Source organism: Antennarius striatus, chromosome 6, assembly GCF_040054535.1.
Source record: "Antennarius striatus isolate MH-2024 chromosome 6, ASM4005453v1, whole genome shotgun sequence".
NCBI classification, from domain to species: domain Eukaryota; kingdom Metazoa; phylum Chordata; class Actinopteri; order Lophiiformes; family Antennariidae; genus Antennarius; species Antennarius striatus.
Window position 1 is genome coordinate 12,129,482 of NC_090781.1, and position 107,760 is coordinate 12,237,241.

General features: G+C 40.4%; 5 protein-coding genes across 9 annotated transcripts; 2 read left to right on the forward strand and 3 right to left on the reverse strand.

Moving 5' to 3' along the window:
• Positions 1 to 502: 502 nt before the first annotated feature.
• On the reverse strand, positions 503 to 2,458 carry apoa1b (apolipoprotein A-Ib). Its single transcript, XM_068317791.1, has 4 exons — positions 2,360 to 2,458; positions 1,680 to 1,731; positions 1,349 to 1,493; positions 503 to 1,184 (listed from the first exon to the last, which is right to left on the reverse strand). The coding sequence occupies exons 2-4, from the start codon at positions 1,720 to 1,722 to the stop codon at positions 662 to 664; spliced, it is 711 nt and encodes a 236-aa protein (XP_068173892.1). The 5' UTR covers positions 1,723 to 1,731; positions 2,360 to 2,458; the 3' UTR covers positions 503 to 661.
• Positions 2,459 to 24,229: 21,771 nt separating this feature from the next.
• LOC137596985 (oocyte zinc finger protein XlCOF6-like) lies at positions 24,230 to 33,186 on the forward strand. The gene is made up of 8 exons (XM_068317841.1): positions 24,230 to 24,624; positions 26,451 to 26,549; positions 27,234 to 27,423; positions 27,910 to 27,980; positions 29,214 to 29,339; positions 29,589 to 29,868; positions 30,080 to 30,825; positions 31,244 to 33,186. The coding sequence occupies exons 1-8, from the start codon at positions 24,469 to 24,471 to the stop codon at positions 31,508 to 31,510; spliced, it is 1,935 nt and encodes a 644-aa protein (XP_068173942.1). The 5' UTR covers positions 24,230 to 24,468; the 3' UTR covers positions 31,511 to 33,186.
• A 163-nt stretch (positions 33,187 to 33,349) lies between these two features.
• On the reverse strand, positions 33,350 to 35,904 carry si:dkey-182i3.11 (leucine-rich repeat-containing protein 15). The gene is made up of 2 exons (XM_068318111.1): positions 35,558 to 35,904; positions 33,350 to 35,264 (listed from the first exon to the last, which is right to left on the reverse strand). The coding sequence occupies exons 1-2, from the start codon at positions 35,771 to 35,773 to the stop codon at positions 33,354 to 33,356; spliced, it is 2,127 nt and encodes a 708-aa protein (XP_068174212.1). The 5' UTR covers positions 35,774 to 35,904; the 3' UTR covers positions 33,350 to 33,353.
• A 5,280-nt stretch (positions 35,905 to 41,184) lies between these two features.
• On the forward strand, positions 41,185 to 94,911 carry mark4b (MAP/microtubule affinity-regulating kinase 4b). 5 transcript variants are annotated; one of them, XM_068317726.1, is made up of 18 exons: positions 41,185 to 41,295; positions 54,219 to 54,416; positions 58,075 to 58,128; positions 70,866 to 70,914; positions 71,127 to 71,192; positions 71,952 to 72,022; positions 72,213 to 72,269; positions 72,618 to 72,854; positions 73,419 to 73,538; positions 73,782 to 73,881; positions 74,066 to 74,175; positions 74,604 to 74,790; positions 74,923 to 75,143; positions 82,438 to 82,541; positions 85,113 to 85,391; positions 88,256 to 88,338; positions 92,890 to 92,934; positions 93,626 to 93,833. In XM_068317726.1, exons 1-18 carry the CDS (start codon positions 41,230 to 41,232, stop codon positions 93,688 to 93,690), a joined length of 2,112 nt encoding a protein of 703 aa, XP_068173827.1. In that variant the 5' UTR covers positions 41,185 to 41,229; the 3' UTR covers positions 93,691 to 93,833. The 5 variants fall into 5 exon arrangements, with proteins under 5 accessions (XP_068173827.1, XP_068173824.1, XP_068173828.1 ...); XM_068317723.1 differs by lacking the exon at positions 88,256 to 88,338 and having other exon boundaries at positions 93,626 to 94,911; XM_068317727.1 differs by lacking the exon at positions 88,256 to 88,338 and having other exon boundaries at positions 92,898 to 92,934; positions 93,626 to 93,726.
• Positions 94,912 to 96,579: 1,668 nt separating this feature from the next.
• Positions 96,580 to 100,646, reverse strand: ckmb (creatine kinase, muscle b). The gene is made up of 9 exons (XM_068317729.1): positions 100,563 to 100,646; positions 99,165 to 99,277; positions 98,963 to 99,059; positions 98,582 to 98,736; positions 98,345 to 98,477; positions 98,060 to 98,231; positions 97,711 to 97,834; positions 97,238 to 97,427; positions 96,580 to 97,119 (listed from the first exon to the last, which is right to left on the reverse strand). Exons 2-9 carry the CDS (start codon positions 99,255 to 99,257, stop codon positions 96,941 to 96,943), a joined length of 1,143 nt encoding a protein of 380 aa, XP_068173830.1. The 5' UTR covers positions 99,258 to 99,277; positions 100,563 to 100,646; the 3' UTR covers positions 96,580 to 96,940.
• Positions 100,647 to 107,760: the final 7,114 nt, after the last annotated feature.

The window sequence follows — 107,760 nt, forward strand, 5'->3', positions numbered from 1 at the left end:
CCAAATTGACATTATTGTTGTATAAAACTGTGAATGATAATATTAAATGCAAAATATGTGATGCAACTTTTATTCAGTTGCTGCATTTTAAAGTAAAATGATCTGGTAACTGGTATACAACACTGTTCAATTTGGAGTCAGAAACCAAATGGAAACAGATGTTTATTGAGATTTCGTCAACGTTCAGTTGTCACACAAATATTATAGCACAAAGGTTACACAAAATGTTAGCAGTGGGCCAACATATGTGATCAGCAAGGAATGTGCATATCTATATATGTATAGATATGTGCTGTATGTATATATGTGTATATATACATATGTATATATATATAACTATATATATATGTGTATGTGTGTGTGTGTGTGTGTGTGTGTGTGTGTGTGTGTGTGTGTGTGTGTGTGTGTGTGTGTGTGTGTGTGTGTGTGTGTCTCTGTATATACATATTCTTGCATGTGCTTGATTGTGTGTGCAAAAGATATTCATAGAAGAGAGAGGAAGCAAGATTCTTGCCATTTATTTGCCAAGAAATACATAACTTTGGCTTTTGCTTCATTTTGTGAGTGGGTCTGTGCATCTGAGGAAGGATGGAACAGAAAGGGTGCATAGATTAAGGATATAGGTTGATAACACTAGTTAGAGGGATCTGTTAGAGAACATTTACTCGTGGAATAAAGTGGAACTGATTATGTTATAGATATTGACCAAGTTTGCCCCGATGCCTTCAAATTCAGCCTGAATATCGGTGTGGAGCTTAGCTGTATCTTCAGGCTTCATCTTCATTGCACTGACACTCATTTCATTCATAGTTTGCCTCAAATCCTCAACATGGGGTACAAGTAGCCCCTTGATGTTCTCCAACTGCTTTTGTGCAATATCAGTAAGAGAATCCAGAACCGGCTGTAAAGCATTCTTGGTTTCTTCCATCCTGTTCTGCAGTTTCTCCATTTCATTTGGATGATGTTTGATGTACTCTTTTAGGATAGCGTCAAAGTCATTTTGGTACGCTTCTGTATTTTTTGAAACAACCCCCATGAATTTCTCAAACTCATCATGTGGCAGTGGATTTTCCTCCATAGCTTTATGGATGAAGTCACTGATGCTATCAATCACCAAGGAAGCAGCCCCCTGAAAATTCTTGAATTGTTCCGTCCTCTCTTCCAAAGTCTTCGCTACATTGGCTCTGGAGGGAAAAAGGTGATGGAAGAACAAAATCATCTCATTTGTTATTCTATTTGTTCAAATTAAATTATCATATCAAACAGTGAATTTAATATTGGTCATGACTGAGGAAGGTTTGGTGATAGAGCAAGACAATGGGATTGAAATGTGGTGAAGGACACTTACTTGATAGCCCCATCCTCACTATCATCAATGGTTTCCACGACATTCTTTATACCGTCAGTCAGTGAAGTAAAAAGGTAATCCAAAGTACTCCACATCTGCTGCACATCGGTGTTTTCAGCAGATCTCACAGAGCGGGCCTGAGAGCCTGAGAAAAGGAGGAGCATTGGAGGAAATATGCTAAATATGCACAAAAAGTGGATGCTAAATGCAGCTTTGCAATTGTTTTTCTTTTAACTATACAATTTCATATGTTATATGAGGTAGATCAACTGAAAAAAGTAAAGTTGTATATGTGGGTAAATATTTCCTTCATGTCAGAAACAGTACTTACCAACAGCCAGCAGGAGGACGAGAGTCAGTGGTACGAATTTCATGATGATGGTCTGGAGGGTTGGATTTAATAAATATACATGCCACACTCACAGTCTTAATTGTATTTACATCACACAGACATGAACAATAAACAACACTGGAAAACCATTAAAGCAATGAAGATCTTATAAATATAAAGCCAATGAGGCCTAATGAGAAGGTTTTAAAACGTCTTAACCCATCATTAAAGCTTCACACTCATCCCTTTACTGATCCAAATGAGTTCACAAAGAATGCAGCCTACTATACAAACTTGCAAACTCAGTTAATGGGGACTGACAGCAAATCAGATGGTTAAAGCGGTCAACTGCACTCTCCCATATGATCTGGTACCAGGTTTTACAGTAAATCAGAAATAGTACTAGATTGGGATTCAAGGTTAGAAATCTCATGATCTCTTCAAATTACTATTATATTCCCCCAAAAAAGTTTAAAAAGCTAAAAGTTGAAGTATGACACTTAAAATTTAGCACCAATGGTTTCCTTTACTGAGATACTTTTGCCACAATTTCACAACTTGATCAAAGTTATCAGATTTAAAATTCAATCTTTGCTAAATTTGCTAAATTTGCTAAAAGCCTGTCCGAAAAAATATTATTTATTCACAACCCATTTATAACCAAAGTATTCTCATCTTACCTAGTGGAGTTTGTGACGAAACTGAAAAACTTTAGCAAGAGCAGAGACTTCTTATAGTGCTCAGATAAGGGGTGAGTCCATGTGGGAACGACAAGAGGGGGTGGGAGAGTGATGACTATGTGTCCTCGTGGAGGTGGACCTCAGCCCCCTGCCAGCTCCCTCAGCAGGGGACTGGGTTGAGAGTTCAGTGGTCACCTGGTGGGGAAAGATCATTCAGCACAGTCACAAATTCTGTATGCATTTTGAACACTAGGACGGTAACAGCATTAACAGAAACAACAGCATTAAACAACCTGGGTTTGCAGTAGTATATATAGATACATACATACAGTACATAGATACATAGAAACATAGATACATAGATACATAGATACATAGAAACATAGATATATAGATACATAGATACATACATACATTCATACATTGATACATACATACATACATACATACATACATACATACATACATACATACATACATACAAACATACATACATGCATACATACATACATACATACATACATACATACATACATACAAACATACATACATACATACATACATACAAACATACATACATACATACATACATACATACATACATACATACATACATACATACATACATACATACATACATACATACATACATACATACATACATACATACATACATACATACATCCCTCACACCCTCGTGGGGTGGTCCCTGTGTCATACTTAGGCACGGATCCTCAAGAAGTTTGAAGTTTTGTGCAGTATCTTATCTGTTTCTAGGGTTACACTCATTCTGGACTGAGACCTCAGATGATGTTTCTGGTATCTGTCTCCCAGTTTTGGAGTTACTGCACCAAGTGCTCCCACTACTACAACCCTTGGTACTTCCTAGACTTCACGTGTTCCTTCTTTCTATGTTGGTGTCGGCTGGAATCACCACATCTATCACCACTACCCTCTTCTGTTCTTTGTCCACCAACACTATATCCAGTTGGTTAGCCAGCAGCTCTTCGTCAGTCTGGAAGCTGAAGTCCCACAGAACCTTGGTCCTGTTGCTCTCTCTGGGATTTGGGTACCTCTAGTCCATAATAGGTACAGATGTTCCTGAACACTGCCCCAGCCACTTTGTGGTCCCTCTCCATGTATGCTGATCCAGCTAGCATCTTACAGATTGCTACAATGTACTGGACTGTGCAAATGTACCGGGGCACAGTCTGGTTCATTTGCACCTTGGATCAGATCTACTCTGGTAGACCCTTCGATCTATGACTATTGTATTTGGGACTTGTTCTTGTGCTGGCTTGATTAGTACCTCCCTGCTGTCTGTCAGTCCTGCATTTTCAAGCTACTGGCAGGATTTCTTGATGTTTGCCACTTCTTCAATGGTAGTGGTACATGCTATGTAGGGGCTTGGCTCTCCAGGTTGCCTGTTCCTCCTCCGCACTCTCTTTGGGTTTCTGTTACCTGAGACATTCCCTTAACAGCTCATCCCTGGGGGTCATTTTCTGGATATGCAGTAATCTCTTGCATATTCACGCTTCTAGATGCCCGGCTTCACCTCATTGCGTATTTTTAGTAGGTAGTCACGTGATACCATACACGCATGCTATTAGCTGACAGCGTCCGGAAGTGGACTGCGTTCCGAGACTCACGGAACGCAGCACACTTCTGTGTATTAAAGAAAACACTAAAAATCGCTTTACAAAATCATGCATTAACACTCACGACTTTTTGGTAGGCAGTCACGTGATACTGTACGTGCATTCTATAGGCTGATGGCATCCGTAAGTGCGCTGCGTTCCGTGAGTCTCGGACTTCCGTGAGACACAAAAGTGCTTTAAACAATCGGTAAGAGTGTGGGAAAAGGTTACATAGATATAGGGTGGTTTAATATCAGTATGGGGAGGGTTCATAAATATTTAAATTATCGTAAATAATAAAATAAATAGTTCATCACTGTATTGCGGAATTTCATTATTTGCAGGTGGTCCTGGAACGCATTACCCATGAGTAACGAGGGATTACTGTATTTTTGGATTTTCATGTTTCATCCTGGACCGTGACCTTGATGGTCAATTGTGGCTTCCATCTCCTCCTTTGGCCAGTTTATGATCCCAACTGAATATCTGCAGACTGGTAGTGCATAGGTGTGCACTACCAGTTCAGACCTTGTTCTTACCATCAAGATGACTGTCCAGGACTAGCCTTACTCTCTGGAGGTATTTGGCTGTGGTTGATTTCTTTGTGGCCTCTTCAAAGTTTCTATTAGCCTGTGGGATGCCAAGATACTGTAGCTGTACTTGCCCTCTGATATGCCAACCCCCTCAGTTCTAATCTCCTTGCCTCACTTTGAGAACATCCGACAACAATTGTTTTATTCAAATGACTCATCTGTGTCATCACTGTAGATCATGGTGGTGTGGATCAGTGAATCTATTTATTGCTCATTCCTAGCATGCAGCTTGATGTCATCCATGTAGAGCAGGTGGCTGATTTTTGCCCCACTTCAGAATTGAGATTTGTAGTCACACTTTGTGATGATCTGACTGAGAGGGTTCAGGCCTTGGCAGAATTGCAGCAGTAATAGCACATCTCTTTGGCATATGCTGCACTTGATGTTGACTTGGGCAATCAGCTTTGAGTTTTCCTCTGGAGTTATCTTCAACATTACCATCAAGTTCTGGGTGAAGACCCTTAGGTTACTGTTCTACAGTTCTAGACATTACAGAATCAATGTAGCAGCATTGAGTTGTAGGCTTTCTTATCGTTACTCCAGGCCGTGCTCAGGTTGGCTCTCTGTTCTTACGTGTTGGGTGACCAGTAGCTGGTATATTTCTCCTCTGGTATTACTAGCAATTCCTTTCTGAACCTTGCTCTTGTAGTGAGCCATATGTTCACTCATCTTAGTTGAAATAATGCCTGAAGGGTTTTCCATGTTATGCAGAAACAGTTTATTGGCCGGTAGTTGAATGTGATGGCTTCTTTTTGTGGGTCCTTAAGGATTAAGACTGTCCTGATCTGGGTTAACCACACTGAGCAGCTGGTCCCTCTGTGCTGCTAGGTGTTTGTGTTAGCAGGTAGCTTTTTCAGCCAGTATGCATGGTTTGTATCAGGGCCTGGTGCTGTTCAACCCTTCATCTTTAACACTCTGTTCTAGATGTTCTGGGAGGTTGCTGTTGTCAGCTCAGGTTTTCTAGTCATTCGGCATTGGTGTTGTGTGATGCCTCACTCTCCTATATGTCCATTAAGAATTTTACCATCTCAGCTATGGGTGGGTCTGACCGGTTGTTATTTGAATTATATGAATTAATCTTGGCAGCACAGTGTTACAGTTTAAGTAATTTCTGTGCAAATGTTGTTTGTTCTCCCCTTATCTGAATTTATTCCCTGCAAGTTTACTGTTTTCCTTCCACCTCCAAAAACATACAATTAGGTGAATTTACCAATTGCATGATAGCATGCCCGTGGGTGTGTGCGTGAGTGGTTGTTTGTCTTTCGAGTGGATGTGCGACAAACAACCAAAAGTAGACAGAAAGTTGAGATGGAAAGGGAGAACACTGGAAATACTGAGCCCAGTTTCATGTATTGATTTCAACCAGTGAAGATTGGACTGGGTTATGAGATAACCTACATAATTATGGAAGGTCACTTTTGTGTAGCGATGGATCTTGAGCAAAGAAGATGATTAAATTTTGTAGTGATCCAAGTACAAATTTGATTTTTCTTTTCTTCAACATCGAGAAAATTAATTATTTAAAATTAAAAGGCCAATGAAAACAAGGCATGAAGACATTGTAATGTTCCACTACCGCATTTATTCAGATGCAGCTCATAACCCCACTAGTTGAAGTATGTGTTCTCCGAGTTCTGTCTTATTTCCAAAAGTGTTTAGCATATGCAAGAGAATCAAAGAAAAGCAAATAGAAAGAACACTGACTTTCTGCAATACGCTTTTATCTGTAGTGGATTACAAATTCAACCAACAAACAATTCAACAACCATTCATATCCACACCAAATCCCACAATATCAAGTACCACTGCAGTAATACGTACATTCGGAGTATGAAGGCAGATTTATCTCCATTTATGGGTAGTAAAATGTGGGACTGGTGTGTGCACAATAACTGGTAGGTCAAAGAGTGGTGTGTGCCGTGCTGTTGTTTGTTGTCCTATCACCAGTGGACTTTGTTATCTTCATGTCATTTGAGGAGTAAGAATGATCTTAGTCAAACTCATCTGTAATGTGATAATGAGGCATAATAATGCACTCTCTTGTACATGCAGTAACTTTTGATACCCCATCTAAAAGTTTGTTATTATTTCTTTGAGATTTGCAATGGTTAAGACTCAATTATTGTCTGGAGAAAATGAGTCATATAGAGTAAATTAATGTGGTAAAGTCAGGAGCACACACATGTATTGATGAGTTTTAGTTTAAGCAGAGACGATTACTTCAAGTATATGTTTTCATCCCAACTATTATTTTATTCACCTCTTTTATTCACCTTATATTTTAATCACCTCTGCACAAATATTTCTATTGGTATTAAAGTAGAAACTCTATCAGAACACACATATCTAGAAGGTGAAAGTGGTGCAGGGTTAAAGCGGTTCAGGGTTAATCATTGTCATCAGTGCTTAGTGGCAGTCAGTTGAAACTGAGACAGTGATCCGTGAGCTTGCATCATGTTGTTCCAGTCGCCTGTCTTATCAATATACTTCTATCTTAATGCCACTAATCTTAAAGTTTTGTACTATGAATACTTGCTGATCTAAGAAATTACTGCATGCCTGATCTTTCAGGTTCTGAAACCTCTTGGGTGAGCCGTTCTTACAATTTCCTCCGCGATTAATAAAGTATCTATCTATCTATCTATCTACAAGTCTAGTTGGTTTTATTCAGCACAGAGATGGATGACCTGGATAACTCTTTAGAGACTCTAAATACCCTGTTCTCCAACAGAAATACACAATCAAGAACATTAGGAACCCTATCCAGTGTTTTTAAGTCCAAAGTGACTTTAACACAGACCTTTTAAAAAACCCTTAATCTCTACATAAATTCTCTTCTATTTATAATGTTTTATCCCACCATTTTATGTAGCGTTGATCGCTTATTTTCTTTGTCTAATACAATCAAGTAAAAACGAAAAGCAGACCTGTGCAAAATATTCTGGTCAGCCCAGTGACGTGCGGTGAGGTTCATGGTTGGTGAGGCACTGATCTCATCATAATTAGATTTACAAACATATGAACCTACAGTGTAGCTTATTCACTATTTAATTATCTACAATGAGTGGGTTATTTTTAAAGTCTGAGAGCAGAATTATTCGAATTATTTACACGTACAAACTGTAAAACACAAATAAGCACATTTGATTAAAAAATATGTTATGTTGTTACCCACATATTTGTTTTTATGTTACGTTTACTTATAAATGAAGTCCATGCACCGCTCCTTCTGAACAAAAGCAGCGAAAAAAATTATATAGCAAGGCAAGGCGAGCGGAAAACAAATGAATGGCTGTAGTTTGCTGTCACTTCTTCTACGACCGAGGAAGAAGACTCCTTGGCCAAATCCCTGGGATCACCAGCGCCCCCTACCAATGACGCACGACATCATCATGCCTCACGTAGTGCCTTGTCACAGCAGTTTCCGGACCACTCAACTCAAGAGAGACGTTACACTCATGCAGTTGTTGACAAAGAACACTGTACATTATCTACATTAGCTAAATTATGGAAATTTAGTTCATACAGCAAATGTGTTTGAACATTTTAATAGCAACACATAGAGAGATAGCATTACGGTCTCATTGTATAGCATGTCAGCACAGCTATTGTGCAGTCCATGGTGAGGCTCAGCTGGCTGGTGCCTCACCGCAGGTCTATTCTCAGTATTTCAGCGTTAAATGTGAAAATAGAGCAATTTCAAGTAAAAATAACCTAAAATTGGTGATGTTTAATATAAAATAACTTTATACAGTAGTACTTATCATTGGATAAATATAAACATTTAATTTATTTCTTCCATTTTTCATTTTTTTCTCTCAATATGGCAGGTGAGGCCGTGCCTCACCTACCTCTCCTGACTCCACGTCAATGGGTCAGTCACTGGACACCTGCCGAATACTGCTGATCTCTTTTTTCAAACATAATGCAGAATCAGATTCATTCATTCATTCATTCATCTTCTTACCGCTTCATCTGCTGTAGCGGGTCAATGGGAGATGGAGCCTATCCCATCTGACCAAGGGCGTGAGGCAGTGGAAACTCTGGGTGCGAAGCCAGTTCACCGCAGAGCCACACAGAGACGCAGACAAACACGCACCACACACTCACACCTACGGTCAATTTGGGACCGGCCAATTAACCTGAACCACATATTTTTGGAGGTGGGAGGAAGCCAGAGAACTCGGAGAGAACCCACACAGGGGATAGCATGCAAACTCCGCACAGAGCACAACACAAACCCAAACCACTTTGCTGTGCGGCGACAGTACTACCAACTGTGCCGCTGTGTTGCCCTCAGAATCAAATTGTCATCAGTAATCATTGTCTCACAAACCTGCTACTGGAAAAAAAACCTTATGCAAGGGTTTCTATTTCTCATTTGCGTAAACCTCAAAAAGTTCCATTTCCCTTCCCTCTCTGGCCATTTGCAATCCAAATATCTTTTTTATCCTTCTTGTCTTTCCCCGCTACCTTTTGTCTGTTATTCACCACAGATGTTGTTGTGCCATCTCTCTTACAGCATATCAAAGTCATTAATTTCACATTTTTGCAGAGCGCACCCAGACTGAGCAAGATTAAGATGTGAAGACAGACGGGTGCTAGAGCCAACACCTACCTAAGGCACAGAAACACCTGCCAGACTCTGACTGGTTACCAACCCTTGCCATTTTCTGACAGCAGTTGTCAAAGATACAACAGTATAGCAATAGACGTTAGTGGTTCCCAATAGCCAATGTATGTCTTTTTTGGGTACAAAACAAGCAATAGAAAACAAATGAATGATAAAAATAATTATTAATTGCAGGCCTTCGTGAAAGAGCAGTGTGTGGAAATTTCATCCTGGCCTGTGCAATAAGATTGTTCAACATATCAACCTCTTTGGGTTCATAGCTGCTGATGAAGAGTGAAAAAGGCCTTGTCAGAATAAGCACCCTTATCTGGAACAACAACCTTTGAGACTGCACTTTGATTTAGCATCCTTGATGAACCACCTATCTATATGATTTACATTGGAATTGTCATTAACAGCAATTCAGAGCCGGGGAGGGAATTTCTAAAGCTGCATGCTCTGTGAAACTAAAGGTGACTGATCACTCACTTATTATGAGGTTATAACTTATCACTTAGAAACAGCAAAAATATTTTGCACAAAGGCTCATCTAGCCAAATCTAAACATTTCACAGTTTGAGGTAACACTTCTGGCTGAATTCTTTTCAAGAAACTGCTGCACTGCCAGGTTACATCTGAGACTTAAAATTAAAAAGACCTCCATTGAAGTCTGTTGACCCACTTTATAGTTACCATAGAAGACAAAAGCCAGACAGATGTTGTATAATTGCTTGGAGCTGATAAATATTTGATCAAAATATCCACCATTTCATCTGGCCCCAAGTAAGGTTCAAAGGTCATGTCATTGTTCCAGCTGCAGCCATGATGGAGCACTGTTCTCAAAACAGCAGGGGAGGTTATCTCAGCTGTGAACAACAGTGTAGAGCTTCGTGTCATACAAAAACACCACTTCAGATTGCTATATTCACGTCTATTTAATTGTACTGATGTTGTTTTGCAATATCACATCTGTTGGTCACGTCTGGTTAATACAGATATTTGGACGAAAGCCCTGGTTACAGAGTGCCACCGTGGGTTGCCTCACCCTGAAGGTTGTGCAGTTTGGAAACAAAGGAAGAAAATTCAGTCTGTACAGTACTCAAATAACCTAAATTAATAGAGGAGGAAAACCATGATAACCAACTGTCACCATGTGATATTTATCCTATGTCAGCGAGATGTGGAGCTGAGGGTCGTGTCATCACCTGTGTTTGTTCAGCTCTGCATGTTTGTCTATAAGATAAGACCCTTTTTTTTTCTTTATTCAGTATTGCAAAATAAGACCTTTTGAAACAAAATTTGACAAAATATCAAATCCTAATAAAGACCCAATAGAAATTAAAAGTGCCAGACATGGACAACTGTTAATGAGTGAACGCTTCTAGATCCAATATTTGTGGGGGACAGCTGTGAAGTGGAGTACAATGACGTGAAGTTGATATTTATTTTTCCGTATATCTTTTTTTTAAACTGACATATAATCGAAAATGATGTAATTTGAAATATTGCAAGCCAAGGTGTACCTGTACAGTAGTACCTCGAGTTACAAGTATTGTAGATAAACTCGGGGGAGACTGTATTTTGTTTGATGGAACCATCTCATCGACAGCGGTTGCTCTGAGGCGCCACATCGGGAACAGTTTAGATTTTGGGATTTATTTAAACATTCAGCAGCATTACAGAACTCAAATGCGTTCACAACTCAATTCAAATAGAGAATCATCTACAGTGTGCGCCCTCACGTGATCACGCATCGACGATTGCGACTCCACCTCATCGCGGATTTTTGGTCGGCAGTCACGTGATACCGTACACGCATTCTATTGGCTGACGGCATCCGGAAGTGCGCTCATTCTGTCAGTCTCTGACTTTTGTGATACACAAAGGTGCTTTTAAACAGTCGATAAGAGTGTGGGAAAAGTTAATGCAGATAGATGGTGGTTTAATATTAGTATGGGGACGGTTCATAAACGTTTAAATGACCGTAAATAATAAGGTAAGTAGATCGCGTGTGGTTCCAGGAATGCATTGACCGCAAAGACCGTGGGCGCACTGTACATCGTTTTTCGATAGCTAACTAGCACTAACAGACGGGACATCGCCGTTAGGACCCCGCGGCGCATCTAGGCTCTCCTCAATGATGCCTGACTAAATTACAACGTCACAATAATGTAACAACAGAAAATATAAACATAACGATGACGTATAAAACATTGGGAATTTACAACAAGTTTAATCTGTTCCAGGACTAGTTCAAACGGCTCAGAAGTCATTCACCCGTTTGAAATAACTAAAATCATTGAAATTCACTTCAGCCTTGTAAAAAATCCCCAAAACTATAAATTATGAGAAAACATTTTTATCAACCAATAGTGATGTATACTTTACCTGTGCATAATTAATTATATAAGTAACATAACAATGATAAAATGTGAAAAGGAATGCACACATTTTACAAAAGAGAACGAGATACAGTCTCAGCTGATGTTGTATCCACGAAGCACGACTTGTATCTCTTTTGCTCATATATCGAATAAAAGCGATGACTCTTATCTCAAAAAACTTGTACGGCGAGCAGCTCGTATCTTGAGGTACTTCTGCACTTGACTTCTATGCCAACATACAATGAGCTCTGTTCTCTCCAAATCAAGGATGCTAAATCAAAGTTCAGTCTCAAAGGTTGTTGTTCCAGATAAGGGTGCTTCTTCTGACAAGGCCTTTTTCACTCTTCATCAGCAGCTATGAACCCAAAGCAGTTGATATGTTGAACAATCTTATCGCACAGGCCAGGATAAAATTTCCACACACTGCTCTGTCATGAAGGCCAGCAATTAATAATTATTTTTATCATTCATCTGTTTTTTATTGCTTGTTTTGTACAAAAAAAAGACATACATTGGCTATTGGGAACCACTAACGTCTATTGCTATACTGTACTTTGACAACTGCTGTCAGAAAATGGCAAGGGTTGGTAACCAGTCAGAGTCTGGCAGGTGGGTCTGTGCCTTAGGTAGGTGTTGGCTGTAGCACCTTTCTGTCTTCACATCTTCATCTTGCTCAGTCTGGGATTCTGTTCAAATTTGGCTTGTCTTCAAAAGTCTGACCTACTTCTTGGAAAAAAACAGTGTTCTCGTTTACGTGCGTTTTTTAACAGGGACACACAATCATCAGATTAAATACTTATTAAATAATTAAATACATAAAAAAATCGATGCTGCCTTTTTCCGCAATATAATATTGGGGAAAAATGTACTTCCATTCAAGAAAAATATTCACAATTTATCCATTTCTCCGCTTTAATTTCGAACCCGGAAATTGCAATTGTATTTTGATCGCGCACAAGTTTCTCGTCACAAGACTCAGCTGCTAGATTCAGCCTTATTAAAATTGACCAGGGGCAGCATGGTAGTGCAGTGGGTAGCGCTGTCACCGCACAGCAAGGTGGTTCCGGGTTTGCGTCCCGCTCTGTGCGGAGTTTGCAAGTTCTCCCTGTGTCTGCATAGGTTCTCTCCGGGTTCTCCAGCTTCCTCCCACCTCCAAAAACAAGCACTTCAGGTTAATTGGTCATTCCAAATTGCCCGTAGGTGTGAGTGTGTCTTTGGCTGTGTTTCTGTGTGGCCCAGTGCTGCATTGGCGTCACACCCAGAGCTTCTGCCGCCTCACGCCCCTAAGCCAGCTGGGATAGACGGATGAAGCAGTTGTGACAATAAATCAATGAATGAATAAAATCGACCATGCCTCCGAAAAAGATACAAAAGTTGGAGAAAACCAAAGTCACAATGAGTACTGTCCTGAATAAAAAACAAAAGTTAATGAAAAGAAAAGGACAGATATTACTGGGGATAGTATGGAAGAAGATGCAGAAGAAGCCAAGCCAAAACCAGCAAAAATCCAAACATTTGTACCGCAATGAACGTGATTTTTTTCCATGGGTGAGGCACGGCTAAATGTCAGCACCCATGACAAAATGCAACTTACAAAAAATGTGTGTGGAGAAGGCTCTGTCAGCTTGGTGCAGTGTCGACGGGAGAATATATGAATTAAAGGCAAAGAAAACTATTGAGTGAAAAGCAAAAGGGAAAAAAACTATTAGAAAACAATCGAGTGAAAAGCAAAAGGGAAAAAAACTATTACATCTTTCTTTATTTCTTAAACTGCTTTTTTAAGACTGACCACTACATTGTAATATTATGATAAAAATAATATGTAATTTTCCTGTTTTTTCCTTTTTACTGAAAAAGTGATGACATTGTTATTAATAAAATCGTAAAAAAATTAACACTTTCTTTAGTTTTTATACTGTACATTTGGAAAAACTCAATCCTTGCCTGTACAGTTTCTACCGTATCTTCTGTTATGACTTTTGGGATGCATAAACGTCATGTTGGGATACACAAATTTTTGTTAAAGCACATCCCAGAGATGCACTACTTTCTTGAGCTAAAATGAACTCTGAGAAAAGGGAACTTTAGTTTTTCTATAATAGCTATCAAATGAATATTAATACCAATTTGGAATCACATACCAATGTGACTCCAAATCCAAATTATAAGGTGGGGTGTTCATGATTAAGGTGTCCTGTTATGAGGCTAAAACTGTCATTGGACTATTGCTTTTAGCTGCAGTTACATAATACTTGTATTGACCTGTCAAGTTTGAGGTTTACGCTTTGTGAATGCTGTGAGATCTAAAAACCATTTACGCAGTTGTTCAACTGTATCATCATGAATCCTTAAAGGAATGCTTCAAGAAAACTTTATTGCAAAATGACTGATCTTCATTACTATTAACACAGAGGCTTTATGGGACCGAGAACAGAAAAGTCACACCATCAACTACTGCCCCAGCAAACATACTTGAACATTTTCTGGCATGTTTTCAGAGTAATTTTCAGAATAAAACCTAGTTAAAATGGGGTATTGGGCCGCTTAAGCATTGGGTAATTTCTGTTGAAACCTACTGTGGCTAATATAAGAATTACATTGGGGTCCATAAATATTGGGACTTTGATACAACTTTATTTTTTGGGGCTCTATACACCACCACAATGTATTTCAAATGAAACAAACAAAATGTGGTGTAACTGCAGACTTTCACCTTTAATTTGAGATTATTTTCATGTGCCACCCACTTTTTAAGGGACCAAAAGTCATGAGACAAACTAAACAGTAATAAATCAATCTTTCACTATGTCATACTTAGCTGCAAAGCATTTGCAGGAAGTTGTAGCCTGAAGTCTGGATCAGATTGGTTTAATTTCTGGTCTGCCAGGACTCTGCTGCAACTGTCTTACTTCCTGCTTGTTCTTTGGACATTTTCCTTTCAGTTTTGTCTTTAGAAAGAGAAAGGCATGCTTAATTCAGGTCAGGTGAATGACTTGGGCATTGCATAACATTCCACTTATTTGCCTTGAGTAACCCTTTGGATGTTTTTGGAATATACTTTCGGTCACTGTCCATCTTTACTGTGAAATGTTGTCCATTGAGTCTGATGCATTTGGCTGAATATGAACAAATAATATTGCCGTATGTGCCCACGCTATGACATGACCATCACCATTTTTCACTGAGGAGGTGGTATGTTTTGTGATCATGAGCAGTTCCTTACCTTCTCCATATTCTTCTCTTTCCATCGTTATGGTACAAGTTGATCTTGGTCTCATCTATTCATAGGATTTTTTTCCAGAACTCTAAAGACTTTTTTAGCTGTTGTTTGGTTAACTCTAATCTGGTCTTCCTGTTTTTGAGGCTCACCAATGATTACATCCCTTTTCAAAGCAGTGACGTATTGTAATTGTCAGTGTTCATGTGTTCATGTGATCATCCGTTCGTTCGTCCGTTCGTTAGGATGTCCACCAAACATCTTGGCAATAGTTGCAGATAGAAAGATGAAACAAAAAGCACATTACTCTGGCGGCAAAGGGGATGAAAATAAGATGATGACCTTGACCTTGAGAAAACTAGGTCAAGGTCAAATATCAACTTTTGTACACTTAGGAACCGTATAAGATAGAATGGAGAGGGAGAAGGCCAGTGTAAGACCATATAGATCAAAGCTAGTGCTTTGATCTACCTATGTTGCAGTCTCTGACTGCCTTGGTTGTTGTTTACATCTTTTGATGAACTCTCTGTATTCACGTTGACATACATACACCTTTTTCCTGGAAAGTGTTCTTGAATTGGCCAGCAGTTATGAAGTACCGCTACTTCACCAGGGAAAGAATTCTGTCATCCACTACAGTTGTTTTCCGTGGTCTCCCAGGTCTTCTGGTGTTGTTGAGCTCACTGGTGTGTTCTTGAATGTTACAAACATTTAATTTGACCACACCTAATGTTTTTGCCATTTCTCAGTTGGATTTGTTTTGATTTTTCAGCCTAATAATGGCTTGGTTGACTGATAGCAACTGCTTTTTGGATCTCATTGTGAGTTGACAGTAATTGATTCCAAATACAAGTGTCACCCCTAGAAACAACTGAAGACCTTTCACTTGATGATAAAATAGTGAGACAATAACCCACATCATGTCCATAAAATGGCTTTTTAATCGATTGTTCCATGACTTTTGGTTACTGAAAAATTTGTGGTCACCTTAAAAACTAATAATTCCTACACTGTTCAACTGACTTAGATGTAAATACCCTCAAAATAGGTTGAGAGTTTGCAATTAAAGTACATCTGTTTAATTTTATTTCAACTACACTGTGATGGTGTATATGTCCCAATTTTTTTTTTTTTTACATGAAAAGTTTCTGTTTTTTGGTGTTTTACGTAGGTTGGCATTTGTTGGTTGGTTTGATCTCCATTTCAAGGCCAGTTTGTAATGCTAGAGCTAACATTGCCTAACCCTGTTAGCAGAACCCAGACGCCCACTCCATGACAAACACAGATTGGAAAAAGAGTGCTTTCCACCAAAAGCATGGAATGCTATTATTATTCTAGATTGCAATCAATCATATTATCAGAGAGTGGGATGAATGAAGTAAATATCTTATCTTATCCTGCAGTTCTAGTCATTTCTTTTATTAGACTTAAGTTGATTAATTGTTCCCAACAAAAAGAAACACGTCTAACTAATTGAGAACAGAATGTGAAAGAGAAAAAGGAAAGTGTTGATTGATAGGGAGTATTTGAATATTACTACTATCCTATTGAGCCATACATGATTCATTCTCTCTTCTGCCCTCTTGTGACTGAAATCCTGAGATATACAGGTAGCCCTCAACCTACAAACACAACTGGTTCAGAGAGGTTGTTCATAAGCTGAATTGTTATTATTTATCCAATTTCAATCTATAATTGGTATTTCAGGTTATTTAAATATCATTACTACTCTAAATACTAAAGTACTCTTCCCTAAGACTTACCAGAAACAATTAAAGGACATAAAAGCAACACATAATGAAAGAAAATACAGATCGAAGAAGGAGAGGAGGAAAGTGTCTTTGTATGACGAGAGAGAAGAGGAACGCCAAGAGTATAGGACTGCGAGTAGGGGCATTGAATGTTTTTATTTTTTTATTTTATTTTATTTAATTTTTTTGTAAATTCACTTTTCTTTATTCAACAGAACATGACCAGAATGCATTGCATAGCATGTACATCAATCCACACTGTCTGAGCAGTGATAGAGGAAAGTTTGGTTCAAATTGTACCTTCATACTAATATTCCTTCCTCTTTAATAAAGCAAGTTGATCTGCTTGTCAAAAACTCAAAACTCCAATCAGCTGGTTGTTTGAAATAGAAATCACACAGGAGGCTGCAGAAAGGCTGAATCTTTCAGACATCCAAGTTTGCTATCACAGCGCTAAAATCATCCTCTCTTCTAAATCAGACATTTGTTGAAAATAATAAACTGCAATATTTTCAGCTCTTGATGTTAACAAGGATTAAGCTGCTGTTTTGTTGCTGTTGATAAGGCACACAGTTATACGAACGTCAATATCTTTGGTAAAACTTCACTCTGGTGCCGTTGCTATAGCAGCTGCAGCACAAAATTTAAAAAAGTCTTATCAAATCTTTATAAAAGTGAAAAACAAAGAAAAATAGAAAATACTGCTGTGTGTCAACATATCAAATCATCACTCAAATGAACAATTACATACTCTTCCGCTTACATTCATCATCCCTTTAGTCCTGCAGCAACTGAAGATTAGTGCCAAACAGAGTAGAACAGAAGGTCATCTGACACGTGTCATCCCCACGCACCACATTTTACAAACGGGAAAGACAAGTGAAAACACCTAAAAGTCAGGTTTACTTTGATGGCGTAATTAAAAAATAAAAAACACACACACAAAAAAATGAGATTAAACTCCTCTGTTCCTTTTCTACACTGTCCTTCTCTCCTCCACACAGCAAATTGACGCACATCAGCTTTCCTCTCACATCCACTCATCCTCAACAGTAAACTCTTCTAGGAGGCTCTGTACTATTTCAAAACATGATTGCATAATTGTCCCCCTGCCCGAGCCCCCTCAGGTCATACCTCAACTAAATACTCATCCACAAGTTAATTGTGCCATTAAACGAAACAATATTGTACAATTTTATGTACACTATGTACAGTCAGTTCATTTGAATTCCTTGTTTTATGAAGGAGGGGGGTCAAAAGTTGAAAAGGTTGATGAAGTCTTGAGGGGAGAGGGACATAGTGCAACTTTCTGGGTTGTTGGCTGTGCACCGATGGTTTGTTTCCTTCCAGAAGAGGATGTGACAGTGTGTGCAGAGGTGCAGGGTTTCACTGTATTCCTCTCTGTGAGGGCAGCAGCGGCTCAACATTGAATGTTGGAACTATGACAGGAAAAGGTAGAGAGTTGAATGATATGATGCAGAGAAGGAAGGTAGACATACAGTGTGCCCAGGAGACCAGGTGGAAAGATAGCACGGCTAGGAGTTTAGGAACCACATCCTGAAATATGCAGATGACACAACAGTTGTGGGCCTCATTCAAGACGACAACGAGCTGGCCTTCAGGGACGAGGTGCAACATCTGGGGGAATGGTGTAGGAGGAACAACCTGCTCCTGAACATCAACAAGACGAAACAGATCATCGTCGACTTCAGGAGATCCCGACCCAGCCTCACACCTCTACTCATCAATGACACAGAAGTGGAGGTCATCAGCTCCCAGCAGCAACCTCAGCTCAGCTGAGGTTGCTGCTGGGAGCTGGTCACCAGGGAGCTGGTCACTTCAAACCACCTCCCTGGCAAAGAAAGCACAATAGCGTCTGAACTTCCTGTGACGGATGAGAAGGGCCTCCCTCCCCCCTCCCATCCTCTCCAACTTCTACCGAGGGACCATCGAGAGCCTGCTGACCAGCTGTATCTGTGTCTGGTCCGGGAGCTGCAAGGCCTCAGACTGGAAGTCTCTGCAGAGAGTGGTGAGGACAGTGGAGAAGATCATTGCGACCCCACTCCCCCCCATCCAGGACATTGCACACAGACACTGCCTAGCCAGAGCACACCAGATTCAGTCTGACCGTGCCCACCCTCACCATGGACTGTTCTCCCTGTTGGTGTCAGGCAGAAGGTTCCGCAGCATCCTCTGCAATACAACCAGATTTAAAACCAGTTTCTTTCCCCTGACCATTAGATTGCTTAATGCCAGATAAATCACCCCCGGTCCGTTCAGGATTACACACTGTACATCTCACCTTTTTACAATATTCCCATGTGCAATATTCTTCTCTAATGTTAGCTGCTAAGTACCGACACTGTCATCCTTATGGTCAACATTTTTCAACATTTCATGTTTACATGCAAGGCCAGGCCGAAGGCTCTGTGCAATATTATGTATTTATTATAGTTTACGTATAAGACTCACAATGTTAATAACACATAAAACTGTCTATGTCCATCTTCACAATGCTTATGTTTTCCTATGTCTTGTTCTTATATTTCCTATGTTTTCCTAACACTATAGAAACAGCAATGCGAAAAAAATGGTTACAGCAATGGAGAGTGTAGAAAAGAGGTGAAGAAGCGTGTACAGGCAGGATGGAACGGGTGGAGAAAAGTGTCAGGTGTGATGTGTTATAGAAGAGTTTCAGCTAAAATGAAAGGAAAGGTGTACAAAACTGTGGTGAGACCAGCGATGTTGTTTGGTCTAGAGACAGTGTCACTGAGGAAAAGACAGGAGACAGAGCTGGAGGTAGCAGAGATGAAGATGCTGAGGTTCTCTCTGGGAGTGACCAGGAAGGATAGGATCAGGAATGAGTACATCATAGGGACAGCAGATGTTAGAGGTTTTGGAGATAAAGTCAGAGAGGCCAGACTGAGATGGTTTGGACATGTCCAGAGGAGAGATAGTGAATATGTTGGTAGAAGGATGCTGAGTTTTGAACTGCCAGGCAGGAGGCCTAGAGGAAGACCAAAGAGGAGGTTTATGGATGTAGTGAAAGAGGACATGAAGGTAGTTGGTGTGAGAGAACAGGATGCAGAAGACGGGTTAGATGGAAGCAACTGATTCACTGTGGCGACCCCTGATGGGAAAAGCCGAGAGGAAAAGAAGAAGAATGAAAGAAAGAAAATACAGGCAGATTGCTTCCAGTAAAATTGTTTTCAAAAAACATAAAACATGCACAGAAAAGTATAAATCAAGTTTACATCATTTTACTTGGCTTTATGTCTGTCCGTCACAAATATTGAAATTAAAACACATAATACTGTAATACCACAGGTATTAACTGTAACTATACAACTATAACTATAATTGCAATAGAGATGGAACTCGCAGACGGCTTTATGGAGCTCTGGTAATCTCTTTACACAGGAACTCTGAACAGACACAACTCCGACTCATCACAAACTCACTAACTCTCGTTTCCTTTTTCCAAGTCTCACAAAGTTTCCCGCAGCAGGTAAAAATTCAAAAGCCTTCTACAGAATCGTGAAGAGAAGAGATTTGTTTTAATTTCTTTGGTTGTGGACAAGAGTTAACAGTGGGCCAAATATGCAAAAAGTGCCAACAATTTGATTCGACATCCCATCTCTGAGACAGAACAGCAGCAACAGTCAGCAACACAAGTTATTTTTGGAAGTGAAAACATGATTTGCTGCGTCAAAATAACCTTGAATTAACTTCCCTTTCAAATCTCCGTGCTGTGATTTTCAATGTAAAATGTCTGAATGTATTTTATTCAGAGGCAAAGGCGATCGTGGAGGTAGCCCTGAAGACCGCTATTGATTTTATATTGAATTCAGAAGAGGACCTGTCGAAAAATGACCACATTGTTAGTAAGGTGAGTTGGTTGTTGGTCTTTTTATTAGAAACGATTTTTAATGGTAATAATACCAGCAGTTAATAGATGTTAATGTTAATAGATTCTCATTAGGAAGGGTACATGAGTACCCATGTTCGCAAAAAAGAACTAAACTCACGCAAAAATAACTAATATGGCAGACTGTCTTCAAATACAGCAGCTTTTAGTTAACTAATATTGTATGTGAATAGAACACATTGAAGGTGTAATATAAAGTCATTATAGATATTAGCACAGGTACATGTTGGTTAGTTTTATTTTTTCGGGCTTTTAAAGATCCAACTTTGCATCGTCTGGTAAACAGTAAAGTATTTTACCTCCATCTAGTGATGGACGGGGTATCTGCGGCTGAAGTAAACCCGTCTGCTGCTTGATATCAATAATCATTTGTGATTACATATACTAGTTATTAGTGAATTATATTTTCTGCACTAAACGTACATGCAGCAAACTGCTGCTCTTGTTACAGATGTGAGAAATAGATTTACTTTTGACTTTTATCGTTCATCATATCGAATTATCCATGAATTGTACTTAAGACCAAGATAACATTAGTTCCCAAACAGTTATTTAGAATGGATTATGCATGAGCAGCATCGATTAAGAATGCTTGTCTCCATCATTAATTCACCTCTGATCACATTCACCTATGACACTGATATTTTGATCCACTCAGCCTGACAACATTATTGTGGAATTGTTGGCAAGGGAGGCAACAAGAAAGATTGAGTCTACTTTCACCCAGCTGTCCTCCATGCTACTCAAAGAAAACCAGACTCTGAGGGCCAAAGTGACACAATTGGAGAGTGATCTGAAGGCAATGGCTGAAAATGTTGAAAAGGCCAAAATATGGAGAGAAAACATCCTGAAGGGCCACCCGGTCCTGTTTGCACATACTGGCCCGTTATTCACCTTGAAGCCATTTGGGAAGTTAGTCAGTCAAAAAGACAAAGTAGGAGTTGCAGATTCATCTCTTGCTGCTGAGATGACAAGTGGACATAATGCCAGTATGTTTTAATGAAAAGAAAAAAATCCACCACAGTACATAAGCACCAGAGTTCATTTTACCTCAAGAAACTAGTGCATCCTTGGGATGCGCTTCAAGAAAAATTTGTACATCCCAACTTGACGTTTATGCATCCCAAAAGTAATAACAGAATATATGGTAGACTCGTACACAAGGATTGAGTTTTGCCAATAGTACAATATAAAAACTAAACAAACTGCTAATTTAAATTATATTATTAATAATGGCATCATAACTATTTAAGTAAAAAGAAAAACAGTAAAATTATATATTACTTTTATCAAAATGTTAAAGCCTGGTAGTCATTAAAAAACTGTTTTAGAAATAAAGAAAGAGGTAATATCATTGTCACTTGGTTTTTCTCCAACTTTTGCATCTTTATCGGAGGCATGGTGATCATCAGTCAATGTATAGCGTGTAATCACATCAGCAGACATTTCAAAGTGCTTTAATAGACAGACAAACCCAACAGAATTCTCCAAGCATAAGCGACAGCTTATGCTCGTTCCGAAGGGTCTAACTAACTCCTCGCTCTCACTGCAGCAACGTCGTGTTGCCGTTTGGTCAATTTTAATAAGGCAGAATCACGCAGGTTCGTCTCGTGACGAGATCAAAACATAATGGTGATTTCTGGGTTCAAAATTTAAGTGGAGAAATGGAAAAATTGTGAATATTTTTGTTGAATGGAAGTGCATTTAAGGCTTGCGTCCCACGGACGCACGCTGTCTAACGATCGTAGTAAAAAGGGGTTCAGCCAGCACTTCCATCTACAGAAGCACATGAACACCCAAAAAGACCAGTGGCCTTCGGTCTGCAGCCAGTCCCCGAGAACATTCAGGAATAATCTGACGCTTAAGACTCACCTGCTGCAGCACGAGGAGAAGAAGCACATCTCCTTCAGCTGCCAGCACTGTAAGAAGATGTTCAAAACAAGAATGCATCTTAAGACACATCAGGTTGTCCACACAGACACAAGACCGTTCATCTGCTCGACCTGTGGGAAGGCATTCAAAACTAAATGCAACCTGTGGTCTCATCAGATTATACACATGGTGGAAAAGCCACACAAGTGCTCTGAGTGCGGGCAGGGTTTCAGGTATGCATTCACGCTGCAGGTCCACAGAAGCACTCATACCGGCGAGCATCCTTATAAATGCGCTGTGTGTGGCAAAACGTTTAGCAACAGGAGATCGTTCAGTAGGCACCGGTTGGTCCACAGTGGGAGAAAGTATACATGTGAGACGTGTGGAAAGGGCTTCACCTTCCAGAACAACTTGAAGAGAAACATTCGTAATCACATGGGTGAAAAACCATACAGGTGTTTGGTCTGCGGTCAATGTTTCACCCAAGACGGTAAGCTACGATCCCACATGCTCCTTCATGGTGCCTCAAAGTCGTTCATGTGTGACCTGTGTGGAAAGACTTTTCTTTACAACTGTGGGCTGCGGAAACACCAGCAGGTAACTCACGCTGGAAGACACTGTGGAAGCACCAAAAGATGGAACAGAGAGGGGGGTAACCGCAGGGTTATCTGTAGACTGGGCAAAACGACAGTGGATCTGCCGCCGTTCAGCTGCAAGACCTGCCGCAAGGGTTTGGATTCTGCAAGTTCCTTAAAAACACACGAGCTCATTCATACAAGTCAGATTCAGTACACGGGCACTGAAGTCTCATAAAATGCAGCACTCTGGAGAGAAACCGCATAAATGCGAGCAGTGTGGCAAGGCCTTCAGGAGCCATGCCAACTACCTGAGACTTACAGATCAACACCGAGGAGAAACCCTACGAGTGTGAAGTTTGTGGAGCGAGGTTCAGGCCACTTGGACACATAAAGTTTCACATGCAGGTCCACACAGGAGAGAGACCCTACTCATGCAGCCACAGTGGAATTGGATTCTCAGATTCACGGCTGCTGAAAAGACATAAATGCTCTGATTAGTTCTCTTGAAGTTGCTGATGACATTGATAATGTGGCAGCTATTTATTGATTTATTCAAAGTCTGTATAGCATGCTGTTTTCCCTGACCTTGAAATAAAAAGTGCTTGAATCATATTCTCGCTATTAAACAGTTATCTACAGTATCTCATTATCAAAGCTGTGACCACACTGTTGATAGCATTTTAAACTACAGTGGTTCTTTCACATTCTGCACGTTATTTTATACATATTACTGTATTTTAATGTTTTAGTAATTTTCTGCTGCAAAACTGACCTGCCTGCTACTACTACTGGGTTATTTATTACTCTTTCTATTTGGTTGGTACTACTTTCTATGTGATAACCCTAACCCTAACCCTGACGGAATCTCTTTAAGTGATCAATAAAGTTCTCTCTACCTGAAAACGCAGTACATTATTTGCAATTGTAAACGTTTAAGTGCTCAAAACAAACTACAAGTCAACAGATACATTTTAAAGTTATACCAAGAAATAAAAAGTTTCAGTTTTAAGATCTCTATCCTACAGCACTGGATTTCATTTAGTTATATATTCTTAAGAGAAAAGTGCAATAAATGTCACACAAATTAAAACAAAGCCCATTTTTTCGTGACATTTGCGATAAATAAGGATTCTATTCAGATTTTTTTTTCCTTTTCTTTTCAAGCAAACTTCAACTTCAGCACGACGGCTTTTATTTTGAAACTGAGGAAGATCTGTGTCATAACTTCACACTTTATAATCCAACCAGAACGATTCGACAAATAATTTGAATGAAACACACAGAATTATAAGATTATGTTCACCTGGAGAGTAGTTTCTATTTTAGTTTTAATGAACACCAATGCACTGACACAACCGTGTTGAAGCTTTTATTTTACTACCAGCGACCCGGGAAGAGGAGGAAGTGTTTCATGTGAGCGGCTCAGCTTCGGAGGTCTCACCGCTCCCACGGGATCGTAGCACCGAAGCCTGGTCGTGATGGTATGGATCGGTAGAAAGGGAACAACATTTCCAGCGGGGACGTAGATTTAGTCAGAATGTGTGATGTGGAGGCGCAGGTGGGGGTCATTCTGGATCTGATGGTCAACACCACCGTGGCAGAAATGACCAAAGTTATGGCCTGCTTCGACTCCACACGTCCAGCAGGATCATCCTGTGAGGCGGAGACCCAACAAGGGGCCCCTCCTGATCGGGTAAGTGAAGGAGAAGCTACCGGTCTGACCTGAACTGATGTCGGTTCCAGTACCGTCCCTCCCTGGGGGGGAGTGGGGTGGGGAGAGGTGGTAGACGCTCCGGCCCCCGGAGCTCCGTAAGCAGCTGATCATAGAAATAGAAGCGCTAGCTCGCCTCGCTAGTTAGCTTCCATCTACTAAAAGGAAACACTCCCGCCGCAGCGCCACCATGCGTACGGAATTCAGCCTAGATTAGACTCCATTAAAGATAATCGTAGTTCTGGTTAATCCCGCTGTCAGAATAATGGAGCACAAAGGCCACGTTGGTCCGGACATGAGGCCGGGCCTTTCTATCTGCTCTAGGTCTGCACACGCTGCGCTCCTGTTGTTGTTGCTGTTTTTGTTGTTGTTGTTGTTGTTGTTGTTGTTTACGAGCGGAATCCAGATGTTGACAAGTAATGAAGGGAATTCATACTTTCAAACACATACTTTTAATGTCTATGCGGGGTATGAGTTCTATTCCTCAATCAGTTTTATGAGAAATAGAACTGATGGCAAACTTTGTTTTGTGATCTCAGAAATGCTGACGCTCACACTTTGACTCCAGTAGAGTAGAGTAGAGTAGAGTAGAGTAGAGTAGAGTAGAGTATAACTTTATTGATTCCTTAAGGAGGTTCCATCAGGGACATTACCCACACAGCACAGTGAGTACACAAAACACAAAAAAAGCAAACAGAGAGCACCAACACCAAATATAAAGCGTAATAAATAACTCATCAAGAATATCCAAATAGAAAGGCATAAATGGGCATAGGAATAAAAAGGCATAAATAGATCAATAATATAATAAGCAGCTGCTGCAGGTCGTTGTGTAAATGGTTTAGTTCATTAAAACACATCAATTCAAACATGTCTCAGAGCTCAATCTCACATCTTTAGTAATAATTACATGAGAATTCTCAAACCGGCATCCTTGTGTTTAGAAATGGTTTAGTTAAATATTTCAATCAGAGCTGAAGTAGAGTAGAGTAGAGTAGAGTAGTCTTGAAACATTGTTATTCAGTGGGTTCTTGTTGCTGAGGTAAAGTAGGGGATTTAGCCGATTGTCATAAGTTTGAAAAGTTTATTCCTGACAACAAGTCTTATACAGATATCCAGGCTCCCCCCAGTGTCCCTGAATGCCTGCAGTAAATGGACCTTCTAACAGCGCAGCTGAGAAGAACGCTATCTTTCCCTGCCCGATGTTTTTTTTTTTTATACAGTTCAGATAAGGAATTGGAATGAGATGATATGATGTCTTCTGGTCCAGTTAGATCGTGACGCCCCCCCTGTTGGGATGTACTTTCCGGTTCTGGTTCATCCTGTGAACAAACAACTGATACCGCCTATGTCCTATATTGTTATTGTAGAGTAACTATGTTTGTGTGTGTGTGTGTGTGTGTGTGTGTGTGTGTGTGTGTGTGTGTGTGTGTGTGTGTGTGTGTGTGTGTGTGTGTGTGTCAGATTAGATGAGTTCAAGTGTGTGTAAAATTACTGAGACAATGTGATGGAAAAGTACTGAGTATGATTGAATACTGTAATGTGAAGCTAGCAAAATAGCAAATAGCATGTATATAATGTTTGAATCTCTTCACAGCAGTATTATGGAAGTGTAATAAATGGTTCTAGTCTTTTCCTTTTATCAGTTTACGCAATGTCTGAAAATGTATATCAAACTATTAGGTTATTAAAAATGTGAACATTGATTCTTGCTCCAAACAGAAATAATTCCCCCTTGTGATGTGATTTAAATCACCAGTGTCTGTATTGAATGTGTGTCTGACAGCGACGTGCGTTTCTCCCATCAGGTGATCCAGTTCCGCGTCTTCATGACGTCTCTGGCTCGAGAGGCCGTAACGAAGATCTGCCAGCTCTTCCATGAATATTCGTCTCTGCTGCAGTTAGAAGTATGTTGCCTCACGTTGTTGGTATATCAGTAATACAATTACTTTAAAAATAATTTTCAGCAATTGAAATTATAAATACTGAAGGAGTAGTTAACACAGTACATGTAATGAACAAGCTTGGGACTTTTGAGGGATTTGTTAACAAGGTACCTGAAGTCCAATCGTAACTGTATCTCACTGGATGAAGCAGATGGTTGCAGAAAGATGACAAAGTATATGTACAGTATATAATAATAATAATAATAATAATAATAACAACAATAATCCACACTTTATTAATCCCTCGTGGGGAAATTCTCTTTACACTCTGCACACATGTACATATATGTGTTAATTACAGCTCAGGTTACAGGTTATAGGCCCCTGAAACAGGCACAGCCCACTAGGGGCCTGTAGGCGTACAGGGGAGGCGGAGTGACGGGTCGCATGAGGAAATCGCGCCCCAATGAGCATATATATATATATATATTAGAGCCATAATCTAAAAAATAATAAAAATCTGGAAATCATATTGTATAATTTTTCAATGATTTATATGTATGTTACTAGGGTTCATAAGTATTTTCACCCATGAGAATCAGCAATAATTATGACTCTCAAAGAGCTGTCAGTCCACCTTAAAAACAAAAACTAAACAGTATCTTAATGTTTAGGAGATAGTCCAATGTATCTCTGTATTTGTAGGTGACAAAGGGTGCTGCAGAGACCGACGATATGAGGAGGAGACTGGAGGGAGCAGAGATGGAGCTGAAGCTGGCTCTGGAAGGCAGCAGAGGACAGAGGGAGGTGAATGAGGAGAGCAAGAGGCCTCTGGCAGGTGGTGCAGAGGAAGAGGCTGTCCACAGCCAGCGCTCTGGGAGGAAGAGTCGAAGAGGTGCTCAGATCGTCCTTTCATTGTCTTGTTTCTTGTTTCTGCTTTCAGACATGGACTAGAAAATTGTGTCTTATCATTCAATATTAAGATGTTGATAAATATTTCATCATGTTTGATTCAGAAATGATGTACTGGGGTATAATTTTGAGATATTTGTACTTTGAATTTAGTTACAAATGTACTTCTATTCTTTTCATTATGAAAAATGTGACTTTTTATTTGATTACTTCTGTTCATACTTGAGATACTTGCAACTTTCCATAACTGTTTTTATATTCTCATCCCTTCCAGTCATCGTGAATTTTTGTAACAAAACGATCAAAAGCAGGTTATTAAAATGTAATACTCCCGATGCAACAGTTTGATGTTGAGGAGTTAAAAAGGTGAAGCAATATTGTGCTTTGTCTACCATGACTGCCCAGGTCTCGATTGAATTTCACATGATGAAACAAAAATACTGTCATCCACCTTTTTGACATTTTGCAGTTGTGGCTTGTGGTGAAACCGGAGTAAAGAGATCACCTATAATTCACCTTTGGAAAGGCAGAACCCATGAGGTAAAGGTTTTGAACCAGATTTTTTTGCCAATCAATTCGTTTCAAACAGAAACGGAATTATAACGTTTCCGGTTTTACATTCCACCCATAAACTGACGTTCTTGAACCAGTTACAACAAAATAATATTGTTCCCGAACCAGTTAATAACGTTCCTTGTAAATATAAATAGGTATAAGTAGGTAGCTTTAGGACTTTTAAATTGACAATTAAAGCAGTTTAAGTACTGTAGATGTGTCCCTACAGCAAACAGGACAACATCCAGTTACAAAACAGAGGATGGAGAATCAGAGGGAGACGGAGAAGTTGATGCAGCTTATGATGCAACCAAGTTTGTGTATTTCAGAGCTCACCAAGGAGCGAACACGGTGTCGCTCTGAGCGAAGCATCTTGTGATCGGTCAAGAACAGAAAAAAACACAGATAAATGCTCGGCCTCTGGAGGAGGAAGTCCACCAGAGGAGATTAATTGTTACAAAGCGCTGGCAGCATGGGGACACATTGCACTTAAAATGAAAGGCAACCAAAGGGTTAATGTCTAAATGAAATATTTTCGAAGATTGGCAGACTGCAGTGTTTACCTGTTATGAATATAATCGAGATTATGAGACTGCCTTTTCCTTGACTGCTGGTGATATGTCTCAACTTCTCTCCGCTCTCATCACGCATTTAGTGAATGACAGGAAGGGAAACATGAGGTCAGATATTTTTTTTCAAAAATGACAAAAACCCCCGATATTAACCAGTTACAATTATTTTCTGTTCCGGAACATTAAAAAATGCAAAGTTTTCGGTTTCATTTTCATTCCTGGCAAAATACAAAAAGTTTCTGGTTGTCATTTTCATTCCATGAACCGTTTCAAAGCCCTGCGTACTTCAGATGGTCTAAGGCACATTTCTGATGCTGAACTGGATTTTAACTTTGTCTCTAAAACCCAAATCCTCTTTACTTCTTCACACTAACTTAAGACTTCAAAAAAGTGGAGGCTCTGAGTTGAAAGGATTTTTAAAGAACCGAGATACAAAATTCCAAAAAATACACCTAATCACTGTATCAAATATGATTCTTCTCAGCTAATAATCTGCTGTGACAGCATCCACTCTTCAGGCAAGACTTGAGCTTTGCATAGCATGCACAGGAAGTGTCATTTAGACGAATTAGAAGTAAACACTATAATACTATAATGGATCCCACTGTGTTGTGACCAAATCTCCCTTATTCCCATTTCCTCTCAGGATAATGTCCGACCTCTGATGATAAAGGAGGAAGGATTGGAGGCACTGGCCAACCAGGCAACCTCTGACTCTGGTCTGTGCAGAGCTGACCCAGACCAGGAAGACTGTGACGACCCAGACTATCAGGTTGATTTCACAAATGTCTCACATCTGGAGAATTAATGTGGCCTTTTATTCTCATTTTTTAATTTATAACCCTTTGAGTATTAATGAAAGCATGAAAGACATCGTGTGTAAACACCAACTTCATAATTTCTGGGTTTCTGCCCTCTGATGCATCCTGGGATTGAGACTTAAGTTAGCGTATATTGTACATAAAAAATAATAGAAAAATATGGTTAAGGCAAATGTCTAACGAGTTAATTTCTATTTCAGTTGGAGCAAGGAGATCAAGCGGACGGTGACCCAGGATACACTACCAGACGTAAACGTACGGTGAAGTCAAAGACTCATCGAGGCCGAATGAGGAAGGAGAGCGAGAACCAGCAGCCTCTGAGCTGCAAACACTGCAGGAAAACCTTCACCAAGCTGCTGCAGCTCAAAGCCCACCAGGCCGTCCACGGGGCGAGCGCAGAGAAGCCGTTCCACTGCTCTCAGTGTGGCAGAGGGTTTTCGTTCCAGCGAAGCCTCAACGCACACATGCTGCTTCATACAGGTGGATGTTCACACAGCTGTTATAAAGAGCTTTTAGACTCCATTTGCAACTGCCACACAGCAACACACACCAAACACAGACACATTAAGTTATTGGTTGTGAGACTTGAGTGCCTTAAAAAATAATAAAAACAGCATAAAAATGTATTAGGAGAGTTATAAAAAAATCAGCATATAATTCTCTTTTCAATATCAATTGTTCCCATATTCAGGTGAGAGACCGCACACCTGTGAGGTCTGTGGGAAGGGTTTCACCCTGAAGCAGCTCCTGAGGAACCACCAGCGTCTCCACGCTGAGGTGCGTCCATTCCACTGTGATCAGTGTGGGAAAAGTTTCTACCGAGCCCACGGCCTGAAGATGCATCAGATGGTCCACACAGGAGAGCGGGGGTACAACTGCCAGTACTGCAGCAAAAGCTTCACCATCCAGGGTAACCTGCAGCGCCATCTGCGCATACACACAGGGGAAAAACCCTTCAAATGCGAAACATGTGGTAAAAGCTTCAACCAGGCTGACACTCTGAAAGGCCATCAGCGGACACACACTGGAGAGCGTCCCTTCAGCTGCGACACCTGTGGCAAGTGTTTCATCCAGAAGAGCGCCTTGAGGATGCACCAGAAGACGTCCCACTCAGGGGAGAACGCCCTGGCATGCATCGCATGTGGCGCTGCGGTCGCCTGCGTGGACTCGCTCCGAAAACATCTTCAGTCCCATGCAGCCACTATTCCGTGCACGTGTGTGATCTGTGGCCGGCACCTGAGCTCCATCACTGAGCTGCGCTCACACCAGCAGCTTCACACTGTGGACAGGCCTCACAACTGTGGGCTCTGTGGGAAGAGTTTCAAGTCATCCAGTTACGTCAAGATTCACTTGAAGACGCACAGCGGGGAGAGACCGTTCTCCTGCGACATCTGTGGTCGCATGTTTACACAGCACAGCAGCCTTAAGTCACATCAGGTTGGTTTCCATGGTTTTGTTGTTTTGTTTTTTGTTTATGGAAATGTTCCATATTCCATGTCCTTTCATGGAAAAAATATCCCAAATTCCCGTCATTTGCTGGTTAGTAGGAACATCCTTTTGTCAGTGAGTAGCTCCAAAAAAAAAAAAAAAGATAGAAGACAGAGAACATTTGAAAGACATTTGCTTTCACAGCAAAATTTTTCATGAATTTGAAGTAACTGCTGTAAACTATTGAAACTCGATTTGAAATGCAAGATGACTAAATTTAATGAATTTGTTATTGAGATTTTTTCTTTTTAATTGTGAATTTTCCTGATGTGTCGTTAAGAGAGTCAGATGAAGCAGACATAGAATTAGAATTCTTGATCTTCGATGTTCTCTGTATAAAAATATTTTTTGTGTGTGCTCCTCTCAGGTGGTCCACTCAGGAGAAAAACCATTCAGTTGTGACACGTGTGGGAAATGCTTCAGCAACATGGGCAATCTGAACAGACATCAGCGTATCCACACTGGGGAGAAGCCGTTCACTTGTGACATATGTGGACGCAGCTTTAACCAGGGCAACAGTCTGAAAGCCCACCAGCAGATACACACTGGGGAGAAACAGTTCATGTGTGACAAGTGTGGGAAGAGTTTCTCCTACCTGAGGAACCTGAAGGACCACAAGTGTTTCTATGTCTGAAGTGTCACTGTGACTGGGTTTTTTGTTGAGGACTAAAATGAGTGGATGGATTATCATTTTCATTGAAAGTCGTTTTGGTAACTATGAAACTGGGTTGTTAGATCTGCTTATTTAACAGTGATGATGTCCTTGAGAAACAAGGTGGCGATAGATGAAAGACAGCACAGAGAACAGATGAGTGAACAAATAAGTTCAAACTCTTAAAAGTTGAAGTGAAGACACACTGTGATCAGTGTGTGGTAATAATCAATGAGTGAGTTAAAAAGATATGAAAGCTTTGGTAAAACAGAAGAGATTATGTAAATTATTTATTTGAATGTATTTGTAAGTTGATGTTTTGGTGAATGTTTAAGAATCCTACATTAAATTTAGATTCTAAATATAAGGGATTAAATATATCACATTAAATCAACCCGTGATTTTCATCCTACAACAACTAATAAGAGTGATAAGAATGAAACAAAATTTGTGATTAACTCCTAGACATACAAATTTTCCTTCTATTAAAAAAGTTGAGTGAACATTGTTAATAGATTTATTGTAAGTTTATGATTCATTTCATAAACTTGTGATAAGTAAGTTTATGAAAATGAACTTATTTATTATAAGTTTATAGACGTCGTATAGTAGAAGTTAAAACATGTTTAGTGTTTGACTGCCTTTGCTGCTAATTTAAAGTTGTATTCCCGATGTAACCTGTAAAATATAAGATTATAAATTATTACTAAAATTGCCTTTTGGCTTGTCCCATTAGGGGTTGCCACAGCGTGTCATCCTTCTTCCATCTTAGATAAAAGCTTTGTTGTTTGAAAACCTTTTTTAAGCCGGATGCCCTTCCTGCCACAACCGTCTGTACTGTATGTATCTGAGCTTGGGACCGGCCTACAGTTGATCTAGCTTATGTTCCCGTAGGGCTTTTTAAATGCTGTCAGTCAGATGAACTCATCAAACACTCAACATCGGTCCTGATAATTCAATTTAATGTATGATGATTAACAAATACTTTGGGAGTAATTATCCAACAATTACAATTATCATTATACAAAACCAAGAACATATAGTTAGACTTAAGTTACACCATTTAATACATTTTCTTTAACCCCAAAATTTTCTTTTCAATTCAATCATTAAAAAAGATTCTTGCATTATTTTGAAAGAATCTGTCATGCCAATTTGCAGCATCACATTAGCCCAGTGCAAATAAAATCCCTGAATTAATCTTACACCAATCTTTGAATGTGCAGGTATACCTCGGAGCACCAAAATGGAAAATAACCATTTGCGGTTCTGTACATTACTAATGAGTGCATTTTCAATAATATTTGGTTAATACAAATCTATTTTAAAGTTTACAAACAATTAAATTTTTTAATATAGTCCTGAAATTTTTTTGCCGTTGCTTATTTCACATTAAAGGTAACGGGCTGCTATACAGGTTAATTATATGATAAATCTTTTAATTTTATTTATTGTGCTGTAATCTGATATTCATTCATTTTCACAACCACTTCATCTGTTGTCATGAGTGTTAGAATTGAGGAGCTGGAGTATCTCAGCTGGCTTAGGGCGTGAGGCAGGGGAAACTCCAGGCTCTATGCCAATAGAGGGCTTTTATTGATTTACTAGTAATTTTACGATTCCAATATTTGTGGTGGACAGACGTAAAATCAAATAAAATGACGTAAACTTGATTTTTATTTTTCCATGCTTTTTTTAAACAACATAACTCGACTAATGCTGAGGTAAAAATGTACATTCGAACAGTGTACAGCTTTCCCAGATGTAGTTGCAAACATGTTTTAAAACCAAGAATAGACAGAAAACGCAAAGGCAGGGCGGAGTTTCATAACAAAGGTTGTAACAGAGGATTTGCAGCTATGAGAAAAATCAGATTTACTATTTCTAGAGTAAATGAAGGTGATGAGCCACCCATGGCTATTGTAATACAGTGATCTTGTAACAACAGATGGGACTGAACCACTTGAGTGAGTAGTATAGACCGAGGATGTGATGATGAAAAAGAAGTAGGAGTGGTGGAGTTTGACAAAGATAGGAAGCAGATTGGTTTATCCCTTAATATGTGTCTGTGCATGTTAATCCAGCTGCACATGTGTGTAATATGTGGATCGGTGCAGTTCCACAAATTAGCTGACAAATAGATGTCACTAAGGTTTTCTAAGAACTCAAAAGTTCCACTCTCCACTGTTTTTAGCTGGTTTGACCTTAAACTCAATTTCTGGAGGTTATATAGTCCCTGAAATACATCTGATTGCAAGTGATCCAATTTATTGCCATCCAAGTTTAGTTCTGTCAACTTTGAAAGAGAAGCAAAGAGCTTAGGGTGTATACTACTCAGGCTGTTGTTATGAAGCAAAAGCTTGTGAAGGTTGTGCAGATGAGAGAAGATGTTGAAAGGAATGTCACGGAGCTGATTGACACTAATATTAAGCTTTTTGAGGTGGATTAACCCTACAAAGGTATCCGGAGACAGTGCTGAGAGGTGGTTTTTGTCCAGATTCAACATAGTGAGACTTGTTAGAGTCACAAATAGTCTTGTAGGAAGGTTGCTTAAGGGGTTTCCATCAAGTAGTAACTCGTTTAAACTGACTAGGTCTCTGAAATGGTCTCGGTGTAGGGAAACAACATGGTTGTGAGAGAGTTTCAGTGATTTTAGTTTCACTAAACCCTGAAATACTAAGGAATCTACAAACCCGATGTTGTTGTCACTGAGATTAATTTCCCTGAGCTCCTTCATCTCACTGAAAACACCATTGTGAAGTTGCCTCAGAGCATTACCCTCCAAGTACAGGCTCTCCAGGGAATTGAGTTTGTTGAACACATCAGGATGGAGCTCCTGGATCTCATTGTTTGACAACTGTAGCTCAATCAGTTTGGACAGTGCATCAAATGCTTCAACTTGTATCACAGAGATCTGATTATCATCCAGTTGCAGGTCTTGCAGGTTTTTCAAGTTACTGAATATGTCCAGAGGAAGCAATGTCAGTCTGTTCCTGTACAAATCAAGTAACTCAAGGCTTCCCAGGTCCTTAAAGACCTTTGAGGGAAGATAATTTATTAGGTTGAGACTGACATCCAGTTCCCTCAGCAGGGTCAGACCTCTCAGGGATCCCTCAGGCAGAGTGGTCAGTTTGTTGTTGCTCAAGTCTAGATGAACCAACGAATTCAGTGAAGAGAAGCAATCATCTGGAAGGCTAACAAGGCTGTTCTTCTGAAGAAAAAGATACTTCAGACTATTTATGTCACTCATAGCCTTTGTTGGAACAGTAACTAGCATGTTGCCACTCAGATCAAGGTGTTGTAGACCTGTTGCTCCTCTGAAGCTGGCCTTATCCATACTTCTGATTCTGTTTCTCGACACAATAAGCTTCTCTAATGTACTTGAGTTCTTGAACACACCTTCCTCTATCTGTGTTAAATTGTTGCAGGTCAGGTAGAGCTCCACCAGGTTGAAGGCTCCTTCCAATCCACCAACCTGTAATACCTGTATCTGGTTAAAGTTCACATACAGTGTCTTCATGTTAACTAGTCCCCTGAGGAATCCAGTTGGTAGATATTTCATTTGGTTCTCACTCAGGTCCAGTAAGGTGAGAGCAGGGCAGTTTTGGAACTGGCCAGGGTGGAGAAACATCAGGCCATTGGCACGGAGGAAGAGCTCAGTCAGCTTTGTCATATTGGGCCACAGTGGGTTGGCAGAGAAAAAGACATTCATCTTATTCTTTGTCAGATCCAGGACCTTGCAGAGTATTCAGGAAGGAAAGAAATCTGTATATTAAATTCTGTAGACATAGAGATAATATTTTCGTATCATCAGTGAGATTTGTTTTTTATCGTCCTTTATCCTGTAAAAATGTTCAATATATGTTAGTTCAGTATTTTAAGGGTGGTTATTCACTTAACTATTTCTTGTATAGAGGACATGTCAAATTTAACTTGGGACTTTCCTACTGTAGGAGTCTCTGATTGGCTAGTAGAACATCAAACACTTCATGTGAAGTACAATTTTCGGGGTTGCTATGTGTTTCATACCTGCAGATTTTCCAGCCCACGCTTAGGTATTTCCTCTATCTCATTGTATGAGATATACAGCTTATCTGTGCGGTCTGGTAAGGTAGGGATCTGGTGCAGTCCTGTCCCCTGACATGCAATAACGGCCATATTGTTGAAACACTGGCAAGGTGGGGGACAGACTTTACGTGCCCACACGAAAAGGTGCAGCGAGACCAGAATTAAGACTCCAAGCATGGTCAGCTCCAACTAAAAACAAAAATCAAACATGAAATTTTCAATGTTGTAATAGTATTACATCCCCCTTCAAAGAGGTGATGTACTCTAATTGTCAGTGTTTGTGTATTCGTCCGTTCGTTCGTCCGTCCGTCCGTTTGTATGTCCACCAAATATCTTCAAGACCGTTGCAGATAGAAAGATGAAACAAGAAGCACATTACTTGGGCGGCAAACGGGATGAAAATGAGATGATGAGCTTGACCTTAAGAAAACTAGGTCAAGGTCAAATTTCAAATTTGTACACTCAAAAACCGGATAAGATAGAAAGACGAGGGAGATGGCCAGTGTGAGTAAGACCGTTGATCAAAGCTAGTATTTTCCGCACTATAAGGCACACCTAAAATCTTTTAATTTTCTCAATTTCTTATAATCGAATGTGCCTTATATACAGAATATGAAAAAAAGTTTATAGTAGACCATTCATTGAAGATGAGTTCTCAGATGTGTTTTAAAATCCAATGAGCCTTATGTATGAAAAATGTTTTGAAAATACGCCATTCATTGAAGGTGCGCCTTATAATGCGGAAAATATTGTATGTCAGAGCACTAGCTTTGATCTATGGTCTTACTCACACTGGCTTTCTCCATATGCACTAGTCTATACACTAGTCAGGTAGTACTTTCAGGGTACCCTGACCTACCCTGAAAGTAGGTCAGGGTAAGTCACAGAATGTTGCAGTCTATGACTGCCTTGTTTAAAGCTTGCTTTGTACTAGTGCAACAACATCTGAAAAATAATTCCGTAAACTAGAAGTTTGTTATACGTAACTTCACAACATTTTAACAATTCAGTGTGCCTTCGATCTTTGCGGTAATTGCGTTCCAGGAACAACACGCGATTAATGAATTCCGCAATAGAGCAACAAAGTAGTACTTTCAGGGTATCTTATTATTTACGGTAATTTAAATTTAAATTTATGAACCCTCCTCATACTAATATTAAACCACTTTCTATCTGTGTTACCTTAGCCCACACTCTTACTGACTGTTTAAGGCACTTTTGTGTCTCACGAAAGTCCCAGACTCACGCAACTGAGTGCACTTCCAGATGTTGTCAGCCAATAGAATGCGCGTACGATATCACGTGACTGCCAACCTAAAATCCGCTATGAGGTGAAGTCACAAGCTCGATGCGCGAATGCACAATGCACGGGGGCGCACTGTATATGTTTTCTCTACGTTCAGGAAGCATTCTTTTAAGTGTTTTTCATCTAATTATATTCTGAATTGACTTTATGTTCTTTATAACGGACATAAGTTATATTCCAGAAGGAAGACAGTGTCAGAATAAACAAGGCAGTCAGAGACTGCAACATCCCGCGACTTACCCTGACTTACTTTTAGGGTAGGTCAGGGTACCCTGAAAGTAGTACCTAAAGTGATAATTACTCATTCTTCCTGATTTATTTTTATATCAAACACTGAAATGTCTGCAACACAAGTTATTTGTGCCAAGTAATAAATTTACATTTCAGTTACCTTAGAATTATTATTTTTCTATAATAATGTAAGTTTTAATTTTTTTTGCCTTGCTGGATAATTGTAATTTCTTTAAAATCAAACTTACCACTGCTTGAAGTGCCTCCAGTGCTTGAAGGTGTTTTTGTTGCAGGAGTGTTTTGCACAAAGCCTAACCTTCAGACTGTCTTTTGCACTTGCTCTCTAAGATATATTTATGCTTGCAGTGGATTATGAGGTCATAGAATGACTTTTCTTAGAATTGTCTACCATAGTTACTGACCTCAATAACAAGCACTGATCAATCTAAGGGATTGTACTCTATAGTCCAATGAGTTCAACTGAAACAGCATAAAAACTCCCCAGTGCACATTGACAAACCACATCAATGGACATGTTAAAAAAATGTTCACACACACACACACACACACACACACACACACACACACACACACACACACACACACACACACACACACACACACACACACACACTAACACACACTAACACATGCTCCAAAAAACGGTGCAGAGCAAGAACTGTCACTTATAGACTCCAGTTTATGCTAAAGTATCTGACAGGGCCAGCAGATCTGATTTAGAGATGTAGCTAACTGCATTGTTAGACGTGCCTACAACCTGGAGCTGGATATTGCCCTGTTATAAACTAATTTTTAAGTTTAAAGTTAAAGCTCAGTTGTGAGGAGAGGAGTTTTCTCATGGACTATAGCCAGAAAAATTAAACCGGGCTCAGCAGACCGTATTCCAGAGAAAGGAAAGCAGCCCTCCACTCACCGTCATCGACCCAGAGAAACTAACTTTACACAGAGCTGACAAAAAGACATTGTATCACGACTGTGTGAGATCTATAAACAGAAATGGACTGAGCAACAGAACCCCCACCGAGTGTACAAAGAGGCTGGCTGGGGGGAACTGGACCCAACCCACAGTGGGCTGTAAAAAACACTTAAATATAAAGGACTATCAACCTCCAGTGGAGGATTTTACATGGTGCTGTGGCCTCTACTGCTTTTGTTTCTGTTCTTTGTCTTGCTGTTTTTAACATGTCTCCATTTTGTGAATTACGAGAGAATATGTTCCAAGTTTTTACGGAGTGTTGAAGAGTCACCGAGTTTTTCACTCTTTTAACTGTGGTTTTTAGTCTGTTTGGTGTAGCTTTTACTGAGTGTTTTCATCCTGGGAGCTAGCTACAAAAAAGCCAATAAAGAAATGTGGTAACTCCTAAATTTTCTCTCAGGAGAAGTGACAATTGCCATTTACCTTAGCAGGAAAAACCGGGTGGAGAATAAACAAGACCAGGAAGCCAGCTCAGTGTAATTTGTTACATGTGTAAACATCCATAAAAATGTGTTGTTTAGAACAATCAAAAAATCTCTCTCTCATTGTCTCACTCTCAGGGTTATGGTTAGGGTTAGAGGTTAGGGCTAGATTATGGTTTGTGTTAGATCAGGGTTAGGCGTTAGGGGGTTGGAGTTAAATTAAAGATTAGGGTTTGCGGTTAGGGTTAAGATCAGGGTTAACAGGGTTGGGAATAGTTTAGGCTCTGGGTTAGGTTTAAAGGTTAGGGCTAGAGTTGGGTTAGGGTGGGGTTAGGGTTAGGAATCAAATACGCCGTACAAATAAAGTAAAAACAAATCAAATGGAAATAATGTATCAAATATTGTAGAAGGAAAGTGGGAGGAAGTGGTACATATCATATTACACGGACAAAGGAACAGTACTGTATATAACTGGAAAATTTGCTTGCTCTATATCTATAGCTGAAAGAATATCACATTTATTATTTATTACACAGTACAATAAATATTTGATAAAATTTGTTGTATTTTATGTGGGGCAAGTCAAGCTCATTACTTTCATGTCTGTATAATTCTTGTGACAGATGCTGAATGAATGTATAAGAAAAATATGACAGTTGAACTTTGATTCTCTGTAGGTGTGACAATGGGGGAAATGAGCACGAGATTTCCAAGCTTTGGAGGTAAATGTACTGAATCTAACGTAATGTATATGTGTAGGATACAACTAAATTCAAATACAAAAACAATGCCCAAAAAAAATCTGAATTCAGAAGAACCCAACAATGACAAATATGTTGACATTACATTACATTACATTCATACACATGGTTAAATAAAAAAGGCGATAAACTAATTATATTATTTGCTTTTATTTATTCATGTTATTTAGATAAAAGTAAATCGGCATATGCACATTACAAAAACAGTTCACAAGAAGAATATTCAAAACCGTGCATATACCTACATTATATAAGAAATGAAATCAAGAACTGACATCTGGTCATTTTGCATAGTTTCCTTGATAAAAGCCAAAACTGCATTATTTGTTAGATCAATAGCTGAGGCATTGTGCTGCTTAGAACATCTTTTAGGCATTCCAAGTGTTATTTTCTGTCTATTTTAGTCACATGATACACGTGTATTGTTCACCCCTAATAGAGGCAATAGTATGAAGAACAACACAATTACAGTATATCACAGACCCCTTCAGGAATTACCCTGAGGTGTCATAGGCTGGGTCTATGGTCATCTCCACCTGGGCTCTCATCCTGCAGTGAACCCGGGTGAAGTTCTCTGTGTGTGTGTGTGTGTGTGTGTGTGTGTGTGTGTGTGTGTGTGTGTGTGTGTGTGTGTGTGTGTGTGTGTGTGTGGGTGTGTGTGTGGGTGTGTGTGGGTGTGTGTGGGTGTGTGGGTGTGTGTGGGTGTGTGTGGGTGGGTGTGTGTGTGTGTGTGTGTGTGTGTGTGTGTGTGTGTGTGTGTGTGTGTGTGTGTGTGTGTGTGTGTGTGTGTGTGTGTGTGTGTGTGTGTGTGTGTGTGTGTGTGTGTGTGTGTGTTCAGTGTAAAGGGCCAACACCTTCAGTTGCCATAGGTATCCCCTGTCCTCCAGATTAAAGCCATCAAAGTCTCAAAGCCATCAGTCTCCTGTGATGTATAGTGGATGTAGATTGAAGGACAGAGACCTTGCCTAGCCTACCCTATCCCATAACCCCTGATGATCACTGGGGCACCACAGACGACCCTCAGTTGTCTCAAACCTTTACTCTACATATGACATCACAGACTGTTGCTAAGGTAAGACTCATCATACATCCGTGAGTCAGGATCCGACCCAGAACACTTTGCCTCCACATCAGAAATGTAGTCTGCAGCACCACACATGATCTGGATGGATGTTAGTTTACCTACGACGCAATCTTTAACATGTTGAAACAGTAGTCAATCTACTTGTACCTGCACAGTTATGGTGTGAATGGACTTCCTGTTCACATCATCAGTTTCATTATGTGAGGGAGTCTTGATGGGAATGTGGGTACCATTTATACAGTGAATTACATTGGTAAATCTGAAAATAAATTAAAGTTACTAATCCAATTTGGAGGTTGCAGCACAATTTCATTAAGAGAATATAATTTCAAATTAATTTATCAGATTTCAAGCTACTGGCTGGATCAATTGCTGCTGACGTGCTTGAAGAAGCACAAATCACTAGCTGTATACACACACACACACACACACACACACTCACACACACACACACAAATAAACTAAAGCTGACCCACCCCTTCTCTTTTCCATAGCCCATTAGATGTATTGACAATTCCACATTCAGTGTTTTTTTTTCCTCTAATAGGGTTATACACAGCTGACCGGACAGTGGTTCTACACCAGTGTACTCTGTAACACCATGTTCAGAACAGTCTCTGTTATCCATCCAGATATGGACTGCTGCTCTGCATGTTCTTTCCAACATCGATTGCCTGACAGCAGCAGCTCTCTGCTCTCCTGCTAAATTTCATTCTCTGTCTCTGAACTCTGAGGAATGACAGTGAATCTGCTTTTGTGTTGCTCATCTACTTGTTTCAGTATCAGCCTTGTAAACTGTGAGGGCTGAAGTCACTGACAGTCTCAGTTGCATATGGGAAGCAGGCTTGCAAGGAGGATGAGGCCCTGGGTTCGTTCCAACAGGTCCAGATCAGTTCAGGTAGGACTTGGACATACAGTATATGACTGCAAGTATTGTAAGTACCTTTGCACGGTTTCATTGATAATAGTAAATAATAAATTGTCCGTAGGAGTGAGTATGTGCGTGCGTGTTTGACCATGTGTGGCTCAGCTGGGATAGGCTCCGGCACCCTGCGGTCAGTGACAGCGGAAGAAGCGGGTATAGAAAACTAACGAAAGCAAACGTATGATGCAGCCTTTTTAAGTTTTATACACATGACAAGAACTTATGGTAGCATTAATATGTATGTACAGTAGGTAGCTGCAAGGTAGCTGGTGTAATTACTTTTAATTGTGCATTCTCCTATAAATACAAACAACTAATAAGTAAGTAAATATTAAGCCGATTTTATTGTATATAATATATAATTACTTCATATTCTTAACATCAGAGTTAATAGCACTTTAAAGCAAAATTGTTTTACTTGGATTCACTACTTTTAAACAAAAAACTTAACTTAAGGCATTTGCATTTCTCTTTGCACCTCTTTTTCTGATTTCTGTTTTTGTAAAGATGGAAAAATGGGTTAAATACCTCTGTCTGCTTACAACTGTGGTGATTAGGTCTGCTGCCAACGCACAGCACCGCATGTCTGCCTTCATTGAGCATGATGATGGTGATGGTGATGATGATGATGATGATGATGATGATGTGTCTGTGTGTGTGTGTGTGTGTGTGTGTGTGTGTGTGTGTGTGTGTGTGTGTGTGTGTGTGTGTGTGTGTGTGTGTGTGTGTGTGCCTTTTTCTCCATTACCCTACTGTGCTACATTCACTGACCAAAACCAGTTGGTATTTTATTCAGCAAACACCTGTTTTGCTCGAATTTTCCTTTGAATAGTAGTAAATATCCGCGTAACAAAACGACCATAATGAATACTGGAAATGTTTGACACAAATGAATCCACTAGGCGGCAATAAATCCCATAAACAAGACGTACTGTGTTGTTTAACCTGAAACAAACCTTGAGTTTGGTTTTCATATTTCAATAGAAATACTGTATTTAGGAAATTAAACAATCCCTGTGATTATATTTCAAACATATATTAGCCACGGGTTCCGTGACAGTACTCAGAAAAATTGTTTTTGTGGTGTACCTGAAGGCAGCACAAACCGGAGAGGAGAGAAAGCGCGTGTATGTGTGCGCGAGCGCGTGCGACGACGCAGCAGCCCCAGCCCTGACGTCCGTCTCCCTCCCTCTTTCTCTTGTCACTGGGGTTTTTTCCTGAACAGTGGGGGGGGATTTGTTTTCTTTCGTCTGCTTCACAGGGAACAAATACCATGTTTCTGACTTATATCTTCATGTTCCGGCGCGCCTTGTTCGACGCAAGCGACTTTCCATTCACCCACCAACCCGCTCGGAACCGCCGCGAATGAAAGAAGCCAAGGGCGGATTTGATCGAGGAGGAGCGGAGGGTGACCGGGAAGCCCCACATCCGTGTCTTTCTTTAGTCCTAACGTTAAGTACCGGCGATTTAAACCGTAGCTACACCTCTGGTGATGTCGTCTGAGGTGGTCCTGCTTCTGTGCCGGAGACCGTTTCTCCCTAGGAGCCGCCGTTAAGATGGTAATCCAGGACATTGTTATTAGCTAGCTAACAGGAAAGCAGGAACTCCGTTTGTCTCATCTGGACCCGCGGTGGTCTCAGAGACCACCACCACTGTTTGGTCTTCACTAAACACCGATTAGTTGACTTGATGTTTGCGTTTTCCTCCTCATCAGAAGCAATTCTTGTTAAAATAATGTGGTGACCACCGGATTGTTTCGTCCCAGTCCAGCTAGTGACCACCGGAATGGTATGGTAACGTCTTTTACGGATCGGGGAAAGTGAAAAAACGGAGTGGGTGGGAGGGGGTTCGTCTCGGATTATTATTTTTTTTTCAGGTGAGACTGGTTTGCTACCAGCAAAACCAGACAGATGAGGTTTAGATGTAGCGACCCGACTCGTTGTTACATTGAGTGTATGATGGGTGACCTGTCCTTCCTTCCTGAACTGTAAAAATGAGGATTATATGAGAATCGAAGCTCTTTCCCCTTGATCGATACCCCCGTGTGATCGAACACCAGGCTGCTCTGGGGTGATCTGAACCCAGTTTGGACACAAACCAACAACCCACTGGGTTTTATTTTTGTTTTAATTGGACGGCGAAGCGTACTCAGGGACGACAATGTCTTTACGCACCGCACTGCCTGGAAACGAGCGGAACTCGGACCACGTAAGTAGATCAAACATGATGCCCATTGGTCACCTTCACCACCACGACTATAGTTACCATTAAATTATATATTGCCTTTGAAGGAAACTATATTGATTCCTCCAGAATGAATAAAGGGAACACAGACGCGCTAATCTCTCACATCTCATTTGGGACGGGTTGGACCCGCCGGATGACTAGAATGGAGATAAGATGGGTGTGATGGGATTTCTCTGCCTTGGGGTAGTTGCAGAGTCACTTATATTACGTTTATTACTCCTACATACAATTAGTGAGTTGCCTGAAATTGTTCTAGACTTTTACATCCACCTCTTTGGTCCACCGGTGTCATCAGTGCGCATGTTTGTCTTCCCTGAGTTGATCAATAATGAATGCATCAGATGCGAGGCCACCCAGCCCTTTCCACACCCAGCCTGCCCTGCACCCATCCCTCCACGCTATCACATTACTCCAATCTTTACGTCAAGACCGTCCCCATCTGTCCAGTTTTCTATTAAATCAAAGTAAGAGAGGGATCACAGAGGGACCACAATTGAAAATGTGCTGTGTCAGGCTGGCCTTGTTTGTCCTGCTGACAGTCTTCTGTGTCTGGCAGCGTCTGGATTTTGAGGAGACAGGACAAGGTGACTGGATTTTTTTGGATGGGGGTAGGGTTCCTCCCACGTTTTTTGAAAGGGGTTCTCAAGGTTTTGAGACTCCGATCCGTCAGAAAGTAGTGACATCAATAATGCAGCTGTACTGAGGATCCCCACGTTTATCTCAAGGGCACCTCGTGTACAACAACTCAGCAGTTTCTAATGTTGGTCGCCTCTGTTGGATTTCACAACTAGTATTGTGACAGCCTTAGCCAGCAGTTAGCGAGTACACAACACTTCCATTCATGTTTTTTAATTGGATACCTGTACCCTAGACCAAGCCTTCTGAGTCCCATGTTTACATATCATTCAAATGTGTTGTGATATAAAGACATCCAGCTAGAGTGCTGATTCATGGTTAGCTGATTTCCTGTGCTTTTCTTTTTCCCACAATGTTGGATTTTTTTTTTTTCATTTTGGTTGTTGCACTGATGAACTGCTTTGCTTGAGGCTTGTAACACAGTTTTTTGTGTGTGAGGGGAAAAAATTGTAGGTGTGGACGAGTGCTTGTGTGCACATGTACAGTTGCACAAAAGCTAACATGTCGTTCTATGTCCCACTGTAGGGCACAGCAGGGCTTTTGTGTTTCCCATACAAGAGAGAGATTCATGACTTTACTGTGCAGACTTGCTTCCAAAAGCCGGCAGTTGCCTTTTATGTCCTCGGTGACATTGATTTCACACAGAAACCCGCCATATACAGTCATGAGCAGAGATCTACCATGACCTGGATGACTGACAAGCTTCACTGACACGGTCATGAAATGCTCCACGCTTTTGTCACCAGCTTCACTGTGGCCAAATGACCCTCATATTGTTGGTAAAAAATTAGTTGGGGTGATATTAGATAGCATATAGTGATGGCAGTGTCCTGCTGACCTGATTTTCTCTACCCTGACCAGCTTAATCCAACTACAACTTGCTTTACCGTTGCAACAGTAGCCTAAAGGTCAGACAGCTTGGCCAACTGGAGGGACATTTCCAGCTTTAATCCCAGGAGAGGTGATTGAATTACTATCTGTGCAGTCTTAACGGACACTATTTAGGTGTCCATGAACAATCAGTGGTGGCAAACACATAGTTTGCTGTGGTGGTGCTGGGTTCTGGGAAGTTAGGAACTTCCAAACATAGGGTCATGATTTTTTCCAGAATGAAGAAAATATAAAAATGCAAAACCTTTTAATTTGCATTGTTGATGAATTATTTTCAGTCCATAATGGGGTTTTTTTTGCAGCAGTGTGGATTTTCTCTTGCCTTAGTGAAGAAACAATCTCTACCCGTAGGATGGTGGTTAACTGCACTCCCATAGTAGTGAGTCACGCCATCATTTAGCCAGTGACAGCTGTCACATTGGTGCTTGGCTCCTGTTGCAAAATCCCTTGAGACTGTCACTGCTGGCTGGAGGTTTCGGTGTACCTCCTCCTGAGGCAGGTGTGCTGCTCCCAACTCCAGCAGATTCTTCCTGATGATTACTGTAGTTCTAACATGCAGTCTTTCTTAGATGGACTTCTTCATGAGACGGTTGTTGTGTTTTCCCTTTGAGTGCAGCATACCATACTGTTAACTTTGGTATACTGATGTGCTTTATGGCTATTCTTGAATTGTGTAATATGAATTGGATAATGTGCAGGCATTACCATAAAACCTGCTATTAAAATCTAACACCTACTATTCTTCATGGTCTGTTTTGAATGTGTGTGTATATTATTGTGACTGCACTACAAGACTTATGTACTAATTGTCTTAAGGTTTGGTTGCCAGTAGTGATGAAGCTTATGGTTTTCAGGCTGATGGTAATTAAGGTGAACTTGCTGCTAACATGATGTCCGTGATGTCTGCTCTGCTAACTCATTTTTGTTGTCTGACCTTGTTCATTCGTCACTTCACCAACAGGTCATTTGTAGACGTTTCACCATGCAGACATTAACTTCAGTGAACCTTACAGGGACTGTTCATCAGTTTTACACAAACACACAAGGTTTCAAAAAAATCTTTTTCTTTTCCATTTTCCTCAACTGTTTTTGATCCTCTCTTAATCGCGCAAGCATCTTGACTGGGCAAGTCCAAACCCACAGCATGTGGGAAACGGTGTGTCATGATGTAATCAACAGTCTTTGTCTGTAGATATCCCAAATTGAAGTCTACAAATGACAAGAAAAACAAAAATGATGACTGAACAATGATGGACACCATCTGCACTCCTTTAACTTTCACCACCAAAAAACAAACGGTTGTGACAGGAGTGAACTCAGCCCTCTGTTCGACATCACAGGCTGTGATATTTCAGTTGTTGTCACAGCCCTTCTTAACAATTACAGAAATGGGAATATAGTTCATTTGTTGATTCACATGCATTCTCTCTCCATGTAAAATTCAGAGGGCAAAATGGCTTTTGATATTCAAACTGAAAAGTTAATTCAAATATACTCAATAAAGTACAACCCGTCATCTCTTAACTTTTACACTGTGAATGTATTCTTTCAGTTCATTAAACCACAACATCATTACAGCACAGTTAATTAAGTACTCTGCTAATTTAATCAAAGATGAAAATCATGTAAGTTTAAATCAATGGTGTGTTTATTCAGTTTAATTTTGCATTGACACATTTGTATGTGTTTGTAAAATACTTTAGGTCTACCTACAGTCCAGTTTCTATCATCTCAGTAGAAAGGTAAATTAAAATCATACAGGTGCAAAAGGTAGGGGCAAATTGTCAGATGCAAGCCATGACTAAATATGTGTTGGATAAAAGGATGATTAACTTGATTGGTCTGTAATGCAAATGTAACCGCTGCGTTGTTTACCTTCCAGCTATCATGTAACACTATTCAAGGTTAGTCAGTGACTGGTGCTAAACAGGTGGCGTTTTCTAGATATCAGGATTCTTGTGAAGAATTACGTGGTTCACGGAGCCCTTGTTGACTGACAAACACACACACACACACACAAACACGCACACACATACACACACACACACACACACACACACACACACACACACACACGGATGTGTTATCACACGGACACACACAGTACCAGAAAAGAACTGGCAGACAAGCACAAAGGACAGTCAGACACTCACACTCACAGCACAGTTGTTCTGTTGTCTTCATTGTGTAATGGGGCTCTTCTGCTGTTGGCCTCTCAGGTGTCGGCTTACTGTGCCTCCCTTCAGGCCTCAGCATCCGCAGTTTGACTCATACATTTTGTGCAATCAGTAAGACATAACCTGGCAGTTAATGAATCTTTTCAATGTGTTTTGCTAAACGGCAAACCGCTGCTGTTAAACAATGTGTTTTAGGTCTCTTGGAATTAGTCTGTCTGGTTCAGCTTTGACCAGATGTATTTTCCATAGCTCCATGGCACATGCACCATTTTCCTGTGAGTTGCAGGCATTATTGCTGACTCTTTGTGGATAACCACTTTTAGGTTCATCATTACAAACTTGATGTTTGCTCAACTTGTTTAGATCATCTGACTGCATATTTCCTTCCCCATCAGTCTGCATGTTAAGAATGTCGTTGTGGTCGTATATCTATTGTTGGCAGTTGTTTTGGTGAGCGCATTTTTTTAATCACTGCACATAAAAATTAAGGATGGAACTATTATAATAAGCTGGAATGGCTATTTGGCAAATAGTCTACTCATTTTGATCCAAACAGAATAAATTGGACCCTCAATCTGCCTGATGATCACAGCCCCGCACTGCGTGATCTGCTGAGTAATGTGGCAGATTTCCAGAACAAGAGTGCTTGTCTGTTTTTGGCTTTGTGTTTCAGTAATACACCATCCAGCCTGTGGAATCCAGGTACACTCTGCCCACTTTAATAAAGTCATACTGGATGAGGGAGGCTGCCTGAGTTTTTGCAGAGAACATTTGGTACTAAGTTGGTATTTGGTCCATTCATCAGTAAAAAACAAGACAACCCAGCTCGCTCCAGTGAAATGCATTGTACAGTACATACAGTACTCAATACACATTAATCACAAAACTCTATATACTGTATGTCTGTGAGACAAGACACAAATGAGTGACCAGTGATTATGGCAAGAATACTGTATGAAGGAGTCGGGCAAAAATGGATTTTCATCAAGTTGCTTTGGTCAAAAATGTTCTATAATGGGAAATAAGTGGTATCAGTAAAAACAGATGCAGAGCCTTCGTGATTTTTAGCTGGTAAGTAATTTGTGTTTCCTAAGAGGATGTTACGGGCGGCACTCAAATTCTGTTTGTACAGCATCTAACAGAAAGCTATTTGTTGCTTATAAGCATTATTCCATAATAGTTTATTATTCCAAATGATTATTCATTGTGATATTCATTCCCACATGTCCTGCTAATCTTTGTCATGTTGTCTAGTTGAAGAAATAGTAAAAAAAAAAAAAGTTCTCTGCGAACAAATATTTCATTGCATTACTAAGACTGAGTGGGATCTTTCGGCAGCTCGGCCTCTGAGGACCAGATAACCTGTTTGTCACGGCCACTGACATGTTTAACTGGCAACTCCCTCTTCCTTACCAAACAGGAAAGGAAATGCTTGCAAACTGTTGTGGTTCAACATGTGACACGTCTGCTGTCATCACTGTGACATCTCTGTCCCCAGGTCAGGAAGTTACGTAGATTAAGTTCATGCCACTTCCTGCTGTATTGACACACACACTCCTGTTGGATAACTGAGATGGTAGAAGTTCACACAGCACAGTCCAACTTTAGCACACATAGAAAACAATGTGTTTTAGAGGTTGGTAGTATGGTTAAAGTCTTGTCTAATGATATTTTATATTACTGTAATGGTGTCACAATACAGTTGGTCCATATATTCGATTGGTGAATTGGTTTGATTGAAGCATAAATTACATTTATATTTTATTATTTTACAAACATATCTAAATTTACTTGGAGGAAAAAGTGGGAGACAATTTACAGGCAAGAAGAGATCAAGAAGAAGGGACACTACATCACATCATCAACACCACCTGCTCTAATCACACATGGGCTCAACTGGACATTAAGCTCACGGCTTAAAGGATAGCTTACACGAAGAAAACGGTGCCAAATCTCTCCTGGCTGGTCCGTTTCTACCTTTACAAGGTTTATGTGCTGTCATGTCACTAAGTACTATTTTCTGTTAGTTCTATTAAACATGAGTTGGACAATTTTATGACCTTTAGAAAAATTGCCAATAAACAACACAGAAAGTCAGACTTCATTCTTTGTCAGTGTGGTTACATGAGAAGCATCTTAGACTAGAAGCATGATGTCCAAAAGAAAACACCGCCTGAATACTACACAAAGTCAGTAGAGTCTTGGGGACGATTCCACCTTTTTCACCCCAAGTGTTTTGTTATGTAACACTGTGCAGAGACTGTGTCTGAGAAAATGGAGGTGTGTCAGGACACACCGGTCTGAGGCCACAAGGCTGACATTCGTAGCAGCTGGTGAGAGGAAGAGGAACTGAACTGGCACTGTGTTTGTGTGTTGAGCAGCCCTTGAGGGGTTACGCAATCCCCTAACTTGGGACAAGTGTCACACTTCCTGTCTTCAGTCAATACTGAACCAAGATCCAACCAGCCTGAAGCAATATATCTCCCTCAGGGTGTGGTTCATTGACTGGAAACATATTTGTGTTTGTCAAATGGTGAGTCTTGACGTGGTTTGAGATGAGTGTGTCTGACAGATTGTTATCTTAGAGGCCTTTTGTTGAGCGTAACAACACACACACAGTACAGAATTTATTTTTACAGGAGTCTTCTTAGCTTCTGAATTTTTAACATTTCTTTAAGGTTCATTCTGAAAGGTTTTGAACTTATGGAATATAATCTTGATTTGTAGTCGGATATCTCATCTGTAGATGTCACTTGGTGAAATGATCGGTGTGATCATGACGGCAATGCTGTTGTTACATGTTAATTGTTTTGTCACATGTCAGACCCAGCTGACAGTCACCAAATGATGTATCTGTCATTCCTGACAACAACACAAGAATTTAAAAGAACAAAATGTCGGTCGACGTGTTTAATGAGTGACGGCATTGCATAGTGAGTTGATGTACATCAATTTTCCCAAAATATTTATTTGCCTTTTGATGGATCTTTGCAAAGATTACAAACCTCAAGTTACAGCGTGAGATGTAGACATGACCAATCAATCATCCATCCATCCATCCATCCATCCAGCCAACTGCATTGTTCCTCCTGAATCCGCGGTCTAATCCTCCCCTCCTGTACCCTGGAGTAGACTTTTCCCGGGAGGCTGAGGAGTGTGATCCCCCTATAGTTGGAACACACCCACCGGTCCCTCTTATTGAAAAGAGGGACCACCGCCCTCCTGCCAATCCAGAGGTACTGTCCCCGAGTGCCATGCGATGTTACAGAGACGTGTAAACCATGACAGTCCCTGCAAATCCAGAGACTTGAGGTATTCGGGGTGAATCTCATCCACCCCTGGTGCTTTGCCACCGAGGAGTTTGGCAACCACTTGGTGACTTCAGCTTGGGTGATGGACGAGTCCACCTCTGAGACCTCAGCCTCTGCTTCCTCTGTGTAAAACATGGCAGCGGGATTGAGGATATCCTCGAAGTATTCTTTCCACCGCCCGACAATATCCTCAGTCGAAGATATTACCAATCAATCAACAAACCTTTATTTCTATAGCGCTTAATCACGTCGGCAGACATTTCAAAGCACTTTGACAGATAGAGAAACCCAACAGAATCCTCCAGAGCAAGCATAAGCAACAGCACTGAGGAAAAACTCACTCACTGAGGAAGAAACTCTGGGCAGGACCTGGACTCTGGAGGACATTCATTTGCTTGACATGATTGCATTCGGATACAAAAATAAGCCCATCTCAGCTGATCATGAATCTGAATACAATGCGCCCTCGCGCATTCGCAAATCGATGCTCTCAACTTTACCTCATTGCGATTTTTAGTAGGCAGTCAAGTGATACTATACGCGCATTCTATTGGCTGACAGCATCCAGAAGTGCGCTATGTTCCATGAGTCTCAGACTTACGTGAGACACAAAGGTCGATAAGAGTTTGTGAAAAGGTAATACAGATAGAAGGTGGATTAATGTCAGTATGGGGAGGGTTCATAAATGTTCAAATTACCGTAAATAATAAGATAAATAGTTCATCGTTGTATCGCGGAATTCATTAATCGCGTGTGGTTCCTGGAATGCATTAACCGTGAGTCTCGGAATACAGTACACTTCTGGATGCTGTCAGCGAATAGCATGTACGTACGGTATTACGTGACTACATACTAAAAATCCTTGATGTATGAAGCCGTGCATCTTGAAGCGCGAATACGCGAGGGATTACTGTATCAGGTTTTAGTCAAATTGTTAAATATGTAATTATTCAATAACTACCCAGAATTGTTTGGATTTGATTTTAATGTCAACCCCTAAATGGAAAATTTGTTTTGATTTAAAATTTAAATTTTCCCCAAAATTATGCTGTCTTGAATTCAAAATCCAGATGATCGTAGTTTCAGACACAACCATGACTCGCCCGTCATGTCAAACATAAACCTTACCAACCCTCCATCCATCTTCCGTACAAAGCATCAACCTACATATATAATGCTTGGTGGTGGACTGGAGGGGGATTATCCTCCATCTCCCACACAAATTCCTCTTTCTGCTCATATTTGCTGGCCCACCACATCTCATCCAACCACACATAAAAAGTCACACGGAAGTCCCCTTCTGAATGAAACTGCATAATAAGCAGAAAGATTTGATGGACTGCACTTCTTAAAAAGAGTATAGGCAGTAGTTTGGGGTAGAACGGTGAATGAAATTTGGATTAATGTGGCTGAAGATGGAGATCTTGACGTGAGGCAAAAGAGAGGACGAGAACAGAGGGAAAGGAGATAAATTGATTGGTTTGGGGAAAGGGATGAGCTAAGAGAAAGAGAGAGGGGTGAACAAATGGGGGAAGGGTGAAGTGGAGTTTAAAATGAAGATAATGGAATACATTTTATCCATTCCAGTTTCTTTGGTTGGATTCCATCCACAGCTCAGGAATCATCAGGGTGTTGCCTGAAGCACCTTCTCGTTGAACAATGAAACGTCGAGGAAGAGCAGATTTTGTTTTTCTGGTTTACTGAGTCATGTGAAATGAGAAAATTAATTGAACCCGTATTCTCTGATGTATTGTACTGTATGTAAATACACTTACTTCAACAGAGCGTGAATGTCAGCTATGTAGACTTGTGTCAGATTGAATTAGTGCAGTCTAGTTGTCCACAAGGACCTTCCTTCCCTGTACGTCAGACAAGGTGATGATCATTGAGGCTGAGAGGTGTCCATTGCTGGTTTGAGTGTTCTATCCAGGTGCTCTTAGCATACTTCACTGTGACGCACTCACAGTAGTGTGAACAGATTTGTACACTCAGACTGGCCAGGGTGAGAATGGAATTATGTGGTTTGGGACACAGCAGTGGTATGCAGCTTCAGATGTTTGTACTGGAATTCTGCAGAAATGTTTGCCTTGCTTTTTTAGTTCTTCAGTGTTTTAGTATTAGCAGTATTATTGGTATTAACTAACTAAGCCTGAACAGTTATCCATGTTTCCTGTCATATTATCAGCTCTGGGTGTTTTTCTCATACTGGATGTTCTTCTCAGATATCCGTGCTTCTATGTGGTTCCCATCTGTAGACAGAGGGAGTTGTGTGTGCTGAAGGCTTGTCATGAGTTACAGATTCCCCTATAGCTTTGCGTGCCCTATTCCTCACAGTAACGCAGTTCTTTCCTCACCATCTTGTAACTTCCTACACACACACCCCTCCCCGTACCCCCCAATCCACATACAGCATCATTTAAAGGACAGCGGCTATAATATCAATAATACATTAATTTGACCATCATTATCCCTGGCACTGTATGTAAGTTCTCTGCTGCCACTGTTGCTTACGCCTTCCCACCACCTGCTGGGAGGGGGTAGGGGTTACCTGCAGCTGAAGCCATTTTGGAATTAGGGCATTGGCTTAAGGCCTGAGGTGCCAGAGGGCCAGCTGGCTGTTGTGAGATTTGAGTGTGTGGTAAAGTCTTGGGATTAACCCACTGTTACTTTCTTTCAAAAGAAAGGAGATATTTTTGTTTGGCCTTGTATTTCGGAGTTAGAATTAGCTCTTGGATTGTGTTTCAGATTGGGCTTTTTGTGAAGCAGTTGTTTTATTGTTTAATTGTTAGTTCTTGTTAATTTATAAATAAATCCTTTTTTTTGAGTCAGTGCGTCTGTTTCCTTCATTGTTTTAAGTTCCTGGTTTTCAGATGTAATCTGTTATTGTTCTCATCTTGTGGACTATTCAGGGACACAACAAAGCCAATGGGATAGAAGGAGCCCATGTTGAAGAGCTCCTTGTTTTGTCTTAGAGTCCTCCTCCTGTTTGGAATTACCCCGCTCAATTTCTTCTCCATGAAGAGGGGAATTGGTGTACCCCGCCTCAGCTGGGATAGACTCCAGGCTTTTGTCTTGAAGCCACAGAAATGAGTATCTAACACCAGTGACCTCACAACCACACATGAATGTGAGGAATGCAGATTATGAGCAGTTAGATGAGATTTATAGGCAGCGTGGTTTCTCTATCTTTTCCCTTTTTGGTGTCCGGTATCACACTGAGTGACATGACTACTGGACCGAGGTCACATATAACTTTGGGATTCAGTAGTAATCCCAAAGTTAGTAATCTTCAGAAGTCATGCCCAGTTTGTTTAGTTCTGTTAGTACACAGATATTATCTGCTTTGTCTATTATTACATTTTTCTACGTAATGAGTTTTATAGTTTCCTCAGTTTGTGACTGTGACAGTTTATGACCCACTCATAAATTGATTCCTCCAAGATAATTAGGTTTCACATTTCTTACTTTTTCTATAAACATGTTTTTGTTCATTACATGGAAACATAAAAGTTTATAAAAACCAACCAAGAAAAATATATGGAATATGTCTTCAATCAAAATGAATAACACATTTAGTTGTTGTTCTTTTTCATGGATCTCTCTTACCCTCTCTCTCTGTCTCTCTCCTCCACAGCATACGTCCCTGTCTGCAAGCCGCTCAGAGAAGGGTACCGGCTGGTCAAGCCGCTCACTTGGTGCCCGATGTCGTAACTCCATAGCCTTGTGTTCAGATGAGCAGCCACACATTGGAAACTACCGGCTGCTCAAAACCATTGGAAAGGGGAATTTTGCCAAGGTCAAACTGGCACGACACATACTGACTGGCAGAGAGGTGAGTCGTCGGCAGGGACACACACATTAATGGATCAAATCTACAGCTTGTGGCCAATGTTCAGTATCATGCTTTTACTTTTCCAGCCTGAGATCAAAAGGATGACTTCAGAAGCATTCTGATTTGGCTCTGATGCAACATTCTTTCTCTGCCTGTTGTCATCATGTTGTTCTCAAATCATGTCACTATTTGTGGCACATATGGAGTCATGGTCTAACAGTAATGAAAAAGAAGAATCAGATTTGCCATTAAAAAGTTATTGAAATTAAGAAATAAATGTAAATAATATTTGCCCGCAAAAATTTTGGGTTGGAAGTGGGGTAGAAATACTGAGTGTAAATACTAAATGTAAGTACTAATACTTCAAAAGTGGTTCACAAAGGGTGTGTAAAAAGGAATATTACAGCAAAGTATTATGTAATAACAAAAACAACATTAAAGGAATGTGGGACATATTAAACAGTATTGTTAAAAATGGTACGAAACAACAGAGCTACCCTCAATATTTTGTTGAAAATAACATGAAAATGGATAATATGGATGATGTTCTCAACAGTTTTAATGGGTTTTTGTAAATGTTGGACCAAAACTGGCAGATGAAATCCCAGATCCATGTTTAGATAAGAAGTTGAGTGACAACCTTATAGAAAGGAATCCCAGTTCAATGTTCCTCACAGCAGTGGAAGGAAAGGAAATAATTGATATTGTAAATAAATGTAAAGGTAAAACATCTACGGATTTTAATGAAATTGATATGAAAATTGTAAAAAAGGTCATTGAGGGGATTTCAGAACCACTCACATACAGTACATCTGCAACTTATCATTCCAGACTGGTAAATTTGCTAACAGAATGAAACTAGCTAAAGTTGTACCGCTGTATAAAACTGGGGATAGACACCACTTCACAAATTACAGGCCTGTTTCCTTGCTTCCACAATTCTCCAAAATCCTAGAAAAATTGTTCAATAACAGACTAGATAAATTCAAAAACTGCACTCTGTTGGAATTTTCATAGCAGGGCTCGAAATTGCGCCCATTTTGGTCGCATATGTGCCCAAATTTTTAGCAGTGCAACTATCAAATATATTTGGGAGCACCGTTGCGACTAGGGAAAAAAATCTGGTGCGCCTTTTTTTGTGAGACCGCGCTCCTGCGGTCCTGCCAGGAAACAATGAGAGCGCAGCTGCGGCTGCTCTCCTGGGCGAGGGAGAGAGGAGGAACGGAGATGGACGGAGCGTCTCTATCACCCCGTCACTGCCTTGCTTTTGGGTAGGTGCTCCTGAAGTCTTTGCTGGTGCTACTAACTTCTAAATTTGGGAGCACCAGTGCTACCAAGAAAAAAAGTTAATTTCGAGCCCTGCATAGATCTCAAAAAACCATTTGACACAATCAATCATGAAATTTTAATCAATAAACTTGAGAGGTATGGGATCAGGGGGTTAGTACTGCACTGGGTGAAAAGTTATCTGAGCAACAGGAAACAATTTGTGAAGATGGGTGAATATTCATTGTCATTGCTTGTGGCGTCTCTGTTCAACTGTTCATTCTTTATATTAATGATATATGCAAAGTTTCAAAGGTATTGAAACTAGTATTATTTGCAGATGATACTAGCATTTTTTGTTCTGGGGAGGAATTGCACAAACTACTGGGGAGGGTCACTGATGAAATACGCAAATTAAAAATGTGGTTTGACAGGCACTTATATCATTAAATCTAAATAAAACCAAATTCATGATATTCAGCAACTGCAATAAGAACATACACGCACACGTACAGATAGATGGGGTGGATTTTGAAAGGGTATATGAAAATAAGTTTCTGGGGGTGATAATAGATGACAGGATTAACTGGAAAGCCAATATATAAAACACATACAAAGAAAATTATCAAGAAGCATTTCAGCTCTGAACAAAGCCAAACACATTCTGGACCACAGATCACTCCACATTCTCTACTGTTCTCTCATTTTACCATATTTACATTACTGTGCAGAGTTCTGGGGCAACACATATAAATGTACAATAAATTCATTATCCATATTACGAAAAAGAGCCATAAGAATAATTCATAATGTCGGTTATAGAGATCACACAAATCCACTATTCTTAAAATCCAGATTATTAAAACTACTTGATATTATTCATTTTCAAACAGCATAACTCATGTACAAAGCAATACATAAGGCACTTCCTGGTAAAATACAACAAATGTTTTTCAATAGAGAAGGGAATTATAATCTGAGGGAGGAGCACAACTTAAAACATCAGAGGGCACGTACAAAACTGAAAGGTTTTTGTATTTCTGTTTGTGGAGTGAGGGTGTGTAACAGGTTGGGTGTGGAGCTCAAGCAGTGTCCAAGCATGATCCAATTTAAAAAGCGCTACAAGCACATGGTTTTCACCGGGTACAGGGAAAGGGAAGGGGTCTAACAATCAGGTGTTTTTTATTAATTCTATTTGTAACTTACTTTTCTGTTTATTCTCTCTTCTTGTATACAGTATATGTTTAGTAATTCATTTGTTTATTTATTTATTATTATTATTTTTTGTACAGTGCACTCTATTACTATAAGTAGGGAATTCATGTTAATGGAGAAGTGAAGAAGGGGTAGGATTGAATAAGCTTACGCTTCATCCTACTCCTTTTCGGGCATGTTTTGTGTATTATTAATATTATTGTTGTCTTGATTATTGTTGTTATTCTGCACACATGTTGGAAATAAAGCATTCATTCAAAAGTCAAATATTGCACTGAAATACATTACTTAGTTACTCTAGATCACTGATTATTTTAAATATATTAATCAAATGTTTCGTTTGTCAGTTCTAATTACAGTATACATCAAACCGTTTATGTCGGCATTAAAGTGTGAATGAAACACAGTTTCCTGGGAGGTTGAAGGAAGAAATGACGAGGTCACTGTGGTTTGGGAGCCGGGACAGAAAGTACTTGTGATTCAGCTCCACATAGAGATTTAAAGGGTTATTCCACTGAGTTCAGAGCACCTTCTGTCAGCATTTACAGCTGCCCAGAAGTATCTCAGTCAAGTCTATAAACCCTTTTAAGCAGCATAGTCACACTGTCTTTTGTTTGGGACACATAAACACACATCATTACACCATAACCTACATCAGTTTGTCCAGTGTTTCAGTTCAGGAGAAACTTTGTGTGTCTGTGGTTGGCTTGTTCATGTGAGAGCTGTTGTTTTACATCCACTTAAAAAGATGTTCATGTACTGGACATTGTGACTTTGACCTTTGATGGTGACCGGTTTTCGTGTTGTTAAGCTTTCCAGAAAGCCTTGTGGGTTTGTTTAGTGTTAGTGTGCCTTTGTGTACTTTTCATGCTGTAAACCACTGTATATTCAATTCTTTCTTCTTATCTCAGGAGGGTCATATTTTTATACTTTTTCTGAATAAAATATGATGTTTAATATTGTCCAGATATTTGACCTTGCTCCCAAGTTCATTGGTTAATATCCACTGGTCTGATCAAGACCAAGACATTCTTGTATAACTTAGAAACAGTATAGTATTTAGTATAGTATTTCATAACAAATGCAATAAATCATTTTAAAAGCTGTCTTAAATTAAATGAAGTTAAAGGTACCTCAAAATGTTTTTTTCATTTGTTTTTCTGTTGTTTAATTACAGGTTGCAATAAAGATCATTGACAAAACACAGCTCAACCCAACGAGTCTACAGAAGGTATGTGATGAGATGCTGAATGTGTGTTCATGTTTTTGTAGCCATCGCATACCCTTGAAACACTCATTCATTCATTTCATCCAGTTTAAGGATGATTTGCTGTTGTTTCCTTTTTGTATTTTTGATCTGTCTCACAATGGGGTGTCACATCCATCTTCAGCAGCTTATCATGACATAATCTCCTTTTATCGAACCTATTTGTTACCCCACAATCAAAAAGACATATTCTTACTTTTACATGTAGTGATATTTATAAGATCTTCTTCTTCTTTTCCTTTCGGCTTTTCCCTTCAGGGGTCGCCACAGCGAATCAATTTCCTCCATCTAGCCCTGTCCTTTGAATCCTCTTCTCTCACACCAACTACCTTCATGTCTTCCCTCATTACATCCATAAACCTCCTCTTTGGTCTTCCTCTAGGCCTCCTGCCTGGCAGTTCAAAACTCAGCATCCTTCTACCAATATATTCCCTATCTCTCCTCTGGACATGTCCAAACCATCTCAGTCTGGCCTCTCTGACTTTATCTCCAAGACCTCTAACATGTGCTGTCCCTCTGATGTACTCATTCCTGATCCTATCCTTCCTGGTCACTCCCAGAGAGAACCTCAGCATCTTCATCTCTGCTACCTCTAGCTCTGTCTCCTGTCTTTTCTTCAGTGACACTGTCTCTAGACCAAACAACATCGCTGGTCTCACCACAGTTTTGTACACCTTTCCCTTCATTTTAGCTGAAAGTCTTCTATCACACATCACACCTGACACTTTCCTCCACCCGTTCCATCCTGCCTGGACACGCTTCTTCACCTCTTTTCCACACTCTCCATTGCTCTGGACTGTGATATTTATAAGATATTCCTTTATTAATCCCACAGTGGGGAAACTAAATTCGCAAATCTTATTAGTGAGACTGCACCACATCTTCAAGAGGGAGAGGGAAAGAAGAGAGAGGCGAAGGGGAGATAGGTCAGCGGGGGAAGGAGGGAGGATTTTAAAAAAGACAGCTCTCCACCATGCTCTCTACAGGAAGCATAATGAGGACTGGCAGAAAAAAAGCCCCTTCTTTGCATCGAATATTAGCACAAACATTACACCAATCACATGATGGGAGAGGAACAGAGGGCAAATGTCTATGCAGGTTATGTCTTGAGTCCAATGTTTCATGTTATAGGCATCTCATTCTGGACAAGAGGCTCGTGCTTGAGGCAAAGAAGTGCCTCAGCTTCTTTTAACATTAATGTGGTCCTCTTCAGCTGAGGTTTAACATTCAGCTGAGGTTTAACATTAGTTAGCTAGCTTCTCTGCTTATTAGATTTAGGAGCTAGATGTACCACCGACATAATGCCATTACATTTTCATTACAGCCACAGCTGGTATCATAATGCCTTGAGATATGAGCTGCTCAACATACACGTTTTTTGAGAAATGAGCGGTAGCTCTGTTCATATTTTTTTTCAACATACGAACAAAAACTCGAGATACGAGCTGTGCTTCAGGACACCACCACGAGATGGTGAATTGACACAACATCAGCTGAGACTGGATCTTGTTCTTTCCAAGGTGTTGGTGGATGAATATATCTTATATTCAAAGCCCTAATGAGAACAAGCTCTCTTCTGTCTGAACTGTGTGCATGTGTGTAATTTGTGTTTTAATTATTCAGAATGAATCGCAAAGTGTAAAGACAATTGGGCCATTGTAATGTGTTCAAACAGTTAATGTAATCAGAATCAGAAAATAAGCCAGTCATGATATATTAATGGGTATGCGCTTCATATTAGGTGCAGGTTTTTATTCAGGGTAATATTTTCAGCCTAGTTCAGCTCCTGAAGAGGCATCTTGGTCCTCAATTTTTGCACAGCAGACATATTTTAGGTCACTCATCACTTTTATCCATTTGAATGTTAGGTAACAGCTTCCATATTTTCAGCTGTCTCTTGCCTCCATAAAAACCATTATGAAACTTCTCTGTAGACAAAGTTAATGCTTGTCTCACCACATACCTTCTGACTAAGCATCTGACTCCAGCTTTGACTGCAGGCTGAAATCTACATACTTCTCCACATTTTTTCCCATACTTCCACTTCCTTGCAAATAGACTGCAAATTTTGTCTTCACGTTGTCTGCACAGATGAGCCTCTATGATAGTTTTGAATAGTTAAAATGTCATTATCACAGCATTGTTGATTGTGCCAGCACGGGAATGAAAGAGGTTCAGTGGGGCTAAATAATATGTTAAATCGTTAGCAATTTTCAAAGGTGATGAAATGCAACCCAGCCGAGTGATATAAACTGTTACTCCAGCAACGTGTAACTGATCCAAAGCTGTATTGCAGCTAAATCAAGTGAAAGCGTTTTGATATTATTTTATGAGCTGTCTTTATTGGCTGTGATTTCATCATAGTGATTGTTGATAATATGGTTCTTTTAATCAGCTATAAATACATATGACACATCCATTCAGTTTATCTCTACCCTCATGTATCCAACATTTCTGCAGCTTAACATATTGGTGACACCCTAAAATATAATAAATCATTATTATTTAAAAAAACCCCACACCAAATAATATTGTACGTTATTTTTGGTGGTTGTGGCTAACACTCATGTTATTGATCATTAATGTACTTTTTCCTCAGTTCTTCTGATTGTTTTGCTTATAAAAAGGTGTGAAATAATCCAGTTTGCAGTGGTATTAGGTGATGTTTTTAACAACGACTGGAATCCTAAAAAAACTGATAGCATATCAATACATAAATATTGTTTTTGTTTGAGTCAAAGTAGTTCCATAATTTCTTTTGCAAATGATCCCATTAGTTTTTTGTCAAGCATTTGAATATAGTTTTACCTCTGTGTGTAGCTGATGTGATAAACTGTGTTTCTCACAGTTCATACAAGTCCCTCTTTGTTCCACTGTGGCTCTGATGATCAAACTTTGACCTTGACTGATCGAGTTCTCTTTATCAGCACCGTCACTGAAGCAAATACACTGTCTCACATCATTTGATTGATGCAGTGCCTCTCTCTCTCTCTTTAATCTGAGAAGAGGAAGGAGTGTGTTAGCGTCTCTGCGCATCTACTTACTCTATTTTTTTGCTTTTTTATGTATTTCTACAAGCTTTTGTGTACCATATTTTAACCACGGTCACATTTTGGGAGTTTGTGAGAGAAATAGACAGGAGCGTGGCGTCCAAGTGCGTATTCACTCAGAATAGCACGGAGGCTGAGGGGGCCGGAGAGATACCCGCCAGGATGGTTAAACAGTCACCAGCCGCCAACCCGGAGCCACAGCATTGCATGCAGGACACGGATAACAGCACAAAGGATGAACAGAGTGATTTGGTACAGGCTGAAGGGGCCAGTAGAGTCTCTGCTGGAGAAGGACAAGGAGGAGGATGATGTTGTGATAGAAGAGGAATTATTAAAGATAGCTCTTAAAAGGAAAAACACAAACACAAGAATGAATAAAGCAAAGAAAATTGCTAAAGAAACACCTGACACCTGCTGATACAAGTAGCTCTGAGAACAAAAATGACAACAGTCTGAAAGAGGCCGTAACAGAAAAATATGATTAGCAAAATATAAAAGAATTCGAGGGTACTAAAGGTTTGAGGGCAAAAGTAGAACATTTCTTTCCTGACCTCAACTGGTTTCTGAAAAGTAAAACAAGAAGTGATGAACCAGTTTTTACAGACAGTTTTTTGGGAGAGTTTTATGGATTGAAAAAACTAAGGAAAAAAGTAAAAGACAAGATTGTAGAAGAAATGATTGTGGAGAATGGATAATTGTTTTTTCTTTCTTAATTTTGTCTGCTTTTTATTAAAAAAGATAAATGTTAAAAGGTTATATGTTTCTTTGTTCAGGAAACGCATAGTACTATTGAAAATCCTTTTTATGTGAATCTCTTGGATTTGTTGACAACGTGATTATTTTGTAATTTTTAATTTTATGAATAAACGTGATATTCAAAATCAAAAATCAAATCTCTCTCTCTCTCTCTCTCTCTCTCTCTCTATCTCTCTCTGTCTCTGTCTCTCTTTCTCTCTCTCACAAACACACATACACACAGCTGGTATACTGATGGATGCTGAACTAGTGAGCTGATAACAGCGTTGGGTTATGGATGGTATCTGTGTGATAGTTGCTGTACCTATGCACTGGCGCAAACTGTAGATGAATCCCACTGCCGCTGCTCTGACTGGTAAAGACAACAAAACAAAACAGGTCATACTTAAATCAGTATCTGTTTTTGAATACAGATCTCATTGTACTGAACGGCAGCTGATAGTTTCATCCATTGTTTGCTCAGCACATTATTTGCCTTCTGTTCCAGAGGTTAGATGTCTGATCGATTACACCAGGAGCAAGCTGTTCAGTTTTATTAAAAAGCTGTGTCTTTTTGTGTGCATGCATGCGTGTGACTATTTCCTTGTTTTGCACAGCAGTGAGGTAGTGAGTCAATGCTGCATTGCTAGCATAGCTAGCATGGTTCATGAGCTGCCTGTTGCATAATGTCAGCATTATTGAATGCTGCTGTCTTCCTCACCTTTAGCTAGCATGTCCTCCATTCATCTTTGGATGAAAACAAGTGCAGCGTTAGCTAGTGTGTTTTTTTCAGATTTTTATGCCCTTCCTGTGAGATAGATTCAGTGTTCCAAACAGAAATGCACATAATTTGCATGTTTATTTTTACAACATTGTAATGCAAGAGATGTAATTGTCACCTTTGGGTTGAAAAAGAGGCACTCAGTAGTTCCTGTCAATTTTCTAAATGTCTTTGCAGAAGCTCTGTGCTTCCTGCCTTTCTGTTTCTGTTTCTATTAACATTTTGTCACAGCCCAGACTATATTCAGTCAACCTTGACTGTAGCTTTATGCCCCAGTTCCTTCTCTCTCTCTCTCTCTCTCTCTCTCTCTCCATCTCTTCCCTCCACTCATCCTTTTATCTATTCTCTTTACTCTTTATTTTGTTCTCTCTACTGTAGCTCTGTGCCCCACTTTCTCTCCTTTCTCCCCAGGCATTTGTTCCAGTAGTAGCTCTACTGTAATCACATCTGGTCTCGCTACCATCATTATCCACTATGTTTTACTGCATTATTCCTAAAACTCTCTCAGGGTCATAGCAGCTGTGAGGATTTGTTCTTTTGAAAAGTTCCTAGAGAACTTACAGGTCTGGAAAAACTGCTTCTCAGAAATAGACTCCAGCCAAACCAGAAAAACAACAAAATACTTTTTGAATCATTTTCATTTGATGTATATAATCACGGTGTCTCTAAACCCATTTTTCATATTTGAACTTTACTTATTCAGACGTACAATATATAACAGTGGATTAGTCTGATGCTCTTCGAGTAAATATGAAGGACACCAAAAGCAAAGTTGAAATTCCTGTTAGATGGTACTTCTTTAATATGGACTGATCTGGTAGCAGGAGGAAACAGTGAAAATGAGTGAGAGGCTAAAAGAGCGGCTAAAGGCTAACTCATTGTAGAACAAACACAAAAATGTGGGCAAAATTAGAAGACAGCAAGAGCTCTTCACCCTCTGCAGATGACGAGGTCTGCTCGAATATTACTGGGATGGTTAGTTACTGCAGTGCCTTTTTTGCCAGTGGAAAGTCACACACAGTGGTGGAATTATTCTGCTGTTGTTCTGCCTCATGCTAAATGTAAAGGTATGTTGGAGTTACGGTTTTATCTCTGTGCAAGAACTTTTGAACTTAAACCTGAACAGACCTCTAGAGTTATAGAAGGCAGAAATTTATGTTGTTCATTAAGTATTTTAGCGATGCCTTACCAAACCATTGTTCCCTGTGGTATGTGTTGTTGAAGAACATGGTGCAGGACTGAATCAAAAGCCTGGTGTTACTTTTAGAATAGGAGAATTTGGCCAGACATTGTTTGGGCCAACTCCTCTGTCTATGCGTTGAAGTGTTTTGTCCCCATCCAAGGCCCCCTCACCCAGGAGCTGAATTCCAGACGGGCAAACAAAAGGGGTGGCCGAGGTGCAAAGGGGGTGTTACTGGGGCCTCGCTGCAGGAGCTGGGACCCTGAGAATGACAAGATACAGAGCAGAAGTGAAGAGAATAGAAAGAATTTGAATGTATAAGGAGACGGATAAATTAAAAACTCGACATGGTCTCCGCTCTGCCTTTGTATGTACTTGTAATGTCATTATCTGTGTTGCTATTGTTTGCTGCTGGTTGTGTCCCCTTGGATGTCTGCATATAATCATATCTTTGCTGCTGTTTGCATTGTTTTTATTGTGTAAAGAGTATATCTGCAGAATAAAAGAACAAAACAGCCGAGTGAATGGGAGCAGAAGGTTTTCCCGCAAACTCATCTTCAAAGCAGCAGGAGTAGAAGAAGAACAGTAGAAGAAGAGATGATGCCCTGTCTTGGTCTCACAAACCTTAGGGGGCATTTAGGGTTAGTCTTGTCCACGTGTCTATATGTAACGGGATTCAGTTTATCCCTTGTGCTAGTTCACACTTGTGGACTTTTTAGATCAGGGGTGTTCACACCTTTTCATCATGCATGCTACTCATAAAATGACCAAGTAAAGATCTACCATCTACAAAAATGAAAAACATTTATTTATAGATATATTGAGAATTCTTGTACAATGTATGTTATTGTACCTTCCGAAACAGCATCAGCCCATATTGCACAGCACAATACAATATCTATGTATATTTTTTGTCATGTGCTGAGTAGACTGATGACTTCCACTGAATGGAATCAGTCAGGGATGCAGAGTCCAGACAGGAGCTGCTGACAGACAGTATCAAGCATACTTCCAAATAATCATCAGTCATGGTGGAATGGTATTTGGACGTAATGATCTTAATGTGGGAAAAGGCTGATAAACATAAATAAGTGGAGCCAAATAATGCAGTCACAGAGGTCGCACATTTCCCCATGTTGGGGTATTTTTGGGGTAAGTTCCAGAAGTGTCTGAGCTCTGAATGTCAACTTTTAGTGTCAAAATCGCATCTTCCATTCCAGAAGAGTTCAGGTAAAACAGTGTTGTAATTTTTGATACGAGTGAATCAACATCAAAAGGACAGCACATGAATGTAGCAACTGGCTCGAGCAAAGAAAAGTCTTGAAAGTGTCTGCCAAACTCTGACAATCATCAATCTTCTTTGTATTCCCAGCTCTGACACCAGGTTCTGGAATTCGCTGTGTTTCAATCAGATGATGAGATGGGTGATAGGTCTGACATCTATTTTAATGTCATGTGATCTACCCAATCACTAGCTAGCTTGCTAATGTTACTGGCCATTGCTATTTGCACATTTGCTGACATCTATTTTTTTAATTTCATGCAATCTACCTGACCTACAATCGATCGCGATCAACATATTGAATACTTTGTCTTTGATGTTTCCTGGTGGCAAACAACAGTCTGGTGACAAATCTTTGTATTCATTAAAGTGTCTGGAAAAATTCAGCAGAACCCTGACCATTGGGTTCATGGCTGTATGTCTTAACACCTGCCTACAATTCGTCATCATGATCAATTGACTCACATGCTGTCAGAGATGGCAAAGCTCTTTTGTTCACATTAAGTAATGCCTCGTTGCTCACGGTTAATGCATTCAAGGACCACCCATGAATATCAAAATTCCACAATATAACGCCAAACGTTTTATTTTATTATTGACAGTAATTTAAACGTTTATGAACCCCCCCATACTAATGTGAATCCACCTTCTATCCGTATTACCTTTTTCCCACACTGTTTAAAGCACTTTTGTGTTACAGAAAAGTGTTTCTGCAATACACGAAAGTGCACTGCGTTCCGTGAGTCGGAATGCAGCGCACACACGAATGCTGTCAGCCAATAGAATGCACATATGGTATCACATGACTACCTACTAAATATCCGCGATGAGGTGAAGCCATGCATCTTGAAGCGCAAATAAGAGGAATTACTGTACTGAAGTTAAATATTGTTTTATTCACTCTCTGATCAGATTTGAATGGAATGCAGGTAAATCCTTAATGTGTCATCTGCAGTCTTCTGTTAATTTTATGATACAGTTGTGACTTTCTGTCTCGTTACTGATACAGTCGATGTTCATTAACATCCGTTGATGTGATCACACTTTTTATTGACCCTTCAAGATTCAAGAAGGTGATTCTTTGTTTTTTCTTTCAACTTAACTGTTGTTAGCATTCCCAGCATCAGAAATATGTAATGGAAAATATTTCCAGCAAAACACACCAGGCTTCGTCTTTGTGGTCTGTAGTTGGTGGTCAGTTAGTGCGCGTCAGGACACACAAAAGCTCAGGAAACAACTATTTTTATCCGTTATAAGTAAACTGGTATTATTTTGTTAAAGCATATTGTTGCTCTTCAGAAATGTCAGATCTTGACAAATGTTTTTGCCAGAAGTCTATCAAAAAATATATTGTAAACTATGTCACGTCACAGTTGTTAGTACATACAGGAGCTGCAGTGTCCTGGTTATCATTAGCTGACTTTAGACATAAGGAACACCAATGGTGTGTATTTGTTCATGTGGACAGACCAAGTCTAAGCTAAGTTGCAGCATAGCATTTTTCACAAGAGCTCTTCTTGACGTGGGACTTGGAACAGAGGCCTATGTACATTTATCTCTCATTTTGTCATCCTTTTCTTTTCTCTCTTCAGCCTTTCCTGATTAGCTACAGCTGATAGAACTTGCGTTTTTAATATTGTGCGGAGCAATAGACTGTGTCATATGGTGGAGCTTTGGTTTCTTGGCAATATAAATATGCCAGTAATGCATCAATTCCTCATCTTCTCTGTTTCAACGTCATTGTTGCCGTCATGCTCCCTCTGTCTGTGGGTTTGTGTGACGCTACTGTGGTGGAAAAAGACACAAATGCACCTTCTGGATCAACAGGCCAGAGGTCAACAGACTGACAGGCCAGACACATGAATCAAACCAATACACCGCTCTCCAATTGGGAAAGAGAACAGAAGGAAGCCCAGCAGTTGGTCATCAAGTTGCTTTGTGTAACTCCTTGCAGATAAACAGATAGTATTTGATTAATTGTTCCTAGCACTGGTGGAGATAGAAGGTGTGAACGCTCAATGGATTACTGCCTGAAAGATGAGTGAGGTAAAGTGAAGGATTTTGATTTCAGCTGTTAAAATTTTTCTTGTTACTGAGACAAAAGGATTTTTGTCCAGAAGATTTTTAAAACTTTGTTAAGCCTAATACATTCTGGGCTTGCACTAGGAGGTAGTATGACTAAGCCACTGTGGCTCAGTGTAAAAGAATTGAGTAAGCCACAAAAAGCCACATGCTGTGTCCAAGACAGCGGCGCAGCGCGCCGACTAGCAAATTTTTTAGGAAATGGGGTTGTTTTCCTGCATTCTGAGGGCAAAATCTTCTGTTCAGTTTACTTACAAAAATACACTAAAGTCAACAGTTCAAGCTTAAAGTGTCTTTATTTCTATCCTACTTTATGCAGGTGTAGATGTGAGATTCAACAATTGAAAACTTGCATTCACTATGTGAAGATACAGTCATACAAAATATTACACTTGTTTACTTGTAAGTTTTACTTAGACTAGAAGATATTTTAACTTTGACTTTGACACCATTGGTATGCCATTGTTTAGTTATGCGATTTTTCATGTCAATTTAAAAAAGGCATATAAAATAGCAAGCGAGGTGAATACACATTTACATGCATCGCTGGTTATTCCTGCCGGTCATAAGGATCAAAAGTCTGAGAATACAAAAAAGTATTGATAATATCTTTCATTTACCTTCTGATCGATCTGTCACCACTCCTAACCCCTCTCAGCATTCACCATTTGTCTACTATAAAACACTCTATTCTCATTTTCTTTCGATCAATCATCCTCACCTTGTCGTACACCAATTGTGTATTCTATTTTTAGCTTTTAAAAATAGAATCCTTTTTTTTTTTTCATTGGACGAGAGGAGGTCATGACCCGAGCGCATATTTAATGATAGGTAGCGTTCGGGTCACTTCGGCTATTTCCGTCGGCATGCATGCCGCCTAGCGAGAGAAAAGGTTTGTTTTCTTATCGCGAGTCCAAAAAAGTTGTAAGTTTTAGCCTTTTTTTTCTAAAAATAAGAACACCACTGTGGCTACACAGGCTAAAAACCTTGTAGCCAGTCTGGAATTTACTTTGCCTATGGCGTAGTGGCAATGGGCTAGCGCAAGCCCAGACATTTAGATTAAAGGCTGACTGTAGATCTTCCGTTACAATTTGACATGACTGCAGGTGTGTGTGTGTGTGATTCGGTTGTGTCTGTGTGTACCAGTCCATCCATCTGCTTGTCATTCCTCTGCCTCAGGGATTATTACTCAGGTTGGCATAGCAACTGCGACACTGAGCCATCGCCATGGGACGGAACCTAGAAGAAGGCAGGATATTGAGATTATTCTCTGGGGTCAGCACTCAGACAAAAGCTGCATTCAGATGTGAAGGGAAAGAATTGACATTTTGGTATTGGCCAATAAATGCTTAAAATCTGCACCAAAAGTATTATTATAGGTTATCAATACCATACAGCACAACAGCTGAGAATTGATTGAACTGTTGATCAGTACAAGTGACTCAACAATTTCCTGTCCAGCTGCTGAGGTGAGGCTTAGCCACTAATACTTCCTGAATCTCAGACAAACAACTGATGCACCGTGTACTTAATTCAATTAAACACATAATCACTGGTGTGTGTGTGTGTGTGTGTGTGTGTGTGGGTGTGGGTGTGGGTGTGTATGTGTGTGTGTGCGTTTGTGCGTTTGTGTGTGTCTGTGTGTGTGTGTGAGAAATTAGTCTTTCTCCTCTCAAATCATTGACTGCCAGGAATCTCTCCAAGGTGTGTTTTCACAGATATTATCATACACACATCACCTTAGGTGAATTTTGCTTTGTGTTTCCTCCCTGTGAGGAAGGACATTCCTTGAGCCTTAAGACCAAAGTAAACCAAAGTAAATTCGCTTAAAAAGAACTCTAACAAACGAGTGACACAGGATTAGAAGCACATCCTCTCATGTGAGGTGCTACGTCTACCATCTTTTACAGGTCGTGCCGAGCAGCTATCAGACCTGAATGTGAAGAGAGGGTAAATGGGGGCATATAGGCAGCGCTCCCTGCATGAGTAGGCTAAATAAAAGTGAAATTAAATTAAATGTCAGTAGAGGGAGAAGTAATGCGGATTCATCGCTCAGCCTTTCCACTCATTGCAGCTTTACATTTAAACAGAATGCAGTATGATCTAAGCATGGGGCGTTCAGGAGCATTGTAAACCTGAAACATTCCAAAGGGAGTTTACTCTCAATATTTTTCATGGTTTCATGTTAGTTCGCCCAAAAGTCACTGACTTCATATTTTCAGCACATTGAACTGAAATAAGCTTCAAATGATTTTAGCCAACTCATGAAGTTCTCGGTGTGAAACATACTTTTGCTTGTATTTGCACTACAGAGAAAAAGGACGTACTGACTATACTGACCGTAGTTCAAATAAGGAAGTGTTACCATGACAGTATGGCAGATAAGAGTTTTATATAGTTTTATATTATACTAAGAGAGATGGGAGTAAAGTAGGATTAAGTGCACATCTCCGGGGACAGCAGAGTGTCAGCTGCAAAAATTGGATGTTTGCTTATGTGTCTTTGACTTTTTCCCTCTCTTTTTTCTTTATATCTTTTTCTTTTTCACTCATTGTCTACAAAAATATAGACAAGCATGCCTTGTCTACATTTTTGTAGACAAGATATGCTTGAGGGGTATATAATGTAAATAACTTATTAATAGTAATAATACAACAGCAAATGCTAACACACACAAGTTTCACCTTGTGTTTCTACCTCTACGCCCTTTTACTAGTGACACACACAGCTGTTGAAACACACACACAGTTTGTTTGTTTGTTGCCATGCAGTTCTCACACACACCCTATCTACAGTCACATTTCCCCTCTAAAGTCAGAATGTCTCCTTGTGTCTCCGGTAACCTCCCCCTAAGCAACCGGTGATGGATGAGTGACTTGAGTGCATTTGGAATATTAACCCTTAAACTCGACCGCTTCAAGCAGTTAATAGGCAAAATCCCAACTTATTCAAAAATTGCCTCACTTCATTTTCTCTTTTCTGTTGTTTATTTATGATACAATTAGTGGTAATTCCATCTGGTGTTAGAGACATCTCGTAACCACCAATCAGTGGGTTCCACTCGGACGCAGTCAGCCCTGGCACTTTCCCTCTGTAATCTTTAAAATGGGTTCATAGACAAATGCATTACTTTAATTAGAGAGAGCCAAAGAGAGAGAGAGAGAGACGCCATTAGGCTGCAGGATGAGGCAGCAGTCTAGAGCTCATTGATGGATGGGGGAGGAAACTCCAGGGAGGAGGCCACGCTGTCAGCAGACACTCCTGTGGGTGGCCCAGGTGTCGTGGTGGTGGGAGGGATGAATGTGTTTGTATGTATAAGATGAATAAAGGAGGGACAATGTCTCCACACGTAGAATTAATGAACCAATTATAGAATAGTTAATTTCATAAAAGAGAAAATAAAGACAGGCTGATGCCATCTTTCTTTGAAACAAGACAAGCACAACAAAAAATATGACTCACAGATGTATGTTTTAATGTTTATACAGTCTTATGGTTCATTCTGTCTCTATGGACTAACTGTAAGCATACATCCATTAATACTTCTTGACTAATTGACAAGTCGTTCTCTCCTTTGATTTGTTTCTCCAGCTGTTCCGAGAGGTACGCATCATGAAAACACTCAATCATCCCAACATAGGTGAGTTCAGCTCCAGAGAATCATTTTGTGTGTGTGTGTGTGTGTGTGTGTGTGTGTGTGTGTGTGTGTGTGTGTGTGTGTGTGTGTGTGTGTGTGTGTGTGTGTGTGTGTGTGTGTGTGTGTGTGTGTGTGTGTGTGTGTGTGTGTGTGTGTGTGTGTGTGTGTGTGTGTGTGTGTTCTCATGTCGATGCCTCTTCCTCTGTGTGTTACAGTGCAGTTGTTTGAGGTGATTGAGACGGAGAAGACCCTTTACCTGATAATGGAGTACGCCAGTGGAGGTGAGTAACATCCGCTCAGTTATCATCATCAGTGGTTATTATTGGATGTTTCCAGCTATATTAATTTCATTGCCTGAACTACTAGTATACACTTCAGCTAATTCATTGAGATCTCTTGTCATAGCATTGCTTGCTGATCTTTTTTTTCCTCTGGTATCCTTCTATTTTTTTTTCCTTCTCCCCTCGTGATCACTTAGTTTCCCTCTCTGCTGTGGTCTCTGTAAAGCTGTTTGATCTCTTAGCTCCAGTTAGTTCCAGTAAGGAGGCAGTAGAGCAGCCGCCAACATGCTGCTGTGTTCAACTCAGCCTCTGCCTGCTTTACTATTCAAGATCTCTGGGGTCAAATAATTGGCAAATTATCTCTGGAAATTTGCACACAAAAGCATTTGAAACGTAAATTTTCTGGGTGTGTGATTTAAATGGTCAAGACGGAAGCTGTCAAACTACTTGGTCATATCAAGAGACTAAATTTTAAAATGCCTGGGAGAAATGGTTTTATCAGAATGTTTCACTTGACTGGATAGACTGTTAGCTTTTTACTCAGGACACCAATATCAATTTTCACAGTCTTACCATTTCTTATAATAAATATATATAGAATAAATATAATGATATATGAGAAACATTTTTGACCATGGACCCGATTTACAACACATGGGCAGAGCTTTGTACACAAACTGGGGGAAGAGACATTATGAACAATGTTATCTTTAAGATCCCGTAAGACAGCACATTTCCATTTAATCCATTTTCTTTCAGGCGAAGTCTTTGACTACCTCGTTGCTCATGGCAGAATGAAGGAGAAAGAGGCCAGAGCCAAGTTCAGACAGGTCAGTCAAACGTCACACCTTAAGTGGACCGATTATAAAAGAGACATGTTGTCCACTAATCATCTGTGTTCTTGATGTTCTTTGGTCAGGGAAGGTGGCTCAGTATATGCAGAGTGCGTAGTTTGGTTACCACTTCCATGTGAGTGCAATTATCTGTCTTTGATGTAATTCTTTCTCTGTCATTCCTCAGATTGTCTCGGCGGTGCACTACTGTCATCAGAAGAATATTGTTCACAGAGATTTAAAGGTAATTAAACCATGTTAGAAGTGTCTAAATGTCTATCTTGATTGTTATCACTCCTGCAGTTATTTTACAGACATTAAAGAATGACAGTCATGAAGGCACACTTAACATTACTACTAATGAAATTACTATAGCGCTGGCTTTAGTCTTTATACGTGTTATTGTCAAAGCTTAAATACTCACCTGTCAGCACTGAGTATTAACATAGGCTACAGACAGCTCTGTATGGCAGGTCAGACAAACATCAAAGCATGCAAGAATATCACAAATGCAAATATATTTCAGCACTCAGCTTTTCACTACCTCTGGTGATACTTGTGTTGTCTTTTTCACCATCCATGTTTTGTACAGGCGGAGAACCTGCTACTAGATGCTGACGCCAACATCAAAATAGCTGACTTTGGCTTTAGTAATGAGTTCTCAGCGGGCAGTAAACTGGACACCTTCTGCGGCTCCCCGCCATATGCTGCCCCAGAGCTTTTCCAGGGAAAGAAGTACGACGGTCCAGAGGTGGACATCTGGAGCCTGGGTGTCATCTTGTACACGCTGGTCAGCGGGTCCTTGCCCTTTGATGGGCAGAATCTAAAGGTTGGTAATGTGGAGAATATTACAGTCCAGTGGAAATGTGTGCTGGAGGTATAGCCATATTTGGGATTTGTTTTGTACCCTTCTTCTTGGTATTATAGAGGAAAAAAATAGATAATAATCACTGGTCGGTGAAAGACAATTTATTTACCTTTATTGTATTAAATGTTGGTAAAGATTTGGGGAGTTTTTTAAACTTTCTAAAAGTTTTTAAAATCCTGAATTATTTTCCAGCATTAAGACATATCTTTTGTTTTTTGTTTGTTGACACTTTGCAGAGAACTTGTAGCACTTGTGAGCTGATGAATTATTCTGAAGCAATTACTTTGATGTGTTGATTGTGTCTTGCATGTCTATACATGTTAGTAATGTCCTTGTGTATTAAAAAAAAAAAGACACTGAAAGAAAAATGGCTTCATGGTGAAGGAAATAAAAACAGAGACTTTTACTGTCTCTGTCTGGTTTTACTAAAACACACCAAATGATATGAAGTATTGATAATACTTGAATTGATTATCTGTTACAAAAGTGGAGACATCAATGTGCATCCATGTCTGTTGTGCTCAGGAGTTGCGAGAGCGTGTTTTGAGGGGGAAATACCGCGTGCCCTTCTACATGTCCACAGACTGTGAAGGAATCCTTCGCCGCTTCCTCGTCCTCAACCCTACTAAGCGCTGTTCTCTAGAGGTGAGGAAGAAACGTTACAGCAGCATAACTGATAGACAGAAATAATTACTGAGTTGTACGATATGAATTTGTAAACAATTACTGTATCACTACTTGCCACTTCTAACAAACAGCAAATGTCTAAACACACAAACATGAGGAAATACAATCAAAGTTAATGGTGAAGCTCATAAAATAATTGTTTCATAAATTACGAGATGAACAGCCGAACCTAATTTAAAACTCTCCTCTTTTCCTCGACAGCAAATAATGAAAGATAAGTGGATAAATGTTGGCTATGATGGCGATGATCTGAAACCCCATACAGAGCCTGTGGAGAACTTCAATGATACCAGCCGCATTGGTGAGAAAGACACACCTTCTGGTATTATTTTATTATCTAACCCTAACCCTGTGAGAGGTCGTAATTTACCATGATTTGTTGCATTTGCTATTAGTTACGGATCTAACACTGAGATCTCACACCAAAGTTGAGGTCATCCTGCACGATTGTTGTGTAAATTAATCGTTTTATGTCTCATTTCAAGATGTGATGGTTGGGATGGGCTTCACAAGAGACGAGGTCAGAGAGTCACTGGTTAATCATAAATACAATGAGGTTACTGCTACGTACTTGTTGCTAGGACGCAAGAATGAGGTGAGTGTATGAGCTCTGCTTTTTTTAAATTAATGTGTTATTGGGTTTGGTTTGGTTTTTTTAAGATTCCCCTCTGTACTTACACTAATATGTGGTAGAATGGTTTGTGCCTTAATTTGTAAAAGCATAAAGTAAAGAAGGCTACTCCTAAAATAATGACATAACTACAGTATAGGCATAAGTCACACTCAGGGCCAAGCTGTGTTTTATCAGTTCATAATGCTGTCAGTCATTTAGACTGTCAAAATACAAACTGCATCAATTTTACTTGAAATCAAAATATGACTGTCATTTGTTCTGTTCCTAGTCTGATAGACAGGTAATTTTAATTTTACCTGGTTGTGAGATGTGATGAAGTTTTTTGATGTAAATTTGGGTTGTTGCTGTAAATGTGAATCCTTCTCCTTCTTTCTTCTTCTTCCTCTCAGACGGAGGGGAGCGAGTCCCGGTCGGGCAGCAGTCTGAGTCTAGCTCGCGTCCGACCCAGCACCATCACCAACGGAACCAGCAAACATACGTCTTCATCATCCTCTGGTGCTCCGTCTTCCTCCTCTGGTCACAAGGCACAGCGCAGTGCCTCCACCTACCACCGCCAGAGACGTCACTCTGACTTCTGTAAGGCGTAATAAACAGATCAGTGACACAGTGTTGATCAGCTTGTTTTCCAACGAGCTGATTGTGGTTTTATTAATCCTGGAATGGTGAAACGATTTAACTCAGTGAGCATTCTCATTTGAAATCACTCAGGTGGTCCGGCAATTCCAGGGTCGGCACACCCAAAGCGGAGTCCCAGTGGTGTGGGAGAAGGGGTGGGCCTTAAAGAAGAGCGGCTATCTATTCGCAAGCAGAGCACCAATACCACCGGTTCCCGCAGCATCCCAACCCCCTCCAGTCCCATGGTCAGCTCTGCTCACAACCCAAATAAAGCAGAGATTCCCGACCGGCGCAAAGATGTCAATTCAACCACAGTAAGGCCAAAAAGATATTTTACTGGTTGTGATGAATAATCCTGTGTAAATGATGTCACGTTTAATCTATGGTCATTACAACAGATGTTAGAATCCTCAGAGTCCTCCTAATCACATTTGCTCAGATTACAGCACATCGAAATTTCACTGACACAGATATTATAGAGTTTTTAAGCAGTAACATCCTCCACAGAGCTGGATAGTAAAACAGTGACATACCTGAACATGAACAACAGTGTATAACAATTGGACTATTGATCTCTGCTTGTTCAGTAAGATTAATGTTCAATCAGAGTTAGAGTGCAAAAAATTGAAGACAGCTCCCAGATTAACCTGAGATTAACGCTTTAATGTTCTGCACTGTAGATGCAGCAGAACTCATGGCCATCTGAGGTCAAACAGTTAAGACCTAGAAGCCCAGACTGCCAGAGTGTAATCAGAATAAAAGTTAATAATAAAAGTTAATAGAAAGGCAGTTCTGGAAAGGAATCAAGATGGACGTACAATCTTGAGCTCCATGAGTGAACCTCAACAGTTCCTTTGTTTTGAACCCTAAAAAATATTAAAATCCACATAAACAGCTTCAAGGCAGAGTTTGGTTGTATTGATGCATGGCACGATGTTATTTAAAAAGCAAGAAGATAATATCACTATCAAACCAGCAAACATCTAATCCACTGCACCTCACGAAGAAGGTGTCTGGCTCCAAAAAAGAGACACTCTCCCTGGAGGTGCTCATGACTGCGATATGGGAAAGCAAGGAAGAACTATCCTCCCAGATACACACTCAAACCTCTAACATCCAACTCTCACTGACAACGGTAGAGCTTGCATTGTCAACACTGGGTGAAGAGATGGAGAGACGAATTTCTGCCAACGAGGACAACATTAATGATACAACCAAAAACGCTGAGAAAATGGAAATAGAAATGCAGGTGTTAAAAAACAAAGTGGACAATTTGGAGAACAGGGGGAGACGAAACAATATTAAATATTCCTGAAAAGTCCGAGGGCCGTGACGCAAAGTGTTTTCTTGAGTGGATTATTCCAGAGCGTCTCGGCCGGGAAAACTTTCCCACTCTCATCACCTGCAAGACAGCACATCGGCTGGGCAGACGCCCAACTCCCGACGACGACACACGGTGTGATGTCAACAAAATAACTGTTATTTGAATACTTAATGTAACTATAAAGCTGCGAGGACACATGTGCAGTTTGTGGTTCTTTATGATACTACGAACTTCAGTTGTTATAATTTTGCTTTATCAGTAGCCTAAGTTAAGTTACAGATCTATATCATTTTCCCAGTCTTCCTGAAAAATATTCCAGTTTTATACTACTGCTCTGCAAATTTAAATTCAAGTGCTAGTGCTCCATAACTCTTAAGGTACATGTTCACCTTTATGCAGAGTCTAAATAATTTTGTTGAATGTGGTTTACTGTTCAAAACGTATATTAAACTGTTGAGTTCACTTATGCTCATAAGAGAGTAACCTTTGTTTGTTTTGGGGATGTTAATGGGTGGGTCTCAAAAGGGGTTATTTTGTACTTAGATATACACTTACAATTTAATTCTCCTTGCTTTTCCTCAATGCTTACATGTCATTATTGATTTTTATTTTATTTTAAATATGCCTAGACAACCTAAAGCGATTTCCATAAAAGTAAGGAGGATTAATTTACCTATCAAACGGAAGAAAATTCTTACATACTTAAAAAGTCATTCTACCAGTGTTCTCATTTGCGTGCGTCCTTGCGTCTTTGACGCACGTTCTCTGACATGGACACATGATTGTCAGATGGCATGTGTCCCTGGGACGCAAGCTTTAAATGCACTTCCATTCAGCAAAAATATTCACAATTTTTCCATTTCTCCACTTAAATTTCAAACCCGGAAATTGACAGTATGTTTTGAACTCGCGCAAGTTTCTCGTTACGTTTGGTCAATTATTAAAATTATTAGTAAAATTACAACTGCAACACGATATCTTCTCCTTTTGCTCGATGCAATGAGAGTGAGGAGTTAGATTCTCCAGAGCAAGCATAAGCTGTCGCTTATGCTTGGAGAGTCCTGTTGGGTTTCTCTGTCTATTAAAGCGCTTTGAAATGTCTGCTGATGTGATTACATGCTATACATTGACTGATGATCACCATGCCTCTGATAAAGATGCAAAAGTTGGAGAAAAACCAAGTGACAATGAGATTACCTCTTTCTTTATTCAAAAGTTAATGAAGAAAAAAAGACAGATATTACTGAAATTTGTATGGAGTAGGTTCTTTCAGCCTGGTGCCACGTACACAGGAGAATATTTGAATTTAAGGCAAAGAAAACTTGACTGAAAAACAAAAGTGAAAAAAAAAAAGTTATATCTTTCTTTATTTCTAAGGCTTTTTTTAAATGACTCTGAGGCTTTAACATTTTGATAAACCTAATATATAATTTTACTTTTTTTTCTTTTTACTTATACAGTTATGACGTTATTAATAAAAACAAAAAATTAAGGTTTTTTTTAATATATATTGTACTATTGGCAAAACTCAATCCTTGCGTACGCGTCTGTCATATATTCTGTTATTACTTTTGGGATGCATAACCGTAATGTTGGGATGCACAAATTTTTTGTTGAAGCGCATCCCAGGGTTGCACTACTTTCTTGAGGTAAAATGAACTCCGTTCTACTGATACCGCATTTATTCAAGAAACCCAACTCTCTGAGAAAGATCACTGCAAACTGAAAAGGGATTGGGTTGATCATGTTTATCATTCCTCATTTTCAACAAAGGACCCAACAATGGATCGATCCACGACAAAAGCACTTACTCGATCAAGAGCAGCATATACTGTATATTACATCAGGGAATGAAAGAGGTGGGCCTTTGTGATATTTGGTGTCAAATTAATCAGAATGTAAAGGATTTTTCCTTTTACTCCAATGTGCATGGCTCATACTCTAGAATTGACATGTTCTTGTTTTCCCAAAGTATAATTCACAAAATTTTGCATACCTAGCAGCCACACTGTCTGATCATAATCTGATTAAAATGATTTGGGAAAAGAATACCATACAACCTCCAACTTCAAATTGGAAATTTAGAAACATATATGCTTAAAGATAATGAATTTATTCAATACATGAATCAACACATAGATATATTTATTGAAGCGAATGCTAATTCTTCCTCTCACTCGAATATATGGGAAGTCCTAAAGACCTACAAAGTCCTAAAGTCCTATAAAGACCCACACTTTTACGAAGCACTGTATAAGTCAGATCATGCATCAGAAAAACGCTACACAGTCCTTGAGATCATTAAATATTCCTAAACTAGATTCTGAGGACAAGGACCTTCTGGATACAGACCTAAATGAAAAAGAGGTTCTAAATGCTATGAACCTATTATAAAATCATAAATCCCCAGGTCCAGATGGATTCCCTGTTGAATATATTAAATGTTCTCCAAACTTTTAACCCCACTGACAAACATGTATAGGGAAGCTTTGGCTAACAAAACTCTTCCCAATTCATTGGAAGTGACAACCATAATATTACTTCCAAAACCAGGCAAGAACCGTCAAAATTGCTCTTCTTACCATCCCTTCAGCTTGCTGAACTCAGATTATAAAATTTTATGAAAAGATATTGCACTAAGAATGGAATGTTCCAAAATTTCCAAAAATTATCAATTCTGACCAAATCGGTTTTGTTAAAAACCGTTATGGCTCTGATAACATACTGAGGTTTCTAAATGTAATTTAAACGACTCGTACACAGAAAAACCCTATGCTAATACTATGGATGCTGAGAAGGCTTTTGATAGAATTGAACCTAGTTTTCTTTTACAAACTTTTAAAGCAATGAATTTTGGAGATAAATTTATTTTAATAAAATCTATTTTGTATACTATAGTAATGCCCGAAGGGAAATTAAAAGCACACTTCAGTTTTCAAACAAACACAGGCGTAGATGTTAGTATGCACAGGCCCCTGTAACACACACAAACACACACAAGGGAGCCTGTAGAAGAAGAAAAGAAAGAAAGCACTTTATTGATCCTGTAGGACATTTTTATTTTCTTGTTATTTTGTTCATATATTGAGACATGCATATATGTGTGCACAAGCCCCTGAAACAACCACACACACACACACACACACACACACACACACACACACACACAAGGGACCTGTAGGCATGCAATATATACAATGGGAGGCAGAGTGACGTGCAGCTCCTTCCTTGGTGCGCCCCAAATGAGCAACTTGTAAAGGGGGACGGCACCTTGGTCAAGGGCACCTCGGCAGTGCTCAGAAGGGTTAGGGTTACCCTGACCCTGACACCTCCCACTGTCAGCTCACACTCCAGGTGGCCATGCGGGAGCGGGAATCGATCCGCCGGTCTTAGTCATTTGAAGACGACCAGCTCCGCTGCTTTGCTGCTTTACCGCTGAGCCACTGCCGCCCCTTCAATATATTCAATATATTCAGTATTCAATATATTGAAACCTTCTTAAGGGGTCCTAAAGCACAAGTACTAATGGGTTCCTGTCGAGTCCTTTTTGTCTATCCAGAGGAATCCGCCAATGTTGCCCTAGTGCCCCTGTAGTGTTCTCAATAGCCATTGAACCATTCACCATTCCCATTTGCTCGAACGTCTCAATTAATGGTATTAGTTTCGGCCCGCATAAACACAAGCTAGCTCTCTACGCTGACGACCTCTTAGTTTTTTTATCCAATATAGCGCAGCATCAGGATACAAGTTAAATGTCTCAAAAAGTCTCAAAAAGCTATGCCATTCAGTATACAGGACAATGATATTAGAAACCTCATTAATCCTGTACAGTGGTGACAACGTGGAAGTACCTAGGTGAAGAAATAAGAAGATGTACAAAAAAGATTTTTGAAGAAAACCACATCAAGCTATTAGGTCAAGTTAAGTTGGACCTACAAAAATGGAGAGACATGCCCTTATCATTGATTGGAAGAGTGAACACAATTAAAACTAGAACTAAGGCAGTCACAGACCCCTGAATTCAAAATTTTACCCTGACCTGCTTGCATAGGTCAAAGATGAAATCTAGTGCTCTGACCTACTGTCATAGATCAACGTACTAGCTTTGATCTACGGTCTTACTCACACTGGCCTTCTCCCTTGTCTCTCTATCTTATCAGGTTCCTGAGTGTACAAAAGTAAAAATTTGACCTTGACCTATTTTTCTCAGGGTCAAGGTCATCATCTCATTTTCATCCCCTTTGCCGCCCGAGTAATGCGCTTTTTGTTGCATCTTTCTATCGGCAACGGTTGGGCATATATTTGGTGGACTAACGAACAAACGGACGAACACTGACAATCACAATACATCACTGCTTTGAAGCGAGATGTAATGACTATTCTCCCTATGTTTCTATATCTATTCCATTGTCTCCCAATTAGAATTCCTAATAGTTTCTTAAGCTATTAGTAGTTTTTTATGGAAAAAATAAAATCTGCCAATGGTGGACTGAATCTTCCTAATTTTAGATACTATTATCGTGCTGCCCAGTTTCGTTCAACATGGTGCTGGTCACATGGTGAGGACACTGAAACAAAGTGGATGCACATGGAAAAACATTTAATAAAGAATGTCCCATTAGAGTTTCTTCGCCATGTGGCTTGTAAATAAGTTCTTTCAGCTATCACTAAGAACTAGTAAAGGTATAAAAACAGTCAAAGATTTATACATAGAAGCAGAAGGTAATTTTCTACCTTTGATGACCTTACTAGAAATTTCAATCTTCCGAAAAAAAACCTTTTAAAATACTGAACTTTCAAATCATACACAGGGTGCACAAGAGCTACAAAGATTTTAGACATATTCCACTCGAATCTCCACTAGAAGAACACTTATTTAGTAAATCTTTACACCATACCAAAGGTCTTATTTTATCCATTTACTCCATCCTAAACAATAACCTTCCAGCTCATGATAAAATCAGTATAAAAAGCAAATGGGAAGTAGATCCTAATAGTAAGTATGACCATGACAATTGGGGTAATCTCCTTAAATCTCCGCTCCCGCCCCCCCAAAAATACCCGGAGGTGAGCTAACAGTGGGAGGTGTCAGCTCATCTCCGGAGCACTGCCGAGGCACCCTTGAGCAAGGTGCCGTCCCCTTTACAAATTGCTCATTTGAGGCGCACCAAGAAGGAGCTGCCTGCCACTCTACCTCCCCTGCATGCCTACAGGCCCCTTTGTGTGTGTGTGTGATACAGGGGCCTGTACTCACAAATATGTATGCATGCGTTTGTAATCAGTAGCTAGAGTGTGCTCTCTTAATTTCCCTTCGGGGATCAAACCAGTATATAAAATTTAAAAAAAAAAAAATTAAATTAAAATTATTACAGGCAATATTCATGTCTTCAACCCACAGGAAAATCCAGTTCAATATATTTACACTCCGCTTAAGCTACAATAAATACATCACAACACATCTCTCCTCTGTCAAAGCTGTAAAGTCCGTGACGGAGATTTACTCCATATGTTATGGAGCTTTTCACATTTGGACAAATTTTGGAAATGCTTTGCCAAAACATCTTCAGACATTGTGGCATTTGTCTTGATCCCAGAATCTGGATTTTGGATGACATAAATGCCCTTAATGTGAGTTATACTGAAAAAATATTTTATACTGTTAGCTAGTACAGCAGGGAAAACATTTATTCTGCAGGACCGGAAGGTGGAAATCTCTCCCTCCCGGAGAAAATGGCTGAATGAACTTGTATCTCATAGCACACCTGAAAAGATATTATACAGCGTGAAGAAGAAACCAGCAACGTATCAAAAAATATGGGGATCATTTATGGAATTACTACCAGTACTACATGTACAATGACCCTTTGAAATGTCTTAAAGGCCTATACTTTTTATTTTGAATCTAGCAATAATCCTGTTTGATTTAATTTCGGGGTTTTTTTTCACTGTTTGGGGGATGGGGGAGTTCCTGATTTTGTTTTGTTTTGTTTTAATACTACTGTATATTCTTATGTACACAATTTAATTTTGCTTGAAATTCTATGTTGTGTGAAATTAATAAATGCTTTAATGAAAATATCTTTTAATAAAAAGTTAATTGAAAATGTGTGTTTCTCCTGAAAGGATTCCTGAATATCTGGAAGTTGGCTTTTAATTTGGAAATGAGGAAATGTGGATTACTACAGATAACAACACAGATTAAAACCCAACTTCCAGATATTCAGGAATCCTTTCAGTCGCATTCATGTGATTATAGGTTTCTGATTTTTTTTTTTCCTTTGCAGAATAACATCCCTGCTAGTGCCATGACGCGTAGGAACACTTATGTGTGCACAGACCGATCCAGCACTGATAGACACCAACTGCTGCAAAACGGCAAGGAAAATAGGTGAGAGGCGTGTGGGTGTGTTCTTGTCTTTGTGTGTGCTTATCTTTTATAGCTTTTGCCCTCACATACCAAACAGTTCGTGACATTTTGAAGACTTTCCTCCTTCTCTTTTTTGTGTAATTTGGACCACAGCCAGTTTTCGGGAGCTTGATGTGATTAATAAAGTTTCACTGCTTTGAATGAGAATACTTTGACTTTTGCAGGCTGTAAATTTCATCTCATCTTGTGTCCGAATTTCCTGAAGGACCTGAAAGCCTCGGTATTGTGCTTGGATTTAAGATTACAAAAAGATTAACTTCTATGTGTTATTAGCTGGATCGGACTGAGGGGTATTAAATACCTGTGATGTGAAAACAACAGTGAACACCCTGTTGCATCATGTTTACAACCCTAATTCAAATAAATTTGGGATGCTGAGTGACATAAAAATAAAAACAGAATGCAATAATTTACTAATGAATGCTTTAGGCGCTGGTTTCATGAAAAGTTGCTGGCAGAGCGCATGTGGAAATGTTCTGAACACAGTCACGTTTCACAAAGTAGTGAACCTCAGCCTGTCCTCACTTGTGAACTACTGAGTCTGTCATGGATGTTTGTTTCACACCCAGTGATAAAATCACATGTGAACGAATGAATGAACCTTTTACCTCCAGAATGTTCTGGAGGTAAAATAAAATGTAATTTTATTTTAGTTTTACAAAGTATCCTAATATTTTTACAGGGCTTTAAATAAATGTAGAAACTCTAGTGTGGAGTGTGTGACCATTATTGCTTTATCAACTGGTTCCAGTGGTGAACGTGAGCTGTTTTTGACCAGAGCTAACTGTTTGTCCCTGGGTGTCGGTCTCACATGCATTTGTCCCTTCAAGAGAGGATAAAGGGCTTAAACTCTTTGTGTGTGCGTGTGTATGTGTGCGTGCATGTGTGTGTGTGTGTGGGTGCGTGGGTGCATGCGTGGGTGTGGTTTCTGCTCTCAATATGAACTGTCTGTCGCTGTGACAGATGGTTGTCTGCTTGTCGGTGTAACAGCATGGCAGCCACCATCTCTCTCTCTCTCTCTCTCTCTCTCTCTCTCTCTCTCTCTCTCCCCCCCCCCTCTCTCTCTCTCACTCTCTCGCTCTCTCGCTCTCTCTCTCCCCTCTAGGGTCACTTTCTCACTTTCATTCTGGATGACCTGTTTTCCATCCTCCTGTCTCTTTATCGATCAGTAATTTTGCCTGCGCCACATTTTTCCTGTCTGTTATGTGATCTCCAGTAAACTTTTCCTCACTGCTGCAGTAGGGCAGCGATGACAGGATCTACTAAACATCCTATAAAATAACAGTGAACATTGAGAGGCACCTGCATTATGGCTGTTAATGGACAGCTGGGGTTTCACCACTCCCTTTTGTTATAATGGCCAGTAGCGGAAGACGTGTACAGATTATTTTCTTCAGTAGAAGCACAATGGTTATACACATAAAATACCCAGCTGTAAGTATGCATGTGTTGTATAAAAGTTTTTAAAAGGTGAATTTCACCAGCATTTCCTCTAAGATACCAAACAATTGTATTTCTGGTTTACCACTAGTAAGAGGGAAGTAGGAAGTCACAGCTACAGCAGCTCGGTTCACTTGGTTACCATTTCCTTCTCGGAAAACAATCCGACAGTATTATTATGTATAACAAAGAAGATGCATTTTCCCCTGCAGTGTTAGTCATTGATTCATGGTTGGGGAGGGATGTGGGAATGGAAGGGGAAAATAACTGATTAAAACAGAGAATTATGACAGAGTGAGGGGAGAGGGTAGCAAAGGAGAGGTGAGTTGAAGCAGGATGAAGTCAAGACTCGCCTGAATTGCACATGATCACATATATAATTGATCAAAATTTACATGAAGGTTGTGTGAACTGTAAACGATCACTTTATAATGATAACGTCAGGCCTTCTGTTTAGGGGTGTAAAGAGCATTTATTGGCAGTTCTTACTCTCTTCCTTCTCGCATCTCAACCTTCTCCCTTTTCTCCTGTGGCCATGTTTTAGACTTAGTGTCTCTCTTCTCCGCTCCTCCCTCCATCCATGTGGTGCATTTGCGGTCAACAGCTCGCTCAAATCGATATTAAATGATGTTTCTCTGAACAGCTGCTCTTCAACTCAACTCTACATGTCTAATGGTTGTGTCCCATTTGAGCTCTGTGTGTTGGTGTCATCTGGAGCGTTATGAAAAGCAGCCTCCGGCCGCCAGCCTTGTGTGTGTGTGTTTTTGAGATAAAGTGAACTTTTTAACGTAACTAGTGAAGCAGAAAAAAAGCAGGAGTTTTGGGCGTCTCTCTCTATTTCTCTCTGTATCATTGTTTATTGACAGTAATTTGGCTTTTTGTTGTATGTTTGGAAGTTTCTCATCAATGCCATAAGGATCCTCATGTACACATATTTGTAAAAAAAATTAGATTGTGTAATATGAATACCACACCAACCAGTAGGTGGCAGTGTAACTTTTCCAAATCAGTCTCTCATGTGTTTATTGCTTTTTGCAGCTGAATTCATTTGATTTGTAACTAACTACTCTTTCTCTTCTCCTCTTCCTCTAGTTCTTTATCCCACCGCCTCCCACCCGCCTCCCCATCAACCCACAGCATTGCTGGTGCCTCTGGAGTGTCCTCCTCATCCTCCACACCCTCCTCACGCCTCTCCAGGGGTTCCACAGTGAGGAGCACTTTCCATGGAGGGCAAATTAGAGACCGGAGACCACCCTCCCATGGTCCCCCTGCTTCCCCTACACCATCTCATGATGCCAGCCCTCTACCACATGCCAGGACACGTGCCACGACCAACCTGCTTAGCAAACTCACCTCCAAGTTGACCCGCAGGTAAGGAGAGAAGCTAGGAGAAAAGAACCTGATGTTTTTGATTGTTTAGAAAAAAAACAGACTTTTATTTGGAGGCATTTTTCTGGGTAAAATAGTTTTGCTCATTCAGACATTTCAGTTGGGTTTTGATGACCGCTGAGATTTTAGACTGGTGTACCTTATTTACTAGAAACCTGTACTTGAAAATCATTTGGCCGATCTCCCTGCCTTCCACCCTCCTCTAACAATACTAACCTACCTTCTTTTTCAAATGATGAGTCTTTTCAGGCTCCAGAATGTGCTCTGCTTCATCTCAGACCTGGGCCTTATAGTGTATACACGTAATTTCCGCTGTTTGTTTTACCGTATTTTCCGCATTATAAGAGGCACCTAAAAGCCTAAAATTTTCATAAACCCGTAGTGCGCCTTATAATCCGGTGCGTCTTATATATGGATTAATATTCATATTAATATTGGTTAAAAACATGATTGCTGAAAAAAAGCACTCCGCCACCAGCGGAGCCCCCTCACAAGGCACTAGGGCCACGCCTCCTAACAACGGTAGTCAAGGGGCGTCACCGAAGTCCCGGCTCTGACTGAGCTGCTCTCAGGCCTCTTCCACACGATGATTTGTTTAAAAACGCAACTTTTTAAAACCGCATCGAAAACGATCGCGTCCACACAACAGTGTTTTTAAAAAATCTCCGTCCACACGTAAACGCACCAGTGCGTTTTTTCGAAGACGGCTATAAGCATGCCATGTGGTAGCAGTATTGAGTCGAATTTTATCAATAGGAATCCTCCGTGTTTTGTTGTCACAACACACGGGCCCATAAATATGACGTCACAGCGGTTTTCGTCGCAGGTAAGACGTCAGCATTTTTAAAAAGTCCCGGGGATACGCCGCCCACACAACAACGCAGACCCAGCATTTTTTTTAAAAATCCACCTCGGCCAGTGTTTTAAAAAGTTGCGTTTTCGTTCCGGATATCTGCGTTGTCGTGTGGACGGAAGGCGTAAACGCAACAAAAAAGTTGCGTTTTTAAAATACGTATCCGTTATTGTGTGGACTCAGATGGTAGTGCAGACTGTAGGAGCACCGGTGATTACGTAGGAAAACATAAGGAACTTCCAACAATTCTATTAATAAAGTTTGACTGACTGACTGATCTCAGTATTTACTAACTATTTGGCGTCGGAAATAACCCACTTTAAACTTAATTGGTCTTAAAAATGCCATTTTGCTGTCATCTGGAATCTAGTGACGGTCCATTCTATAAGTCTGTGGAAACACACAGAGAAACTGGCATAAAGGTGAATGAAAGACCCTCAAAGATGAACTTACAGCCTTTTCTGAAATTCCAAGAGCAGAGTCACTGCTAGACAAAGGTGCCAACGGGTGTGCTGCATTGATTTACAAATGTAGTTGATAGCTCTGGGTGGGCCGTGGAGGGGCGCATTCAGGCTTGTGTATTCTGTCTGCAGCGACGTGCTGTGAGATTCACGGCGGTGAGACACCGACGTTAAAGTCAGTTCCAGGAGTAAAACAGCGCCATATTTGCCAGTAAATTAGCAGCCTGACATTAAAAACTAGTTTAAAAATTGTTTAGGACACACAGCAGCAAATAGCTGCACCTTTCCTCCGACTGGACTACCGATCAATCGAAACAATATTTAATTAATAAACGAAGACGAAGGTCGGAGCTTAAATATCTGCTTCGAACTTAAGATCAGGAAATAATCCGCTCTGTTCGCATTGACTGCACTCGTAATGAATTTAATCAGTTTTTAATGTCAGGTTTTTTAATGTGCGTGTTGACTTCTTTCTAAGATCGCAAAGTGATCAAGTGATCAGGTTTCCTTGATGAGGCTCAGAATGGCTTATTGACATAACAATAGGGGCCATTCAAAGGTAGTCAGGAAGTCATGAATGCAATCATGACTGCCTGAGCAGCGCGGCTCTATCTAGTGGACGGATTGCGCAAATTATCAAATACATTTTATTTATTTTTATTGTGTGCGCCTTATAATCCGGTGCGCCTTATATATGAAATAAATTATAGAACAAACAAATTATTGATAGTGTGCCTTATAATCCAGTGCGCCTTATAGTGCGGAAAATACTGTACTTGCTGAGACCAGAGGTCTGTCCACACCTGCCAGTTACCTGGATTTCCAACCATTATCAGTTGCTTCCTTTTAATTATGTTTGTTCTTGAAAAGTTTTCCACCCCCATCCTGATCAGCTGAAGCCCTTATGTAACTAAAATATGAGAGTATCAAGTCTTATTCAGGGTCTTATTAATTCATCTACGGACTGTGCCGTCTATATGTTGAGTTTGAATGAGCAACACTGGGAGTAAATACAAACACTAACCTAAGTGACTATTAATTTGGGGATGAGAGTGATTGCTTTACTGGTTGGGAATGGATGCAGTGTTTATCACTCTGTGGTGATGTTACTGCTCACCTTCTCCAGCCATTGGACACTGTGACAAGTTAACACAAAACCCCAGAGCTACCCCTAGGCCGGTACATCAAAATCACAATCTATTTGACCCAGGTCTGCTGGTCAGGTGGACGTTCTGTCTTTCACTGTCGATTCTTCTCAGCTGCTAATTGTTGCTTTATCTGTTGGTTTGTTTGATTCTTTTGAACAGCGTTTGCTTTCCTTGCCAGTCACCTACCAGTCTTCTATCCTTTTCTTTCCTGAACAGTGCAAACAGTTTAATTTGTACTTTTCTATCTATTCTTCTTACTGTCTTCTGGCTTTTGTCGTCTTCAATCTGTGACTTGTTCAATCTTTGACTTGTTGCTGCAGATTTTTTCTTTTTCCATCCCTCTCACCCTCTACATCTCTTTCTCTTCTTCCTTTCTTCTCCTAGGGTCACTCTTGACCCTACTAAACGTCAGAGCTCAAACAAGTCCATGTCGGGCTGCACCCTCCCACAGGGGACAAAAACAGTTAGTAAGTCTTCCTTTCCCATGTTTTTTCTGGCTGCTTCTGTCTGCCTGACTGTCTGTCTGCTTGCCAGTGCCCTCTCATCCCCTCTGCTGCTCATTCACTGTCTGTCGCAGGTTGGAGTTTAGTTATAGGCATGGATCCAAGGCAGGATCCACGACTCTACAGGCAGGAAATAATCAGTGGTTGAAGTAAATTAAGCCTGCAGGGCTCCGGTTCTGTCACTAGAAATGAGAAGTTCATTTTCTTCAGTAGTTAAGCTAAAAACTAATAAGGATTGTGAATACTTGAGTTGTCCTGATATTAGTCAGCAGTATATCACAGGATATCGTTATATCACAGTACATTGATTTGGTTGTCTGATAGTAACATGTATCATGTTAATGTGAATTTTCATTGAGGTAAACTTGTTGAACGATGAAATAGGCTGATAGAAATGTCTGCTTATGGCTAATCTATTGAATTTGATTAAATTATTTGACAGGATACGCAGGTCATGAACCGTTTAACACCAAGTACCTAAACTACAGGTGGGATTGTTGAGACAGACGATTGTGCTGCAAGACGATGTTCAGTGCTATTTTCTAGACCACATGTGTCAAACTCAAGGCCCGGGGGCCAATGTGGCCCACCACATCATTTTATGTGGCCCTGACAAAGTAAAGGGATTTAGTTTATAACAGAGAAACAAACAAACTTTTTCTGTGCAACTGTAATGTTTGTAATAAATTTAGAATGAACTAACATTAAGGATTAGTTACATTTATTCTACATTTATTTTACATTACATTGAGTTATATTTAGTTATATTTATAAGTTACATCTGGCCCTTTGATTATAACCTTTATGATGATGTAGCCCTCCCTGAAAATGAGTTTGACACCTGTGTTCTAGAGTTTCGATCAGCATCACGAGACTTGTGATAATATTACTGTAAGCTAAAATCACAGTCAAAAGTAAGGATTTTATTTGATGTGTGATTTAAAATAAAAACTGCAGAAGACATTGGATATGAGGTTTAAAAAAAAACAATATTACCGCATGAGGATATCTTACAATCTCTCCTGGTTGTGCATCATACGTTCATACTTTGTCCAGATAAGTCTACATTATGTTGTCATATCTGTTTTCTCATTTTCGTGTTCAACTGTAGGGGTTGGTCTCTTCTCACCTGCCACCTCAGGTCCTGAGGTCAAATCTGGGGTTTCTGACTGTAATAATCCACAAAATTGGAGTGAGGGATTTAAAGAGTGTGTTCTGAACTGGAGCTTCTGGGTCTGTGGCCATCAGTTGATTATTTCTTCCTGTAGAGAAGCTCTATCCCAAACCAGAATATTGCTGTGACTTAAACTCTGATCAGCATCCGTGTGCCTGAATGTCTGTCTGTCTGTCTGTCTGTCTGTCTGGACTGCTTCTGTCTCTGCTGGCTGAACCTCCCACTAGAGGTTGTAGATGGTACAACATGACAACCTGCTTCCAGCGAAAAACACACAGGTCTTGGTTTACTTGAATGTGAACGACACTGGTTTAAGTTGGTTTATTTTTTTATTGTGAAAGGTTTCACTCTGACTTCACATTTTGCATGTTAGCATTGGTTACAATCTTTTTTTGTTCAGTGAAGAAGGTAATGTGGTGTCTGTGGCATGCAAGTTTCTTTCTATTCTGCTTTATTAGTCTGAGTCACGTAATTAACACCGTATGTTTACTCATTACTGTTAACAAACTGTAGTCCTAAAGTATGACTGTGGGATGCAGGGCAGACAGTAAGGAGGTGGGGGCAGGGATGGTGGTGTTTAATACAGGAAGAAGTAATTGAAGGAAAGAAAGGAGAGTCTTGAGTCAGTCTTTTACCATTTTTGATGTAAATTACTTCACTGCTGCTGGTAATGAGTTAAAGTGTTTTTCATGGCAAACATTTCTCCTCAGATTATTAGTCAGACATGCTTGCAACACACTGCAGCACATAAAACAGATTTCATGATACAGTTGGATTGAAACTGTTTTCAGTATGCTGTAAATGATCATAACTTTTGGCTAGGTGGTTTAATAATATTAAAAAAGTTATATTCACAAAAAGATCACAAGGAAATTATACGTGACATGTCCTCGAAATTTAAATTCAGTGAAGATTCATGTCTGGGTAAAAAAGTGCGGTGGATGAATAAAGGTGGTCCGCATCACGCCATTTTTGAACCAACGGAGTCCACAGCAGTCTGAGTCTGAGTCAGTCATGCTGTCTGACGGACCAGCATCAGTGCTCTGTTAAACCAGGATTAGTTGTGTAACCCGCAGTTTATCCCTCTCTTAAACTGAGATCTTAAACAGCTCTTCTTCGAGAAGCAAAGTGCAACACAGTGTATATTATTTAATGATTTAATAAATAAAGCATTATTTTCTTATGGCTCTGTCAGTAACTTCAAGGTTGAACCTTTTTAACAGGCAAACATCAACAAAGTAAATATCCTTCAAAAACAAAATATGTTCCTTAATATCAAGATACTTGCATAAATGAAATTGCGTGCGTTATAAACTGAAAATACATTATTGTGCATGCATTATTGTATGAACAATAATAATGTTGTACATGCACAATAGTAATGCATTATTGTGCCAAACAATTAATAAGAAAATTTAAATTATTGTGCTGCCCTATGATCTTACCAATCACTGTTTTTAAATAGTAAAATGAAAAAAAATCAAATCAGTTGCTTTCTCGTGGCTCTTATCTCCAATTTTCCCTGAGTCCGTTCAACTGAAATAAATAAATAAAATAAAATACAAAAATCTATGGCACACGGACAAAACAATACTTCCTTCAAAGAGAAACATAATATAACATGTAACTGAATTTAGAACTGAAACTACGTTACTGCTCTGTGATGCTGAGCCTGATATTTGATGGTTTCTCATCTTTCATAGAAGTTCATGAATGTTAAGGGTCAGTCTCTGAGCTGAGGAAATCCTCAGGATTGAGTGAAGGTGTTTATCAGTCAGACAACTCCTGTGTGACGTTTTGTTCAGCTTTATCAGAGAGAACAGTTGTTCACACACGAAACATAGAGAGCGTCCAAGCAGTTTGGCTGCACAGCTGGGGCATTGTGTCGGGGATGAAACGTGCAAACTCAGCAGAAGACACACAGGCTTACCTTTTACCTCTATGAACATTTACTCTGACTCCCACCTGGCTTGAAACCCCCTGCTCTCAGCGTCCACACTTCATTTTAGTCATTTTTGAGGAGGGGAGTAGCTAAATTCAACCTCTGCTCTGACTGCTGATAAACAATAAAACCAAAGCCTGCTTGTTGCACTGCAGTGACTTCCGCTACCATTGCATTGTGAGGAATGCAGTTTTGTTGCATGTGAAAACCAGCGGGTCATGTGGCCTGCAAGTAATTAAAAATCATCCAGCAGGCCATAAATAATTCAGCATGGGCCAGATCTCGCCCACGGGCCTTGACTTTGACATATGTGTTTTACCCAAACAAGAAACTCAACATCAGAATGTAGATCTGACACCTCCAGTCGGAGCCAGCCAAGAGTATGTTTCATTTCCAGGAAAATAAAATTTATCAATGAACCACACCGCTCACTCCTCCAGATCAGCCCCAGTTCCTGGAATAGAGAGTAGGTTGCCATGTTTGTAGAAGACTTTGTTTTCCACATAACAAAACAGCAACAGTGACTCATGGTGGCAGAGAAAGGGGGTGCAGTTAGCACCCTGGAGATGTAATAGAGTGTGAAGTCAAAGTTCCTTTAAAGGTACACCTTTAAATGATGTGGTATGTTAAATACAATAACTTATAAGTCTTTATCTTTACAAGATGTGACTTGTCTCTGTGGGGCTCAAGAAAGGAACAGATGAATGAAGGCAGCTGCATAACAAATCTTCACGCGCGTGTGGTCACACCTGGATATTAGGTGTTAACAGGGTTTTCTTAGGTTTGTGGACACACAGAGTCAGTGAGGAGCTTTGTTCTCCTTCCTCAGAAAAATATTATACTGGATTTCCCTCGGAATCAATAAAGTATCTAGCTAGCTAACTAGCTAGCTATCTTCAGAAAAGCCAGAGCTGATAATGAACCACAAATGAGATAATAAAACAACTGTAGGTTAATCACAACCAGGAGCTCTGTGTGTCAAAACATTCACATGCTGTCACATATAATCCCTATAATAGTAGGGAAAACCTTGTTGGAAGTAGAAATGGTTCTGTGAGAGTTCAATAAAAATAGAAATAGATGACTGGAGAGAAGCTGACAGCAGCTGGAACAGGTGAATTCTGTCCCTAGTCTCGGCTCTGCTCTGGGTTTGCATCTGTTTGTCGTCTTCATGCATCTTATCGGTGACTGTTACTTTGTTGTTTCACACCCATCTAGTATTTCAGTGTGGTGAGTGTGTGTCAGTGATTTGAGGATGCATAGGTGTGTTGTGTGTCGTGACTGGTTGATGTGCATTGACTAACATATCCATGCTGCTGTATGGGAGAAACAGGAAGTTTTTGTAGAGAAAAATGTTTGGCCGATTGATTCCTAACAGATGCATTTGTTTCTTCTTGAGGGTCACAGACGAACCTGAGAGAATCAGCAGATCTCCGGTCACAAGGTGAGTCCAGTTCAAAATAGCACCTGTAGAAGAAGACACTAACTGCACACACACCGGAATCAGTTAATGAAAAATGATCAAATCATAAACAGGAAGCTTTGCATTAAATTGATGATTAACTCTCAAATGTCTTTCAGGACATCATTTACCAGTTAATTATGCTGTTTATTTCTTTACTGGTCTTTATCTGGCTGCTGCCCAGAAGGTGGTTTTCTTCTTGTAATTGAATACAACAGTGTGTGGAAATCAGAATGATATTAGCGCCCCCTGACAACAATAATGATGGTGTGGGGCTGTTCTGTAATTTCATTCAGACTGTTCAGCTTCATTTTATCTGTATGCTGAAGTTGTGTGCTTCCTCTCAGCCTCAGCAGCTTCAGGCCAGTCTCAGGTTAAAAACAGCAGGTAAACCAGTGCTAGCAGGCTAACGTTAGCCAACAGTCATGTGACCCTAGAGGCTCAAACTCTGTGTTAGACGATCCCTGTGGTTTTGACCGTGACCTGATTTAATTGAATGACAGTGACCCAGTAGAAGTGTCAGAATTCAATAATGTATGATATTCATCTTTTTTTCTTCTCTTGTCCTCTGCCTCATTCCTCTGCCCCCCCCCCCATCAACTTTATATCTGCATTTACCCAACATTTCCTTTTCCTTATCTCTCATCTGCTTGCATCACCCTTCCCCTCCCAGTCGCCATCTATCTGGGCATCAGAAAGCGGCCGAGCCCCGGACCCCCCGATGCGGCTGGGATGTGAGGGTACGGAGCCCCCGCGACCCTGCCGAGGTGGTGCTAGCGCTGCGTGAGGCGGCGCAGGGCTGCGGCTGCCAGGTCCACCTGGCTGGGCCTTTCCTCCTGTCCTGCACCCACGGAGCAGCCGGCGCCCGCGTGGCCTTCGAGGCCGAGGTCTGCCAGCTGCCCAGCGGGCTGGGCCAGAGCAGCGGCGTGAGATTCAAGCGCCTGTGGGGGGCACCGTTAGCCTTTAGAGACATCGCTACCAAAGTGTCCAAGGAGCTGGAGCTCTGAGGGCAATAGGAGGCGAAGCAGATTCATGACAGACAGGAGGAGATAATGAAAGAGAAGGGAAAGGAGGAAAGTAAAGGAGACAGAAACTCCACCTTCAAACTGCCTTCTCTTCCTCAGTGGACTCCACCTCCTCTAATGTGGTCAACAAGCTTCGCCTCCACCAAAGACCCTCTTTTTCTGATGCCCCCAATCACAGCCAAACAAACATGCGTACAGACACGGATAGATCGCCATCGGCAGACTTTTGATGACCCTTGACCTGGAGCTGTCACCTGCTTACATCACGCCTCAATATTATGTAAGCCTCATGGAGTCAAACAGTTGTGTTCATTCACAATTCAACGTTTGATGATGAGTCTAGTCTTACTTAGAATGGAGATGAATAACTCTCATTCCTGTTGTATCGTATGTGTCACCATTCCTCTCTAAAAAGAGCTGCTATTTAACATTGTTTTAATTTTTTGTTTTATTAAGTTTGTTTTCTTTCTTAAATGATTTTAAAATGGGACGTGTTTAGCATCTGATGTCATTGTCTGCAGCAGACATCACACATTTAGGGCATCGGGGTTCAGTCTGACCTCCAGCTTTCAGAGATAAGAGGCTGGCTGCCCCTCCACTGCTGGTGCCCACTTCACTGCTTAGTTAAGATTTGATGTTTGCATGAACCATTTCTGGCCAGATGTTTCCTCTCTGTCTGCTGTCCATACTGGATTCTCTACTGTGAAATTGATAGCTGACAGCTGAGGTGCTTACACACTAGGAAACCTGCCTATTACTACAGGACCCTAATAACTTGAGACAAATGCTCAGTGCATCAGTTTATTTTGTCCTTTGCTGCCTTTCCAGACAGAAATACTTTCATTAAAATGAAAGTTGCATAACATTTATTTCAGTCTTACAACGTTAAATTTATTCCTACTTGATTAAAAAAAAAAAGACTGTCCTGCTGGAATCCGGATTTGATTTGGTTTAATCACCGTCAAACTTCACAAGACTATTAGAGGCAGATTTCTGACACTTGTTGACAAATGAATCTTTCCAGCACATATCGTAGTATTGTACTGAGCGCCCAGACGACTACATTCAAATTCTTATCTGACAGAAATGTAAAAGGCTATGAAAAAAATTTATATACATGGGAAACACACACAAGCACACACTTACACAGTATATACACAGACATTCATGTTTTCATCCAAGTAGGATGCAGTAGCTCATTCTGGTTCGTGTAAATGTAGGAGTAGCTTTTACATACATAGTCAGTAGGTCATCTGGTAGCAAAACACCATCGCTTTCCTCATGTAGTAGTGCAATACAACCATAAAGCCAAGAATCGACACTTGAAGAAGCAGTGATGAAGACTAAAGGAGCTCCTTGTTCCATTTAGTTTGGGAAAAAAATATAGCAATATATGTACAGTATATATATTGCTGACTTGTTTGTAAAATGAGCACCTTTTTATTTGCTTTTTGCCAGGATTGCATTGCACTGCACTGAAGATTCAAATCAATTTTTTTGTTCTTTAAAAAAAAAAATCACATAGTTCACACACATTTAAAGCCCCTTCTGAATGCCTTTGTGATTTCTTTTATTACCTACCCTTCAAAACATAGATCACATCCCACAGTCAAACTAACTGGAGCGATGGCCTTAGGATTCCAGGTAGAGGTGCTGGTTAGTTTCTTTGATGCCACAAAGTCATGTGGTTTAATTGATGTCTGACCAACCAGACCGACCGTCTCTGTGTTATTTTGTCAGATCAAAAAAAGGTTTTGAACAACTTTTTGTTTGTTCTTTGTTTATCAGTCTCTCAGCCTTCAAAGATATTGACTTTTTCTGTCAGCCAAAGGGGCCCCAGCACTACAGTGTGTTTGACTGCTGCCCAATCAGATTCCACATTTATTGTAATACGTCTACGACTGTTAAGTAACTGGACCCCTATGTCATCAATCCTCTGATGATTTCAAAGAACACAGCGTGTGCTGTGACACAATCTAGCAAATGCTCTACTGATCAGAGATCAGCACTGACATTTCCACAACGAAAATTTTGTTCCATTTGTATTTTAAGTCTTTAAAGCCAAGCAGCACTTGTTCCTCTGAAGTATGCAGCATCTAACAAAACCGATCTGTTCAGCCACAGCAGGTATCCACCACTGTCTGAAAATGTGAAGCTGTTCTTCTTTAGGGCTATTTGTGTGTGTGTGTGTGTGTGTGTGTGTGTGTGTGTGTGTCTGTGTCTGTGTCTGTGTCTGTGTCTGTGTGTCTGTGTGTCTGTGTGTGTACGTTTTGAGTGTGTCCAACTGGGCCTCACTCTGAAACCTCTTGTGTAGATAAAGCTAGGGCCATGCTTTAAGGCTGCAGTTCTGTTGTATAGCGTGTTTGAAGCAGTCACTGTTATCCACATAAATTATGTGCTGTAGTTAAAATGATTGACCTGCAGTCCTGCATGTCTCCTAGGAAATGATGTGTCAACACAAAAATAAAGATTTTCAACTTCTTTCCTGTTTTATTTTGCTTCCTTGCGGATTTAATGTCTTCGACGTGACATTTCAGGGTTTATGTATTTGTGCACATATTAAAATTCACTATGCCATTAATTAAGAAAAAACAAGAGACAGTTTGATTTTTACATGGGGCAAAATTTAATTGTCCAAATATATTTTCCAACCAAAAAAAAAACATTCTTTTGGTGTGTATACATAGCCATGGCTAGAACAGTCATGGTTTGATCCCAGGATGTTACACAGAAAATGGGGAAAGAGATGATTAAAGTGATAGAAATTAGAAAGATGTAGCAGGAAAAGAGATGAACAGAAATAAGAAAGGAAGTAGAGGAGAAAGAAGTGGAGTGTCTCTAAGCAGAGAATAGCCGTTTGGCTAAAACCAGTTTAGTAACTTTACAACAAGGCAACCCGTTGATTTTTTATAAAATAAAAAAACAAACACAGACAGTCATTCAGTCATTGGTTGTCTGTCCATTTACTTCTGGGCAGGGATCATGCCATCAATGGACTCTCCCTTCTCCAGCTTCTTCTCCATCTCAACCATCAGCTTGACACCATCGACCACCAGCTGCACCTGATACACCTCAGAGGAGCCCAGACGGTCGGCGTTGGAGATGTCGAACACTCCGCCCACAGAGGCGGTGTCGACGCCACCTAATGGGGAAAGGGAGAGGATGGAGGCCTCCGATTAAAGTACAGACACCTGGAAGTCCACTTCTGAAAGTGTTTGAAACGTTTTTATTTTTAAAAAAATTCATTTGTCTTTTCGTACCTGTGCCACGCTTCTGCAGACGCAGCCTGGTCAGGATCTCCTCGAACTTGGCGTGTGTGCTGAGCTTGGGCAGCTTGACGTGCACGCCGCCACGGAGGCCGGTTCCCAGGTTGGAGGGGCAGGTCAGGATGTAACCCAAATGCTCGTTCCACATGAAGCCGTGGTTGTGCTTCTTGAAGATTTCCTCAATCTGATCAGCGGGGAAGAAAATTAAAGAAATTGTGCATGATGGTTAAAATATCATTCGAGTTTGAACTAAACTGATGTTAATGAAGAAAGAGAACACCGTGTAGCTGTTCAACAGTGATGACAGTTCTGCATACATCAAGAGTAGGATAGTAAATTATTTTTGCTCAGAGGGGGGCATCGGCTGTAGCCGTTTTATCAGTACAACTATTGTTTCATGCAAATTATTTATTTACATGTTTTGAGTTTTTTATGTGAAACTGTGGATTCATGTTTGAGTCAGTTACCCTCTGCAGGCCAACACAGAAGCGTTTGAAGACCTCCTTCATGTTGCCTCCCTTCTGCATGGAGATGACACGCAGGTGATCCTCCTCATTCACCCAGACCAGGAAGGTCTTGTTCTCGTTGTGCCTGGAATGGAACAAAACAACTCAGCTTCACTACATTCACGAGTACAGCACAACAAAATATTCACAGGTACAATTATGTCATGGTGACACACAGAAATGTGAGTAATTATTCACTATCTGCTGATAATCTAATTTAGTATATTGTTAAAGTAGCCAATGAACTGGGAGAATCCCAATAGAGTCTCTAAACATTCAACCTCGTGCCCATTTAGTGTCTGAGTCTCACCAGATGCCTCTGCCGTCGGGCCAGTCACGGGCCATACCAGCGCAGGTCAGCAGGGGGGAGACAGGCTTGTCGAACAGGAAGTGATCTGCGATCAGCTGCTCCTGCTCTTCGTTGGTCATACCTTCCAGGGGGTAGTACTTACCCTTGAATTCTCCGTCCAGGCTGGCGAGGGCTGAGAGGAATGAAGCAAGGGAGGTGGGCAATGGAGAGGAGTCGGTGTCAGGAGTCAGGCTACAGAACCCTGCATCAGATTGGACTGGTTTCATTCAGGAGTCTAATAGTCACCCTCAATGGACAGCTTCTCGATGGCTCTGCGCTCTCCACGGCTGTTGTGGGGGGGCAGGGTGAATCCCTTGATGCTGCGGCCGGTACGGACACGGCTGGACAGCACATAGTTGGGGTCCAGGTCGTCACCACCCTGAGAGAGGAAGACAAACACAACACACATGATTATTGCATTGGAACCATTGTTTTATGCACAAACCTGCTTGCTGTGCTTCTACAAATGTCCTGATTCCACACCTTCAGGTTCTCGAAGTTCAGGTCGGTCTTGTGCTTGTCGGTGGGTTTGTAACCACCATGACGGTCAGAGATGATGGGGTCCAACAGCTCCTTGAAGACTTCATAGGACTCCTCATCACCAGCAACACAGCCGACAGTCATGATGAAGGGGTGACCTTGGTGACAAACGGAAAGATGATATTGTCAAATTGATTCTAGCTCAAATGTGGACATTTTAGTGTGTGTTTGAAGGGTTGCTGCTGTAGGGGTCAAACAAACTGATGAGAACTTCAGAATGTTAGCATCGCCAGGTATCACCATGGTGTTTGCGTTTAATTTAAGTCACATTTAATCCGATCTTTTGTGGTGTTTGCTCTATGTTGATGATCTGCTCCTTTTTACCAGGGTTGTCGACACCAGTCTGGATGACATCATCAACGGTGAAGCCACTGGGGGTTGACTTGCCCCTCAGTTTGGAGTAGATGTCCTTGGTCAAGACCTACAGAAAATAACGTCAGGTCACACATTTTACTGTCACATGATTCCCTTTGTCTTTAAGTTATGCTGTGAGTCTTAGCACGCTGTTTCAGGATTTCTCCTGTACCTTGGCCATGTGGTTGTTGTGCTGAGAGAGATCGGGGAACTCCTCATCCACGGAGAACTTCATCTTGTAGTCGTTGTGACAGTTCTTTGCCATGGTTGCTATTCTTACTCTGCCTGAGAGGAGAGAAAACAAGGAGATGAGGTGTTATTCATTCAGACTGTCATATGTAAGGACAATCTGCTTTATTAGCATTAGCATTATTATGTATTTGTACAGTTTCTGATATTGTTGAATACCATTTTTGCTTTCAGGGATTTCTTCAAGTTTCTCAAGCATAGTGTCTATGAGATTTCTAGTGACGACAAGGCACCTTCTCATTCTGTCCATCTCCCTTTCTCAATTATTTCTCTGTCTTCTCTCTGTCAGCTGTGCTGGCTACTAGCTTCTCTCCCTGCCTTTCAGCCTGTCTGCCGGTTTCATCACCTGTCCTGCACTCACAATGCAGTTTATTAATAGTGAGACTGTGACTCCTCTTGTCTTACACTCCTCCCTTTACAGAGAGCTGCAGATTTTGTGGGTTGCAGAGGAAATACTCTGGTACCAGAACCAATAAAATATACAAACTAGATGAATGATTCCAGGACTCTAAGCAGCGCCTTTTAAACTCGAACTAAAATGGTCTTTTCATTAAAAAAATGTTTCTATATTCCTTTCCCCAATAACATGACATCACACTTTTGAATTTAATCTAGTTTTTGAATTGAGAAATAAAGATGACTTTAATGCAGAAATCCGAAGCTGCAGACTGAATCGGAACAAAAGTGAGAATAGATGTAAAGCTGACGTCACTGCCATCGTTCTGTATCTATTTACAAGCCAACCTGTTCCTCCAACTGACAGAGGTCAAAACTCTCCGTTACTTAAGGTGCAGTTGATTGACGACACCTAGTGCACCAAAAGGTCAAAGTGTCACATTCTTTTTGTGCCTCCACAAGCTCCATGACCAAATCAAGCACTCCTAAACTATTCAAAGTCACAAAGTTGAAACCTGCTCTGCTGGTGTCAGCAACAGCTGATAGCTAGCCACAACTGTTTCCATCATGCTACACTGCCATATACCTCGCTGTCCTTTTAACAGTGGACTGTTCCCACCCATAGCCCAGAAAACAAGAGCACCAAGACAAAGTTTCCCCATTGTGGGCACTGTTGGGAAAACTGTCAGAGCAGATTTCTGCAGTTTCCATATCCAAAAAGCATTGAAGTCTTAAAGAATTTGTTTTTAAAAATGCAAGAAAAGAAAAAAGTTTTCATTACTCCAGAGGTCACCAGTGGAGGATTGTATCTGAGAGATGAATTTGTGCTCAAATTGCTTGGCCAGGGGAGAAGTCTGTTATGGAAAAATCACAACATGTCTTCATGGATTTATTTAAAAAAAACTGACCTAAGTTGTTTTTTTACCTGCTTAGGAGAAAAGAAAGAGGTAACAAATCCCGGGATCAGGTCCTGTCCACCAAATGTAGGAGTTGCCCAACTTTGCCAGGTGATGGACTTAAGCATTTATACCCAGACTTCTATCCCTATTGGCTGACTAAGGTAGGGGCCCCCTTGTTTGATTGGCCACAGAGAATCTGCTCTGAGTTTCTAAAAGGCAAGAAGGAACATCATGCAACACAGAGAGAGAGACAAGGCAACAGCTGCAGCTGTCTTGTCCACTTTCATCGTCCACCTGCTCAAAGCTACTTCAGTCTGCAGAACAGTGGCAGAAAGCAGGCGACAAAAGCACACATTCCTATAAATCTGTATGTTAGGTGCATGCATAGGTCATAACTGCACTGTGGTGACATAGATTTGCACGATCTTTGCAGCAGAGGTGATGAACGACGTTTTCAGCCTCACCAAGAGAATTACGACGTTAAACATTAAAATGTAACCATGCAATGTAATGACTATTATTAGAGTGTAGTTATGACACATATAACCTTATACACTCAGTACAATCACATTTTACAAATCATAGGGAAAATTCTAAAGGTGTCCCATTCTCCAGAACAAAAAAACAGCACAAATACAAAGGTGGATGAATGAAATTTCATAATTCTGTTATCATTAGCCCAAACAAATAAACTAAAATAAATTGATTTTACCAGACATGTGTTTTTTTTTCTGTAACTTGAATAAAATTTTAAGTATGCCCAATGGAGAGGGTGACAGTTTTATGTAGATGAGGTATTAAGTTTCTCACGCTTCACGTTGTCAGTTTTAAAGCAACCAGCTGGTATGCATGCGCATGTTCCGAACTGAATCCACCCTGCCTGTTTCATAAGTGTTCACACTGAGTCAAGGAGGAGGAGCAACTGCAGCTCTGTACGCCACCATATTCACGAATAAAAATAAGCACTTTGTCTTATATTACACCATCGTAATAGCTGAGATTGCCGATGCAATTACTTTGAGCTCTGGTCCTCTCACCCACCAGTTTGCTAAATGGAGATGTCTGCATGTGTGAGTTTAAAGTATGTGTCACTACTCCGTGTGTGAAATCACAGTGACGCAAAAGAACAAGCTGCTCAAGCCTGGGGAAGAAATTTGTAAGAACACAACATTCCAAGAATGTTTGCATCTCGTGCTTTCCTCAGAGAGTTCATATTCGTTAAAAAATTTTAATATTTGGAGTTTTATCTGTTTTTATGCAATCAGATTGTCTGGGTTCACTGAAAGTCACACCCTGAGTCAGATTTGGCTGTTTGTAATGATAAATCTGTAAGGCCAGCACTTCACTGTACAAGTGCTAGACTCATTACCCCCCACTGGTAATGTGAGAGACCTGAGTAATCTACCCACAGACAGAGATTAAATGACACACATCATGTGTCCAAGTAGAAATTGCATGTTTGATCTGAAAGGCACAGCTGTTTCATATGAAATTTACCCCTATTTCCACATATTTGAATTAGAGAATAAGCAAAAGTTTTTTAAAAATTTAAAAAGACCTTGCATTACATTTCAGGTACATGGGGCCTCAGTTACTATCTTTGCATCTTAAATAGTTTGGAAATGTAACTTAAGCACAGCAGGATGTGAACAATTTTAGATTTTTCTTTAAATCTTTGTGCCATTTTTGTCACATTCTCCAGTTTTAGTGTAAATCTTGGGTATCTTAACCCTGAAATAAGGGTTTTAATTTTGACCCAGAGTCAGAGGAGTAACCTGACAGCATAAATGTGCAAGTACATGTAGACTGGTTGTTTCAACATGGTATCACTGTATGCTCTTACCTGAGCAACAGAATGTAGCGTAGTCAGTGGAGTAAGGGTTTGAATTAACTGTCTCCTTTAATCCACTCTAATATATTCATTATACATCACAGGACACTCTGATGGCTTTGAGACTTTGATGGCTTTTTACTGGAGGGCAGGGGTTACCCATGGCAACCGAGGCTGCTGACCCCTTCCACTGAACCAGGCCCCCGTTCACTGCAGGACTAGAGTTCAGGTGGAGATGACCATAGACCTGTTAAAAGCCCGTTTCCATTGCCTATGTCACCTCAGGATGATTCCTGAGTGGGTCTGTGATACAATTATGTTGTTGTTTATACTATTGCCTCTATTAGAGGAGAACAACATCCCACTCTACGAGCTGCATACCCCGATGATGACCTGTCCACCTGCCTCCAATCCAAGATGGCAGCGCAGTGAAAAAACCATCTGCTAGAATCATTTTACCCTAAGTCATCATCACCACAGCGGGCAATAAAACTATACAATACACATTTCATTTGGTCGGCTTTACTTCCTGCTAATACAAGGTTAGTTTTTGTATTGTTACAATAGTTAACATTTTAATATGCTGGTACATGTAGACTGACTAATGTTTCAACATGTTAAAAACTGCATCACAGATAAACTAACATCTGTCCAGATCACATGTGATGCTGCAGACTGATGTGGAGGCAAAGTGTTCTGGGTCGGATCCTGACTCACGGATGTTGGATGAGTCTTACCTGAGCAACAGACTGTACCGTGGTCAGTGGAGTAAAGGTTTGAAATAACTGACTTGTCTCTGTCCTTCAATCCACTCTAATATATCCACTATAGATCACAGGAGACTATGATGGCTTTTTTCTGGAGGACAGGGGTTACCCATGGCAACCGAGGTTGCTGACCCCTCACACTGAACCAGGCCCCCCACAGAACTTCAACTGGGTTCACTGCAGGACCAGAGTCCAGGTTGACATGAGCATAACTGTCACCTTGGGATGATTCTTGAGAGGGGCCTGTGATATAATTGTGTTTTTCTTCATATAATTGCCTCTATTAGAGGTACATGTGTATCATGTGAGTAAAACAGACAGAAATCGAACTTGGGATGCCTAAAAGCTGTTGTAAGCAGTGCGATGCCATAGCTATTGATGTAAAAACTAGATGGATGGATGGATGGATGCATTACTTTCTTTCTTTCTTTCTTTCTTAATTGCACATATCCACTGCTCAGGCATTACATAATGAATAAATACTGGGTAAACACCAGGAAAAAAGAAACACTGACATCACAGGACACCACAAGGCATATACTACACTAACAGACACATGCAGCATTAACAGGACATATATACAGTACTAAACTATAACTAAAATATAAGCAGTATAAAATTAAAATATAAACAGTACAAAATTAAAATATGGACAGTATAAAATTAAATTAAATCTGATCAACCCCGTGCTGACCTCGCCACCTCCCCCCTGCTCCTCCTGACAGAGTCATTGTACCCCCTGATGGCATGAGACACGAAGGAGGACCTCAGCCTCTCTGTGGAGGCGCTGTGTGACAGCAGTCTGCCACTGAAGGTGCTCCTCTGCTGGGAGAAGGTGGTGTGCAGGGGGTGCCTGGTGTTGTTCATGATAGCCTTAACTTTAGACATGGTCCTGCTCTCCAGAAGTGTCTCCACAGAGTCCAGGCTCAGCCCGACCACTGAGCCCGCTCTGCGGATGAAAGCAGTTTTGATCAAGGAAACCATACAAAAGACTTGGATGACAACACTTGATTTCAGTTCTTATATAATACAGTTTAGGTATATGCATGGGTATAAATATTCTTCTTGTGAACTGCTTTTGTAACGTGCATATGCCGATTTACTGTTTTATTTAAATACATTTAAAAAGTTCAAATAGGTTTCATCATTTAACAGATTAGAATATAGATGAGAACACATCTATGTGTGTGTAAAGAGCGTTATCCTGACGTACATAAATCACCTAATCAACTTCACCTAATGAACTGTTTTTCAGCTTCCTTCAAGCACAAAATCATGTTTAAAGTGTGTATTGGAGCCTGTAGGCGTGTGTGTGAGTGTGAACAGTCGCTTGTCTCCATGTGTTGACCTTATGACCATCAAGGACCCGTCCAGCATGTACCCGACCCTGGTGCCAAGAGCCAGCTGGATGAAACGTTGCCCTCCCCACAACCCCATAACCAAAAAATTATCATAACTTTATTAACAAATGTACCATATATGCACGTGTGTACGCGTACGGGTGCGTGCGTGCCTGCGTGCGTGCGTGTGTGTGTGTGTGTGTGTGCGTGTGCGTGTGCGTGTGCGTGTGTGTGTGTGTGTGTGTGTGTGTGTGTGTGTGTGTGTGTGTGTGTGTGCGTGTGACTCTCATCTCCTTTCCTTTAAATTAACACTCAGGCTCCGGTTTCACAGCTGAGGCCTGACCATCAACAGACATACCTTCCATATTCGTCTTCCTCCATGTCGTTGCTGATCACCCACTGTGAACACAATCATGTATGAACACACACCGACTTATTCCTGCAAGTGTGACAGTGCAGTGTACAAAATAATAATCCACCTCACCTGTCGTTACAGAGAGAGCTATAAAAAACAGATAACCATCATTTCAATAGCCAAAAAAACTTGACTACATTAAACGTGGTCTTGAACAGAGCTATGTTTTCCATGTGTGACGTGGGAGACTTAACTCTGGATCATTATCCGTCATCATAAAGGTGCATTTCAGCGTTGACCAGTGCATCCTTAACCCCACAGCCCCCCTGAATAAAGCTGGGGGTCGTGCTGACTGGTGTGTGATATGTGCTGCATGGGTCTCCCACCCCGCACACCACTTAGCTCTGTTGCTTGTATGCCACCGTGGCACAGATCCAGCATACTGTTTTAGACTGCCATTCTATCCCCCGCCATCACCACCACCACCCCACACACACACACACACACACCAACGCCCCGCTGTCCACAGCCTCAGAAGCCCACAGCTGCCCCGGGGGTAACAGGCACCAAGGACAGTTATGTAACCAGAACACAGACAGTCATTTAGAATAAAGATCTGACCTGAACCTCATGTGGAACAGAGGTGACGGCTGAACGCTGTGACGCGTTCTGTCCTTCCTGGTTTACATGAGCTGATGGACACAGATTTGTTCTCTGGTGCATGTGTGTGCGTGTGTGCGTGTGTGCGTGTGTGCGTGTGCGCGTGTGCGCGTGTGCGCGCGTGTGTGTGTGTGTGTGTGTGTGTGTGTGCAGGTCCTGCATGCATGAACCTGCTCTGTGAAGCTTTTGTCATTTGAAGATGCAGAATCAATTTTTGTGATTCTTCTGTGCATCTTCTGCCTGAATTTGTGTGTACAGCCAATAAAATCCCAAATACATCATTATATGATTCTGTGTTTGATTAAATTGTGTATTTAAGAGAACCAGCTGTCATAATATTCAACATCTTTTTAGCCGTGTTGAAGCTTTCAAGATAAAATTTCTGTGAATGAGAAAACTGCTGGTTATTATTCTAGTAGCACGTGTTTCACGTGACTTGTTTGTGTTTTTGGACCAACATGCAATCTGATCACAGATTCTGATTGGCAGCAAAGCCCTCTGGGAACTCTTTCTGGGTTCCATTCACACGTTGACGCCAGCGTTGCCAGGAACAACTGGCAGACTTGTCTGCTGAGGGATTCCACTGACGCATCTTTGTGATGACAGTAAAACACAATGAGCTGAAATGAAGGAAACTATTCCTGGTATTCGCCAAAACCATCAAAAGTGACATCCCACTATAATCAATCATCTGTTATTGATAGCTGATCACATCTGTTTTGGTGAGCAGTAGTTCACTGTTTAAATCCTACCTGATTTAAATCCAAACATGTCATCTCTATTGGTAATAGTTTTGCGTGCCTGTGAGTTTTGTGTGTTTTGTGGAGGTGATGGTGGTGTGGAACACGACCCCCCCAGCAGCTTATGGGGGGAGGTGGACGCTGCCAGTGGGCTGTGTGTCTATCTTTAGGGACGTCTCACCAGGTCCTCCATCTCCAGTATCAGCTCTCATGATCCAGTTACATCGACTCAGCTGTCAGTCCGTCTGTCCCGCCGTCCATCCCTCATCTGTTCACAAGCATTCAGTCCGCCAGATCACTTTATATCAAAGCAGCGGGACGGAAGAAAAGGAGGACTGAATAATGGATCAGCTATGGGGTTTAATCCACCGGGAGCAGAGTGGTGTGTGTGTGTGTGTGTGTGTGTGTGTGTGTGTGTGTGTGTGTGTGTGTGTGTGTGTGTGTGTGTGTGTGTGTGTGTGTGTGTGTGTGTCAACTGCAAGGTTTAACGTGTGCTGGCCTCCTGTGTGTGTTAAATCACGTGGTGTCAGTTCTTCATGCATGTTGGTGATCATCACACACAGATACAGACGGTTCACTCTTTCCTGCAGCCGTCTATTGGACACCATCAGCACTGCTGCACTGCAATTTGACCCATTTTGTGTGTTTGTGTTAGAATTTTTGTCAATAACTTGTAGTTCCTGTTCCTTTTTGTCCATGCAGCATCCTTCTGTTCATCTTTGGTCTACATGTGAAGTGCAGAAGGAGGGTGTTAAATAATCACAGATGCGTAATGATGAAGACGTTGCTGCGGCAATGCTCTGAAACAATATATATCATATCCAAGCATCCAAGGGAATAAATAATATAAAAATCCTCATCATGAAGAGAAAAAGAAATACTGAAAGAATTTTGATGATGCATCCAGAGAGGATTTTAGTCAGTAGTCAGTGGGTTGTCCTGAAAAAAGACTCTTAATTTATAATGAGCGTTAGTTGCGTTTACAAGGAGATCAAGTGAGTGTTATCTTTTCTTTTATCTTTTCACTCAGGAGATTTTACATCAGATTTTCTACTTCTGATAAGAAAGAAAGAAAAGGCAGAAATAAAGTAGGTAAGTTAAATATTAAATTGAAGTTAAGACGCTAAATCACAAATGACATATGTTTTATTTTGGAGATTCCTGTCGCATAAAGAGCAGTTGTGTGCTCTACCCCCGCCCCAACCCACCCCCCACTGTGACAGAGGGAGTCGAGATATTTTCACTGCAACAGATGTACAAATCAAGTGGTTTCTATTTCCTGCATAGAGGTGAGAGGTGAAGGAAAAATTACATCCAGCCCAGTGCTTTCCTACCTTGTTCCCACCAGGTAGGAAAGAGCCCTCAAACATGAGAATAACCAAGAATGAGGAACAGAATGAATATGATTGACCTGATTTATAACGTCTTTGGGGGATATCAAACGAACAGCCTTTGGAGGAGCAGGTCGGCTCTTCAAAGAAAGGACAATCAGTTGGAACTGATTACAGTAGCTTGGATTGTGTGAATATGA

Excerpts from the sequence above, each read along its gene's own strand:
- apoa1b (XM_068317791.1), bottom strand. The coding sequence starts at position 1,722 with ATGAAATTCGTACCACTGACTCTCGTCCTCCTGCTGGCTGTTG. Across the intron at positions 1,494-1,679 it reads CGTCCTCCTGCTGGCTGTTG|GCTCTCAGGCCCGCTCTGTG; the intron begins GTAAGTACTGTT and ends TCCTTTTCTCAG. Across the intron at positions 1,185-1,348 it reads AGTGAGGATGGGGCTATCAA|AGCCAATGTAGCGAAGACTT; the intron begins GTAAGTGTCCTT and ends TTTTCCCTCCAG.
- LOC137596985 (XM_068317841.1), top strand. The coding sequence starts at position 24,469 with ATGTGTGATGTGGAGGCGCAGGTGGGGGTCATTCTGGATCTGATGGTC. Across the intron at positions 26,550-27,233 it reads CGTCTCTGCTGCAGTTAGAA|GTGACAAAGGGTGCTGCAGA; the intron begins GTATGTTGCCTC and ends CTGTATTTGTAG. Across the intron at positions 27,981-29,213 it reads GGAAAGGCAGAACCCATGAG|GATAATGTCCGACCTCTGAT; the intron begins GTAAAGGTTTTG and ends ATTTCCTCTCAG.
- si:dkey-182i3.11 (XM_068318111.1), bottom strand. The coding sequence starts at position 35,773 with ATGCTTGGAGTCTTAATTCTGGTCTCGCTGCACCTTTTCGTGTGGGCA. Across the intron at positions 35,265-35,557 it reads GTGGGCTGGAAAATCTGCAG|GTCCTGGATCTGACAAAGAA; the intron begins GTATGAAACACA and ends ATACTCTGCAAG.
- mark4b (XM_068317723.1), top strand. The coding sequence starts at position 41,230 with ATGGGAAGCAGGCTTGCAAGGAGGATGAGGCCCTGGGTTCGTTCCAAC. Across the intron at positions 54,417-58,074 it reads ACATACTGACTGGCAGAGAG|GTTGCAATAAAGATCATTGA; the intron begins GTGAGTCGTCGG and ends GTTTAATTACAG. Across the intron at positions 85,392-92,889 it reads ACCTCCAAGTTGACCCGCAG|GGTCACAGACGAACCTGAGA; the intron begins GTAAGGAGAGAA and ends TTTCTTCTTGAG.
- ckmb (XM_068317729.1), bottom strand. The coding sequence starts at position 99,257 with ATGGCAAAGAACTGTCACAACGACTACAAGATGAAGTTCTCCGTGGAT. Across the intron at positions 98,737-98,962 it reads GACTGGTGTCGACAACCCTG|GTCACCCCTTCATCATGACT; the intron begins GTAAAAAGGAGC and ends TTTGTCACCAAG. Across the intron at positions 98,478-98,581 it reads TGAACTTCGAGAACCTGAAG|GGTGGTGACGACCTGGACCC; the intron begins GTGTGGAATCAG and ends TTCCTCTCTCAG.